The sequence below is a fragment of the Prunus avium genome, chromosome 4, assembly GCF_965620075.1.
Source record: "Prunus avium chromosome 4, drPruAviu1.hap1.1, whole genome shotgun sequence".
NCBI lineage: Eukaryota > Viridiplantae > Streptophyta > Magnoliopsida > Rosales > Rosaceae > Prunus > Prunus avium.
In genome coordinates this window covers 22,536,834-22,661,551 of record NC_142287.1, presented here as the reverse complement: position 1 = coordinate 22,661,551, position 124,718 = coordinate 22,536,834, and the positions used below count along the sequence as shown (strand labels likewise).

Here is a 124,718-nt window from a genome sequence, read left to right as displayed (position 1 = left end):
GAAAAGTATGGGTCTCAGCTACATAACCCCTGGAATCATCTTCCTTTGACTTCCTTTGACTTTTTTTTACTGGTGACTGGCCCGAGGCTCCATCATCTCCATTCGAGGCTCGTTTGAGGCCCAAGCCACTAAGGAGAGACTCCACTTGAGTTTAGTTCCTGTTAGCAATAGGATTGCAGCCCAAGGGGGTTTGTGGAAGTGGCTTAAATTGCATTGATTGCCCCAATTGGCCCAGGCCCAAATGCTCCCTCCTATTTGTGGGCCATGATCCTCCCTAGTTAGTTGAAAACATTTCGTTCCTTGCCAACTGGTCCTTGAAATGTTCCATCAAATTTGCTGGAGATAGGTGATCCCTCTTATTTGTAGGCCAGCGTGCATCTGGTATAACATTGATTTCTTGGAGGAGGATAGGGAGCCTTTTGGTTCTCTCCTCGAGCATTCAAAGACCTGCTGAGATTTAGTATTAGATTGGGCTCCTAGTAACAATGGTGCAATTCTCATGTTGCCGTGTGTCAAAGTCGTAGGGTCAGCTCTGGGTTGAGCTATGTCAGAGCCTCCATTAAAGCTTCTTCCTTGCGAACCGTAGTAGCTCATATCGACTTGTATTGAGGACTAGGTTATTTGGAGTTCTCACTCTTTCCTCTTCCGAGTTGTCTCCACGCTCCGCTTCTTCCTGGCGCCTCCTGGGATTGGCAGATCCTGCCTTTCTTCTCTCTGTTTGGATCATGTTTCCAGGCTTTACCTCTTTGAATTCTTTGATTATGGTGGCCCGTTTCCATTTACCATACCCGGTAGAGCCTTCTGGTATGTCTGGGATATAAGAGTTGTAAGGCCTTCTCCAACCCATGAGGGGCTAAACCCAAATTTTCCCCCTCCAAAAAGTGACTATTTGGGTTTTGCCTGGACTCAATTTTTTTTTCTCCCAACCCTCCGGACTCAAATTTTAAGTCCGCAACTTTATTAAATTGTTTAAAAATGGTTTAAGTCTATTTTTTTTTAATGGAAAACTTTTCTTCATTAATCTTTTTAAATAACGTCATAATTTAATTTTTTGAACAATTTGACCTAAAAAAAATTTGAAATTCCATAAATTTAATTTTATTCCAAAAGTAAACACACAACATTAAAAAAAAAAAAAACCCCTTTTAAAAAAAGAGCTGTCCAAAAAATAATTTAATAGGTGAAGAAAGAACCCTTTTTCATATTAGATTTTTTTTTATTTTTAAAAAGGGATATTTGAATTGCAACGGCCTTTTAAGCTGGAATAAAGCCAGCAGCGTGGGTCCAGTCCATTTTTAAAGTTACTTTAGCTGGCCCCAGTGTTTTTCTTGTGCACATGGGCTGTGCCACCTCAGCGTGGGCTCCACTAAAAAGTTTTGGGTCCAGGCAATAAGTGGACTGGTATTTGGGTCCAAATTTGGGTTTTCCCAAATTTTGGGTCCTTCATTTTCTTGGGTTGGGGGAGGTTTTGGGCAATAATTTGGGTTTAGGTCCTTGAGTTGGAGATGACTAAAAGCCTACATTTATTATTGCCGCCGCGGGGGGGGGGGGGGGGGGCATATTTCTTTATCAAGGTGTCATAGAGATTCAAACATAAGACCACTGATTTGCAAGTCAAAGTCATTAGACCCCATTAGAACCCTTGTTTTTAAATTTTTTAAGATACTGAAAGTTGTCCTCCAAAATAATTTTACGTAAATGGTCCTCAAACTTATACTAGATTTACATTTTGGTCCTTCAATTAAATTATTCGTTCAAATGATCCATCAACTTTATATTATTGGCTCCATTGGTCCTACCGTTATATTCTGTCAATATTTCCATTAAAATGAGGGCAAATTGGTCATTTCTTCCATCAACTCTCTCTCCTCTTCTTCTGACAGCTAGCCGGGTTTCTTCTTCTTCTTTTTCTTCTTTTGGTTTCTTCTTCTGCTTTTGGGTTTCTTCTTCTTCTACTTCTGGGTTTCTTCTTCTTTTTTTTCTTCTAAGTTTCTTCTTCTTCTTCCTCCTTTTCTTCAATTTTTTCTAATTTTGTATTTATTTTAACCATATTTTTATTTGTTAATTATGAAAAGTCATATTTACCCTAAAATTTGGTTAAATCTAACAAAAAATTAGACGGTGGGATCAATTGAGCGAATAATATAGAGTTGATGGACCATTTGAACGAATAATTTAATTGAGGTACCAAAATGTAAATTTGGTATAAATTTGAGGATCATTTGAGTAATTTACCCAAATTACAAATGTGTTGGAAATAACGCCACCCAAAGCAAGCATGGAAAACAGATTGGTGTGTCCCACTAAAACCTCATGGATGATTTAACTAGGGGTGGCATTTTAGACCAAAAAATCGAAAAACCGCAAAAACCAACCGACAATTTACCGCAATGGAACCGCAATCGCGGGAAACCGAACTGCATTTGCGGTATGAAGAACCGAACCGCATTTGTGGTTGCAGTTACGGTATTTGATTTTCAAAACTTACGGTTACCGCAAACTGCAACTATATTTTTTTTAAAAAAAAATTATACAAGGAAATTGAACATATGACAACTTGTAAGTAATTAGTTTATTTATGCTCATGTTATTTATGCTTCTTCTTATAATAAAATATACTAAACTTATGTTGTTTTATTTGTAGATAGCATTGGTGCTCAAACAACACAACGAGGTCCTCAAATCCACTCACCACCACAAACACTTGAGTTTGTAACTTTAGTTTGTAACATTGGTGCATTGCATTTTCCTTTTAGTTTGTAACTTTAATTAACTTTGAATTGGATTTTTCCTTTGGGTTGTAACTTTAATTCATTTTGCATTGCATTTTCCTTTGGGTTTGTAACTTTAAAGGATTTGGAATTGGAATGCTTGAGAAGTTGAGGTTGTGAATGCTTGAGAAGTTTAACTTTAATTGGAATGCTTGGAATTGTAACTTTAATTTTCTTTAGGTTGTGAATGCTTGAGAAGTAGAGGAGGTTGTGAATTTATATATGCTTGAGAAGTTGAGGTTGTAATTTATATTTTTGGGTTAAAGTATGCTTGAACTCAAAATGTTTCAAAAGAAGTATCAAAATTAGGCCTAAAATGTGGAAGATTGGATTTTTATGATAGGAAAAGAACTTGCAGTTTTAAACCCTCTAATTCACGGTAACCGACCGCCTTTTGTGGGGCGGTCGGTTTGCGGTTTCAAAAATCACCATACCGCAAATAATCAGTCGGTTTGCGGTTTGGGCAAAAATTCGCGGTTACCGAACCGCAACCACCCCTAGATTTAACACTTGGCAACCATGCATTGAAAACACAGAACTCTCCAAGTGTCCACCCAAAAAATAGACATATTTTGAATGCAGATTCCAAATATAGGCCCGACATGTTATATTTGCTTTCAACTTTTCCAAATCATTAATTAATTTCCGCCACATGCTTACTCGATCGTCTATTTCTGATTATACAATTGCGAAATGAATATTATATTAGCTACAGGATTACAACATTCAATGCCATGATTAATTATTTAATCATTATTTCATATATAAATTCCCTCATAGACAACACTGAAAGGGTATCTAAAACAGCAGCCTGCATTGAGTTAAGGAAATGGAGGGTTTGGAGGACAAGAGAAAGGGAGCTAGGGCAACTTACTGTGTGACTGGAGCCACTGGTTTTATAGGGTCTTGGCTGGTGAACACCCTCTTGGAAAGAGGCCACATGGTTCATGCCACAGTTCGTGATCCTGGTCTGTTACCTCTTTAACCAACCTCTCACTTTTTCTTGTTTTAGTTATTCAAGTTTTTCTTTTCATCCAAGCAGAAAAACTTAAAGCTTTCTTTGTTCTGATTTGTTTGTGCTTATGGTTGATATGAATTGAACTAGAGAGAGAGAGAGAGAGAGAGAGAGAGAGAGAGAGAGAGATTAAGGACTACTCTGAGTTAGAATTAGCTTCTGTGATTTGTATAATATTTTGGTCTAACATGGCTTTGCTAGAAAATCATCCATAGTTGCATATTAGACAGAGAAAGGAATTTTGAGTTAGCATCAGCTTCTGAGATGAGTGGTATAGGCTTTTCAATCAAAGATGGCTTAGCTTTAAAAAATATATATTTAAAAAAAAGTCATCAACACCCTGCATATAGAAGTCATGTGGCTACCAAGTTTGATAATTACATGCATTTTAAAAAAACTTGATGTCAATCTCAAAGATACGTGTGTATCATTTCCTTGGTTTGCTATTGGTTTTTGTGGAGGTGATGGTGGGATTTTTGCAATGTACTATAAACTATAATATTTAACCATGGAGAAAGAAAAGAATTGGAGTATCCAATCACCCAATAAATTGTAATTCAATTAGTCTTGCAAAGGAAAAAGTCTGACCATTAAACCAATTATGGGATTCTGATTTGTAGACCAAGAATGTTACCTCAATCATTCTCTTTAATTTCAAAAATATTCTCAAGTTGTGGAAACACGGTTTAGCCTAGTATAAGAGGGTTTTGATTTGCAGACTAATAGTCTCAACTTCAAACTATAATGACACATTGGCATTGTGTGCGTGTGAGAAAATCCCCTCCCCATTCCTAACTTCGACAAAAATGTTCTCAAGCTGTTTTTCTTGCTTAATGGTTGGTAATAGATACATTTATTTGATTTTACTATAATTCCTCAAAGAAGAAGAAAATAGAGACTGGACTGGAAGTGGCATTTTGATGCTTTCTCTTTGCCAATTTTTTTACTAGGACTTTTCAGAGAACATTTTCTCTGATTTCAAACTTTAGCACATGTTTCCATAGCATCTTTTCTTTGATAGGTGCTTCCATCACGAAGGAAACATTAAATAGTATATATTTTTGGCGTTTTGCTTTATAAGATAGAAATGTAGGATTTTTTTATTTTAATTTCTGGTAATTAGGGAACATGTTGGTTGGTGTCAGGTCAAGGCCCTAAATTACAATTTTTGTCTGTTAGGATGTCTAGGCAATTGAGAATTGACTTTATAAGCACAATTTAAAACACCCAAGTCTCATCAATCATTGGTTACATGCCCTCTCTTAAGTATTATTTATTTTTATTAAGAATTAATCTGACTATTTTGGGTTTATTAAGAATTAATCTGAAATGAAGGCAACTATGTTTACAAGTGACAACAACCATTCCTATTGGGCTGGTTAAACATTGACCTAATTCCTAAGCAACCAAATAGACTGCTAATCTAGCCCAAAAAATATTGGAACAAATCTAGATTGGACTGAAGAAGTAGCTCACCCCAATTTTGTAACTTGGTCCAAAATAATGGCAGCTTTGGATTTGTCTGTTTCTTGTAGGTCTAGTTCATAGGTGGAATTGGATTTAATCCATGGGACTGCTTAGTCCAACCTTTTTGACAGTGATTTTCATCTTATTTGGTGATGAGGGCTTCTGTTTGGCCTGCTAAAACTCGTTTGCCTTGGTCAGAACTGCTACAAATGAAAGTTCAATTAAGTGATAGTTTTCTTTTCAAAAAAATAAATTAACTGATAAAATGGTGAGGGGTGGAAAATTTATGTTTCTTATGTTGAAAATTATTAGAACAGATCACTTTGCTCACAGATTAAAGCCATGTGAATCAAACTCCATGTTATGATGTCTAGTTCATTGGTAGAGACAGCAAAACAGAACAAATAAAAATACTTTAGCAGTGAAATGAAAACACTTCTGTCCTGAATTACAAAGTAAAAGAATTGGATCATGCAATCGATTTCTGTTCTATATACCTCTTTGTCATAAAAAAATGAAATCCTTAATTCATGAACGTGCTTTATCTCTTCTTGTTATTCTGAATGTTTTAATAAGGCTGATCAAGTTCCACCAAACATCTCAGCCAAGTGTTCGCACCTATTATCATTGTGGACGAACACTGACCGGTTGAGATTGTTCCAAGCTGATTTGGGAGAGGAAGGAAGCTTCGACGAGGCTGTGAAGGGCTGTGATGGTGTATTTCATGTTGCAGCATCAATGGAATTCAGTGTTACTGTAGAAGAAAACATTGGTAATCACTAATGCCTATGTAAATCTACAATGCTACCTTAATATCATTTAGTGGAGCATAACACTAATTAAGTTGCTCTCAATCTTTGACATCTAAGAGAGTTACGTGCAATCAAATATCATTGAGCCTGCAATCAAAGGAACCTTGGACGTCCTCAAATCCTGTGTGAATTCTGGAACTGTGAAAGGGGTTGTGCTCACCTCTTCCATCAGCACTCTCACTGCCAAAGACAGAAAGGGAAATGCAAGAGCTGTTGTTGATGAATCTTGTCAAACACCAGTTGATCAAGTCTTGAGTGAAAAAGCAAATGGATGGGTAATGGTTCCTCTCCCTCTCATGCTATATGCTTACTACAAAATTGCCTACTCAATAATTAATTATTATACATGAGAAAGTTTATAAAAAAAAACATTTCTATGGCAGGTTTATGTACTTTCAAAGATTCTCACAGAGGAAGCAGGATTTAGATTTGCAAATGAGAATGACGTTAATCTGGTATCAGTGATAACAAGTACTGTTGGAGGTCCATTTCTCACTTCCAAGGTTCCATCAAGCATTCAAGTTCTTTTGTCACCAATAACAGGTGGTTCTTCTGCTATACCTGTCTCATGCAGATAAATATTATTTAAATCTGTCCTGATTTTCCCTGATATCTTTCTGAAATGTCCCAATAAATATGTAAAATTAAACTATGTTTCAGTTTTTACTATGAAAATGCTTATAACTTATGATTGATGCATGGGACACATGCTCAGAAATCAAATAAGAAGTATGGATAGAGGGGGAGACAATTGAACATGTGGATATATGATCTTTTATGTAGGTGACTCTGAACTCCATGGGATATTATCTGCTGTAAATGCAAGAATGGGTTCAATTGCTTTAGTTCATGTTGAAGATATATGCAGTGCCCACATATTTTTAATGGAGCATGCCAAAGCTGAAGGTCCTTACGTATGCGCTGCCCAAAGTTACCCGATATCTGAGTTGGTTAAGTATCTAGCTCAGGCATACCCTTGCTCAAATTCAAACAGGTAGTTTCTCTGTCATAGACCTGTCAGTGTCAAGTAAATGATATATGTATGGAGACATATATGTTTAAGTATATAAAAAATTCAAATACTATGTTCTAAGCCGTCGGGCGAGCTTATAACATAGTATGTGCTTTATTAAAGTATTTAAACAATGTGATTCTCAAGTTAAGTCTCCAACTTAGATCCTCATGAAATGGCTCATGTATTAAGACTAAAATACCCATGTTAACTGATACAGATTTATGGAGGAGGAAATTAATGATGTAGTAGTGCCTTCAGAGATCTCTTCAAAGAAGCTAACAGATTTGGGATTCAGTTTCAAGCATGGACTAGAAGATATTATCCATCAGACAGTTACTTGTTGTCTAGGTTATGGCTTTCTGCCTCCTCTTTGAAGTTAATGGTGTTCAAGTTAAACTATATACTTTTTATGGAATTTTTGAAGTGTGCCCATCAATGATGAACGAATTTGATGCTATGAACGTGTTTACCTATATCCAATTTTATGAGAATTCATTGCCATTATTGATGATTAATCAAAGATGTTGGCCTGGTTGCAAACATGGTATCATTCCTCTGTGATTTCATGCCACCCTAACACCCTAACTAAGCCAAACTAAGGTGGTCATTATTTAACCATAATCATAAATGTAGAAAATGATATCTCCATGCCCAGCGTACGGTCCAGCAAGAACTATGGATAATTCAGAAAGCTTGAGAAATTATTGCAGTTTGCATATATTTAGGTGAAGCAGATTTAATGCAAAGCTTGCTCAATGAACTTGTCATAGGGTTGTAGGTACCACCAGTATGCTTCTGTATAAAGTTATCTGCTTTTGTCAGCAGTGTTTTTATTAAGAAGTAATATAAATTTTTAATAAAAATTCAAGTGCTTTTTGTATATTTATCCAGAAGCTTTTTTTTTAAGGTACTTCTTCAGGAATTACTAAAATTTAATTATATTAATCCTTAAAAGACTGGGTTGCTTATCTCTGTCAAACTTTAATTATAAATAAAAATACATTTTTGACTGCTGGGTAACTGCTTTTTCAGACCATATCCAAGTTGGACCTTCATTTGTCTTTGGTTTAATTAAAGGCTTCTTACTGCTTTTAATTATTTTTAATTTCAAGTTGTTTGTCTGCACTCAGAAGAACAGAAGCCTCATCTCTGCCACTTCCTGATGATAAAATAACAATTAGAAGCTTGACATGATCAGTGCATTGCATAGCCATTGGCATCCCTCTGATGAAGAGTCTATGTCAAGAAGTAATGTCAACTGCAATAAAACAAAGATATTCAATATTTGAGTTCATCATCAACTGCAATGCAACCCAGAGCCTGTAGCTACCTTCATTCAAGACATTTAAGGCCAGAATTGAAGTTGAATAAGACCATATTCAATTTCTTCAGATCATGATTTCAGCGGTAGCATTAATTTATTTATGAGGTGCATGTGCCACAGAGCCTTACAAGCTGTACAGATGTATCAGTAAGGACATGTACGTAGTGTTCTGGTATTTTAACCCATATAGTCCCTAAAGGAAGGTAGATGCACTTAAAAGACTCTATAAAGCTAACAATTAAAACTACTATTTTTGAAGAGGAAGAGAGATGAGTAATTTCTTGAATGTAACCGTAACACTGTCACGTGATATTACAAGTACCGCCGTTATGTATTCTAATTAATATTAGGTGATAGATAGATATATGAGCCCTGACCTTATCTTGAATGTTAGCTGCTCCTACACCAACAGTAGGCACCAAAGAAATCAAATCTGAAAATAGAGAGTAAAAAAGATTTACACTAAAATATCAATCAAAGCTTCAAACAGTGATAGGGATAGAGGAGACAAAACAAATGCCTGACAGTGAAAATATGGCATGCAATCCTTCTTGAATTTTGTCTTCTGGTTTTGGACTAACATTGACATAAACCTTCCTACATGGACCACATGACAACCATGTCACTCTGCATAGTGCCAGTGGCTACTAAAAACCCATAATGGTCCCATTGAAAATTTAGATGGAATCTAAGTTTTTTGTAATTATTCTACTAATGCAAGTTCTTTGTCTCTGAGCTCTGTAGCCTTTAGCTTGTAGGACTAGATAAAACAGCATAAGCTTTCTGTTCTCATGGTATTTTGATTCAAGAATTAAATGCTAGCTACCCTGCTTCAATCTTTGAAGGTTTGAAGTTTTAATTACTTGTGATTTAATGTTCTGCCTTCCCCAAGAACTATTGAAATTGATGATGCTCAGGCTCACCTTACTCATTTTGATAGACATTGACCTTTCCTTTAATGCAGGCAAGAGAATAGCATGCACACAATTCAATAATTCAATGAATATTATTAACTGCAATTTTTCTTTCAAGACTACAGATTAATATATGGTTTATTTTTCCCAAACTAATTTTTTTTTTAAATTCAATTGTTTTAGTGATCATTGTTGGCAAGCTCTATAGTTGTTGCAATGACAGCAGAAATATTCATATTCTTCACAAAAAAAAGTGTTACACTGATAGCACAGGCCTTAACTGAAGAGGCAGAGATACAATTGAGACTGACAATCGCAACTTTTACACAATGGTAGGTGACTTGGAGTCTTGAAAGAAGAATAAATTTTCTTCCAAAAATCAGTGGGAAAATATCTTCACCCCAAAAAAATAGAAAAAAAAAAAAAAAAGGAGGAATTCACATAACATCATAATTATAGATGCACTAAGCCTTTTTTTTTCTTTTTCTTTTTTAAGTTTTAATTCAGCAAAAAAGATAAGAAAAGGATTGTTTCTTCAGGGTTTGCAGATGACCACAAAGCAAGGAAGGAGAGCTCTAGGATTGAGCAGATAAAGCTCTTCAATATTTGAGTAAAGACCCATTTTTCCAGCCAAAGAATCAAACCCAGTTTGGCCAGAAATTTCTTGTATATTCTCCAAAGGCTTATGAACCCTCCCAGCAATTACTCTGCAGACTATCAAAGCTTTCCTCATGGAGGGATCTTCTTCTAATATTTGAATGGACTCAAAAGCTCTTCCACTTGTTGAAGTTGTAAAAACACCTACCCCTTCCTTGAGCTCCTTCTTTGCAGAGAACCCATTTCTTATGATCCTACAAACACAGCATTTTTCTGATACACAGAGACTCGAGGAACTATTTTTACCAAGGGAGCAGGCCACAGTGGTGCCATAAAACCTCAAAAGCTCATTCCCATCGGCAATGCACCTAGGGTGTTTCTTAGGGAGTTTGCTGGCTTTCATTTTCACCATCTCTCGATATTCTTCGAATCGAGCAAGAGTTCTTTGCATGTTGTGGACTTTCAACACTCTCTCAATCCGGCCACAATTGTTCTCGGATTTCAACCAGCTTGTCCGGCATATTATTTCGACAATTTTTCTAGATGAGTCACCTTCCATAAGTTCAGTAACTGCCACAGATATGAGGATAGTGTGAGTGGGAAATCTACTCTAAAATTTGAAGTAACCATTGGATGAATCCAAAGATAGTTTATAGAATCAGAGCCATTTTAGAAATGTGATTGACCAAACATTTGGGTGAACACTAAATATGCTGGAGGTCATCATTCAAGCAAAAAACTGAGGTTTTAGTGAATGTTAAGTTGTTGGGGAACCAAAAGGAAAACAGATAAAGTTTCTGCTAGATTCACCAATGTCTCAGGCAGTGGTCTCATCTTCAAACTTGCAATATGTAAATAAGAAGAACTCTCTGCACTCTTCCTCATTTCTTTGTCAGAAAAAAAAAAAACAAGAGTGCTCAATATTTGTGGCCAGAAGAATATTAGTAATTTGATCCTAAGAGGATAAGGAAAAGTAAAACAGATGCATATCTACAATGTGTAATAGGAGAACTCTGTTCACATCTCCTCTTTTCTTGGTCAGAAGAAAGTGCTCATATTTTTGTGGCCATAAGAATTTAGACATTTGGTCCTAAGAGGATAAGGAAAACTGAAAACAACAAATACTTGAAAACAAGAAGAAGAAAGGTTCTGAACAAACTGAAGAACATTTCAATTTTCAAATAATATTTGCCCAAAATGAGAGTTTCATTCAGCAGGGATTTCTTACCAGCATGTTTAGAGAGATGGTGTGCTTCAGCAGCTTCCCATTTGGTAAAATGCTCACCACATTTGTGACAAGTTATTGCAGAAGAACCATGAGAGTGCTCTGCGACGCTGTCAAAGGAGACCCTATTGCTCTGACGAATTCCACCACTACCAAGAAAAGCTGAACCTTTCGCTGACCCTTCTGTATTATCTGCAGATGCAAGAAAAGGACTTTTCCTTGGAGGAGTTGATGAGGTCCTAAAAGATGGATTAAAATAGTGCACTGTTGATTGACCACCAGGGCCAGGTGTGCCTGGCCTTAGAGTATCCACAAATGTTGAACCACCACCACCACCACCATTGTTGATGTTTCCAGACCCAATTCCTTCATGGAACCCACCAAGGCTTGTGATTTTGAGCTCACACCTTGAGTTGCTCAAAATTACTTCATGGGTTATTGGGTTCAGAAACTCACTGCTCCCTATAGATCTTGGGCTGCAATTACTTGGTGGCCTTTCCAAATGTCTCTTGCTTCCATGAATCACATCCTTGAGGTTTGCTATAGACCTTGAACAGCCTGACCTCCCTCCTTTTCTTGTCAAGATTGTGCTCAACTGCCTCCTTGACTTTGGATCATGAACTTCTGATGGCTCTGATTTGCAGTGTAGAGATTTCTTCAGAGAGAACCACACTGTTGGCATATTTGATCCCCCTTTTTGCCTTTTTTGTTCTCTTTTTTCTAGTGGCTAGGCTGCTCCAAAAATCCTTACAAAGTACAATCTTTGAATTCTTCAAGTGTTCTCCATTGGATTGAAAAGCAAGTCCATCACTTTCCATTGCCATTTCTCATCCTTCCTACCACCATTAAAGCTGGAAAAAGTAAGCTAGCTGCCATCACTTTCTCTTCAATTAACTTTCTATTTTGACACACAACTTTAACTTCTTTCCACTTCTAGCAACCAAGAATTCATCCAAGAATATTCAAAAAGCTGCACATCAGAGAGAAACAATGTCAAAAACTTTTATGAAAACCCCAGGAATACAATTTTATAAATAAAAAAAAATTCAAATTCAAAGTACCATAATGTCTTTTGTAGAGTGTCATTCAAATGAAGCACATTTTGGAAGTATCTCCAAAATGGGTATCCAGGAAAGAGGAAGAGAGAAAAGTGGTCTCAAAGCCATAAACAAAAGAAGACATTTTGATTTATAAAACAAGAAGACACATCAAAATTCAAAAAAAAAAAAAAAAAAAAAAAAAAAAAAGGAGAATCTTTTTGCTATTCACCAAAACCTTGCTCTGTAATAACACCAATAAATGGGCATCGTTACTGGGGAAGGTACACGTGAAAGAAAGAGACACTGACTAAACCCTAAAATCTGAATTGGCATTAATTAGGGATTCTCATGAATCTGTCTCATATCTTATTTGAATTTTTAACCTGTTTCAGTTTCTGTGTCTGAAAGATTTTTTTTTTTCTTTTTGTGGCAGTGGTGTAATTGAGGGTGCATTTTTGCTCACCACTTTAATCATAGGTGTACCCTCATCACCATCTTCAATGCTTGACACGTGTCCATAGATATAACCATAATTAATTTTTGCTTTGTATTTATGGAATCATGATTATACCTATTGACACGTGTCAAGCATTGAGGATGGTGATGAAGGTACACCTATAGTTAAAGTGGTGAGCAAAAATGCTCCCGTGTAATTGAAGCGATTAAATCCAAAGCACAATGCCCAAATTTTGTCCCCACCTTGTCTAATCGCCACTGTAAGAGTAGAGCTTATGACTTATATGCATAATGAAGGGAGAGGAGTCGTCTTATTCAAAACCATTGAATCACATTACACGACAGATTTTCGTAGTTTCCTATGGATGCATTCGCCAAGTGAAAAGGAAGAAAATTGGGTAAAGTTAGAGGAGCGCTGAAAAGAAAGTTTGTTATTCATCATTCTCACACTGTACGATTATCCACTAATGTCTTGTTGATTATGACCTGGTTTTCAGATTAAGGGTAACACGTTAAGTTTAAGTTCAACAACCTAAATCCTCACATTAAAATGATCTAGAAAAAGGTAGTCTTGATATTAATGTTCATCAAATGATGTGTTTGTACATGTGATGTGCCCAGGAATATGGACTACAGGTGATTTGTAGATAAATCCTTTTGTACTAGAACTTCACTGTTTGACATTAGGGCAACTATTTTTAGTGCCTGTTTAGTATTGCTTATTTAGGTACATAAGTGATTATTTTGAAAATTTAAAAAGGCCAGCCGGTTTGGTAAAACATGTAAAAATAGCTAGCTGCTTTCGGTTTTGGATTATGCGGAAATTAGGTCTGCACTGAAGTTTAATGAAAATTTTAAAATTCTGAAAATAACTTGAAATACTGTCACGCCATTTCTTCTCCGTAGTCTTTCCCCTCCCTTCAGTCATCACGCTCTCTCCAAGCCATAGTTCACTCTTCTCCTTCTCTTCCCTTTGTTCTTCAATTTTTGTTGTTGGATCAACTGAAGCACTCTCAAGAAGCCAAAAGACTCAAGTAAAAGACATATTAGGTTGGTTTCTTATCAGTTTCATTCTTCACTTTCTTTTTAATTCCTAGGGTTTTAATAATGTTTTTCTTACTTTCGTTCTCTACCAAGTGCATGCAACCTGAGTTCACCACAGGGAGTGGGTATTACTTAGATGTGAACCTCGCAGACCTCATTGGTTTCAAGTCAAAGACAATAAAATATACATGCAATTTATGCAATTATAAGATTAGATATATCTATGAGTGGTGAACATGTCCACGCCTAATTCTAATAAGTAAATCTTAAGGTATAAATTTACTACGTGAGCCTATGTGTGTTATCTGTAAAAACTTTAAATTTTGGGGCCAATTAAATTGAATTGGATTTATGATGATTTTCGAAGTACAAGGTGCCAATATCATTTCTAGTGTAGGCAGATTCACTCAATGATATCTATGACTTGAAATAGACTATATAGAATGAGTGTAGGACGATTCTAGTATTTTATGGAATGGAACTTAAGGTTTTTTGTAATTAGTAACATCTTTCAATTTTAGGCTTTCTAGACTTGTGAAATTAATGATAGCGAATTTTTAAGCAAGTGTAGGTGGTGATGGAAAACATAAGGGCAAGTTGTCAACTTAAAAATATACAAAACCAGAATGCTCTTGTTCCAAATGGACCATTCTAAATTATGAAGAAAAAAAACCAATTCTCCAGCTGTGGGAATCAAAGAAACTAACAGCAGAAGGAGGGGAGACAAAATGCACCAACAAAAATAAAAGAAGATGAAAACCGATGATCTTGGAAGCCAAACCTTTTTTCTTCTTGGAAAGTGGAACCTAAACTTGATCATTATTGGTAAATTGGAAACCTAAACTTGATTTGATCCTTGGGTTTGTAAGAAGCATTAATGAAACCCAAACTTCAAAAACAAGTGTTTTTCTTGGTAACTTTGGGTTTTCGCAAAGACAAATATCATTATTAGCTTTCACCACTCATCTTCTTCAACTATTTAATTCAGCTTTGAAAACCGAATTCCTCCTCGTGTGAAGAGGGGCCATCAGCCAAAACTGAAAGTCAATAATATTACATGATTAAACCATACTACAACAAAAAACTCAAGCTACCGTGCACAAAGTTGCACTAGTAGACACTAGTACCTAGCAAGCATGCAGTGCATTATCCCGCGCGTGTGTATATATATATACAAAATAGAGGGTTTGGATTTTTTGTGAAGATGATCTTTGAATGAATATCTACAAAATAGACAGTTTGGATTAGTGAAATACAATACAAAGTGGACTCTACAAGGATGTCCCTCAAATAAGTTATTTTTTGTTATTTAAATTGGCTGTTTATGTCACGCTGACATCAGCTTGCCCAGGCAAGTCTTACCTTCAGGCTTGCTCAGTTTGGTGGGCCCACTTCTTGACATGACAACTTTTCCTTTGTAGGGGTTGTTTTTAGAGCCTAGGCCCCTTTTGCCATGACAAAAGGGGAGGGGTGGAATTGCTCTTATGGTCTACAGGCTCCCTTCAAAATTGAGACATTTTGTAGCTCAACTACCCTTGGGTCACCTGCAGTGGCGGATCCATAAATTGTTGTTGTTGGAAGCAAAATGTAGTAGTTCAAACCACTAACAAACTTGAAAAATGTATAAAATTCATGCCTAAAGCAGACAACAAAAATTTCTAAGTAACATGAATACTGGAGATTCCAAAATAGAACTAAAAAGTACAAATCTCAATCCACTTCAAACATGAATGAATTATAACAACAAGAAGAAGAGCCAACAAAATTTTAGGAAATTTTGGGTGTTTTAGTAACATTTTCCAGTCATAAAATGGTGAAGTAACAAGGAGAAGAAGCTAAAACGACTTGGAGATGAGATTATTGAGTGTTAGTAATTTTGGTTGATTTAAGTGACAACCCAAAACGACCTCGTTTTGGTATGTCAACTTTGCCCCTCCATCATAAGACTTTTATCAGACACCTTGCCCCCATTGCAGCATACTTTTATCAGACACCTTGCCCCCATTGCAGCATACTTAAGCAGAGCTTCAATGGAGATTCTAAGGACTTTATGGATAGAAGAAAGGTAATTAGGGGCAGTAGCCTTCACTGGGCCTTAGGTGGATCCACCATTGGTCACCTGGACTTATAGGCCCCATTAAGGTGCTAGTGGACTTATAGGCCCCATTAAGGTGCTAGTGGCACAATAATGATGAACATGAACTCATAAACCATCTATATGTTAGCCCAAAAAGCAAATCTTTTTTCTAAGCAAAGCAGTTACCTAGGAAACAGAATATCTCCTACTCCTAGCCTAGGAAACAAAATGGGAACAATTTTTCATCTTTTCTTTTTGTGGACTTTTATTAGTAAAATCACGCAACAAAAGTTGGTGATATGAAATGCAAATTGGTTAGATGATTAGGGCTATGCGGGAGCAAATTCGTTTCCAATCATAGCACGCCACGTGAAAAAGAAGATTATCTCTTAAATTAATTAATTAAATCAATTTATTTGGTCAATTAATTAATAGGGATAATAGCTTAATTATAAGATATTATACTCCTTCTAATAAGAGTTATGAAACCCTAGCCCCGAGGCTCCTATAAATAGATGACTTCATTCATCATTCAAGGTACTTCAAAAAATCTACATACATCTAAACCTACTTTTAAAATCCAAGAAAAATACCTGAAACTCTCTCACTCTCCACTCTCCATATTTTCTCCACATGGCTCCGGCCACCACACACGGCGCCAGTCACCTGGTTCTCACCCTAGAGAAATCTCCATACCTTTTTTAGCTATTGTTTCACCTAGATTCAATCAAACTAACTTAGGCATCGGAGGGCTTTTGGCCAACACCCCAGGTGTGGTCTATTTATTTTGGTATTTTTTACAAGAATCAAGGAAGAGAGAGAAGGAAGATCAAATGTTAAAGAATCATAAAGCGAATATTCTCCCGTGAGGATTTTTGCACAAACAAGCTACAAGGTTGGTCTTGCATTTCTTTGCTCTCCCTCCTCTAGTCCACCTAGTACTAGTTATGTAACATAAGGTTGGTCTTGCATTATGTCCAACATAATTTTTGGTGTCCTCCAACATTTCTTGTCATCATATCAGTAGAACCACTACGGGGGAAGCCATTACAACAAATAAATAAATTTTAAATTTCTCCATCACAACAAATGAATCATTTTTTAAAAATACTCACATGTTGGCCAACAAAGTCTAGTTTAATGAAAAAAGACTTTGATTTGCATACCAGTGATCTCAACTCAAGTTATAACCCCTGTCATGGTACCTTTGTAGTTTAGACGAATGAGACTATCAAATTGACATGCCATATACATTTCACAATATTAAAAATGATGAGCTTGTGAAAACTAAAATTGTGTGAATAATAGAAACAGCAAAATTGAGTGCTGTCAGAAGCTTTTTTTTTTTTTTTTTTTCCTCTTTCCACTTGTGTGTGGGCTCCATAACTGGGCCGAGCGTGGGTTTGGGCTGGAATTGCCCTTCATGGAGCTTGGGCTCCAAATAGCCTAGGCCATCTACTTTCATTAGAAACCCATTTTCTAGTTTGAGCCTGAAAACAGCCATGGCCTGGGCCATTTGGCTCCCACTGGACATGCTCTTGGAGCATGAATGCAAAGCAAACCAGATTTGTATTGTGCGTTTACTTACCAATGTGTGTTGTGTGTTGCCTGAGGACGCTCACGCCAGCGAAGAAAAAAATTGGAAAAAATATAAAAGAATTCAGAATTTTTTTTTAATTATAAATACCTAATAATTTTTTATTTATTAATCTCATATGTATAAATAAAATTAATTCTATGTGAGTAGTAATTACCCTTGGATTGCCATAACAATGGGTGAAAAAGAAGAAAAAAAATTGCTAAAGCGATACTATTCAAGTAAACAGTAACCGCCCCTTTCCATGAAAAATGGGTGGCACTCTCCATTGTAATTTGTAAGATTTTCAAAGGAGAAGTGCATTTATGCAATTATGCAAGCACCAGGGGGGCCAATGGCAAAGCATACAAACCCAAGTCAAAATAATTAATTGTCCAAAATCAAGTCAACATGAATGAACAGAAAAGACAAGGTTAGTTTCGTCACTTCACCAAATCTAACCGAACAAAAAGTTACAAACTTCAATCAACCAATCTCGACCGTCCCTTCTCATTTTAATCAACGGCTGTTGATCTCGATCCGCGTACTTCAGCCCATTGGCTCAGATTCAAATCCCAGCGACTATAAATACCCAAAACCGGTCTCAGTTCTGCTCCGTAGCACCAAACACTTTGTTTCTCTCCATTGCTTCTAAATCTTTTCCTGTTTTTCATTCTCTCTCTCTCTCTCTCTCTCTCTCTCTAATCTGTTCCTGGAGGTCCATCAATGGCGGGTCGAGGCAAGGCTATAGGATCCGGGGCCGCGAAAAAGGCCACTTCTCGGTCGAGCAAGGCCGGTCTGCAATTCCCGGTCGGTCGTATCGCTCGGTTCTTGAAGGCAGGAAAGTACGCCGAGCGAGTCGGTGCTGGAGCTCCGGTCTACCTCGCCGCGGTCCTTGAATACCTTGCCGCTGAGGTATACTCCTCTTTCTCAACCTCTTTCTCCCTCTCTATTTGTACGTGCCTGAATATCTCTCTCTTCCCATTTTGTAAATCTAGGGTTAGGGTTTTGAATTGGGAATAAGATTGTTTCGTAAGTTTGTATGAGTGCGGAAATTGCTTAATTGAATTGAACATTAAGAAAACTTTGACAAGGAGGTAATTTTGCTTCAACTGGTCGTATCGAGCCAATGTTAAGATCTTGGATCTAGTTTGTTTCCTAAATAATTTTATTTATTTATTATTTTTTGGTTAACCAATTTGATTATTTCTTTCTTTAAAGTACGGGCTTTGAATTGAATTCGATTTCATTGTCTGGTAATTTTCAAGCTATGATATGAATGTTTCTGTCTGTAACATTGAGAAATCTTGGATTTTTTAAATTGCTTCATTCTTTTTCTTCAGTTTTTGTCTATTTTTTTTTTTTTTTTTTTTTTTTTATAAATATATATATTTTAAATCTTTTAGGCTAATTGCACTGAAAATCTTTCAACTGTCGAATAGGGTTGAATTAATTGGCCCTTTGCATATAAACTGTTTTATTCTTGTTCGAATCTTCATTTTAAATTATGAGGCATGTTTGTGGAATTGGTGTTTTGGGTAAGTTATAGGAATGAAAAATTAGTATTGGTTCTTGGATGTGTTTTCACTTCCATTTTAGATGTCAACGCTATTGAATTGGCGTGTCCTTCCAAATTAGGATATTTTCTTGATCAAGATATGGTTTTGTATGTTAATTGATTTCTGTCCACAAGTTGAGGCTTTTATTCGAATGTTGTTTAATTCTGTTTGATTTTACAGGTTCTGGAATTGGCTGGTAATGCAGCAAGAGACAACAAGAAGACTCGAATTGTGCCACGCCACATTCAGCTTGCTGTGCGTAATGATGAGGAGCTCAGCAAGCTTCTTGGTGATGTTACAATTGCTAATGGTGGTGTCATGCCCAACATTCACAACCTTCTGCTCCCAAAGAAGGCCGGGACCTCATCCAAGAACGTAGGCGGTGATGATGACTCTTAAATTTGAAGAGAAATGCCAGGGGGGGGGGGGGGGGGGGGGGTCAATGTGCTTGATTCAGATATAGTTTCCACTAGTAGGTTCAAGTAGGTTATTGAGTCTCTGTTTCTGGAATTGTAGTTGGGGTAGAGTTAGGGTTGTAGGTAGTAGTGTTTGTGAATATAATCATCTTCTACTAGCTTCTTAATAGAAGAGATTGTGGGAACTTCTTTTGCTTCCTTTTTTATATTTTTGGGCCTTTATTTTTCGAACGTGTTCTTTGTGGGTTTAAATACTTAATGACAGTGCTTCAATATTTGAGCATCATATGATTCTTCAGCTATGTACTGTTTTCTGATCTTTCACTCTTTCATTATGTGTTGAACACTTGGAGATATTTGTTGCTTTTAAACTATCGAAGGAAACAAAACTGACATTATGCAAATTGTGAGAGGTTCAAAGAGCAAGAGGCAGATACTTTTTTTTCCCTAATATATGCTTAGAAAATGTTTTCACTCTCCGGTTAACCTTTATTTGGGTAAGGAAACTATGAGTACCTGATCTGATGTTGTTTATTTTGCTACGAAAGCGGCCGAAGTTGGTTATGTTGGTAGGTAATTTTGTTATGTTATTACCTTATCCACACACGTTACCTTTGACTTCATTTATTTTGCGAATCGACATATAATTGCATCATCTATTACATTAGTTTGTGTCTAAAATCTGACACAACTCTCATTTTAGTCGATGTACTTCCGTATATGACAAGAATTGGGGCACGCACAAGTACAATAAACTTCGCTACAAGTACAAACTTATGTGGTCTAACACTAGTTGAGCCTCTTTCACTTGAAATCTCCGTGCACTCAATGAATATTTGTGTAAACTCCCCTCCCCCCAATGTACTAAAAGATAAAAACCACACTAAATTGTGGGAGAATATGGCAACTGAAGGGACTATGATGTAGACCCCAATATATTGTTTGGTCCCATGTCTTGCAGTTACGCTACCGTATCCTTGACAAAAAATAAAAATAAAAACTATGGAAAGCCAGAATTCTGTCAAACAAATTGCACTGAAACACCACTTATGCAAAGCCTGGTAGAGTAGAGACAATTGCCATGCGTGTCTGATGATATCAGTTTAATATCCTACTCCAACTAGATTCACAATTTGAAAAATTAATAAATGATATTGAAACGGATTATTTTGAATTGAAATACAAGTTACTACGGCTGATTATGTCAATCAGAAAAATCTCAAAAATGACAGTAAGTATTGTTATAAACGACGCCACTGTTTGGACTGGCAGAGTCACAAAAATGCAATTATATATTAATCTATGATCATATCACTCGTACAAATTCATATGTAGCTCAAAATTCCAGTTACATGAAAAGTCGCATTACATCAGGTCCATACTTCTTTGGAGGGCCGCACATCAGTTGCGCAGCCTCATTCCTGCAAAATCACAGAAACATGCAGACTGGAGTATGCAAGTTTCATAGCACCAATAAGTACACACTTTTAAGCTGAGAAATAAGCAAAAAGACCTAGACACAAAAAGAAGCTAATCATTGATCAACACCTACCTATTCAACGCTTACGCTCAGCCCGCCACTTGAATACAGGTTTGGATGTTGGGCAGACAATCTCATCTTCCCGCAGTTTGCGTTTTCTACCCTTTTTCTGTTAATTTAGATGGATTTTTTTTTTTTCAACATTTTCCGTGCACAACAAAGAACAAATGTACGAAAAAGAAATTTGGATGTCAATACCTGTAATTCCTTCTGCATTGCCATATCCGTATAGATTTTCTCCAACTCATTGACTCTATTCCTCCTTGCTTCTAGCTCTCTGTAGGAGGCAGCTGTTTTCCTGCACATTGAAGACAAAAGAATATAAGACTTAACCAAAAGACTAATATCATTCTACAAGAATTCAGTGCGACAATGGAAACAGGAAGGAAGAAGTGTGCATCACTCCACCAATTGAAAGGTAGCATACCATGATATTGTAGAAATTTAAGGGTAATAAGAATTTCTTAAAGCATGAGTGAGCTACCTAGGATTCAGGACGAAAATGGAAACAGGAAGGAAAAAGTGTGCATCACATCCACCATTGAAAGGTAGATTACCGTGATATTTAAGAAATTGAAGGATAACAAGAATTTCTTAAAGCATGAGTCAGCTACCTAGAATTCAGGAGATAAAATGGCATAGAAGAAAAGAAAACTTAAGATATCATGATAACAAAAAAAATTTAAGAGAGAGATTATTACACTACCAAATTTCTCAACTCCAACTAGCACCTGATAGTAGGGCCTCAAACCAACTTGTAGTTTAAATTTTTAAAATCAAACTTGAAAAATCCAGCCTATAATCAGGTCTTTTCCACGTAATGCGGCCGGAGATGCAAAAGAATTGGATTGTGGTTGACATAACAGCAAAGGGCAGTTCATCCCATTTGTTAAAAATACAGAAAACTTTAGCAATCTACTTGTGACCAATAAGATTCGCTTATCCTCTCAGGTCAATTAACGTACTGACAAATAACAATAACAACTATAAAAAGCCAAATTGCATCCATTGAACTGGATATTAAGAGAATAGTTTTGCTTTAAACCTTTCCATTCTGACAAAGTTTCTAAGACCTATTCAAATTCTGAGGGATTAATGGATTTGTCTCACAAAGTAATGTTATGGCGTTTCAAAAAAACATACAAACCAATCAGTGCACAGTTACCCCTTGATTGAAAAATATACCAAAATTCTATCAACCAAATCAAAAGGCATTTGTCTATACGATACTGTAATGCACATACATTCATAATAGATTCTTAAACTGATAAAAATCAACAGACCACCTTCAATAATAAACATAACTCATCAATCTGTCCCCTAACACTGAAAACTTTGTTTGTACCTTTTTATATGATCAGGAATGTCCTCAGAAGCAGGCATAGTTCCACTTTTTGAACGTGAATGAATTTCTTTAGCCTCCTCCCTACAAACCAAAGGAAATAACAAGATAAGATATATTTGAAAAAAAGGTTCAAAAACAATATAGTTGGCAAAACGGGTGTAAATGAAACATGTAGTGTCTGACTGTAATTAGGCCAAACCTCAAGGGGTGTAATTGAAAGTCTCCCTAAAAATAACAAGAAACAGAAAATGGTCTCTCCAACATATCTAAGTCTGGTTACAACTAACAACAACAATAAGAAAAAAAAAACATTAAAAAGCAATCCACTTATTCAGATATAATTTTGATTTTCTAAAGACAGAAAAAGCGGATGAAGCTCAAACCTGTCTTCAGCAAAGTAAACGTGTCTACTTGAAGGCCGATTATCAAGAGAGTGGAGTGTCGCAGTCAACTTTTCAATTTTCTGCATTGGATAACAGCACAATTATAACCAACAGGGTAAACTTAAAAAAACCACTTGATAGACCATAGCTTCTTGGTAACAGTATTAATAACCTTTTTCTCACTCTGAACTTTCTGAAGTATGTATCCAATATCTTGGGTCTTCATAAGTAAGAGCTCTTCTGGAGTGTACTTGTTTGCCTGACTCCTGTAGCAACAATCTATGTCATTTGAGAAGCGAGTGCCAAAGAAAAATGATAGTGAAGCATTATACAAGAGTTCTATGTTACTCTAATTTATGGACTCCATCAACAGTTCGAGTCTTGATCATCTTGAAGTAGAACTCATCTGGGTTTCTAAAGGCTGCTTTCTCCTTCAGTCTCTGTTGAGTGAAAAGGCAGAAGAGACATAGTTGGAAGTTATATTACACGATTACAGACAAATGATGAAATCCAAGGAGACAAGCAACAAAGTCACCACAATTTTACCCGTAAAGTCTCCTCCTTCTTGTGATATGCTTTTGCACGCTCAACATAGTCTTTGTGCTTTTCAAGAAGGCCAAATTTTTTCCTCGATTCCCTAACAAAAAAATTAAACAACAAAATACTTAATTCCCATGATCTGATGCAAAACAACATTATCTGAAAGTCTAACAGCAAAAGGGAATGTGGTTGCTCACGGTTGAGCTCGTTCCTTGTGAGCCCGCCTGCTAATAGCATTCCTTAGGGACGACATGCTGAATAATATGAAGCAACAACCACAAATCAACTGCCAAGGTAGCAAAAAGACTCAGTTTTAGTTTGTCAGTGTGCAAACGTTCGGTATCTATTAAGCTATGGAATTGCAGGTACAACAAAAATATATAACCATCTCCAGATAGACTGCACGAAAATTCTATAATTACAGTGCGTTTGGATGGGGGGAAAGGAATGAATGAAATTCTATAATTAAAAATGTTGAAGAACAGTAGCATTTATTCTTGGGTAATTTCCAAAATATCAATCTTTACAAGTCAAGTCTACAAATTGATTCAAAACCCTAACTTTGAGCAGCAATTTGCTAGTTAAAATTGAACAATAAAAAAGATAAATAATCAAAAAATCAAAGTGACCAAACCTTAACGATGTCGAGTTGGTATTCTATTCCTTAACTGCCCAATAGAATTCCAAAGCCCTCCTTCAATGGTGAGATTACAGCGCGAGCAAAACCAAAGATGGAAAGCTGGCCTTGGAACACAGAGACCAAAACCCTAGAGAAACCTTATTTGAACCCTGAACTAAACAGAAGAACGCTCTATGGTGGTTACGGAGAAGAACTTCAGTGAAACGGGCTATACCCTTTCTCTCTGTCTCACGTGAGCCTAAGCCAAAATCCCTAATTTAAAATTTTTTTTTTGTTGCAAAATATTTAGAGTATAGGAATATAGTGCCTGTTAATTTAATAATTAGATATTTGTATTTCCACCCTTATAAGTACTCCATCTACAGCCAATACCTCCTTTTTTTATTTGGTGATTTTATTGACACCCTATTATTTGCTCTTTGCACCCCATATTAATTTTAAACAAGAATAATTTATTTTATTCTTACACATAATTATTGTTAACGACAAAAACATTTAAAATAAAAATTTATTGCTCACTACACCCCACATATGTTCCTGCAACCCTAGTTAGACTTTTTTTCTCAAACCATCATGCTCCTACAGTCCTAACGAGCTTTATACGCTTATATTGGTGAAAAAATATATTGTATTTATTCATGAAGAGTGAGACTGAAGTTAGAGAGGCTTTAAATGAGGTATGAGTTTATTTTTTGGCGTTTTTCAAGTTTAGGATTTCATGATGGTCGATGATTGTGTTCAGCACACCAGTACCGAACACGATAGGTAAATTCGGTAGGATGCCACCGAAATATTGCACCTATTTCAGTTGTGTTTGACTACCGTTAACTTAAGATGCGGTGGAGATCCACTGTAACATGGAACGGTGTTCGGTGGTGTATTACCAAATTTTTACTTACAATTCAGTGTCAATGAACCGAAATATATTTATTTTTTCAATAACTTATTGTCGACCACAAATTTAATGCAAGCTATTTTGACCTTACTCCCATTGAAGGAACAAAAACAAGATGATGCCCCTACTGAAGGCAACAATGTTAAAACATAATGCATAATGGACTATAGTGATCAATTCACAACTCATTCGGTAATTATTTTGAGTTTTTTTTTGTCTGAAATCCTTTTTAGTATCATTAACGTGGCATCTATCTCAACATTACTATCATGAGTAGCGGTTGCATCTTCAACCTCTGTAGTATCTTTAAAGTGATCTGAGGGACCATGCTGGGTCTGGTTCTCTTGAGGGGCTAAGCTCGCCGCTCTATGTCTCCACGTTGAGGCTGTGGGACGCTGTATATCAGGTCGAGATGATGAAGCCTCAGTAGTACATCTGCGAGTGCTCTTCATATCTAAAAAAACAATATTAAATACAAACTCAAAAAGGAATTTGGTAGATGATCACTGAAAGAAGAAATGAATTCATTAGACAACCACTGAAAAACGAAAATAAATTCGGTGGAGTACCACTGAAAAACGGAAACACATTCGGTGGACAGCCACTGAAACAAGGTAATGATTTTGGTGGTACCCACTGAAAGTAACATCTATTTTTGTAAAAACCAAGTTCAAATTTGGTGGACTACCACTGAAACAATACAACGATTTTGATGGTAACCCACCGAAGGTAACATCTATTTTCGTAAAACCAAGTTCGAACCATACATCTACAAAGTTGAAATCAAGCCTTAGCTTTTCAAAATTAAAATCAAACCTTGGCTTAATCAACACTCAGAAACATATTAAAATTGAAATCATTTGGCTTTTTGGAGGATTTTGAGGTCAGATGGGTTTGTGATGGGGGTGAGATCGACTGGCTGCGATGGGGTGAGGCGATTGGTGTTAGGGTGTGCGATGGCTCTGTTTCAAATGGGATAGGGTGTGCCATTGGAGTTGGGGTTTGCGATGGAGTTTGTTGCAAATCAGATGGGGTTTGTGATGAGATGCGTTTAAAACGCCATGGGGTTTGCGATGGGGTGTATCTGCAAGATGAGGGAGTTTTCGATGGGGTGGGGTTAGATATGGGATGGGATTTACACAGATAAGTTAAGGAATTAGGTCCATGAGGGCAATTTAGGAAGAAAGATGGGGTGTGGTGACTAATTTTAAATTTTACTAAAATTCAATGGGGTGTCAAGAGAATGTGGGGTGCAAAGAGCAAACTTTGGGTTGCCAATAAAATCACCCTTTTGTTTTTTATTTTTTATTTTTTATTAATAAGGTTTGGATGATTTCGAACTTTAAACATCTTCCAGCATTGGGAAGAGAAGTACCACTGTATGACTAGACGAAGAGCTAGTTGGTTTTCCTAATTTTTAATAAGATTAATTTTACCCCTCATAAATTATTTTATTTTCAAGTTACTTTCCCTTCAAATTTTAACATTAAAACAAAAGACATCACGGCCAGTAGCCAAACTATGCTCTTTAGCTAAAATTTAGAAAAATGTTAGAGAAAATGTTACAATTCTTTTTAAAGAAATAGTATAGTCTAGCAGCTATACTCGGGTTTTTCCAATGTTAAAAAAAAAAAATAGTATAGCCGCACCGCTATACCAAATTAATATTTCAATAATACATTTGTGTCTTGTAAACGTCTTAAGGACTCGGTAAAATTCACGTTTTATAAAAAGCGAACATACAATACTCGTATTAAACATGTACGTACATATTTTTGATGTTTAATACACATATTTTTTTACAAAAATCACGCATTATACACATAATGATCACAAATTATTAAATACAAATAATATATATTAAAATATTATATAGTGGCGGAACTTTTAAGTTGCCAAAATTTTACCCAAACAAATATGTACGTATTTTATTCATATAGCCACGTGGTTATACAAAATTAATATATATATATAAAGTATAAACTAATGCAACTACGAGGGTCCTTTTTTCATATTTGTTTTTATTAAGTAGTATAGCCGAACGGCTATACCATCGACATACAGTTTTTTTTATAAAAAAAATTAGTATAGCCGAACGGCTATACACGCTTTATCTAATTTTTTAAAAGAAATAGTATCGCCGTGCGGCTGTAATCGATTTTTTTCCTTTTAAAAAAAATAATATAGCCGGACGGCGTTTCCTAATTTTTTTTAAAGAAAGCGTATAGCCGGACGGCTACACAACCCTTTTTAAAAACATTTTAAAACAAATAGTATAGCCGCTCGGCTATACTCGGTTTGTTTTTCCTTTTAAAAAAAGTAGTATAGCCACACCGCTATACCAAATTAATATTTCAGTAATACATCTGTGTTTTGTAAAGGACGTAATTTTACCAAGTATTGTACGTACATATTCAATATGAGTATACTATTTTTGGTAAAAAACCATAGTATAGCCGCGAAACTAAACTATTTCTTTAAAAACGTGAATTTTTCTAAGTCCTTAAGACGGTTACAAAACAAGGATATATTATTATTGAAATATTAATTTGGTATAGCAGGGCGGCTATAACATATATTTTTTTAAACATTGAAAAAAACCGCGTATATATGTGTGGCTATACTATTTCTTTTAAAAAATTGGACAAACCCTGGTATAGCCGTGCATGATACTATTTATTTAAACAATTGGAAAAAACCAGTGTAGCCGGGCGGCTGTACGATTTCTTTTTTTAAAAATTTAAAAAATGAGTACAGCCGTGCGGCTATACGATTTCGTTTTAAAAAATTAAAAAAAGGCGTATAGCCGGACGGCTGTACTATTTCTTTTTAAAAAAACCGTAGTATAGCCGAAGGGCTATACTATTTAAATACATTATATTTCAATGGTATAGTCGCACGACTATACTATTTAATAAAAACAAATATAAAAAAGACCCTCCTAGTTGTATTTGTTTATACTTTATAGATATTAATTTGTTATAACCGCACGGCTATACGAATAAAATACATAGTGTTTTTTTTGGCAAAATTTTAGCAAATTACAACTTTAAAGTTCTGCCACAATATAATATTTTAATATCTATTATTTGTATTCAGTAATTTGTGATAATTATGTGTATAATACGTGAATTTTGTAAAAAAAAAAATGTGTATTAAACATGAAAAAGGTCAGATAGTATAGCTACACATCTTTACTCCTAAAGGTCATATAGTATAATCATAAATCATAATTTCATTCCTGGCAATAAGATGAACAATTTTATAGATCTCAAACTACCTTGCTACACCTCTTTTCTCCAAAAAGGTCAAAATTATGAACAAAAATATAACAAAGAATAATAGGTGGAAAGAAAAAAAGAATCACTATATCTAAATAGCTCCTGCGCATGTTGTGGTTTTTTAAGGTAATAACATTGTTTTCTAATAATTTCATTCTCAACAGGACACCAAATAACAATGAAGGCACTCCACCACTCAAGGAAATGTTCGCCTTTTGAATAGGACGAGCAGGCACAATTCTGTATGGTATTGGCGTTGTACAACCCTAAACCCTAGCGAGGAGACATTGACGCACACAGCCAGCCATGAATGGGGGTGAAACATCATCAGAGGGACCTTCAAAATTGACTGTAGGTTTTATCTAGTGAAATTCCACCTTGAAGAGAGGGCATAGGCCAACTCCAACTCCTTTTTCACTAATCCTTCTGTGAAATCATTGGCCACAGATGACATCTAGAGAAGAACCGAACAGGCATTTTGTTGTTGAGATTCTGTGACGACCACCTGAGAAAATGCCAAGAGAAAAATTTCTTAAATACTAAATCAAAATATCCTTGACTTTCTTTGCTCTAAGTAAATTACACACGCACCCGCTTGGATTGAACCTCTGACATCACCCTACCCTTGTTTTAAAGGGGAAGGGGGAAGAGGTAACACTAGGCCCAAAGTTCATTGGCAATGTCCATGAGTATCACATATTGATATATGATCTACACAAGTATATACAACACATGAGAGAGAGATTCTTTCTTCAACCAGGTTTAGAAATTTCAATACCTTCTCGAAATGGAATCTATTAACTTTCATCATCTGAGCTAGAATTATCCATTCGTCGATCTTGGATTGCAGGGAAAAGCCGCTTATGGAGATCAGGAGAAGGAGGCTGGCGAAGATTGGAGGCAGATGGTGTTGTAGGAGGCTGACGAGGAGGATCAGAGGAAGGTGCTTCCTTTTTTTGAACATATGTTGACTTTTTTGGTGCCAATCTTACCTCTCTGCATGCCTTATCTATGATTAGTAAAAAATCCCGAACAATAACAAACAATCTTAAACCCTCATCCTTCCCTGCGTTCCCATGGAAATAGTCACCAGTGCTCTTCACCAGAGCCATGATTCTCTTTTCTTCCTCGAGGAGACCTGTGATATCAACCTCAGCATTCTGCACAAAACTCTTCAGTGTTTCATGGAACTCACTATCTTCCCCTGAATTTTTCATTTCTGAGTTCAGGAAGTCTCTGGTTTTTACAAGTGCATGACCAAGTTTAGTAACAGTTCCTGTTAAGTTTTCAGCATCCAAAACAGACGCTTTTTTGACATTCTCAAGCTCATTGCTTAAACCTGAAACTTTCTGAAGACCAAGACTGCGATAGTGCTCTTCGGTTTCCTGGGAAGTTTCCTCAAGGAGATCATCTGATTTGATGCTAGAGAAACTCCTGCTCTCTTTTGCTGCACGAGCAGCTCTGACACCTTCAGAGCGGATTATTTCCTGAACAACAAAGTGCAAAAGGGTTGTCTTGCCATCTATTCCTTTTACATCTGATAATTTCAAGAGCGTGTCAAGTTTGAATGCTTGTGCACCACCACGAAATGTTCCATCATTCATGCGATTGCCAGTTTTAAGAACAGCTTCTAAAAGCTTGAGGAAAAGCCGGCTGCTTCTTAGTTCCTTACAAGCAACCTGCCATAGGCATGGATATGATTTAGATATTCTTGAGTGCAAGGTTTCGAGATATGGACCAGAAGTTACCAGCAGACAACATCATGCACAGAAACAAAATGATAGGTTACAACTTAGAACAACATGAAGCTGTGCCATCTGAATGAAAACTGGCATACATTTTTATATATGCTGTACAAGTAAATTCGTATATTTCTTCATGACACATTATCTCCATGAGTCTCCCCTATATGCAGATAGGTACCATATTTCATGGCCCATACAGAACAGTATGGTCTAGGCCAGACAAGCCTTCATCTTTCCAGATAAGACTAAGCTTAAGGTATCTAATAGAGAGTTTTGTTATGCTATTATCCTCTGCGTCCACATGTGAATCTCAGTAGCAATATTAGAAAATTGAAATTTGAAGAAACTAGTCACTGCAAAAGTGATGAAAACTTGAAAACTAAGCATAATGAGCAAAATAATTGTCGAAATTTCCAATCTCTTCAACTATTCCAGCTAAGAGTTGGAGTAGAAGTCATGGGACATTTATCATTAAAGGCTTGTAGACAGATGAAAATGCAAGAATTGGAGTCCAAATGCCGCCAGAAATGAAACTGACCATGGGCTGCCACTCTGGAAGTTCTTAACATAGGTGGATAGTGCCAACCACTCCCCATATTGTACTTTGCCATCACGGCATCATTTTTTTACTGGTTGCATCAAACTCTATTCATGCTATTTCAACTGTACATTTTCCCTTTGTGCATTGGCATTTGGCTCTTTATGGGTTCATGTTTGTGCTGTGTATTCTTCATCATCTGATGATGATTTACACAGCTGAAAAGCACTGTCTTGCGTAGGATACCAGCATTGGATGCTAGCTTAGCATATATATGCAACAAGTTATATGTTTATAATAGTTGTATAAGCATAATTCAGGTCGCTACATTGGTCTTTTCAATACTTGCTGAACTAATAGAAGTTAACCTGAGATACCCAAAAAACTGGGTAGAAGAGTATGAGACTCAAAATCATACATGGCATGCAATTCAGAAACTGAGTCTTTACCTCTAAGGTTGCGAAGGACTCTTTAAGGGTGGTGACCTCCTCCTGAAGAGTGCACATAAAAAGTAATGCTTCCAATCGCTTAAAAGCAAATGGAATCACAATCAAGGCTTTTAGGAACCGCTCAGCAGGCCCAAGTTGAGAAAGTTGACCATTGAACAGTCTAAGCTTTAGTTCTTCTTCTTGTGTTGGTGCCATCTTCAGCAAAGTTTGTAGGAATTCTGAGGGAAGCTCATTTCCTGATTCAACTAAGAAAGGTTACAATATGCTTCTCATGCAAGGAAAAAAAAACACATGCACTGGATCATCTTTTATTTCAGCTTTCTTTATACGTTATTCTATTACTCCGACAAGATGTTCACTCAAGAATTTTCAGAAAAAGTTCCAAAGTAATTACTAGGTTTTTTGAGAAACACAGTTTAATTAGAAGTTTAGAACAATTACAAGACATTTTTTTAAAATCATCAATACCCCTGAAATATTGCCCCATAATCAAAGTGGTTCCTGAACTTTCAATTGCATCAATGTGACCCTCAAACTCTGGTACCATGCACCAATGAGGCCCCGACATCTGATCCTTCAGCTTCTGTCCAAATTGATCACATGGAAAGCACATGACTAAATTTTAGGGGTATTTTTCACTTATGGGTTTCAACACAGTACTTTTGAGTTTTAGTGGTTTGGTAGTTTATCTAGTTTCTGCAGTATTTTGATAACGTGATTAACTTCATTCAGTTTTATTGTTGTGCTTAGTATATTAGAATACTTGTTGATTTGTGTGTGAGCGCGAAAGGAGAAAGAGAATAGAGAAAAAGGGTGACAGAGGAGGAGAGAGAAAATGCTTTTTAATCTATAATTTATGGTCTAATGCACCATTCTACCCCTGAAAGTATGCCACTTTCAACAGAAAAACCAATGGATCAGACATCAAGGGATACATTGATGCACGGTACCTGAGTTTGGGAGGCATAATGATGCAATTGACAGTTCAGAGTCCAATTTAATTGTTGGTAGGGACATTGGTTATAAAATCCTAAGCACAAGCACTAGGTGCCTCTGCCACTTGAACTTACCTAAGTCCTCAAACTTCATAAAAGGACTACATACAAGTTTCCTTCTAGAAAAATAAAGAAAGTACACCATATATCCCTTTTTCTAATACATTTCCATTTTGACACACAGAAAAAAGAGGAAAGGAAAAATACTTGCATCTTTTCAACGCCATGGATAGAAAGAGGGAGATAAGTTACCTTCACGAATTGCATCACAGACTTCTTCTACGGTGACATTCAGTGCCCGCAAAAGAATTGATAGATTTTGTGCCTTTTTGGGATTAATAATTTGAATGAAATGGGGTGAAGGATCTTGGGATGTAGATTCTTTCTTGCGTTCATTTTTGTTTTTCTCAGCAGCATTATACCCAAACAGAGTTTCAATCATATTTTCATCGAACCTGTATAAGAATCATCATTGTATTACTATTCAGAGGCTTATAATATCTAATGATTCATGGATCACAAAGAAGAAAAGGAAGAAAACTGCAACTTACTGGAAAGATCCTGATTTAATCTGATGCCAAACCATTGAATGATCAGGGTTTGCTAGAACCTTATCCCAAAAAAAGGGCTTCAGCTTGGTTTTAGGAGCATCACCTTCAGCATCAGATCCACCTACCTCACCAGAAGCAGCATTTGATGGACGTTTTGGTGCAAGAGGAGGAGGTCGAGCTACCTTTGAACCAATAGGCATCGATTGAGGTGGCCGAGGAGGAGGAACACCAATCTTTGGAGGGGGTGGGGGGCGAGGGCCAGGAGGTGCTGGAGGTGGTGGGGGAGGGCCTGCACTGCCCGAGGGTTTCAAAGTGGGAGGTGGCACAGGAGGCGGAGGAGGAGGAGGACCATTCCTGCTGGGCGGAGGCTTAAAAGAAGAAGGCGGTTCAGGAGGGAGAGGATTTGCTCTGCCAGGAGGGGGCTTTAGAGTAGGCAGTCCAGTAGGAGGCCTTCCAGGAGGAGGTGGTACCAGTCCATTGATGTTGCTGGATGTATCAAATTTGGAAGCTCCTCCAGTGGATCCTAATTCTGCAGTTTAATTTAGTGAAGTATTTAAAACATCAGACTCAATGTGAAAATTACTATTTAAATATTAGGCCTTTCTGTGATGACTTGAGTTATTACCCAATGATTGATGGTCAAGCTTCTCTTCTTTCATTGAATTTCCCAAAACGTAAGACTTGTACGAAGAACCTGAAACATCAAAACTTTCAGAGATATATAGAATTGAAATGGTTCAAACAACTAAAGATAACAGAAACAAGATATTAGAGAACTATACCACTAGAATCAGTTAAACTCAGGCTAAGGAGGGGCCTCTCATCATTTTGTCCATCTTTTTTCCTAGTCCTACAGATTTTAGTAAAGCATAAAAAGAGCACTGCTGCAACAACAAGAGTCACTGATGCAGTAACAACAACAGCAATGACAATTTTTTTACGATCATTCCGTCCTTTATCTTCCTGTACATTTAAACTGGCATCTGGCTCTGAAGCTTGCACAGTCGAATTATTGGAATTGGAAGGAAAAAATGGTGCAGCAGGGCGCCTAGACCTAGAAGTTTGAGAAATGGAAGGTGTTGGAGCAGCGGATGGTACTGGACTGAGTTGAGGAGATCCTGCTGCAGGGGCTGGAGAAGGTCCGTCAGCAGAGCTCTGAAGCAATTCACTGCCCAAATTCCTTCTTGGAACATAAGGTCTGGGAAATAGGGACTCAAAATACTTGGTATACCATATCTTCGAGGCACCCTCTTCTCCAGAAACACGGGATAAGAGACCATGCTTTCTTAAACAATCTGAAAGAGTTCGTTTCACCTCAGGATGCAGGACACTAATAAGCTTCTGAAATCTTTCTTTTCCCGATGACAGTCTTTTTGAACTAATTTCATCTGTGCCACCAGATGTTTCCTCTTCTAACCATAAGTGAAGATGTTCAATAGCTTCCGTCAAATGGGCCAAATCCACCTTGCAACTTATCCATAACAGCTGTGCCTGCAGCCCACAGAATTTACAAATTTTAATGTCTACTTTTGCAAAAACAAGCATATAACAGAGTTAATGAAGAATAAGAAACTTCATTGGTGAAAAGTGAAAGCTCAAATACATCAAAATATCATTTCTCATACAAGTTTTTTCAATTCTGTTTTGGCCTTCTTTTATCTTCAATAGATATACAACTTTGTTAGAATTATCAAGATATCGCTTTGTCAAATACTACTTCTGGTTTTCAAATAAGTTATGCACAAACATTTTAGTAAAATTAACAAAATCAAAATCTATTTCAGTACAAGAAAATAGCTTTGTGCCTTAAATACTTCATAAGCTCCAAACATACTTCCACGAACTAAAAAGCTTTAGATTATTTAACTAATTTTCGGATCTACTGTTCGGTCCAGATATATGATATGATGCTATTGAAATAAGAGCAGAGAGGCGTACTACAGAAATCCCTATATATGATATGGTGTTGATACAAATTTAAAACGAATAACATTAATATGAACAAATTTATCATATAAGATATACCACACTCATATGATAAGTTATCTTACTGAAACAAAAAGATGTTATATAGTCTCTTACCATGTCTCCATCAATCTTTCCAGTTGCTGGATCAACAAGTTGACTGAGAAACACTTCCTCTGTGATTTTCCTCTCCTCTGAGCTTATTGATGTTGAAGCACATAGCAGAATAACCAAAACAATGAAACGGCTTGTCCTCATAAGACCTATTTGTTGTTGAATTGTCATTCCAAACGTTTAATATCCTTCTCATTTCATCAATGCCTAAACCTCTCATAACCAAAACCCTAGAACAGCATCATCACGCAAAACCACACAAAAGCTTCTAACCTTCACGATTTGGCACCAACCCAATTCAATTTTCCTTAAGAAGACACCTATTATATCCCAATTTCCACCATATATAAGAAAATCTTCACATACCCACGAAAGTTTTTCTGATGAGAAGTTGAACTCTGAATACAACAGAAAGAATTTAAGAAAACCCAGAAGTTTTCTTCCCCAAAGCTGCCAAAATATTGAACCAAATCACCTGCAACACAAAACCCACAAAGAAACCAACCAAAGAGAGCTCGTATGGAGCTCAAGCATAAGCACCCAAAAAATATTCACCTTAATTTCCCTTGGAAGCAAGCCCTGAAATTTCCAAATGGCAAATGAGAACGTAAAAAATCGAAGGCTCCTCGTGTGAAACCTTTTAATGTGTCTTCGATTCTGACCAGATCCACCCAAGGAGCTTAAGAAATGTAAGCTGTTAAATTTGTATACAAAACATTGGCGGTATTGACCGGAACATGTCGAAAAGGTGAAATTTTTCTTCAGAACGTTTCGTCTCAAAGCTGTCATGGAATGACTATGTTTCCTGTCTCTTTCCTTCTTTTTTTTTTTTTTTTTATCCTCTTTAAAAAAAAAAAAAGATTTAATCTCGTATTATTATTATTTTTTAAAACTCCCACTTGTACCCAGTATGTTGTTTGGGCTCGTTTGGTACACAGGACTGTCTTGGCATGGACTATGCTTAGGGACTGTCTTGGCTTGGCTTGGCTTGGTCTAAGTTGGATAACACTTATCCTGCGTTTGGTGTACGCTTGGACTAGGACTAGATTTTTTTTTATTTTTTCAAAACTATCTATGTATATGTATATATGTATAAATACATATATTATGTATGTGTACATATGTATTTTATAATATATGTGACATGTATGTGTATATACATGTATATATGTATATTATAAATAATATAAACATATGTATGTGTATATATATATATATATATATATATATATGTACACATACATGTATATTCATGTATATATATTATAAAATACATATATATATATATGTATGTATGTATTATACCCATGTATATATGTATATTATATATATACATACATTATACATATATAATATATGTGTAGATAGGTGTATATATGTATATTATAATATATACATGGGTATAATACATACATATATATATATATATGTATTTTATAATATATATATATATATACATGTATATACATGTATATATGTATATTACAATATATATAATACATATATAATGTATATGTGTATATATGTGTGTATATGTATACTATAATACATACATGGGTATAATATATATACACATATATGTATATATACGTATATATATATATATATATGTATTATAATATATAATATATAATATATATTACATATATACACATATGCTATTATTATAATATTAATATGTATATGTGTATATGGGTATATTATAATAATAATATACATGTATATATGTATATGTATATTATATATATATATATTATATATGTATATATGTGTATGTATATATATATATATACACATATATGTACATATATACATATATTATATATTTATGTGTATATACATGTATATATGTACATTATAGTATATGTGTAAGTAAGTTTAATAATAATAATATATGTTATTAATTTTACAATATAATATATGCATTTTATATATTGGTGAGCATTGGGACTAGCTAATCCTCCTCTTCCACATGGGATTAGTAGTCACCTCCTAAGGAGGTATTTTTGGTGGGCCCAGTATTAACAATCCCATCTAAAACTAGGATTAGATAAAACAAACACGGTACTAAATTTAGTCCAAGCCAGTCCAAGCCAATCCCGTGTACCAAACGAGCCCTTTGTGTCCTAATGGAATATTTGCAACACAAAACAGATGTGAGATGTTGGCTAATCATTGTTTTATCCACTAAATTACACTACAACGGTAACATGCTAATTTTATTTCATAAAACAATTCTTTTTTCTTTTTTCTTTTTCGTGTACAAAGAAAATTAAAACACTCTTTGTGACTAAATGAAAATCATCTTTGTTGAGGCCCAAAAAATCTAGGGATAGGTCCAAATAAATTTCCAACCAATTCGATGTCTTATTGAGAAGAGACTCGATTTGGGCACGTGAAAGTCCGTCATACACGCTCGCACGAGTCAAGATCCACGTGCCACGCCAAACAAATGTGTAATCCGTCACGCTAAGAGTTGAAACAAGCCTATAAAATGCACTGGCTCTGTGAACCCATGCTAATTATCCCGTCAAGCGTCATAGCCCTTTACAAAACGATAAAATTCGAGCACACCAATCGACATGCAATGCCAAGCGGAAAACCCTTATTTTGCACCTAGCCGCGCTACAACCTTAAGTGGGCCCAAGCCACGCAAATGCAGGGGGCTTGCTGAGTGGGTTGTGGTATAGATGGTTATGAGCATTCACAAGGCCCATTGATAGGCTAAGAAGTGGAAGTTTTGGGCTGCTTGGGAGCCCCAAAACTCGAGCCCATTTCTTGAGCCCAAATATGTGGGTAAGCATGAAAGAAAGAAAAATGTAGCCAATTACCTTAGTAAAAATAGTCCATGACTTTGGAAGGCTGCCCCATCCCCTTAGTTCACCTTAGGGAATGGCCCAAGTAACTTAGAAAATATCTGGAAGTCTCCATCACATGGCCAGAGACAAAACCACGATAGACCACCTAGAGAACCAAAAAGTATTTGCGTGTGTAGGCTACTAGGAGTCTCCAGCACATAGCCAAAGACAAACCCAACACAGGCCATTCGAAAAACCAAAGGATACTTGAGCAAAACACCCTTTAGACCAACACCATTACCCACTCCTTTCTTTCACCAACTCTTGCCATAAAATGAAGGAGAAAAGAAGGAGAAATGGAAGCCCAAAATAGGAGATGGTCGTAGGGACAGCTGCGAGAAGGCTCTAGAGCCTCCAAAAATCTTGTCTCTGTGTGTTTGGACTGAAAAAGATTTCACAAAATGAGGATAAATCAAAGGAAGATAAGAGAAATGAAGGGGGAGAATTGGCAGATTTAGGAAGAACCAACTAGTGTTTCTTGGGAAGAAAGAGCTTTCAGCGCCTATAAAAGGGGGCATTTCTTACCCATTAAGACAACCACATCCAGAGAGAGCAAGCATCACCTCTCATCCCTGGAACCCTTCAATTTCGAACCATATTCCTCCATCTCTTCCCATTTTCTCTTCTGGCAAGCCATTCCAGAGCCTGACAAAGCTTTCGTCAAGCTGCCGGAAAATTGCTCAAACCACTCATTTCTCCTCCCTCATCTCTTCCTCTCTCTCACCTCAACAAATTCTCTCGAAATTTCTTCTCCCCTTACTTTGAACCCCTGTTTCTCATAGGAAATCCAAGCCCTCTCTCTCTTTGATGCTAAACTCATGAATGCTTAGCTTCCATGCCACAAGCTTCTCAAGCCAAGCCATATATTTATCTGTAAGCAACTGTTCGTTTTGTTTGTAAAGGAGACCAAGGTATTTCCTAAAGAGCAAATGGGTGTTTCCTAAGAACCAAAGATGTTATGTGCCCAATTGACCAATTTAAATTTGAAAAAAAACTCAGGTCGATATGACCAGACTCCGATCCCTCCACTGAAGCGAAAAGTTGAAAAGAAAAAGATGGTAAGACCCTGAAGTCGATCCGCGATATAGGCGTACTCCATCGGGGAGCTGCACCTAAACTAACTATTACTTAGGCTAATAATATATCTTTCCAGAGAAAATAATCAAGTTTCAATAATGTACTAATACAAATGTAGTAAATATTTAAAAGGAAAATGAAATGTGCACTATAAATATGATTTCTTGCACTATCGGTGCATAATTACATGTCATTTTGTATCCTTCTAACTTATGATTTGGTTATGTTTTTGAGTTAAACTTGTGCTTTTAATAAGTTTTGTGTTTGTTTCAGTGTAATAAGCTTGAGACTCATTAAATGCATTTTGGAGACAAGTTGGCTCATCGGTGTCTGTAGATCAGTCAACTTCATGAATTGGACTGTACTTGCTCAAGAAGAACCAGATAACGAGCCATACATAATTGGAAAGATGCGGAAGTCTAGTTTCTGGAGAATTTTACGGTTTATGATTCCGAGTGTTCTAGAGAAAGTTATACAAGTTTTGGCAACTTAAGGTCAAATTCGGCAGCATCTGCGTTACTGGGGCAAATATCACATTTGAAGGGCTTTCTGATTTTTCCTTGAGCTGGGCTGCATATGCTTGGAAATATAATTCAAAGAGCTTCAAGATCCAGATTTTTCCAGATTTTGGAGGAGGGAATATCAAGCCCAAAACAAGCCCACAAGCTGACTGCAATGAAGTCAATTCCAGTCTATTTTTGGCAGTCAACTTGCAAGGCCCAAACACTTGTACTACTCAGATTGGAATATATTCTTCATAAAGGTTGTTCCAATGGGTGTCTATTATGACATATCCAAATTTGAGCTCCATTGGATACATATTGAAACCTCAGGCATTCCTACACCAAGCCTAGTTCAGAAGAATCGTTTTTTCCAGCAATCAAAAGAAAACTCACATGGGTTGGCAGCAAAAGGCAGCTACAATTGAACACCTTTGAAATCCCATGTGAAGAAAGCTTGAGGTGCAGCAAAAGAAGTATGGGATGGGATTGATTCCAACCACACTAACATAGACAAGATGAAGTAGGAGTTATGGATTGTATTAAAAGAGGAATGGTGGTGTTGGATTTCATCATGATGTTCCTCCCTCTTAGCCCTATAAATAGAGAAGTCTTCAAGCTTCAAAACATACCCCAAAGGGGGGGAGCTCTCAAACACTTCTCTAGAGCTCCCCTCCTTTCTCTCCCTCAAATTCTCTTAGTTTCTCTTTCTAGTTTTCAATTGTTGTAATGAAATCTTTGTGCTGAAATTCTCCTTAAGTTTTTCTAAGTTCCACTTTACTTTTCATTGTTATGTAAATTCTTTTATTTAGTTTCCAAGTTTCAATTATGGTTTTTGTTCTTATTCATTATGCTTATAAGTTAATATGCTAGTTTGAATGATTGATCACCATTTAGGCTTGCATGTTAGCTATCTTGGTTTGAATTAAGAGTAGACACCATGCTTTAATTCGAATTGAACTATGAATAGGAAGAGTATGTATGGACATTCGACAACAGGGATTAGATACATACTTGGTTGTTTAAAATGTTCTTTTATGCTTAATGGATTCCTAATGCTTAGTTTAGATTAGACAACAGATGATCAAATTAGGGAATTAGGAATACAAGGTTAGGACCATACACCATGGCTTAATCATACTTTAGCTAGAATCAATCCGTTAATCTAATTGAACTTGGGAACTTATCTGCTTGAGTTATTTTCTTTTCTTTCTTTCTTGTTTTATTTATATTCTTTCTTGTTTTTCTGTTTTGTGTAGGAAAACTGAATTGGATTATTCAATCACCAATCCCTGTGGAATCGACCTCGCACTTACATATGTTATATTACCGAACGACTCGTGCACTTGCGAGTATCACAAGTTGAAGATGCAGCTGAATCCATTTTGGTGCAACTGAATCGTCACAACACATACACAGTGGTAGACTCATAGAGGCACAAGGAGGTACACATACCTTCACTCGTCGGAAAACGCTTTGGTGTTGGCGGAATCTGCACCTCTGCTTTACCATGGAAGTGCCCACAAACTGCTCGAGGAAATGCCTCAACGAAACTCCTTTTTTTTGCTGTGTTGCTAGGTTGCGCGTAGCACAACGCTCATATATTTTTTTTAAATTCCCTAGCCAAAACGATGTCGTTCAAAAAATGAAGTCTAATTCCACGGAACCGGCTACCAAAGTGCCCTCAGACTTGCACTTTGTCATAATTAGTATTACATACTATTATTAATAATTTAATACCAAACATCCAAGTTCCAATCGCAAAACCCAACGACCCAAATTCCAATCGCAAGGTTTCTTTTTTTTTTTTAGAGAGAACTCCATCCAACTCTTTACAAAACATCTTAGCTAAATAAATAAATAAAAGTCTTTATAAAACATCATATTCATATCCCCTTTTTTTTTTATGTCCCCACCACACCAAGGTTTTTTTTTCTCTTTTGGTTTAGAGAATTCCAAATCTTTATACAAATTTATTCATCGATCAAGTCTTGTGCCTTTAAAATTTGCACCTCCATTGAAAAATTCCTAGATCCGTCAATGCTCATACATGCACACTAAGCCTGAGGAATAGTGTAAGATGCAATTTTTAAATGCAAATAACAATTATTTAAAAAACAAAAACTTGAAATCTAACTACGATAATATAAGAGGATCAGAAATGTATCTCAAAGACAAAATAACCTTAATAACCAAACCTTTCTTTTCCGTTCTTGTTGCGCTATCCAATCACCTACGCGCATTTGGTCCTCATCTTTCTTTTCATCACTCAGTTGTCTAAGTCACCGACGTTGTCCTCATTGTAGGAGAGAATAGACTTTTACAGTACGTTTTGGGGAAGAATAATGCTAGCTAGGTCATCTCATTCTTGATGCATGTGGAACATTTTTTACCGTTGATGTTTGTAGAACATTCTTTACTGTTGATGTGTATATATTTTTAATCGTTGATGTATGTAGGGTATTTTCAGGGGAGGCCTTGAGCATAGGCGGACAAGGCGATCGTCTAAGGCCTCCAAATTGAAAACGCCCCTAACTTTTATAAACATATATACATATGTATATTACTTAAAAAATTATACTATATTAATATTATATTAAGCCCAAGTACTATTTAAAAAAATCCCAATTATTTTGTCTAAAACTAACAAATGGAGACTAAATAAGGGACCAATTATTATTATTATTTTTTAAGTTAAACTGTTTAATAAGTTAATCTAGTTGAATAACCTAGTCTAGTTTAATAACTCAATAAGGGACCACCGCTGGGTATACAATTCTGACTTTGAGTTCATATAATTTTTTTTAATTTATCAAAAAAAAAATCACATAAATATACATAGAGACTAAAAGAACAAATTTTGATAGTTCGACTAGGGCCTCTAAAACCTTAGGACCACCACTGAGTATTCTTGATCAATGATGCGTGTGTGCTGGGACAATTTTTTAGTAGTGCAGCTCTTTGAGCAAATAGGACAGAGGAGAGCAAGAAAAGTGTGATTTGATTAGTTACCATGAGAGTTGTTTGTCACCACTTTCTTTGTTGCTTCAAATTATATTTATTTACAATTTTGTGAAAGAAAAAAGAAATGGAATGTGTCGTTGTTCTGAATCTGAAGCATGACCAAAAGTTTGGACAACGTGTTGTGAATAACTGTCGAGAAGGCCAAGAAGATTGAGTCATTGACCCTTTCTTTCAATTTAACTTGTTGCCAATTCTTTAAGTTAGGCTGCCGAATTCCATATTCCTTCTTCTATTTTTCTTCTTCGTATTTTATATATGCATGTTTACAATTTTCTTTCTATCTTTCTTCTTCTTCTTCTTTCAGGAAACAAAAGAAGAGCATGCTGTAATGTCACACTTAAGCGAGAGTCTCGCCAAAGTCATTTTCAGCGACCATGATTAGCATTTCTCTTGTTATTAAGTGATTTATTTACTTCATTTTTCATTTCTAACTATTAAAATGATTCAACAGATAAATTACTTTGTTCCACTTGCTGAATTTTATGTTCCAAGAAGACAGTAATTGCCTTATCCTAGGTGGGATGAACCACAATTACTAGGTCACTTATTCTAGCATCGGCAGCACATACTTTGAAGATAACTGCAGCTATATATTTTCAATTTTTTTCATTACAAAAGCTGCCCTTTTCTGGCTGTGCCCCACTATCCAAAGTCCCTCCAGAATTTTCACTGGTTGGAAATTCAGCATCAATCATGAAGATACTAATCCTGCTTTAGGAAAAAGTAGCTCTGCCAGATGCCAATACCATTTGCTGTAGCCTGCACTGCACAAAAGCTTCATTGTAATAAGTAGTCAAAAACTTCATGCCATAATTGAAAAGAAATATATAAAAAGACTCTGCATAGTATGGGGAGTAGTGGCAACATGACAAGAGAAACACATGTAAGTATGTGACAAATATTCCTTTCACACAGCCTTTTGTGAATATATAAAAATTTATCTCAAAAGCAAAAGCACAAATTCACTACTGTACTTTGACAGCATAGAAAAAGGTTAATTGCACCAAAACTGCATCATTGATCAAAGAAGTGCTTTTCCAGAAAAATTACTCTTGCTTCAAATGAACTGACCTGAAAAGGAAGTGTCTGATTGAGCTAGTTTAAATATGGTATGTCTTGACCACCACTCAACCCTTCATGCCCTATGAAGATTCTTCCATGGATCAGATTCATTGAGTTTTTTTTCTTCAAGGATGTCATGTGCTGATGAATTTATTTTTTCCTGTGAACAGCAAGCCTGATGGTCAGTTTTCAATATGTTCTGCACAAGCAACAATCAATACATGAGTTTCAAGGTTGAATGGACCTTTTGTCAATTACCTCTTCCATTTTGCCACATGTAATTTCTTGTCACCAGTGAGCAAGGATCAAGAAAAAGAAATATTCCAATTAGCTTTACAGCCCTTCAAGTATTCTGAGGGAATTTGTGCTCTACTTTTCTCAAAAGTGCTTCTCCCACACTATAAGAACCAACAAGCTTCAAGCACATCTCCACCACACATTCAAAAGTTCAGTTTCTCTAATCTTCAATTCAATGACTACTACTCGCAAGCAGCTTGAAGTTCTAACAGATGATCAAACTCCACACAAATGGTGTGTTTTATTGAGAGAAGATGTGTTCAAGAAGTTCATGTCTCAAGGCAGTCCAGCAGTGCACAAGGTTTTTGGTGGAGGGTCATTGTTCAGTCCCTTCTTGTTTGGGAAATTTTTTGATCCTTCTGATGCCTTCCCACTGTGGGAGTTTGATGCAGATATCTTGTTGGCTGGTCTCAGAAGCTCTGGTCAAAGCAGTACTGTTGACTGGTTTCAAACAGATCAAGATTATGTACTAAAAGCAGATCTACCAGGTAAGATTTCCAAATACTTCTAATATATATCTTAGTGATTCAAATCATCATGAACCAAGGAGACTGCGTAGTTGAATTGTGTATATTATTTTGGCAGGTTGCAATATACAAACCTAAGAAATATAGGTGGTATTATTCCTTAATTCACAAGTAAATCTTTTGAGTTTTGAGAGACAAGGAAAGGAGACCTTTTTATCAAACATTTATGTTGGGTTTTGTTGCTTTTGGTAATTGAACATTTAATATTGGGCTCTAAATGGGTTTTTTTTTAAGTACAAGCAATAGTCTAAATTAGAGGAGATGGGAATGAGAATTCGAACCTAAGACCTCTTATCTACAAGTCAAGGCCCTTTTCCACTGAGCTAGACCCCGTTAGCAAAATGGGTCTTTCTAATATCTGATGCATCAGATGGGATAAAAAATCATAACTTCATCTTAGTCCAAATCAGTTTCCTTGTCCCCTCACCACCTAACTAGCCCAAGAGGCTTATTTATAAAATGGTTTATATATATACATATGAAGAGTTTTGAACTAGAAACTAAAAATTCAGAAGTACAATGAGACAGAACAGTATTTTTGATTTGGTGAAACAGGAGATGGGAAAAACAATGTTCAGGTCTATGCAGAAAATGGGAAGGTTGTGGAAATTAGTGGGCAGTGGAAGCAGCAAGGAGGAGATTCCAAGAGCACAAAAGATTGGAGAAGTGGGAATTGGTGGGAACATGGGTACGTTAGGAAGCTTGAGCTCCCACAAGATGCAGATGGGAGAAGAATAGAGGCCTCTGTGACTAATGACCTACTTTTGGAAATCAAAATCCACAAGATCAACCCCTTGGATTGTGATATTAATCATCTGACCATGAAAGATAAGGAAGCAGTGTAAGTTCAACCAAAATATACTGCTAGTGATGACTTGTTTATTTTGACATACTTGTTGTAACATAGGGTGTGTTATGATGTACTATCATACAAATGCATGATATATAAGCTACAAAGAAGAATGAGAAAGCAAAGGGGATGTAGCTCAGATGGTAGAGCGCTCGCTTAGCATGCGAGAGGTACGGGGATCGATACCCCGCATCTCCATTTTGTTTTTCGCCATTTTCCATATTAATTTAGACGACTATGAGCTATTGTCGTATCAAGAAGCTCACACATAGTGAACGACGCTAAAGTTAGAGAATCACAAACAATAAAGATAAGTTTAAGTTTGACGACAAAAAAGGTGACATGGGGTTGGTGGCATTAAGTACAAACTAAGCCAACTTACTCACTTCTTTTTTCTTTTTCTTTTTCTTTTGCTCATCTTGAAATCTACCGAGCTGCTTTAGTGATGAGGAAGGATGGAGTATTGATTATAATTAGAATAGAGAATAATAGGTTCATAACTTGTTGCCCTCAAAGAGAAGATTTTTTCTTTTTGCTGCCTACACACATGAGGAGTATTTTTATTTTTTTTGTCTAAATGCACACTAGGAGTATAAATAAGAGATATTCTACTTTGATTTAAGTTGATAATGTATTTTTTCTATACAAACAACAGTATACTTTAATTTAATTTAAACTACGGGGAGGGGAATTTGAACTCGGATGCAGCGTATATAGCACATCCACTCTAGACAACGTTAAGTATGAAGATTAATCTAATTAGATTAGTTGTCAGTTTTTTTAATCCAACTTTTTTTTTTTTTTTGTGGGTAGAAAATGTCAAGTATCACATGTTTTGCACTATGTTTTGCTGTTGGTTTAAAAATTTTGTGTTTTTTTAACATCGTAGTTATGTTTGAGTTTTTTTTTTATATTTTAGTACAAGTGATAGTCTAAATTACATGGGAGGGAGATTTCTCACACACACACACAATTATGATGTCATGGGGGTTTGAACCTTAGACCTCTTGTCTGCAATTCAAGACCATTTTCCACTTAACTAGACCCCATTGGCTTTTAAAGCACTTACATCCATTTGCCATGGGCCATGGCAAAAGGCAAGGAAAGGCAAGGGGCAATCACTGTTTATGTGAATAGTGTCTGTCCTAGCAATTTTTTTTTATGCATTCCCACCCATTTTAATGGCAACCTAAGAGCAACCATTATTCATATGAGATATGAGGAGAGGAATTTGTATGGAGTTTTGCTAGGTATTTATAGAAAAATGGAATTTTTTTCAAATTTTTTTAGTATTTAAATTGGCTGTTGACGTCACACTAACGTTAGCATGAGGTTAGCTTACCCAGGCAAGTCTTACCTTTAGGCTCGCCCGGACTTGGTGGACCCCAACTCTTGCCAGGGTTGGATTTCATCGTTGAAAAGGGTTTTGGGAGCCTATGGGGCCTTCTGCCTAGCTAAGCTCACCACTGGAAATGCTCTTAACATTGGAATTATATTTAAGTTATTATTATTATTTAAAAAAATAAAATTAATACAAGCTATAGTCTAAACTACACAGAGAGAGAGATTTCTCACGCACACTAACATCAGAGTTACGTTTGAGTATTTTTATTTTTACGTTTGAGTTATAAAAATACATAGTTACGTTATATTGGATTATGGCATTGAATGAGAATTGGATTGATGTTGAATTGAGTTATAACGTTTGAAGTTCAAAAAAGCCCAAGCAACCCAAAAATATCTAAACTATCAAATCCAGCTCAAACTGATCCAAGCCAAATTTCCAATCCAAATGGATTTGGATTTGGACCATATTGCGAACATAAACATTAATAAAATTAGATTTGGACCATGTTGCAGTCGACATGACAACAACAAAATAAAATGACATTATATGTGCATGTCAAGTTTCGTCATGTCGGGTCTATAATGGGTTCATAGATAATAACACGGCTATTAAACAAGCTGATTTAGTAGTTATATGGAAAACATGATAGCGACACGTCACCTTATTTTTGTGAAATATATTTTTAGTTATTTTTCCTTTTTGAAAAATCTTTTAACTTATAATTTATTTCTTTTTCACATATGCTTTTTGGTAATTTATTTCTTTTACATATAAATGAAAAAATATATGTAAATGGATTTATATTCTTATATACTAGCCTCTCCGCACACTCTCGCACTGCTAAATGCTCACTATAGCCACCAAATTTTCCAACCCTTACAAAATAAAATAAAAATAAAAATAATATTGTTGAACCTACCTCCTACGTAACCACCAATTTCCTTAAAATACCGCTAACTTTAATCCTACGCAACTCTTATGTTTTATTTTTAATATTTTTTTAAAGTAAGATGAGCAATAGCATACTAAACTCACACACATTACACTGATATTAGGACTCGAACCTTGACCTTTCCTGGAGAGCAATTGCTCCAAACAGCTATGTTAGTGGATCATTTGCTAATTTTAAAATATGTTATATTAGCGTATTTTGATGCAACTCATATTTGTTGAGCTCATGGTGCAGGCGACCATATAATATAAGTAAATCCAAGTATATGGGACACCATAGAACTCCAAACTTGGAGGATCTTGACTGGTACACAGGTTCTGTGGTCAACCAGTTGTGTTGGAGTTTGGAGCCGCCCAAGCATTAGTGTTTTGTTCGAGTTGGCATTCACATAAAACAATGAACACTAGGCAACAATATAAGACTAGATTAGGGGGATTTATATACATAAATTGCTTGAGGACTTATATAACTATTTGTTTCTCACCAAAGAAAAAGTATATCTATAGTTGATCAATTCCACACTTATTAGTTATATTATTTTTCTTTTGGTGAACAACTCAAATATATTTTGGCAATAATGGTAAATACACATGCAAATTTGGTCCGCAGCAATTATAACGACATTTTATATCTTTATAATGTTGGAGATAACATTGGGTTTTTTTATTGTTCCGTTGTCAATTTTTTCACCTGAATTGTACCAAACATTTAATAATGTTACTTTATGTAGGTGAAAAGAATGTTAAATGCATTCACCATTTACGCATGTCATCTTTGTTTTTTTTGGAATCTTGACGGAACAAGGAAATTTTTATTGATAAAACAAAGAATTACAATAGATGGACAAAACGTCTGATTCAGACTCAAAGAATCACATAATTGGGTGTCCTTAATAAAATCAGGGGCACCTCAAACCAAATAAAGTTGTCCACATTATACAGACCAAATCAAGCAAGTCGGTGTGCAACACCATTTACTTCCCTATGAGTAAGTTGAAAAAGAGAATCAGGAATTTGTTTCTGTAAATGCTTTACGGATATCATGTTAAACTGACTTTATACCAAACATTTAAAATTGCGTAAATGGTAAAAGCATTTAACATTTTTTCTCCTACGTTCGGAATATTGAGCACTCATTGTGTGCACATGATATTTTGGAATTAAACCAAGTGGAGCGTGGAGCTTATAACTTCAGAGGCCCCTTGCTCCAGAAAATGCATTCATTGAATTGAAACAAGCCAAACGGCACTTGCACAGAAATTATTAGTTTTTATTGAGAAACCTACAAAAAAAAAAACATGTCACCGGATAAGAAAAAAAAGAAAGAAATCATAAGCAATTAGAAAAATGAAATAGAATTTGAGGTTCTTATATGAAAATGAGAAGAAAGAGAGAGAAAGCTAGTATTTTGTTCAATTTGTGTTCTTTTGGCTGATTAGATTTGAATGTTTTACACCTCCAATTGGTCAAGGCAGTGAACTTGCCTCTTGCACTCAAATTCGAGTCCCTTTTCATGTAGAATAAACTAATTCAGAGTATTTAGGATATCACTTATTTCCAAAGGACCCACTAGTGTAGTTGTTTGGAGTAATTGCTTCCTCACGCAAGATCCTGGATTCGAGTCCTAGCATTCGTGTAGTATGTGTGAATTTAATATATTATCGCCTCTCTCAATAGGAAATGTTCTTAAAAAAAAGCATTTATTTAAAGAAAAATTCCTTCTTAATATGGATCATTAGGCCACCACCTGCATGACATTTAAAATCTGATTAATATCAACCGACATCTCACATGTTACCTAATTACTAATTAGAAAGGCAAGCTATGAGCATCAAAATATAGACAAAGAATTTAGGACTTTATTCCATTTGGTAAAGAAAGCCAGCAGCATATAATGTAATGAAAAAAAAGTTGATCATCCCGATAGCACCTATATCACCTTGAAATGATCTTCTTTTTCTTTTCAGATTACATAAAAACACGTTTGGTATATATCTTTACAAGGATTTCATGAAAATAAAAAATAAAATAAAAACTTTGGAGAGAGAGAGAGAGAGAGAGAGAGAGAGAGAGAAGGAGTTTAGTTCATTAATTAGCAATGGCTAAACAAGAAGCTTCCTAAAAAGGTGATTAGATGAGATTAGAAAGTGACAACAAGAATGGGAGCTGAGCACCAAGAAATGAAAAGGGAATACCAACAAACAAGTTGCACACACCATGCCTGATGGGAACTTGCATCCTTTTGTTTGTTTCCAAAGAAAATAATTGGTAGAAAATTTAAAGTTTTCCGGGAAAATTAAAAGTGAAAATACTTTACCTCCATTTGAAGCAAGTAAAGATAAGATCTATAGTTCACCAAAAAAAAAAAAGATAAGATCTATATATTATTTATTTATTTATAAAATCTTATCTGGTGGGAAAATGTTTGGGGAGAGCTGGAGCTGGAGCTGGCCTTGGGTTGCTTGCTTCAGCTACAGCAAAAGAGAGAAGAACCATGAATAATACTATAAGAAATTAGTTGCACCAAATGTTTCTAATTTAAGAATGTGACAACTGCTAAGAATTCATCATTCAACTTGAATTATTGGGTTAATCATTACTGAATTCTCTTTGTCTTTTAATTTCATTAGACAAAAATACTTTATAATCATTACCTCTAACTCTTTGTCTTTTAATTTGGAAATGTAATTTAGGCCAAGCTATATGCAACTTTATTTTATTTATTATTATGATTATTATAATTTATGTTAAAGTTAGGAAAGGAGAGAGAAGAAAACTCAGACACACGGGTACTACGAGGACTTGAACCTATCGGTAGGTAGGTATATGCACATATTCTAATTAAGTTATTTTGTTTGAAAAAGTATAGACAAGAAAAACATGGTTTTTTTTCTTTCTCATTGGATGAATACATGTATATTTTTTTTATTTTCTGTCAATGATTGTGAAACCCCAAAAGCGACTTCTTAATTTCTTGTGTTTATTGTTGGGTCAAAATGTGATCCATTCTGACAATATTGGTTCATCCTTTCAAAACTCCAAAGATGGTGATATAGCATTCTCAAAATAAAAGCAATAAAAAAAACCAATTAATGTATAACCTGACACAGAATTTTCTTATTAAAGACGCATTCAAACGTAGTTTAGAATTCATCTCTCGAAACAGAAAAAAGGAATTCAAAAGTTGAAATCAAATATTGAAAACCAATGTTCACTCAATTTTAGGATGATCATATTTTATTTTATATTATAAAAAGTAGGCCAAAATGACATATATAGTCCTTATAATTTTCACCAAGAGATATATTTTATAAGAATTTTTCAATTCATACTTATTAAAGGGTGAACGAAAAGATAACTTGAGAGCGATACATATTAGCATATGAACTAAATAGTTTTGAGTCGGATGAAAAACATGTGTACACACAGAACATGTCATTTGACAAATTTAAAAAATTGTAGTTAATTGAAAGTATTTCAATTCTTTTATACCAAATGTATTTTTTTGGAACTGAACTTAAAAATCAATTCGGGAAATAAAATTATGAAAACAAACATAGGGGTAGTTTAGGCACTGCATTGTTCCAATGAAACTGTTGAAGATGGTACCGCCTGATCCCCAATTCAAAAACATTCAAATGCCAACGGCAGTAAAATCAAACCTTACCCAACAACAGCCAATGAACTAATGAAATAATCACAAAATCAAATAAATACATTCAACTATTTTTAAATTTTAAAGAGGATTAAAGATTTGTTTTTTAATTTGGCAAAGGAAAACAAATATTTTGCTATCACTGGGTTTCTTGCTTGGGGATCATCCATCTTCCTGCTCGTTGAAGCAACGGCTGAGATTTCACTGTTTGCTTTGAATGCAATTCATGGCCCCACACAACAACACTTTCTGAACTCTCTCTCTCTCTCTCTTCCTCTTATTATTCTTCTTCTGCTTATTCAAATATTTTTCAAGAGACAGATTCAGTCTTCATTTCCCATAAGATACAACCAGCTACCACACAAGCTAAAACTACAACCCCATCAAATATAGCAATTCCAAGCCTTGGTTTTTAGTCACCATCCACCTGTTTTTCATGGGTTCCTTCTAGTTTTTGCATTTGGGTTTTGGAATGTGTGCTTGATTTGATTTCTTGGTAAATTTTTGTGGGTTTCTGGAGACACAGCTAGGGCACCAAATATAACATTTTCAAGATGGGTTTCGATCACTTTCCACGTATTTTTCTTGGGTTGCTTTTGGGTGTGTCTTTCTTTGTTGGGTTGTAGATTGTGTTCTTGAAAGTTGTGTTTTTTTTACAAGTGTTGGTGTTGGTGATGAAGTATTGAAGTGGGTGTGAAAAGTGGCAAAAGTTTTAGAGGGGAAAAAAATGGTGGGCACTGCGAGAAATGGGAGAGTCCGACACGCGTTTTCAGTGGTAAATGGGGGACAAGACTTGGGTCCGAGTAGCGCTCCGGCGAGTAATGCGGGTTCGGAGTGTGATGGTATTGAATTTACCAGAGAGGATGTTGAAGCATTGTTGAATGAGAGACCCAGAAGGAAGGACAGGTTCAATCTCAAGGTCAGTGAGCTTTTACTTCTTAAAAGTTGTGATTTTTTCTTTGAACTTTTGAGCTTTTGAATAAATGGTAATTTTGTTTTATTTGGATTAGTTCACCTGAAATGCGTTTTGGATAATTTTCAATTTTATCATGTTTCATATTGATTGATTTTCTAGGAAAAATGTGACACTCTGACTGAGTATATTAAAAGGCTGAAACTTTGTATAAAATGGTTCCAAGAGCTTGAAGGAAGCTACCTGTTTGAGCGCGAGAAGTTACAGAATAGTGTTGAAGTGTCAGAGCGTCAATGCAATGACATGGGTATGAGTGACATCTTTTTGTGTTCGTATTCTCAATGCAGTTGCTGAAGAAATTAATTATATTTATTTTGATTATAGGGATCTTATTCAAAAACAAGGAAGAAGAATTGAATTCAATCATTGCGGAGCTGAGAAAAAATTTTGCTTCTGTACAAGAGAAATTTACAAAAGAAGAATTGGATAAGATGGTAAGTAGGGTGGGTCGGATATCCAATGTGTCTGATTTTAGCTGACTGCTGTAGATTATTTAACGTTCTTGTACACGACAATCAGACTGCAATGGAATCTCTCACTAGAGAAAGGGAGGCTAGACTTGAAATTGAGCGATCACAAAATTCCCTCTCGGATGAGCTTGGGAGAGTCCAAAGAGAGCTCTCAAGTGCTAATCAGAAGGTGAAGTAGAATATCTATTCCTTTACTTCTTTTCCCTCATTATTGATAAGTATAGAGTTTCCTTATAAATATTTTAATCTGAATACTTTTCTTTTTGGAAATTCCTCAGATAACTTCACTGAATGATATGTACAAACGATTGCAAGACTACATTGCAAGCTTGCAACAATATAATAGTAAACTGCACATGGACCTCTCTACAGTTGAGGAAGACCTTAAGCGCGTAGAGAAGGAAAAGGCTAGTATGGTGGAGAACCTGAGCATGTTAAGGGGTCAACTTTCAGTGTCCAGGGTGAGTTTCTTAGTATGAACTGTTTCTAGTTGCATACTGTAGTTCCCTGATGAAGTATCTAGAGAAGGAAAAACTTGTAATGATTATATTGTTGTTGAATGTGCTTATCAGTTGCACTTTTAAGTTTGGACTAAAGACCAGATATTGCACTCCCTTAGGATTGTATCCTGCCTTCATTGGGAATGATGATGTTGTAGATGGTAGAGGTCTTTCTCCCTTTATGTTGCCAGTAGGCCCTAATAGGCCTTTCATGGAGGGCCTTTTAATTACTGACTATATTTTTGAGAAACTTTTTGCATTCAAGGGTCTAGAAGAATTTTTTTTTCCCTTTCCAATATAAATTCAAGTTTTAGGGAACAATCTTGTAGTCAACTTTATTGTAGCACCAATAAGACAGTTATTATTATTTGTAGTCGTGACCTGATTTTCGTCAGCGCATTTTTTAGCTTGGTATAAGGAATGGATCAAATAGTATGTAATCTAAAAGTTGAGTTTCTTCCTGTGTTCTCTCCTTGCTTTCCTTTTGAAATTGAGCCGTCTCTAACTTTTATTTGATGGATGGATACAGCAATCTCAAGATGATGCTATAAAGCAGAGGGATTCTTTGGTAAATGAAGTTGCATGCCTTCGGATGGAGTTGCAACAAGTGAGAGATGATCGTGATCGACATCAACTCCAAGTGCAGACTCTAACAGCTGAATATACAAAGTATAAAGAGTCGACGGAAAAATCTTGTTTTGACTTGGATAACCTCACATCAAAAAAGGACGAACTGGAGGTTGTTTATATAATTCTATCTTTTTTCTTATGTAGGTTTTGTTTCTATTAACTTTTGCTAACATATTACAATGCTGGGTATTCTTCAGGAAAGATGTCTGTCACAAAGTAACGAGATAAGGACTTTGAAGGACCAACTACTGACTGCAGAGAGGAAACTACAGGTGATAATATCTGGTTATTATATGTTGCATGGACTATGTATGACATATGGGTTATGTACACTTTCGTTTTGGAATGAAATGGTTGAACCAGCTCATCATGTTGGTTAAATTTTCTAAGTATAACTATGTTTCTGCTAGATGTCCGACTTATCTACACTGGAAACAAGAGCAGAATATGAAGGGCAAAAGAAACTTATAAGTGAGTTACAAACTCGCCTGGTAGATGCAGAATTTAAGCTTATTGATGGAGAGATGCTGCGTAAAAAGTTGCACAATACCATCTTGGTAAATCTTCTGCGATTGCTTTTATCAGCTACTTTGTCTGCACCATACTAAATCTCTCATTCTGTAGGAATTGAAAGGGAACATCCGCGTATTCTGTAGAGTGCGACCTCTGTTGGCTGATGATGGTCCTAGCACAGAAGGGAAGGTTATCTCTTATCCAACAGCAATGGATGCTCTCGGACGGGGCATTGATTTAGTGCAAACTGGTACATTACTTGGAAAATAGTAGTAGATAACAAGTCTTATTCTTGCGTGTTTTCCTGTGCTCTTTGTTAATCAAACTCACATATTGTCTGCATTTGTCATCAGGGCAAAAACATTCTTTCACATTTGACAAAGTTTTTATGCCTGATGTATCACAAGAAGATGTATTTGAAGACATTTCGCAGCTTGTACAAAGTGCTCTTGATGGTTATAAGGTGATAAAAAGCTTGTTGTATTCTTTAAGTCACTATTGCATTTCATGCCAAGCAATTCATTTAATGTCTAATTAAATTAATTTTGCCTTCAAAGCTGTCTTGTTAGTTTTGGTAGAAAGCCTTAAAATTCTTAGTGTCATTTAAAATTTATTTTGATAAATATGTGAAGCTTCTTAGAATGCACATTTTTCTTGTACTTTGTTATAATATTATCCCTTAATTTTTTGTTATTATGGGTTGATAACTTGAAACTTTCTTTTTATAATATACCTATATTTAATATACCCCAGGGTATCACAAGCATTATGCACATTTAGCCTGATGATAGTGGCTTCTTGTTTCAGGTTTGTATTTTTGCCTATGGACAAACAGGATCAGGGAAAACCTATACCATGATGGGTAACCCAGGAGATCCAGAGGAAAAAGGGCTGATACCCCGTTCACTAGAACAAATTTTTAAAACCAGACAATCACTTCAACCACAAGGTTGGAAATATGAAATGCAGGTGAGTGGAATCTCTCTCTCTCTCTCTCTCTCTCTCTCTCTGTGTGTGTTATTCTAGTTATGTGAATGTATATTACATTGCATTATTTTTATATGTAATTTTCACTTATTTTGACAATATATGTAGGTGTCGATGTTGGAAATATATAATGAAACTATTCGTGATCTATTATCACCAAATCGATCATCTTCAGATATGTTACGAACAGAAAATGGTATTGGTGGAAAGCAATATACGATCAAACATGATGCAAATGGAAACACTCATGTATCCGATCTTACCATTGTGGATGTGCGCACTGCTAAAGAGGTCTCATTTCTCTTAGAGAGGGCTGCACATAGCAGGTTGTATATCTAAATACTAATTCTCTTTTATTACCTCCTGTAATCTTGACTGACATATCCTTCCATGCTTGTTAGTTTTGTATTCTTACTCCTCTTTTGTGCATGTTTGTATATCCTTTCTGAACTTTCCCTAACGATATGCTTGACATTGGGGATATAACTCTAACTCAATGAATTGGAAATGTTGATATTATTTAAGGAAGAAAATTGCTTTTGAAAGAAAGGTGGGCAACTGATCCACATACATTATAAGGGATGTTTTTACTTGTACTTTTTCTCGTTGTCTATGTAATTTAGTACTTACCAAGCAAAATGAAAGGAGAAAAAAAAATGATTTACTTATCTTCTACTTGGTTCCTGACAGGTCTGTAGGCAAAACTCAAATGAACGAGCAATCGTCAAGAAGCCATTTTGTCTTCACACTACGCATATCTGGTGTCAATGAGGTAGCAACATCTCTTTTATGTATAAATACTCTACTGTATTCATGTGCTAATATTTTCACTCTGTCTTTTTCATATTTGTATTATTGTGCTTACTTTTCTTAACTTACCCTCTCATCTTAGAGTACTGAACAACAAGTACAAGGTGTCCTCAATCTTATTGATCTTGCCGGGAGTGAACGACTTTCTAAAAGTGGGTCAACTGGGGACCGACTGAAAGAAACTCAAGTATTTTACAGAAACCTTCATAATCTATTTTGTTTATATGTTCTCATTTTTATTTTATTTTTAGTAATTACATGTATGTATTTTTATTTTATTCAGGCCATCAACAAAAGTCTCTCATCTTTAAGTGACGTAATATTTGCCTTGGCAAAGAAGGAGGACCACGTACCATTTCGGAACTCAAAGCTTACATATCTTCTTCAGGTTGTTGTTTACATGTTTAAGTGATATACGAAAATGATTTAAGTTTATTTTTGGAGCATCCCATCCCATATGTTCTTCTTGAAAGGCCTGAAATTTCCACTCATAAGAAGTTTCCTATAGTTAAATCACACTTGAATCGTAAAAGAATTTAGTTCTGTTATCTTGGCTGTTGAGTGTTAACAAAATCCTGGTTGCTGTTTTCATCTTTATTTTTATTTTTGGATTATTGAAGACATTCTAAACTCTTAAATTGAATGTTGACCAGCCATGCCTAGGAGGAGACTCAAAGACATTGATGGTCGTAAACATCTCTCCTGAGCCCTCTTCAGCGGGTGAATCACTCTGTTCACTTCGTTTTGCTTCACGAGTAAATGCTTGTGATATTGGAGTTCCACGACGTCAGACCAATATGCGCCCTCCAGATTCACGTTTGAGCTACGGTTGATCTTTGATCGAAGGTTTCTTTTTGATTTGAAGTCACCAGTGATTTGTATCTGCACCAATCGTATCATAAAGTGAAAATTTGGGAGTGATTCTAACATAGGCTTATCTGTATAGTGAAGATAGTGTATTTGTATCACTAAGCTGAGAGAATTTTCTATTCTAACTAGTGATTGTATTGAGCTTGATTTCTCAATAACATTTTCCTCTTTAATCTTCTAAAGTAATGCTTGATTAATTCTTTGATGTTGTCGAGGTAAAAGGGACTAGAAGCAAAAAATAGAGTGCATTCTCATAGCGATAATCTCGAAGGCTCATAACTCAGCCTTTTTGTCATGTACAAGTTATCTGCTTTTACATTTGCAAATTCAATATGACAAAGAGTGAACTTTGAAACTGATAGAAATGTGCAGTTCAACTAATTTTGCTCTTATCAGAGGGACATATTTGGAGTTTCATGCCATTCGATCCATGACCTCCTGGAGAATAACTGTTGTGTCTTTATAATACGATTCAGTCTCAGATAGGTTGCGTTGCTTCACAGCGCCATCAAGCTGTTGACAGAAAGTAAAAGGAATTCTCAAGCAGCTGCATGGAATCTAAACAATAAATTATGTGTTCATTTTGATACCTTTTCTACGGTGTCGAACAATCTATTAGCAAGATCAGTGAGAGGTTGTTTCTCATCGACTGGTGCTGCAGAGATAACTTGGTCGAAATCAAAGTACATGAATGTGGATTTTAGCCGCAGGAACCGTCTAACATAGTTTAGGGTATCTTGTGCAATCAAATCTGCCATTGCCAGGAGATCAAATGCATACTTCTTAAGCCTAAACTTCCTCCCTTTGGTTCCAATGTTTGCCATGTAGAGTCCCTTTTTCAGAAAAGAACGAGTCCCCGTCTTCTCATTTGCAATTTCTGCCACGAAAACATGGGTTGCAGGTAAAGAAAAGTTCGGCTGAAATCTTTGGAAACAAGTTAAGGCTTGAAGCAGCTTGGAGTGAATGACAATGTAGCAAATGTTACAACACTTAACTGCTCAGTAGGAAAACTTACTATTTTCAGCAGAAGGCACGGGCAGAGGGCCGTCGATCCAGAACCCGTTGCCCTCAGCAAGAGAGACTCCATTGCAGGAGTTCCCAACAAGTGCAATAGAGGCAAGGCCTAATGCTAGTCTTCTTGTAGTTTGTAGTGGCTGTTCCTGAAGATCATCTCTTTTCTTGCCTATAAAGCCAACAATGCTCACTCTCTTTTGGGTCCTTTGTATGCCTGGAAGCCTTGGTATGGCTGGCAGTGTTTCAGATACTCCATTTAAGTTTGCCAAATGAGCCATTGTACAAAAATTGGCTAAGGAAATGGTAGGCTTGTGCAAGCAAAAAGATTGGGTTGGCAAGAATTTCAGCTATATCCTTTTGGAAATTGCAGGCTAATACTGACCACCAGAAGGATATCCTCTCAAGGGATAAATTGGTCATTATACAAGGCCCAATCATTTATGCATAGGAGTAGCCCAACCCTTTGTGCATCAGCCCACATTGAAACTTATAGTCATCAGGGAGCTTCTATAATGAGGAGGTTGAGTGAGGAGTTTATTTGAGGAGCCCCATCTCACCATCAAAAGGGGTGTGGACCCCCCAATGCACCCCCCCCATGTGCTTTGTTTTTAGTTGTTAATGGTGAGATTTCACCTCCTCAAATAAGCTCCTCACTCAACCTCCTCATTCTAGCCTCTCCAATAGTCATCATGCACTTCTTGAAGTGAAATTTCTTTGTTATATTTTATACTGGAGAAGTGTATAATGACTTTCTTATGGTGCCAATAATAACTCGCTATTCTAGTGGCTAGGGATGGCAGAAATCCTCAGGGGGTGGGTCCCCGATCTTAATGGGGAGAGATTTCAAGGGAAAACGAGTATGTACAGGGATTCTCAAATTTGAAAAATCCCCGATGGGTATGGGATGGGGATGGTATTGGCGTCCCCGTTCCTGAACCCGACCAAAAAATATATATGTTTATATTTAAATAAATAAATAAATAAATAAATAAATAAATATTTATAATATTTATGTTTAACCCTAAGTTAAACTCCCTCTCCTAATTCTTCCTAATTTTCTCTGGGATTTCATATTGATGTGATTTTGAATAGTTGAATTGAACTTTATAGTTAATTTGGATGTGTTGAATGATAATTTAATATGAAACTTAATGTTAAAATGTATGATAAATATTTTTTATGAAAAAAAAATCGGGGATTTGGGGCGGGTATGGGGGATAGTCTCTCGACGGGGACGGGGATTCCCCGAAACTTATTAAACGGGGATGGGTTCAGGGACGGGGGCAGGGATGGAGAGTGGGGACGGATGATATTGTCATACCCGGCCCCTACTCGACCCGTTGCCATCTCTAGTGGCATGAAAAAAAAGGAAAAAACAAAAAATTCAAGGTGTCATTAAGAAAGATCCTCAAAAAATAAAAAATCAAGGCGTTATAATTTGACAAAGACATGGGTCACGGGTGGGTTATATTCGAAGGGTCTTATCAACTTGTTTGCCAATACAATTATACAAGGTGTGTTGTCTCTACATGTTTAAAATATTTTGACTAAAACACAAGTATATCTTGGCTTGGCTCAAAAAGTTCCCAGAAAAAGTGAACTACTACGAAGAAAATAAAACTTTTTCTATCCTTGAAAATAGTTGCTGGGTTCCTATCTCTGCATCTAATTATTGATATGCAGATTGATTGAAAAATAATACCGGAAATGGTTGCATCTCTTCTCCTCAATTGTAAACACAAGACGTGTATGCAAAGAAATGCATGGGTTCCTGTCTCTTCATTTGTTGAGGTTTTTTTTGGTTGCATCTCTTTGTTTTCTTCAAGTTTGAAAGCTCGTTTAAGTGGTGCCACACATATTTATGTTTACTGATAGACAGATAGATTGATAATAACTTCTTGGACTGTGGATCAAGACCACAATAGCTATTGACAGTTTAGTAATATAACATACTATTATGCTATTAAAAATTATCACATATGAGATGCATTTCAGTTTCCGATATATATGTACAGATTTTCTCCTACATGGACATTCAGATGTTATTACCGTGGCAGCAGCACGGTAATAACGTCCGAATGTCCACTTAGAAGAAGAACTATATATATATATATATATATATATATATATATCATATTGTGTTGTATTGTTGTATCCTCTTAACATCTTATGTTAGTCGTGTTTGAATGTATATCACCGTGTCTTTTCAATTCACAATTTGTCTACAAAGCATACCTAGATAAGATTGTTGTGGTTTCTATGTAGTTCATATCCTTAATTGACTTTTTTTTAATAATATATCTGTAGATGTTGTGCTTATGGTTAAAATATGTCATTTCAGAACTTCATTTCGTTTAACTTACATAACCTCTAAAATCTCCCCAAGTCTTAGACCCTAAAACGACGCCATTTTTATTAACGTTAATTAGAGAGGCAAGCCCTTTTTATTTTTACTTATTCGGAGAAGAAGTATAGCCCTCAGTGGGCAGTCCAGCTCCAAACCTCTATATAAATTGCACCATCTTTCCAGAAAAAAAAGAAGAACAAGGAGGAGCTGGGTAGCTAGGAACAACTAAGATATATGGATGTGCATGATCAGCAGCAGCTCAAGAAGCCAAGGGTTGTCAGAGTGAACTCTGAGGAATTATGGGATTTCTTTATCACTCAAGCTGCCGATCAAGGCTGCCCTGTGAGTTTATTATTATTATTATTATTTATTTTGTCTTTGTTTATGTTAATTTGCTTCCTTACCATATTTTGGTACTTAAAATACTGTGTTAATAATCTATATTGTTCTCAGTTTGAAACTGAGTTTGGGAAAATGGAGCTTGGTGTAATTTGCTTGACTTGAGATTATTGCAGGTGATGGTGCATTTTAATGCTGCCTGGTGCATGCCCTCTGTAGCCATGAATTCATTCTTTGAGGAATTGGCCTTCAACTACCACGATAGAGTTAAATGCCAAATTACCCCCCAAACTTGTATCATACTTTCGATTTGCTCCCCATTTTTTGTTGCTGGAAAATTAAGGATATGAATTAAATTTTATTGCCAATTTGCCCCCCACCGTTAGAGCGGGAGACATTCCATCCATGACTCTGTTAAATAAGTCACGTGTATGACACCCGACACACTTTCTCTCTCTGCTCCACTTTCTCTTTCTCAGAAACCCAACCCAAACCAAACCTAGTTACAGAGAGCTGAAGAAAATGGGGAGGAATACGACGATGCTAATGAGCGTGGCTGATAAGAAAACTCAGGCACCCAAAGCAAAATAAACCGGAATGTTCACCGGCAACAACGCTGATGTTACCTTGCCACTACTTTTCTGATTAGCCATGCTCATTAGCATCGTCGTATTCCTCCTCATTTTCTTCAGCTCTCTGTAATTGGGTTTGGTTTAGGTTGAGTTTATGAGAAAGAGAGAGTGGAGCAGAGAGAGAAAGTGTGTCAGGTGCCATACGCATGACTTATTTAACAGAGTCATAGATGGAATGTCTCCCACTCTAACGGTGGGGGACAAATTGACAATAAAATTTAATTCATATCCTTAATTTTCCAAAAAAAAAAGAAAAAAAAAAGGAGGTAAATCGAAAGTATGATACAAGTTTCGGGGTAATTCGGCATTTAACTCACCAAGATATTCTGCTCTTGGTGGATGTTGATGAGGTTAAGGTGCTCATAGAAAAATATAAGTTGGATACCAGATCATCTCTGTCTGTTTTCAAGGTTAAATATCTTTTTCCTTTTGAGAGAAGCATATTATAATATTGGTGGGGGAATTAAATTAAAAGGTCTCCACTACTTTCAAAATAACTTTAAATTATAATATGGTGTCATATGGTGTCACATGATCACTTGCATGTTTACTATACTATATGAAAAAGAAGGCAAATGTTTATTTTACATATAAAAGCCATCTAAAAAAATAAAATATATTTCTTGGAAAACATATTAAATAAATACAATTTAGAAAATAATAAAACTAACTAATACACATATCAATATCTGTAATATAATTCAATTTCTAATAATAGAGAGTTATAGATTATAAATAAATTGCACAAACAATAATTTTCACAAAGCAAGTATGAAAAAAAAAAAATCTAGAGTTCATCATAGAAAACCATCTTGTGTCAATTGGGTATTTTTCAAGTTTGTTGACATGTCTCCATCAATCTGAATGCTAGATGTAATGTGTTTATCTTCAGTTTTTTCATTCATTTTACTTATTTAATTGTGTGCATGATGTGAACCTTTCACCAGGGAGTTGCCCTCAAGATGGCTACTTTCCTGATGATGAAAGGAGGAGGCTCAACTGATAAGCTTGTGGGTGCTAATCCAGATGCCATCAAGAAAATGCTCAAATCATAATGAACTATAGTGGGAAAATGTATGTGGATGATGCCCCTTATTTTTCATTAATTAAGACCATAATTAAACATCTTTGTGGTAAATAAAACTAGTGCCAAGGTGCTTGTTTCAATTCAGGACATTGCCTAATTGTATTCCCAGCTCTGAAGGACCATCTAAGCCATAATATTATATGGTTTAGTACAAAAATTAAAGGCCAAATCACATTTTTGGTTCTTGTGGTTTGTTTTGGTTCATTTTGGTTTTTAATATTTTATTTATTAACAAAATTAAAAAATACATAGTGCCACGTAAGCAACTAACGATGAGATCTGACGAAAACTCTAAAGGCGGAACCACATTATAACAAATTTAAAAATACGGGATATGTTATTGTAAAAATTGAAAAAGTATGAACTAAACATATCTTAAAGGTGTAACTACTACAGGATGCTAAAATGTAATTAACCCAAGATTATAAAGTCGAAACTAAAATAACGGAAACAAAAAGTTGAAAATGAATCAAACTACGGAAGTTCGGCCAAAATTGAAGTAGATATGAAATGAAGCCCAAGCCCGTGGATTGGTAATCCAGGCCCAAAACCGAGAAAAAGCGTTTACTGAGAGGTAATGTTGGATCAATGACGAAACACACGCAAAACACACACCACCTGTTGCCACCAATCCCCACATCATCATCAAGCACACAGATTCCCCTTCTCTCTCATCCCAAGTGAACCCACCAACCCACAAACGGCGAAGCCTTTCAATTGACCACTGTTTGGTTCCGAGGATATCACCAATTCCCAGCCGGAAAACCCCTCTTTTTGTCTTTTCCGGCAGCGTCCAAACATGGTCTCCCCGGAAAACACCAACTGGCTCTTTGATTATGGACTGATCGACGACACCCCTGTCCTGGATGGGAACTTCCCTGTCTCCTCCTCCGGCTTCACTTGGCCCGTTCAGCCCCTCGCCGGCTCCTCTAGCGTCAGGTGCTTTTTCAATTCTCTTATCTTTTTCACTGATAATTAAATAATATTTGTACTCTGTATAAACCAAACGAGGGTTTTTATTCTTGTTGAATATTCGATTTTGCTTCGATTTTGGGTATTTTATATAATCTCGAAATAATTGGGCGCTTCTTGTTATTTGTGGCTCATCTGTTGGGATTGAGTGGTTGAAATTGCTGATTTGAATACTTTTTTTTTGGTCTTATTCCAAATATATTGGTTAGGGTTTTGGGAATGATTCTGAGGATTTGATTAGTTGGGTCTATTTAGGACTTGGAAATGTGTGCTTGGAGACCTAAATTGAATCAGGTTATTGATCTTATGTCTTAAGTTTGGGCTGGCTACTTATTTTGGTGGGTTGAAATGCTATGTCTGAACATCTCAATCTCAATTTTGTTGAAACGTTTACTTGTAAGGGCATTATAGGATAGTTGTCTGCACAGGTAGGGAAAAAGAATCAATTTTTGACCAGAATATCACTTGTTTAGGGTGTTTGGCTGAGTGAAGAAAATGGAGGTAACCTTTTTTATTAATGAAGAAAAGTGTGATTCCAACAATTTAGTGAATCTCCAGCTGTGACGGACCAAATGCTTGCTATATGATTTGAGTAGTAAGAGATTGTGGGATGAAGTCTGCTTGTCCACCCAACTTGAAGTTTGCTTGGAGGTCACTGTGAGAATCTCCGGATAGCAATGTCAGTTCTATCACTTGATTTATTATTTTTTCTACGTACAATTGAGATTTTAGTGTTTATACATTAGGTGGTGTACTACTGTTGGTAGGGGTACTGGGTACATCATAGAAAATCTTAGCAAGAAATTTCTAAGGGATTTGAGTTATTTTCTACTGGAAGAAGAAGATGACTTCAGTGCTGGTGATATGGGATGGACAGTTGGTTCTCATAGTGATGAGGCTTTCTGATGAAAAATGTTACACATATATGCATATATTCATGCTTGTCCAAAAAAAGATCCTAGAGTTGCAATTGATACAGACTGGACCAATTTTAAATGACTGTTTAGGGAACAGTTCATTGGCTTGGTTTACCTTTTGGGTTCATTGTGCTAGCATATATTATATTAATGAGAAAAAGTTTGGTATAAATTTTCATTGTGCTAGCTGGTTGGAGACAACAAAGTGCAGCAATGTTTTGGATGTTTGTATCATGATCTGTTTTTAATGTGTAAAGTTTACTTTGTACTACCTGTTACTAGTGTTTGTATTGTTCATGCACTTTTTAGAGTTGGTCATTTTTGTGGTTGCTCACTTATTTTCTTCATTTGACATTATCTGTTTCATAGTGTTGAAATTGATGGTTCATTGGGGGATGCAGAGGGAGTTAAGGAATCTGGCTCAAAAAAGAGGTACAAACTCGACTGTTCTCATCAAACAAATCACAATCTGTAACCAATTCAACTCCAAAAAGTTTGTTCTCATTGACTCTTTTCTGGGCATTATACCTTTTCATAGTTGGCTATGTTCTGAATGCCTGTGCTGCTATGGAGGATTTTAAACTAAATTTTATCATGAGGTCTTCAGTCACTAACAAGCATTTCTTACTTGCCTTCATAAACTATAATTGGTTTTAGATGAGGAATTTTGAGCCAATATCATTTCAGTTGGTTTAATTTATTTCAGTTTTGTGTTAAAGTGTTTCTTGACAAAGTATCATGTTATCTTCAAAATCACAACTCAGATACTATTATGTTAATATTATAGTGAGCTGATCAAAGTTAGTAAATTTATTTTGAATTTATCTTGTTCAAACTGTCCTCTTCTATCTGTTGCATTTTTCTCCTTGCAGGGTCAGAACTGAATCATGCAGTGGATCTAGTTCCAAGGCGTGCAGGGAGAAGTTGCGAAGGGATAGGCTAAACGACAAGTACTCTTTTTGTTCTCTCTCCTTTCCCTCATTTTCTGTCTCCCCCTCCCTTCCCTTCTATCTTCCCCTCTGAGGCAGACTTCTTTTATGCTTGACATGAACCAATAATAGGTTTCTGGAATTGGGCTCTATATTGGAGCCTGGAAGGCCCCCCAAGACGGACAAGGCTGCTATATTGGTGGATGCTGTCCGAATGGTGAATCAGTTACGTGGTGAAGCCCAAAAGTTGAAGGACTCAAATTCAAGCCTCCAGGAGAAGATCAAGGAATTGAAGGTAAGCCTTTGTTTCTTTTAATTGAAAATTTGAGGATTACTTGTTAGAAACCTTGAATTCTAGATGGTTTCTGCCCTTTTGTCTACCTGTTAGATATGGATAGAACTTAGATACAAAAATTACATGTAAAACCTTTACCCCCCTCATGCAGGCAGAGAAGAATGAACTTCGTGATGAGAAGTCGAGGTTGAAGTCAGAGAAAGAGAAATTGGAGCAGCAACTGAAGGCCATGAATGCACAGCCAGGCTTCTTGCCTCCCCCTCCTGCAATTCCTGCTGCATTTGCTGCCCAAGGCCAAGCTCACGGCAACAAGCTGGTGCCTTTCATTGGATACCCTGGGGTTGCCATGTGGCAGTTCATGCCACCTGCCTCAGTGGATACTTCACAGGATCATGTGCTCCGCCCACCAGTTGCTTAAGTTGGCAAGATCTAAGATGATTCGGGTGATTTGGGATAACATTTTGTCCCCAACAAGTTTATTGTCCTGTCATTGCTCTTGTATTTTTCCTTTTATTGTCTACTAACTGAATTTGGTGGGTGACTTAACTGTATTTGCAACTGTAATTGCAACCTGGGTACTTTTATGAATTAATGATGGTATTCTCATGTAAATGGTATTAACTACTATTAAGTAAATCTGGCAACTCCTCGTTACCAATTTCTTTGAGTGCACGGGAGTTGGGCTGACATCGCCCCAACTCAGGTATATAGCTATGTGGGGTTGGGAATTTGTAGTTGTATCCTGGAAAATTGAGCACTTTGTAGGTTTTGGATGGAGGTAGCTTTTCAGCTGTGTGCTTTGTGGATTTGTAAAGGAAAAATGGGTTTGCTTAGAATTTTGCAGCTCCACGAACAGTATATAAGCATGTTTAAGGTGTTATGCACGGTAAAAGGAAAATGGAGTCATTCTCTGAGGACCCCAGACAGATAAAATCTGTGTGATTGTCTGCAGCTGTGGGTAGAAAAAGAAACTAGAAAAGATGGAAGTAACAAATAATTGCATCATAAAAGGTGAAAGTAACAAAAGGTTGAACTGCTTTTATAAAGCTTTTGCAACCAGCAAGCGAAAAACCTTATCTTTTAGTGCGCCTGGCAACTTATTTCTCTCCCAGACTCGGCTGTATGCAAACTCTGTTGAAGACTCAAAATGGCTTCCAATCTTCTCAGGGTTCATACAAAAACGATTATAACTGCAAAGCAACCAAACCCATTTCCACTCACTAAAACTCTCTCTTTCCCTTCTCTTCCATTTCCCACACACCACCATCACCAACATTCCCATATCTCCTTGCCTCCAATTTTCCTCCACAAATCCAAAATTACTCCTTTATCCCCACTCTGCTCCTTATCTTCTCCCACCCCTCCAAGCTCAAAAGAAGCAGCCATTCAACAAGCCAAAACCTGTCTCTCAACCACATTGGAAAAGCCCCTCAACAACCTCAGACTCACCAACAAGCTCAAGAAGCTCAAGCAGCCCAGATTTCGTATCGAAATCCCGGTCATCGATGACTCTCCTGAATCCCTATCCCAGCTCGCTTTCCAGGTATTTCGAGACCTACCCATTAAAAGAAAAGGGTCCAAAGTTAACATCTTGATCATATGGCCTAACCTTGCCTACACAGAAGCTGCATTGAAAGCCTTCGAGTCTAACCCTTCAAGCCCAGTTGAAAATTTAGACATATATTCAATTACCAACGGTAATACCAGAATTTCGAGCTCTGCTGACGTGGTAGTGTTTTTGGCGCCAGAGGGAACCCAACTGGCTGATATGAAAAGTGTTGCTGATTTATTGTACCCAAGGCCAGTGGTTATTTTCAACCCCAAGTGGGTGTTTGAGGATGAAGCTGAGTTTGGTGAGCTGAGTGGCTTTGTGGGTTCATTTGGGGTCATTTTTTCATTTATGGGTTTGGAGGTTCAGGGGCTTTTGAGCAAAAGAAATGGAGTGATATTCAAGTGTGTGAGAGATGGGGTTGTTAACGGTGAGAAGTGGACTGTTCTTGTTGAAGAGGAAGGGCAATTGAAAGCAGTTTCAACGTTTAAATCGCGGCCATCAATCAGTGAAGTTGAGAATGTTTTGTATAATTTGATGGCCATTAATTCGCCTGTTACGAAGTCCGTGAAGTTCTTCAGGGATTTGGTGTCTAATGTAACCGGAAAGAAGTAAGTTTCGTTCGAATGCCTGTCTTGTATAATCTGTGATTGACGATTCTCTGCATAAAGTTTTGAAATTTTAGAAGCTGTTTGTTGAATTGTTTGAATGAATGCAATTGCACTCTTACTCTGCAGCAATATTTTGTTGAGTACTAAAATTTGAATGTTGTTTATTGCTTCATGATACAGTGTTGCAGTATATGTTAGCTTATATGTCTTTCTTTTTTCATTTGGGATTAGATTGAGTATATGATTAGACATGTTTTTGTACCAGTTTGAGAGTGATCTCGGACTGGTTATTTGTTCTGTCTCTATTGTAAACCAGAGACAAATTTCCTTGTACAAGGATTTTCAAAGTTGTAAGAAGGGAGAGAGAGTCTTATAACGCAATTTCCTTTGCTGTCCATCCTCATTGAAGAGTCCAGAGTCATTAATGGTCGAACTAATTATGATTTGTATGGTTTTAGCAGTCAGTAGGAAAAACCGAATCTTGATGCTGTCCTCCCTGCCACCATTTTATGATGGCATTTGGCAGTGCACCCTGGTTTCAATTTAAAGAGGTTGTTGCACGTAGTCAAGCAATTCGCAGCGTCGATGTATTTCTGACCTTTTCAGTGGTCTTTCTAACAGTTGGTGCCATAGTTTTTCCTCTCTTTGTTTAATGTATCCTATCATCTGTCAGCTTGCAGTTCTCATTGAGTCTTAATAGTGTGTGGTCTTGCATTTTATTGCATGTACTGCATACTAACATCTTGTTATTAAACAAAAATGTATGGTTGCAAGATCTAATTGGTAAAACATGGGTAAAAAAAAAAATACAGAGACCGGTTAAGGAATTTCCACTGAGGAAAAAGAGTTCTGCAATTCAGAAGCCTGGTGCTGTTTTTATCGTGCATTCAGTGTTGAAAGGCTTGAATTTGGGATGAACTCTCTCTCATTTTCCTTTTCCTCATATACAGTAGACTCTTTCTCATCAACGCGGTTGACATATGCCTCTGAAAACCCAACCTAGGATGCCCTTATATGACAGCTCTTGATGAATTGATCTGAGAAATCGACATATTTTGCCCAAAATGGCCGAAGTTTTGGAAATGCAATATCTAGCCAAGGCTTTGCTCTCCCATTGAAATGGATGACACCAGCACTCTTAACATCAGCAGAACTTGTGTTTTCCTGATATCCCAGTCCCAACATGTGCCAAAACGGATCAATAACATGGACATGGCCGTGGAATGCTATTAGGCCGGGGGGTAATGTTCCTAGCTGCCACAGGCTCAGGTCTGATTTCAAGTTCTGCATAAAGATAATATTAGGATAAATTGGAATATGATAACACATTTTCCATGACATTCTTCTTGGGAAAGTTTAGAATATATAAAGGTGACCTCATACCTGTTCAAGCCAATAGTGGTATGTAAGGCTTATGTTGGTTTTCCTCCAAGCGTCTAGATCAAAGATGTTCATGCCATAAGCCCATGCACATGAATTGGGATTGAAATTGTTCGATATCAAAGGATGAGAGAAGTTCAGATAACTCTTGAACCGTTTTGACATCACAAAGTTATCTTCTCCCCTGCATGTTTCAACTGCTCCGTTGACCTTTCCATTCATATCGATATCCCATAATGGTGAAAGATCCGTTTGAACTACAATGTCGTCGTCCAAGAACACTACCTTATCAAGACTAGGAAACATCTGCATTGAGATTAAGCAGAGATTAGCACAAATGCACAGAAAAACACAATGACTTCCGGAGCAATTAGGCTAAGCAAAATAGGCGTACGGAAGAATTATAAGTTCTCTTAAATGCTATTGAACCATAGTTAAGCATGCTACCTCTGGTAGATGTATTCTGATATGGTTCATCACTGAGTTGTACTTGGGACTAAGTGCCTGCAACTTTGCTGCAATGACATTAGGCTTATCGGTATTGTTTGCCACAATGGCTGATGACCCTCCTCTAAACTGTGATCTCACTTTTTGGTCTTTCTCCATTGCTTCCAACACTGGCACCTTCCCCTTTGTAAACCAATCAAAATGGTGCAATGCCTTGACCTCAATTATAGCAGGCAATAAGGGATGCAAAGAAAACCATGCTTGCATGGGATAATATGTCTTCCTGTCTGTAATTATGTGAAGGACAACTTTGTGAGGGCGCAATGAGTTACGGACAAGGGAAGTGGCAACGACAGAGGCGGCGAGCACATTATCTGAGGCGAGGACAAAATGGAAGTAGAAGTTGTCAACGAGGGCAGGGACGAGTTCAGCAGAAGGGAGCTGGAGGCGAGCAGCTGCGTTGGAGGCATGCTCATTGGCTAACCTCAAGGCTAGGCAGTGAAGCTGTTTAGGTATGCTGCTTGATGCTACATGCCGGTACAAGTACTCTTGGATTTTGGCATTTCTTGTTCTCTGCTCAAGAAGTGTGACCTGAAATATGCACATTGTCTCATAACTCAAAATACTCTTGCACCAGATAATACTTTTCTTATCAGTTCTGTTCACCGAAAGTGTGATACTGTTTCATAATCCATTATTTTCGAACGATTAAGATATCGATGTAGACGACACATTATTTGATGAACAAATTTGAAACTCTAGTATTATCGTATTTTTATCACGGTTTAGAGGTGGCAATGTCACTGACACATTAATTAGTTTTCAATGTAAAAAAACAAAACAAAACAAAACTGAAAAGAAGTACCATATCTCTGAGCTTGACAGCAAAGGTCCTTGCGTCTGATTTGCCTTCCTTTATCTCAGCCATAAATTCGTCCAAGGACTGAGGAATATCAGATCTTCCTTGTAATTCATCTTTGCCGATGGGTTCTTCTAATATTTGGTATATCACTTCTGGGACCTTTAAGAAATTAATAAAAACTCCAAATTAGGATACAAAACTTGCTTCATCACCCAACATTGTTGTAGAAAAAAAAGAAGACAAAGTAATTAAATAATATCTTCAACCAGAAGTAGGGATTAGGAGATTACAGTTGAGTCAAGCCTTCTTCCCAAAATCTTGGGTCCTAGTCTTTTCCCCAAGCAACCTACCATTAAAACAAATATTAGGACTTTTATTTTATTTTATCAAGAACAAATATTAGGACTTGCAAATAACAATAATAATTTATAATGTGTTTGATTAAATTTATTCATATAATTATTTTTACTATTATCCCTTTTTCATCTTTGTCACTCTTGGGTTAGTGCACATTAAAATTTAATACATAAATGTACATTATACCTGAATTATTACGTAAAATTATAAAATAAATAAAAATTTAAAAAGGAGTAAAGCCACATCGAGAAAATTGGCTCACTTCAAACCAGTATTATTGCTATAAAATAGATAGAAAGGACACTTGCTACCATGAAAAAAAGAAAGAAAAGACACTTCAAATCAGTATTATTGTTATTAATTATAAGAAAATTAAATAAGAAGGGAAAGCCTACATCGAGTGACTCGTACTTTATATTAATAAAGGTCAGTTTTATTATACAAATTGGTCCTTCAGATTTTATTATACAAATTTAGTTATAGTTCTCTTTTCTGAAGAATTTTTTTAAATATATTAATAAATGTGAATTATTTATTTCATTATCAAGCAATAATTTTTTTAGTAGAAAATATGAATTGAAAAAAATCAACCAAGATACTGTTTTCCTAATTTTTTTTAATTATCTGATAAATATTTTTATGTTTATGTAAGTCACTATAAAAATTTATGTTTTCTAAACCAACAATAAATAAATAAATAAATAAATAAAAGCAAGTGCAGGTTGTCCTGTGCTATTCATCTGATGCTTCAGATTTAGTGTGGGATAATTCATGATGTTGCACTAAACACCTTTATCAAATTATCATATCCTGAAAGGGGCTTTGAGCCTTTTGACAATTTAAATAATTAGGGGTGCTTATGTAAATGCAGCTATATCTACCAACTTTTAGTTAATTGGATTTCACATGAATTTGGATCCCATAAATAAATAAAATATAAAATTAAAAAAAAAGGTAAATGTTATTATAGTGGTTAGAATCTTTGTTATCAGAATAAATTTTCCTAAAATGATCTTGTCCAATGGTTGATCATCAAGTTTATTATATTAATACTAGCCTGCAATTGATTTCATCGAGACAGAAAAGACATGCTTTGTTATGAAACCTAGATACTAACTAAGATGAATTAAAGATAAGTCTATAAATTATTGTTTAATCTGCAAGATTATCACCAGTTTTTAAGATATTTACATTGTGTAAAACTTAACGTAATATTTTTGTTCGGATATCTGATATGTTATGTTATTTGAATTCTAAATTTAAATAAGAATTCCACAGATAAATAATGCATATTATGATATTTGAATTTGAAGGTTTGTTAGCTTTCCTTGCAGAAACACATGCATTCTTCTGAAGCCCTGAAACCAATGCTGCTACATATTCTTTAATAGCATAGCTAGAATAATATTGGGGTTGAATGAAGGTACATACCTATTGTGGAGCACTTGCGTTCTCCATCAATGGTGTCCACTGCTGTCATAACAAACACAAACCTGAGAAGAAATGTGAAGAAGAGAATGGAGTAGAAGAGCATCCGGTACGAAAGCCGCCTCGACCCAACTTTCACTTTGATGAATTCTCTAACTCCCTTCCCTGGAAACACAGTCACATGCCTCAAGCTGGGTGATATGTGAAGCTGCATTTTGTGTTTTGTTCAAGACAACCCCAGACACAAAATTCCAAACCCAGGCAAAGTATGTTGTTGTTATTTTCTGTGGCAATTCAAATCACCAAAACAAGGACAGACTAGAATTGCAAGAACCCATGAAGGAGGAGTATGCTGTAAAAGGAAGGTTTTGATGGGGGCTTAGGGTAGCTATCTGTTACCTAACCTTGCTTAGTATTTGGGCTATGGAGATATCAGGGTTTTGGGAGTATATTTTAATGTAGAGAGTTGAAGGGGGGTTGTTAAGGAGAAAGAGACATGGGACTGATGTTTTTGCTTTTTCTGGTTTGGGATTTGGCTTGGTTTTGAAGGAGGGAAGTTAAGGGATAAATGAGATAAAATGAAAAAAATTATAATATATAATATTCAATTTGAGAAGAAGAAGATGGTAGTTTGGTGTTTGCTTGGCTTTGCCTCCACATGAGGTTCTTAGCAGCAACTCAAAAACCTTGGACTATGGAGTCTTTGACAGAACAGGGCTTCTAAATGGACAATGACTCTTCCTCTCTCTATCTCTATGGGGTGGGTTTTGGTTGTTGGAGTGAAAATGCAGCAACATCTGATTCTATTTTTTATTTTTTATTTCTAACAAACTGTAAATTGGCATGGCCTGCGTGGTATTTTTTTTCCTATTTGTCATGGTTTGACTCCCATAAAATATTGTATTCTTTTAAAAGGAAAGGGCAATAGGACCTTTAATTGCTACAGTTATAAATGGTATTTATTATTTCCTTTCACAAAGACCATGCACAGTTTTGGGGTTGGAATTTGGTGTATGTTGTTATGACATCATTGACAGAATTGAAATGACTACTTCCCTTTGAATCATGAAAGTAATTTATTCTCCTTTGACCAAAAAACAAATCTACCTTCTTTTGTCCTTCTTCTTTTGTCCTATGGGGCAGCCCAAATGAACATATAAACCCAACCAGGGATAACCTTGGGCTGAGGAACTCTATCTTGAAGACAGACACCCAAACATTACACCCATACTCAAATTTTAAAATCAAAAAATTTCTCATCTCCTAACCTAAGTGCTTTAACCCCCCTCCACCTCTAACTTAAATCAAACAAGAATTGCATAGACTGTCTTTCTTGGTAAATATAGTAACAAACTATTCTCCACAATGATTTTGAAGAGAAAATTTAAGGCTTTTGCGTTATTAAAAACAATATTTGGTTTTGATAAAAATACGAGTTAGTGTTTTGTACAATGCGTGAAAAGCACATGAGCTCGAAGCATGCAGTTATCAGAGATTGTACATTGTGATGCTCTGTCCAAATCAAATATGCGCAATTTCAATTGATCGCATAAATTCATCATGCACAGCCTTCAGGTCACGAACTTGTGTAGTTTTAGGATTCTTCAAAATAAGTTGGTTAGATTGGAACTGACGAACGCTTCTGGCATCTAAAGGGGATGTGTCAAAGGTTGCTCCTAGTGAGTCCCAAGTTGGGCTGTCTGTGTATCCCAAGCAACTTTACTTAATTCCACATTCTTCTGCCATGTTTGAGAATTGAGAGATCATCCATCAGTAAATTCTCGTCATACTCGAAGAAGTTGACAGTACGTCTATCAGGAAAAAGAACAAGGACAAAAGCCAAAGAAATTCAGTAGTGGTCACAGAAAGCGAAAGGAAGCCTGCTTCTGGCTGCTCTGTGTTGTTTGGGGATACAAACGACCTGTTGTTTAATTGCAAAGCAAAGTATATGTGTAGTGGTTTTGCTGATAATCAGGTTTAGAGTGTGCTTATGTATGATAGAGGATTGAATTTGATGTTCTAGAAATTGACTCTGTTATTGATACCTTGTTTTCTTCTGGTGATCTTCTAATTGTTAGAAATTTTATATGTTTTCCATTTCAGCTTTGTCTGATTATTGGATGTTGAAGAATATGACGTCCATACCGGAAACTTGATAAAATAAAATACAATATATAACATATAACATATAGTAAATGAAACCCACACCTCCGAGTATACATGTGGATTGGACATGGGCTGGCATTGGAGTTAAATATCAGGAGGATCAAAGACATCCTTCACATATTGGAGTGGAAAACTAAGACATTTTTAAATGACACCTTCCGCGTATTTGCAATTTTATGTTAGAATTTAGATGTTACAATATTAAAAAATGTCCTTTTCCTCCTCTTGTTCTTGTTTTCCTCTCTTCCTCTGGCTCTCCATTGGTCCACCGATAATTTTCATTCTCTTTACTTTTCTCATGTATTTATAACACTGTAAATTCTCTTTACTAATGCGTACCTTATGGAGAAAATAAAATTGAAGTCTATAAAACAATATGATTAATAATGATTAATTACTTTGTAATCCCAAAACAACGACTTAATTAGCTGGTAGCTCCCTCCCACCACCCCTTCCTTGGCTTTAATTTATCCCTTTGAAGCCCAAAAAACAAAAAGCAGCTACTACTTCTGTTAACCATGGAAACTTTTGAAGCTTTATTTGTTGAAACTATTAAGTGTCCAACCAACTTCACCTCGTCGCGGTTTTTCACCATGAAAAATTTCCAGAAAAACATCCAGACTTTGAAGGAGGAGGAACTACAGAAGCTCACTCTCCTAAAGGATGATATAATAGAAGTTATTGAAATAGGAAAAATTACATGGGAAGTGCATATTGTACGTAAACATTCCTAGATCTTGTTGTTGATGGACTATGTTACGGCACACACACAAACCTTTTGAGAATAAAACACACACATCGAAGAGAGAAAGTAAACACACACAAGAACACAAAGATTTACAGAGGCTCGGCCTCCTGCCTACGTTCTCTTGGTAATCCACCCGAGAAATTCACTAGTATGTAAGAACAACGTTGGTTACAATCAAGAACCCCCTTAGCTCTCAAAAGAACAAAGCTCTCTTTTCTCTCACCTTTGCTCGAACTCTTGATTCACTTGAAAAACACCCTAGAATTCGCCTTTGAATTCTCTTGTGTATCTCTCTTGAAAATTATCTCTTTAATTTTCCTCTCTTTATTTAACCTAGCCCTAAAAGTCCTATTTATAATGCATAGGACTTTTACTACAAGTTAACTAGGAATAGGAAACTAAAACCCTACTAAATTAGGCTAGAAAATTCCAAAATAATAGGAAACCTATCCTAAAAACGCCAAGGATCTGCGCTGGATTCGCAACGTCCGCTCAAGTGCCTGCACTTCCCCTTGAGCCCTTGGGCCTGGGCAAAAAATCATCTCTCTGCAGCTCGAGTGCCTGCAGCTTCTGCTCGAGCGCCAAAACCCAAAGCACTGGTCTAAAACTTCTTTTTCTGCCGTTTCTTCTTCCCTTTTTGGCATCTATGGTGAGCCAACTTCAACAATCTCCAACTTAGCGAACCATTAATCACCTATTAACAATTGTTGACCCTTAGAACATCTTCAACTTCTTAGAAACCGTTCTAGTAATTCCCAAGAGCTCCACCATGGCAAGAAGCCTCTTGCCTCAACGCACCTTAGGTGACAAGGTGCTCGACCCAATGCTAAACTTGGGTTATCCGGACCTCTTGTGTAGAAAAGAGATCCCTCATTCCGAACTCTTTGTTCCTCACCTTCTTGGAACCTTGAATTCTTGACATACCTTGATACGCAAACTAAATACCAACCCTTATTCTATAAATCCCCACATAGCCACCAACTTTGTTCTTGGATTTATGAATTAACTCATTCATTTTCATCAAAGCACTCATCCAACCTTCCCACTTCATGCTCCCCAAAGCACTTTGAAGCGTAGTTGAATCTTCTTTGTCCATCCATCCAAAACCTGGAGACAGTTTGATGGATTCCTTAGGCTTGGACCTTGCTGGTGATGAAGGCTCCACGTAGAACCCCTTGTGAGTTTGGTGTTGATTCCCATCTTCTTCAACCCTTGTGTCAAGCTCCACCCGTCTTGGAGTCCCTTCCATGATCACCTTGGTAAGAAGTGTTATTAAAAAAAAGGTGGTTTTTTCTTTTTCTATAAAATTCTTATTCAAATACTTAGATATAAATAATATATATATAGCTTAAATAGTAAAGTAAAATAAAGAGACAAACAAATAAATAAATAAAAGTTAAGATTAAGAAAGCAAGCCTGGTATAGTGAAAGCACGTCAAAGACGCTGTCCTAAAGCCTTTGTAGCCTCCCTACGTGCAGGTAATGACGGTCTACAAGACTCCAAGATACGACCCCAATACGCAGGCTTAAGGTCCGCTATGAGCACGTTCACAGTCGGATAGAGATTTCCAAGCCACAGAACCGTTGCCCAAAAATAATATAGAAAGTAGGGAATATATGAAAGTATGAGAATAGAGAAATCTGATTGTGGTGTGTTGAAATGTGAAGGAGGAGTGGCCTTTTATAGGCATCCAAAACTTGTAACCTCCATACACATTTAACCAGAAAAGTTGGTGCAATGAATAGAAAATAAAAACTGAAAATTAAGCAATTTGTAACTCCCATAATAAATAAAAGAAAACAGCCAAAATTAAAACAGAAAATAAAACATTAAAATTTAAAATCCTTTCAAATAATAACAATCCCCCACAAAGGGTTTTAAAATTTTAAAATAGTAAAAGATAAAGAAATATACATATGGGCAACATAATACTATGCAATAGGTGTAGGTGCCTTCCGGGCTTGAACCTACACTTAGTGATGATAGTTTTCATTTGAGGAACCTGAGTGTACACAGTATTGAACTCGGCACCTTTGACCAAATTTCAACATATCCCACACATAGTATTGGTTGAGGCTTGGAAGCGGGGTAGCGCTATTTATGGCCATGCGCTAATCTTGATTCTCATGAGAGTTGCTAGAGAATAGCCCAATTCTCACAGTCGCGGCCTCACGACGTCTCTCACTTAGGTGAGTTCTCCAAGAGTACATGTGACCTGCACCCTGCGGGAGATTGCCCGCCTCGAAACTCATTCAGGGATAACTCCCTTCCTGACGTCACATTATATAGCACTGATGTCATAGGGATGAGCATGAGGACATCTCTAGGATGCCTCCACATGATATAAACAGTGCTCAATGAGTCACGCAGTATGGATTGTTTCTACCCATTGAACTTCCTTCATGGGATCGCCAATCACAGAAGTTGGGTTACCTCCCTAGGTGACTCCCTTATGGGCTTAAGCCCATCCCCCTCGACATTTCTAGGACTCTGCTCCTAGAAAGACCTTTAGTCAATTGGTCAGCAATATTATTCTCCGACTTCACATAGTCCAAAGACACAATGTTCTTACTTAATAGGCTCTTCACAGATTTATGTCTCACATGTATGTGCCTGCTCATTTTCCTATTTGTATGAGATTGTTTCACCAAGTCTATTGTAGCCTTGCAGTCACAATGAATAGATAAAGCAGGCAATGGTTTCTCCACCAGAGGCATATCCATTAATAAACTCTTAATCCATTCAGCCTCAGTGCAAGTAATATCCAAAGCTATGAGTTCAGACTCCATAGTACTTCTAGAAATAATTGTTTGCTTCTTAGAACCCCATGAAATTGCAGCTCCACCCAGTAGGAAAATGTAACCACTAGTAGACTTCACATCTTCATTGTCTGTTATCCAATTTGCATCACTATATCCCTCTACCACATTTGGAAATCCTTTATAGCACAGTGAATAATCCATTGTTCCTCTTAGGTACTTGAAAACTCTTTCCAAAGCATTCCAATGTTCCTTGCTTGGGTTATGTGTATACCTACTTAATCTTCCAACAGCATAAGCAATGTCCGGCCTAGTCTTATTTGCAATGTACAACAAAGAACCTATCATCTGGGAGTACTTTAGCTGAGAAAACGGTTCACCTTGATTTTTCTTTAAATGAACATTGGGATCATAAGGTGTTGGTGTGGGCTTACACTCAAAGTAATTGAACTTCTTCAACATCTTCTCAATAGTACTAGATTGACTTAGAGAAATTCCTAGTGTTGTCTTTTCAATTTTCATTCCTAAGATTATATGTGCTTCTCCCATATCTTTCATATCAAAATTCCTAGATAAATATGACTTCACATCATTCACAATCTCTAAATTCGTCCCAAAGATCAAAATGTCATCAACATAAAGGCACAAGATTACATGTTCTCCATTATTCTCTTTATAATAAACGCATTTATCATGACCATTAAACTTAAAATCATAATCTAGAATCACCTTGTCAAATTTATCATGCCATTGCTTAGGAGCTTGCTTTAGGCCATATAATGATTTAACCAACTTGCAAACCTTGTGTTCTTGGCCCTTAACTATGAATCCTTCTGGTTGCTCCATATAGATCTCTTCATCTAAGTCTCCATTTAGAAATGCCGTCTTTACATCCATTTGATGAATCACCAAATTATGCACAGATGCTAAAGCTATCAAAGTCCTTATGGTGGTAATCCTAGAGACAGGTGAGTAAGTATCAAAATAATCTATCCCTTTCTTTTGTGTAAAACCCTTAGCTACTAATCTCGCTTTGTACTTATCGATACTTCCATCTGGTTTCAACTTTTTCCTAAACACCCACTTGCACCCTATCGCTTTATTTCCAGCTGGCAAATCCGTTAACATCCATGTATTATTTTGGATTATCGATTGAAACTCATCATTTATAGCCTCTTTCCAGAATGGTCCATCTACAGACATTACGGCTTCCTTATAAGTAGTGGGATCTCCTTCCACTAGAAAAGTATAAAAATCATCTCCAAAGTTCTTCTCAACTCTCGCTCTTTTGCTTCTTCTAAGTTCTTGAGATTCCAAATTTCCGATCGTAGTTGAGCTAGAAGGTTTCTCACTTATTTGTACTTCCTTAGAAATTCTTGTTTTATACGGGAAAATATCTTCAAAAAATGTAGCATCTCTAGCTTCCATAACTGTGTTGTTTGCAATCTCCTTTACTTCAGAATTAAACACCAAGAACCTATTTGCACTGCTATTTTTTGCATAACCAAGGAAAACTGCATCTATAGTCTTAGGACCTATTTTCTTTCTCTTAGGATCGGGTATAAGTACCTTAGCTAAACACCCCCACACTTTTAGGATTCTAAGGTTAGGTGATCTTCCTTTCCATAACTCATAAGGAGTTTTCTCATTATCCTTCAATGTTATCCTATTGAGTATGAAACAAGCAGTTAGCATTGCTTCCCCCCACAAATTCTCAGGTAGTCCACTACTAAGGAGCATAGAATTTACCATATCCATCAAGGTTCTGTTTTTCCTTTCAGCTACTCCATTAGATTGGGGTGAATATGGTGGAGTAACTTCATGTATAATTCCATGTTCTTCACAAAACACTCCAAACTCATTTGAGGTATACTCTCCACCTCTGTCAGATCTAAATCTTTTAATCTTTTTCTCCAATTGATTTTCTACCTCACTTTTGTAAATCTTGAGTTTATCAAACACTTCATCTTTTGTCTTAATAAGATAAATATGGCAATACCTAGAGAAGTCATCAATAAAGGTCACAAAGTACTTGTTTCCACCTCTAGTAGGAGACCTATTTGAATCACACACATCACTATGTATGAGCTCTAAGATTTGGGTGTTTCTCTCTACAGGTTTGAAGGAATTCCTAGTTTGTTTGGCTTGAACACACACTTCACATTTGTGCTTAAGGTCTACGTCAGACTTAGGGATTAGCTCAAGATCCATTAATTTTTTGATTTTGCTTAAACTTACATGTCCTAACCTTCCATGCCATACATTACAAGATTCAACATTAAAAACTTGAGGAGAAATTTTATTATCTTCAAAAACTACATTTATTTTGAACAATCCATCACAAACATATCCTTTTCCAATAAAGACATTGTTTCTAGTAATAACGATCCTATTCGACTCCATTACAATCTTGTATCCTTGTTTTACTAGGGACGAACCACTGATAAGGTTTCTCCTCACGTCAGGAACATGTCGCACATCCTTGAGAGTTAGAGTCTTCCCAGATGTCATCTTCAATTCTACTTCTCCTATTCCACGTACTTGTGCGACGGTGTCATTTCCTAGGGTTACACTTCCTCCACTTGAGTTCTGGTAATTTTTGAAAAAACGTTTGTCAAAACACACATGTACGTTTGCCCCAGAATCTAACCACCAATCACTATTACTTAAATGTGCGACATTAACTAGAGGCTTAAAACTATACCTTATATTGGGTTCATCTTGATCATCTTGATCCACCAACACATTCACTTGGGCTTTAGGACCCCTTTGTCCTTTGTTCCACTTAGGCTTTGGCTTGTAGGGCTCGGTCTTCTTGTAATGACAGTCTTTGGCCCAATGATTTGTTCTCCCACAAACGAAGCATGGTTGATCCTTATTTCCATTGGAATTGTTATGGGGTCTAATGTGCTGGCGATTTGGGTTTTGGTTGAATTGATTATGGTTGGGTTGGCTATTTCTGTTTGTCCTCTTGAAAAATTTCCTTCTAGATTGGAAACGATTCCTATTGTTTGAACTTTCCACTAGGTTCACGTTTGTCTTTTCTTCCTTAGGCTTGTTGCTTGATCTATGTTTCTCTTCAATCCTAAGGGAGTTTAATACTTGGGTTAAGGTTAAATCTCCTTGTTTGTGCCTAAGGGTTTTTGCAAAGTTTGACCAACTTGGGGGTAATTTATCTATGAGACAAGAGACTTTAAACTCTTCACTAAACTTAGTACCCTTAAGTTCTATTTTCCTTAAAAAATCTTGGTACTCATGAATTTGTTCACTTACAGTTTTATTCTCAACCATCATATAGTTATTAAAGTTTGAGATTGTAAAACGATCTATTCCCGCATCTTCTATCCCATATTCAGCTTCTAATTCATCCCACAAAGTTTTTGCATTTTTTGTATCTTGATAAACATCATACAGATCATCGGAGAGAGCACTAAGGATTCTATTATGGCAATGATATTCTAATTCTTCTTTTGTCATCTTCTCCTTAGTTTTAGAAGTGGTTTCAGTAGTTTCATTGGGTGTGGTTTGATCTTCTAAGGCAGAAACTAACCCTAAGACAGTTAACCAATATTTAAGTTGTCTTTGCCACCTCTTAAAATTTATCCCATTAAATTTTCCAGGTTTAACGCTATTGGTCTCTACACTATCCATCTCAATTCCAATAAACAATAATGAAGCAACAAATCTGGTATAGTAAAAGCAAATACGTTATTGGATATTAATGCAAATAGTTACTAATACAAATACGTTATTGTAGAAAATTAATTGGGAGTTTAATATTATCGTTATTGTTATTAGGTTATTGAGGTAACTATTGAGAATTAAAGCAAATAGTTATTAATGCAAAACAATTCCAAGTACTGTTACGTTTTCTAAAGGTAACTTTATTATTAACGTTTTAACAAATATGTTATTAGTGTTATTAGGATATTTAAGGATTTGACAGATATGTTATTTAAGTTTTCAGATTTTGTTGCAAAAGAAACGTACAGACAAATTATTAAACGTTTTGAATAGTAAACTTTCAAAGCAATACGTTATTGAGTTTTTAACTTCAGTTTTATTTTTATAAAGATATTTAAGGTTTTGAGTATCTAAAAACGTAGAGACTGAAGGTTTAATATTAGGTTGAAAATTAAAGCTTAAATATCTTCCAAAACGTACAGACCCAATCAAAGTGATTCTTCAAGTTGAATTTTATAAGAAGGAAAAATAAAATGAAACTTACAGCAACAACAATATATGGTAAGAATAATTTTAACGTACAAAGGCTTTAGATTGTTATTAAAAAAAAGGTGGTTTTTTCTTTTTCTATAAAATTCTTATTCAAATACTTAGATATAAATAATATATATATATAGCTTAAATAGTAAAGTAAAATAAAGAGACAAACAAATAAATAAATAAAAGTTAAGATTAAGAAAGCAAGCCTGGTATAGTGAAAGCACGTCAAAGACGCTGTCCTAAAGCCTTTGTAGCCTCCCTACGTGCAGGTAATGACGGTCTACAAGACTCCAAGATACGACCCCAATACGCAGGCTTAAGGTCCGCTATGAGCACGTTCACAGTCGGATAGAGATTTCCAAGCCACAGAACCGTTGCCCAAAAATAATATAGAAAGTAGGGAATATATGAAAGTATGAGAATAGAGAAATCTGATTGTGGTGTGTTGAAATGTGAAGGAGGAGTGGCCTTTTATAGGCATCCAAAACTTGTAACCTCCATACACATTTAACCAGAAAAGTTGGTGCAATGAATAGAAAATAAAAACTGAAAATTAAGCAATTTGTAACTCCGATAATAAATAAAAGAAAACATCCAAAATTAAAACAGAAAATAAAACATTAAAATTTAAAATCCTTTCAAATAATAACAAGAAGAATTTTTTCGGTTGCCACTGACCCAACAACATTCTCCCCATCATCCTTTGTCTTAACTTCACCCTTGTGGACCATGTCCTCTGACTCCGCCACTTCTACACCTTTGAAATCAAGCTCACTTAATGATAAACTGTTAATCACACAACCTTTATTAAACTTCCTTGCCCAACTAGTCTTGAGCACACTAGTAGCTTTATTCCGTTGCACCAGCTCCTTGACAATAAGATCCCTTTCTCGCTTTTCTTTGGTACAAAGCACCTCCTTGGTAGAATTTTCTGTTCTTGCAATTGTACCCCCCCAAAAGCTGATAAACATTGTTAGGTTGAATCTTATCCCTCATAATCACCACCGAACCTTGTGTGACTAAGAGTTTTACTTCTTTGGCCTCGTACGAATACCCTTCTCTATCTAGAGTGCCAAGGGAAATTGGATTCCTTCTTAGTTTCGGTACATGCCTCACCTCACTAAGGCTCATAATAACACCATCACGCTTCTTGATCTTCATTGTTCTCACTCCCAAAACATCACAACTAGTTTTGTCTCCCAATGAAATCTTGCTACCATTCCTTTCTTCATATGTATCAAACTCCATTCTATTTGAACATACATGAAACGAACAACTGGAATCTAGAATCCAAACTGAAGTAGAGCTTTTACCCGAAGAATGTGTAATGACTTCCTCGTTACGATCTTCATCCATAATCGTCAAAAGTTCATCATCGGTGTCACAACCAGTTGACACATTTGCTGCGACTGAACCTTTAGCATCCTTCATCTTGTTCCGTTTATCCTTCCATACCAGAAAATTTATATTCCAATGGTCCTTAGACCCACATTCGAAGCATTCTTCATCATCCTCGGATATATAATTCCCATCATTGCTTGACTTTCTCCAGCGCTTATTTTAACGACCCCACCCTTCGGTCTTTGCCACGAGACCTTGACTTTGAGAGCTATCTCCGGAACGTTGAAGCATTATGTCATGCGTTAGTATGTCTTGCATGACCGCTTCATACTTCAAAGTTCCTTTGCTGAACATAAGTGTCGTGCGGAAGTGCTTATAAGACGGAGGTAGGGATGTCAACAACATCACAGCCTTGTCTTCCGACTTATAAACCTCATCCATTCTTTGCAAATTCACAATACACCTATTAAAGGCACTGACATGCTCCATCATGTTTGCGCCCTCCTCCATCTTTAGAGAGTAGAGCTCCTCCTTCAAAAAAAGCTTGTTGGACAACGATATTGATGCAAACAACTCTTCAAGCTTCTCCCATGTCTACTTCGCAGTATCTTCTATCGCATTACATAACACTCCGTCAGTGAGGTGTTGTTCGATAGATCCTCTAGCAAGCTCATCTTGGTCTTCCCATTCCGCGTCCGTCATGGTGTCCGACTTCTTCTCCTTGCCTGCCAAAACGAAGCCGAGACCTTGCTGCTTAAGGACTTGCTTCATCCTCCTTTGCCAAAGCGTGAAGTTCTCATTGCTAGTGAAAAACTTCAACTCGACCTTCGTACTTAACACATGTTGTGGTGTCTTTATTTGGGAGCTTTCTCCCCACTTCCTCTTTGTTGCCTGCCATCGTCAACACACCACCGCTCTTAAAATTGTAAGCGCACTTGGGCATAAACCAATACTCGCCGCAATCGCGACTTTGATACCACTTGTTGTGCGCAAACACTCCAAGACCTTGTTGTTGACGGACTATGTGACGACACACGCACAAACCCCTTGAGAATAAAACACACACACCAAAGAGAGAAAGCAAACATACACAGGAGCACAAAGATTTATAAAGGTTTGGCCTCCTACCTACATCCTCTTAGTGATCCACCCGAGAAATTCACTAGTATGTAAGAACAACTTTGGTTACAATCAAGAACCGCTTTAACTCTCACAAGAACCTAGCTCTCTTATCTCTCACCCTTGCTCGAACTCTTGATGCACGTGAAAAACACCCTAGAATTACTCTTTGAATTCTCTTGTGTCTCTCTCTTGAATTTTCCTCTCTTTATTTAACCTAACCCTTAAAGTCCTATTTATAATGCATAGCACTTTTGCTACAAGTTAACTAGGAATAGGAAACTAAAACCCTATTAAATTAGGCTAGAAAACCCCAAAATAATAGGAAAAACTATCCTAAAACGCCAAGGATGCTCCTTGGATTCATGACATCCACTCGAGCGCTTGGGCCTGGGAAAAAATGGTCTCTCTGCCCCTCGAGCTCTAGAACCCAGAGCACTGGTCTGAAACTCATTTTTCTGCAGTTTCTTCTTCCTCTTTTTGCATATATGGTGAGCCAACTTCAACAGTGCCCAACGAGGGAAGTTAAGGAGTGGCTTGAGAAGGCTGAGTAGATGGAACGTGAAGTGCGCCTGCTTTTGGAGGCAGCTCACTCCAACATGCTTCAGAAGTACCAGCTTAGCAAAATTGCAATAAACAAGTGTGATGAGGTGAAATAATTAATGTGTCATTCGTTCTGTCATCCACATCTAGAACATTTATGTATACGGGTTGAGCATATGCTGACACCATCTCTTGTTGGTGAGAAAGCAAAAGAGAAGCTAAAGTAGCTTATGGAATTTTTGGTCGACGAAGGGATCACAATGGATGCTTTTTATAGAACTGGAGGTTTTGGGAAAGCTGCACTAGTAGAAACCTTGAACAACAACCTGCTTGCCTCAGAGTTGTTTGAGATGATCATCTGGGTGCCCGTGTCGAATAAAGGCCTCGATGTGAGAAAGGTTCAATCTCAAGTTGTTGAGAGATTGAGTTTAGCACTGAATGCAGAAGTGAGCATTGAGGGTAGGGCTTATAAACTGTGTCGAGTCTTGAAGTCAGGAAAAAGGTTGTGTTAATGAATGTACTGGTCTGATCCAAGCTTGATTTTTCTTACACTTTTCTATAGCTTTCAAGTTCAAGTACACTTTTTATTATAGCTATTTGTAACCTGTTAAGTATTTTATTCCTACAGACTCCTGCTAATTCTTGATGATGATATTTAGGAGAAGATTGATTTGGACATGGTCGGGATACCGCAAGAAAATTGTAAGATCCTACTGACAACTTGATCTCTTAATGCGTGTAAGGAATTGATGGCTGATGAAGAAGTAAAAATGGAACTTCTGAATGAAGAAAAGGCTTGGAATTTATTTGCAAGAAACAATGATTCAGTTATGGAAGCATGCACTATTACAATTGAAAGCACCACACAACACTACTACAATATCTAGCTTTGGGCACCTATATTGTATGTGCTCTTTGACCCAAAAAGGCACAATTATTCATGCTCTATGATAATTGCCATAGTGCAACCACAATAATAAGTCAGTTTCCTATATAGGAGTTTCCATTGGTTAAAAAAAGCACATTTTTTTCTTTTTCGTGCCCTAAAACTCAATATTTTTGGGCACGTATATGAAATTGTGCGGCATTGTTCTGAAAACATCAATTGTTGCTTCTGATTTGACTTTTGCACATACACATGAATCATTCATTAGCGTCCAATGTAATTATTTATGAAAAAAAAAATTATAATTGCAAACAGACAAAAAAGAAAAACCTAAACCACATATTTTCTATCTCTCCACCATAGCTGTCTATATTCTTCCTCTCTCTGTTTCTACACCACCACCACATCAAATATCCCTCCACATCTAAATTAGCCCAATTCCTCTCTCTTTCTCCTCCACCATCTAAACAACCGCCACTTCCTTTCTCTCTCTCTCTCTCTCTCTCTCTCTCTCTCTCTCTCTCTCTCTCTCTCTCTTTCCAACATCTCCACCTCCTATTTCTCTTTCTCCTCCCAAATATGCTCTATGCACCCACCAACCTTCAGATCGCAACCTCAAAACCCACCATAGAATCGAGCCCTATAACCACTAGTCTTCGTCCATTGCCTTCTTTCCCTAAATCAGCCCAGTACTTGTGAGGGTATAGGTGCATGTGGGTGCAGTAGTTAGTCTCTTTGATCTGTGTTGGTGGAGGTGACTTTGGATGGTAGCAATATTAGAGAGAGAGAGAGAGAGAGAGAGAGAGAGAGGGAGGACAATTGAGAGAAAGAGGCATGGCGTCGATCTCATATATGAGTTGGTGAGGGTGGCATGGAGGTGATGAAGAGAAGGAAGTTTTGCTGGTGGCTCAGAGACACAAAGACGGAAGGGAGAAATGGCTTCAAAAAAGGAGAGTGATGGGTGAGATATTTGTTAGGGTTTAAAGTTTTAAACTTGAGGAGGTGGAGGATTGCCCCAATAAACACAAAAAAAAAAAAAAAAAAAAAAAAAGAAGTAAAGAAGAAACTTCAGGTGGAAGCCGATTTCAAACTTTTTCTATGAAAATGAAACATTAAAAGAGTTTGAAAATAAAGTAAATTATTATAGATTATTGGGCACAAAATGGTTTTTGTGTCTAGTTCTAGTATGTCACATATGTTAGATAAAGCCAAGTTTGGAAATAAAAAAAATTACTTCCCATGTGTTCACCCGTTTTAATTTACTTCCTGAGATGACAGGGCAAAGTTCCCCATTAATTCAAAGACCATGTTTTGGTCAGTGAATTAACTTTCTTTATGTGTTGAGCGTGCCACTGTTAGCAATTTTTCAACCCTAACAGACTTATGGTAAAATAACTTGCGCCCCAAGTTATTAACTTTTACCAAACGATTGTGAATTTGGGTGAGGAATATCTCCCAAGTAAGTTCTTTTCTATGCCTTAGACTGGTAAGGACTTTTACAATTTATCTCAGTATAAAAACCGGCAGTTCTGGCCAGAATGAAAGATGACAGATTGAACCAATTTCAGGCAGAACTCCCCTTTGCAAGACTCAAAAAAGGGAAAAAACTGACTATACAAGGACAAGAAGAGGGCTGTGCTTCCATTTCTGTCTGGATAGTTGCCTCTGTTCTGGGCTGGACTGGGTATGCCTGTGCTGGACTGGACTTTTAACAACTTCAACTGCTAGGCTTCAGCTGCAAATCGATACCAAAGCTTGAGTTTGGCAGAGCTTTAATCTATTTCGAACCCTGGAAGGCTTTTGGATGGGCAGAACTGGGACTTCTCCAGTCTGAAAGGGGCAGAAGTGGCTGGACTCGAGCTGGAAATGGGCTGTAATACCTGTGCTGCTTAGTCAGGGCTCTTCACAAATTTGTTGAGTTTTTCATATTTGACGAAACTCGAAACTCTGCTTAGTTTGGCTTTTACTGAACCAAATTTATAACGAGAGAAACCTCATTATTGCTGACTAGCGAACTGGGATTCGAACCAGAGGTAGCGATTTAAACTTTATCTTTGCTGGGAGAAGACAGGATGATTCTGCAAGCTTGTTGGCAAGCTTTTGAATATTTCAGGCTCGAAGTCTGTTGGAACTTGTTTAGGATTTTTGTGATCAAGTGATCATTTTGAGTGTTTGTCTTTTGACTGAGTTTTGGTTGGTTGGTTGATTGATTGTGTGTGCTCTATTCACCCTCTCTTGTATATATAGGAAGTGTTCCTCCGAGAATGGGCGGCAAGTAATCAAAAGATCTTTTAATTTTTAAAATGAAATAAACAGGGGTTCTATCCATTTTCTGGCGAATAAGCACTCAACGATTAGTTCCTGAGGTGACCACTTCTGTATTTTTGATGGAGTGCCCTGCCTGTTCTTCCATTCCACCTGCTTCTGCAAAAGGTCTAGAGTTTTGGAGATGGCTAGCTCTCAGCTTTTGGACAGTTTCATGTTTCCCGCTTATCTCTCTTTTTATAAAAACAGAGTCTGCTTATCCTCGAAAATGGTATTCCTCCAAAATATCAGAATATCTTTTAGATAAACTAAGCGGGTTCTAATCTTCTGGCAGCAAGCTACTTTAGATTTTTTCTTCTTTTATACCTGCTCCTGTTCTATTTTCAGTTTTCAGCCGAAATTATTGACTCCTCCAAGTCAGGGATCACGTGGGACTGTTCCGTTTTGAAGGCCAGCTTGAGTCTAGTTTGCTTTTGAGCCTAACTTTGGATTTCTTCGAGGCCCAAGTTTTTTCTGATTCCTATTGTTCCCAAGCCTTTTAATGTTTTGGGCCGTGTTTTTGGCCTGTCCACTCATTTAATAGGCTGGGTCGTGCTGATCGGCTTGAGGTCGTCTGATACAAGCGGCCTAGGAGATGGTGTGGGCCTTTGTTTTCGGCGTGCTAATTTTGGGCCCAAACACCATGTAAACTCTAATAAATATTGGGCATATAAAATGGTTTTTGTGCCTAAAATATGTCAAATCTGTCAATTAAAGACACAAATATTTTATGCTTATCCAAATAACCTTTTATTTATTTATTTATTTAAAGAATGTGTCAGATTGTACTTACATAATACATAAGGCACTGTTTCTAGTACCAAATTTAAAATTATGCCTTACGTGTACGAATTTAGCATAAGTATTTGTGTTTTATATTAAAAGAGCACAAATGTAACTTATTTGTGTTTAATATTAGAAAAGATAGCACAATATTGTAATTTGTGCCCTTATGCCCGTGGTTTTTATATTCCTAGTGTTGGGGTCTTTTTGTTGAGAGCTACAATGGGTTTGTTGGACTACTGCGAAGTAGATCGAGCTCTCTTGCGCCCCTATATGAATTTGCATCACTAGGCCCCAAAACACCCCAAAAGAGTTGAGACCTTAGGGAGTGCTTTGGTCTTCTTCAATGGCTCTTCAGTACATTGAAAGTTTTGATGAGAATGATACATCAGCTACTGTGAAGCTATTGCTTGATGATAGAGGTGGAGTAGACGCTAGAAGGGGTTTGCTTGAAACATAGTGGAACAAGTGTTCCAACAGCTGCTACTTGTTTGATTGGGCTTCCGGCAGCTTGATGAATGCTTGGTCGCGCCTTTGGATTTCTCACCAAAAAGGTGATGCCCATGATTTCAACTTGGCTTCAGAAGATAAGTGTTTTAGGTCTGGAATAGGGTTTTTGGAGAGAGAGAGAAAGAGATATGATAGATAGAGAGAGAGAGAGAGAGAGAGAGAGAGAGAGAGAGAGATATATATATATATATATATATATATATATATATATATATAATGAGAAGATGGAAGAACCAGAGCTTGAATCTGGTGCTTCCAGCAATGGGAGAGTATGCTTGCCCCTATGCTTGAGTTTAAGAACCAGGCCCTAAGAGTGCTTCGAAAAGCTCGTGGAGCCTTAGGAAGCACTTTGGTTCCTCTCACCAACAAGATAGACAATTGTTACAGATCAATATTATGGCTTGGCATGAGAAGCTTGTGGCATGGGAGCTGAGCCTTCATGAGTTTAGCATTAGAGATAGAGCTTGGATTTCTTATGGAAACAAAGGTTCAGAGTGAGGGGAGAGGGAGATTTGGGAAGGTTTGATGAGGGAAGAGAGGAAAAGATGAGGGTGGAAGAATGGGTGGCTTGAGCAAATCTTCCATCAGCTTGACGAAAGCTTCATCACACTCTTGGGTGTTTTGCCAGAAGAGAAAAGGGGAAGAAATGGAAAAACAGAGCTCGAAATTGAAGGGTTCTAGTTGTGAGATGAGATGCTTGCTCTCTCTGGATGTCCCCCCTTTGCTGGGTAGGAGATCCCCCCTTTTATAGGCACTAGAAGCTCTAATTTTACCAAGTCATCCTCTCCATTTTCCTTCACTCTCTTTCATTCAATCCTATTTAGTGAAACCTCCCTAATCCAAGCGCATGGGGACAAAGCCTTTTGGGATCCAAGGTTTTCCTGTGGCTGGACTCCTTCATTTTGTGTAAGGCGCCTCTTGCTTTCTCCCTGATTTTTCCTGCCAAACCTTGCTAAGGAAGGCGATGGGTAAGACTACTGGTCTAAGGGTGTTTCATTTCTAGCAACCTATACATATGGGTTTGCCTTGGTTTTGACAAGGTGCTGGATATTTTGACTGATGTGGGATATTTCCAAGTGTTGTGGGCTATGGCTATTGGATATCTTCTAAGGTGTTTGAGCCTTTTCTTAAGGTGATGGGCTATTGGATATTTTCTAAGGTTTTGGTTCATTTTTTCTCTCTTATGCTTACCTATATGTTTGGGCTCAATAATTGGGCTTGAGTTTTGGTGCTCCCAAGCAGCCCAAAACTTCCACTCCTCGGTCCATTAATGGGCATCATAAACTCTCGTGACCATCCATACCACAACCCGCTCAGCAAACCCCAGGCATTCGTGTGGCTTGGGCCCACTTAACATTGTAGCGTGGCTTGGTGCCAAGATAGAGGTTTTTCGCTTGGGGTTGCACGTTGCTTGGCGTGTTTGTGTTCGAGCTTTCCCGTATTACAGTGGGCTATAGCTGGGCTAAACGGTGCTTGACTGGATAGTAAGCGTGTTTGTGCCTGATAAATCACGGCCATAAGCTGGCCGAAGGAGCCCCTTCTCTCGGCCCTGGCACTTGTTCGTAAAAACTGAAACGCAGCGTTTCGCCAGGGTACTTCGCCTTCCTAAAGACAAAAGAAGAAATGCTAAGGCATGATCATCTCGGCCTCAAGCGCAGGCCGAGGCCGAACAAAATCACGGCCGGAAATATTAAAGTCAGATCATCACGTGATAGCAGGGACCCAGGCTTCATTTAATGAAGTAGTGCCTGTTTAATGCAGCAAACCCACTGGCCACAAATAAGCATTTAATGCATGAGGGAAGGTGGGAAGTGACTGAAGTCAGGATTTGGTGATGAGGATCAGAGTGATTAGACGTGGACATTCTCACAAGAATTCTGACAGCCTGAGATATTGGTTCACCAGCTATCCAGGCCATAAATGCGTCTCCACGGCCAGAGGCTCAGAACCCACGATCAAGAGCGGCGGCCGAGATTCACCGGGATTTCCGGGGTCACACCACCATACTTTACGATCCCAAATGTCAATTGGACTGCCCACTTGCTCCAATCCAGCTCCACCATGCAGATTTTTAGCCTCGATTACTCCTCCAGAGACTCTTCTTATAAATACAAGACTCGAGCTACATTCAAAGGGTTCAACACCAAAACAAAGCCTCCCACGGAGCAACTTATTTTTTCCTGTAATGCACTTTCAATATCTTTACTTTCTTTCCTAGGAGTAGTGTTAGATTGTAAGGAAAATCCATTCATCAATATATCATACGACCCTTGATTTTCAAGGCGCCGGAGCACCATCCTTGTTGTTCGTTCACTCACCCCATATATCACACGACCGTCGCTCCCTGAGCAGCGCGCCGGAGCACCGCCCAAAACCCACCACCAACACCATCACTCAACGGCCTTGTAGTTCAGGCCGTGAACCTAACAGCCGAGACCAGTTCCTCTCTCGGCTACAATCGTTTGATTAAGAAGACAGTTCAAACAGGCGCACCACTTATCCATCCAACACTCATCAACACATCGACGCATGGTAGACCGTGCTGGCACGCCCGCGCACAACCGCACCGCACCCAAAAGCAGGAAACCGCGTGTTAACGCACATCCCCTCGGCCCGGAACTCCAGGCCGTGAGATTTGCGCGGCAGACAAAGCGCGGGTTTATAGAACCGGTACATTTTACAGGCTCGTTACGACCTCCCTGCATGGCGGGTTGCATCTTTGCTTCGTGTGGCATGTGGACCATAACTTGCGCAAGCGCATACGACAAATTCTTGCATACCCAAGTCAGGCTTATTTCCTGGTTAAGTATTGTATTGGGCTAGAAATATATTTGGGCCCAACCTTGGATTTTTTGGGCCTCAACACCTAACAACTTGTAGATTGTAACAGCCTACTTGGTAGAGAGAGAGGAAAAAAAAAAAGGAGCTTTTGGTGCTAAAATTATGTATGTTGTTAACTTGTTATCACATCCTACAAAGTTAGTCCTTAGTACCTCAAGTGTATTGATAAATGCGCCTTACTTGACCTATAAACTCCTTACACGAAATGATCTTTTGTTCTAAACATATACGCTGATTTTTTCAACTTGATTTTCTTTTTCCTTTTGTCAAACCATAGAATAGATTTTTGTTGGCGAGTCCTTATTTAGCTAAGATTTTGGTTCCTTATTTATTTAGGATTTTAGTTCCTTACCACTTATTTAGTCCTATTATAAATGAGATTGATTTCATATTGTAATTTAGATATATTTCTTATTTTATTTAGGATTAACACATCTTTGTACTTGTATAAATACCTCCATATTGAAGAAGAATAATAATCTAAGCTTAACTGAATATTTGCCCTACTTTGTTTGACATGGTATCAAAGCCAGGTTTTCTTGTGACATGTGCTTGTGTTTTCTTTGCAATTTAAGTGCTTTCATCCTCTCGTCTTCAAGAGGAGGAAGGGGAGTGAAAAGGATCTGTTTATCTTCCCATGAAGATATTTTCTATTTCTTGACTTTGACGACCCCTTCTCTTTAGGGGGAGAGGGGGAGTGAAGAAAAGTTGTGTCTGCGTAAATTAGGTATAGTAGATATGGAGGAATTCTCCTTCACTTGGGCTGCTATTATCGTTGTTGTGGCCACTGTTGCTATCGTTAACTTGCTTTTGCTTGCTTTGCTTTCTGTTGATATGGTCATTTCCATTGCTATTGATGTGGCCGTGCCCTTTGCCTTTGCTTTGCCTTTATTTGCCCTTGCTTTGCCTTTGTGTTATGCCTTATCTACTGCCGTGCTTATAGGGTTTCTATATTCTGCCGTGCTCACAAGGTTTCTGTGTTCAGCCTCATCTATTGCCGTGCTCACAGGATTTGTGTTATGCGTTTATGTGTTCTGCTATGTGCCCTATTTGTTAGGGTTTTCTCTTGTGTGCGATATTTGCTTTGGTTTGTCTGTTGCTTATATCATGGTTTATGACAAGACCTTCTCTAATAATTGGTTTGCTTGGTCAGTCTCAAGTATGGCATTCTATGACTCGCTTGTCAAGTTGGGCATGCGAAACATCTTTGCCCCAACTTGAGGGGTAGTGTTGGCGAATCCTTATTTTATTAAAACCTTCACTGTTGATGCAGAGTAGAGAAAACTGTCAAAGTAGAGAAAACATCTTTGTTTGACAGTTTTCGTTATTTAGTGTTGGCGTTTTATGACCAAGCATAGTTCTTCGATCGACGCAGAGTAGAGAAGAGCACCACATCCCAACAACTACCACCAATGTCGTTGCTATCGTTGCTGCTGAAATAGAGACATAACATCATCCACCAGGTATCACAACTCTTATAAGGAGAGACAATCTAGCATCACTACTATCGCCGCCACCAAGACAAAGACAACACCAGTCACCTAGAACACTGCAAAAACAACCACAGACAAACATACCTAGATCCAAACAGATCTAGATTATCTGGGGAGGGGAAGGGGAGGAGAAGATGGGATAAGAGGAAGGGAAAAGATGAGAGAAAAAGGAGAGATTAGGAGAGGAAGGGGAAGATGGGTGGAGGGGAGGAGGGGAGGAGGGGCAGTGGCCATCTCCCCCCCTTTAGCTTCCTTGCGGTTGATTGTCAGCAAGGAGAAAAGGAAGCAGGGTGCGGCTAGGGTTTTTTGCCAATTGTTCTCAACTTTCAACTTCACTGTTAAGCATAAAAATTGCAATTACTTTTTTATATTTATTTATTTCTTCTTCTTCTGCATGAGACATAGAGTCCCAAAACATTTAGATATTAAAGAAAAAGGTGGGCATCGGTGTTTATGATGAAGTTAAAGATAATCATAGTTTAGATAATTTGTGTGTGTCTCAAGAAATTGACAACTAATAAGTTTTTCCTTTTATTAAAGCCCTTTTTGATAATTTACATTGAGATTGTCATTTAAAAATTAATGAGTGTCCAAACATAGATTTTGGATGCTCCTTAGGAAAAAAAAAAGAAAAAAAGAAGAAGAAGATTTTGGGTGCTAATAGAATTGCACCTAACAAAATTGGCCATCCATATATATTAATATGCGAATAATGCTTGACTCTTCTCCCTTCTTCTCCTTTCTTCTTGGTCTCTTTTATCAAGAACTCCTTTTGGTTCCAAGGATTTTCTCTGGAACCAACCCATTCGGCTAATAAACCGGGCGATTCTCTCCATTTTTGTGCTGGGTTTTGTTTATCCTCAGTCCTTTTGGACTGGCTTTTAAAATCCTTTATGCTGAGGAGGTAGAGTTGCTAGATCTAGATGGATCTTTCATACTGGGTGTTGTGAGATCATGCAAGATACTGGAGGTATTGTGACCTTCTTTGGCCACGTAGATGTTGAGCGGTAAGGCCCTTTCAATTTTGGTGCTTCTGGTTTCCTGTTCAAGCAGAACCAGTTGTTCTCATGGTCTCTTTGTAGCACTAGTGCTGTAAAGAGTCTTCTTAATCCTCTATCTGTCAACTCTGAGTGAGCTAGGCTTGAATTTATAATAGTTATTAATGAAGTTCTACTTGTTCTCCAAAAATAAAAATTAAAAAAAATAACACTAGTCCAAGATTTATAAACTTTTCTTTAACTGTTTGGACATATGTCCATTTGCAATTGAGCGCCATGATCATTTCAGGAGCTCTACTTCTTTCATATGCCAAGCATTATCGACCGAAAAAAAAAGCCAAGCATTCTTAATATTTGCCTAAAATCCGAAGCAACTTTACTTAATTCCCACATGTTTCTTGTGGGAACCAAATTAAATCAGATCCTAGGTCAAATAATTCCTTTCATTTGGGGATTATTTGACGAAATTATTCAACCTAATCGGGAGTTACTCAATTCAATTGGAGATTACCCAATTAAATGGAACGTTACCTAATTGGGTTGAGAATTGATTTGATTCCTACCACAATTCCCAATTAAAGGAGGAGTTACCTAATTAAATTAGGAATTGATTTGATACCTACCACAATTGGGGATTTGATTATTTTCCTAATAAATCAAATCCCTAATTAATCAAATCAATTCCAAATTGGGGAGGAATAATTCCTTTCCATCTACGGAATTATTCCTCTGAAACCCTAGCTCCCGAGACCTCTATAAAAGGATGGCCACACACAAGGGTTGAGGTACGTCAAAATTACTACTCAAATCTCTGCAGAAATTATTTCTCACAAACCCTAGCCGCCTCCTCTCTCCCCCTCTCTTACAAAAGGCTTCGGCCGCTTGGTTTACACCATAAACACATATATCTTCGTACCCTAGTTAGTTAGTGTTTTTCTCATAAACTCTCGAACTAATTTAGGCATCGAAGGGCCTTTGGCCAACACCCCCCGGTTGTGGTCCTCTCATTTGTTCTATTTTGTAGGGAGAAAGAGGCGGCGAAGAAGAAAGAGGAATCTTCACAATCAAATATTCTCGTGGGGAAATTTGCTCCCACATTTCTCGCATGTTTTAGAGAGACCCATGAGTAAATTTCCATCTTACTTCAAGAAGTTCAGCAAAAGAAAAAAGAAGAAAAAAGACAAAGCAAAGGAAGCCTGTTGGCTGCTGCAAAACGAAAATATTGTAGCCTCTAACCTGCTATTGGGTACAAACCCAAACGGCATGTTATTTAATTGCAAAGGAAAGGCATAGGTAGGTCTACGGCAGAAAAAGGCACATATGTAGTTTTCTTATGGCTTTGTGGTGGGGGTGGCTTGAAGGTGGTGGTGCAGCAGCAGTAGTTTTTATTTTTGGTTTTTCATATTTATATGTATTATTATTATAGGGTTGATTTATTTATTTTTAGTTTTATTATTATAGGCTTTGTGGTCTCTCTCAATTAGTTTCTGTTATTTTGCATGAAACTTGTTCAAGAAATGTACGTATGTCCTTAGGCTAGTGTCACCTTGTGCTTTGTAGCTGCAAATTTCAACAACCAGAAATATGATGGCTCTGTCATATCCCAGAAATGCATCTGCCTAATTTTCAATCTATATGCACTCCTGAAAATTTGGTAAACTTGTTAGAAATGCATCTGCCTAAGTTTCAACCCATATGCACTCTTGATGATTCTACCACAATCTCGGAAACTCACATCACATCTCACACTCCTTAGAGGATGGTCTTGAAGCAACATTTTCAATTGGACCTGGATAATATAATATAGACAATTTCATGAGGAATGTGTGAGATCACTACAGCTACGTAGGGATGAGTATATCAAGGATTTCTTCATATATTGAAGGCAATAACTAAGGAAAGTTAATGAAGCCAACTAGGAAATTTACAGACACCTTCCCATTTGGATTTTATGTTAGATAAAATATTATTTTTCCGGTTCTTGTTCTTGTGCTAGCTCTCTCCTTCTCTGGCTCGGCATTGGTCTATGTGCGATTTTCATTTTCTTTACATTTCTCTTTCTTAGGATTCTGAGACTGTTAATAGCTTCTGGACAAAACAAAAGGACTCTATAAAACCATATGATGCATAACTATGACTTTGTAATCCCAAAACGACTACTGAGCCCATAGCTACACTAGTGTTCTTACTCCCAACCCTTACTTTGGCCTTTGTTGTGTACCATGGAAACCTTGGGTGCTTTCGTTGTTGAAGTTGGTAGATGTTTAGCCAACACCGTGTTGTCACGGTTTGCCACACTGAAAAATTTCCAGAAAAACATCCAAACTTTGAGGGAGGAACTACAAAAGCTCATCTGTCGAGAAAATGATATAACAGAAGATATTGATATAGCAAAGATAGAAGGGAAGCACCCCCCAGGGCAAGTTAAGGAGTGGCTTAAAAAGGTTGACAAGATCAAGCATGAGGTTGAGGAGATTGAACAAAAAGCTCGGCCACTTTTGGAGGCAGATCCCCTTGATGCTTCCATTGGCCAGGGGTGTATACTTGACTCTAACATGCGCCAGAAGTACCAGCTTAGCAAAAGTGCAGCAAAGAAGTGTGATGAGGTGAAACAACTAATCAAGGAAGCATGTGATCATCCACCTATGGAAGATAGGAAGCTAAGTGATATACGTGTTGAGCATATTCTGGCACCTTCTCTTGTTGGTCAGAAAGCACCAGAGAAGCTAAATCAGCTTATGGAACTTTTGGCTGATAAAGGAATCACAAGGATTGCTGTTTATGGAATGGGAGGTTCTGGGAAAACTACACTAGTAAAAACCTTGAACAATCGGCTTGAGTCTTCTGCCTCAGAGTTCTTTGATATGGTCATCTGGGTCCCCGTGTCGAATGACCTCGATATGAAAAAGGTTCAATCTCGAGTTGCTGAGAGATTGAATTTAGCACTGAATGCAGAAGAGAGCACAGAGCGAAGGGCTTGTAAACTACATCGAGTATTGAAGTCAGGAAAAAGGTTATGTTAATGTTCTGATCCGAGCATGATTTTTCTTACACTTCTATCTTTTCAAGTTCAAGTTAACTTCATTTGTGGTCTTGATTATATTATCTGTCTTAATGTTATGTTACTGTTAAAGTCAGTTACAGAATTTGGTTTCCTAATTCATGATGGCCAAGCTCAATGCTATTTCTACTGCAGGTTCCTGCTCATTCTTGATGATGTTTGGGAGAAAATTGATTTGGACATCGTGGGGATACCACAAGGTGATGACCAAGCAAATTGTAAGATCATTTTGACAACTCGATCACTTGGCGTGTGTAGGGAAATGATGACTGATAAAGAAATAAAGATGGAACTTCTGAATGAAGAAGAGGCTTGGAATTTATTTGCACAAAATGCAGGAAACATAGTGGAGTCAGAAGACATAAATCCTCTAGCAAGAGAAATTGCTAGGGAATGTGGTGGTTTACCTCTGGCAATCGAGACAATGGGGAAGTCCATGAGGGACAAAACAATGATTCAGCTATGGCAGCATGCACTCTGGCAACTGAAGCATTCAGAACCACATTATGGGAGCTTCGACAAGGTGTATCTGCGATTGAAATTGAGTTATAATTCACTGCCAAGTAAGATTTTTAAGTGGTGCTTCTTATCTTGTTCATTGTACCCAGAAAATTTCTTAATTAAAACAAGGGAACTCATATATTGCTGGATAGCCGAAGGATTGATCGGTGAACGTCAAACTTTAGAGGAGTCATTCAATGATGGGATTGCAAAACTTGAATATTTGAAAGATTCTTGCATGTTAGAACAGGGTGAAGGTATTGGCACTGTAAAGATGCACAGTGTATTGAGGGAAGTAGCCATATGGATATCCTCAAATGAGAAAGAAACTGGGTTTTTCAGCAGTTCATTGCAAGGAATGCTAGAAAAGCTTCAAACATCCTTCAGAAGAGTTTCATTTATGAATAAATCTATAGCGAGTTTGCCAACTCGGTTGCTGGGGGCCTCAAACCTAACTGTGCTGTTCCTTCAATGTAATCCTCTAAATAAAATCCCTGACGGTTTCTTTCGAGAGGTTAGAGTACTAAAATTCTTGAATTTAAGTAGCACTCAAATAACTTCCTTGCCTTCTTCTCTTCTTCATCTAAGGGAGCTACACACTCTTCTCTTAAGAGACTGTCGTTCTCTAGAAAATCTACCCCCACTTGCAAGTCTTTATAAACTCCAAGTGCTTGATCTCTGTGGCACTCGAATAAGAGAACTTCCAAAAGATATGGGAAAGTTAATTCATCTGAGAGATCTAAACTTGTCACACACACACCACTTAGAAATCATCATGGAGGGAAGCATATCAGGATTATCTAGTCTTGAGGTCTTAGACATGTCTTTCAGTGCTTATAAGTGGGATGTGAAACGCAATGTAGAAGGAGCGGCATTTGATGAATTATTATCATTGCGTCAACTTTCAGTTCTTCATATAAGGCTAGAAACAGTTGATTGTGTTGCCTTGGACTATGCTGGTCCATGGTTTGGGAGATTGAAGGAGTACACCATACGGATTAGTACAAGGAGCTGCGATACGAACTTACCGACTCAACATGATGAGAAAAGAGTCATCCTTAGAGGGGTTGACCTCTTGAAACGAGGCCTCGAGGAGCTACTGTGCAGTGCTAGTGCCCTGGACCTCGTCTCGTGCGGAGGTATGAGTAGTTTGTCTGATATAGTTGCCAGAAAGAATTCATGTGGCCTGCCGAACTTGAAGTCACTCACCATATCAAATTGTGGCTGCATAACTAGTTTGTTAATTGGCGAACAAACTCTTAGGAGCACATTAACAAATCTGGAGCATTTAACTCTCAGCCGCCTGGACAACTTAGCAACCATGGTGGATGGAATAGTTCGCAGAGGATGCCTTGGAAACTTAAAGACCATTAAAGTGGTGGGATGTGGAAGGCTAAAGAACCTCATATCCTTTGCTTTACTTCGGCTGGTTCAAAACATTGAAGAAATCAAGGTAAGTGACTGCAGGAGGATGAAGCAATTGATCGCAGAAAATTACTACGAAACGCTTCCAAAGCTGAAAACCATAGAACTCAGGGATATGGAAACTTTGAGGACCGTTTGTTCAAGGGAAATGGAAGGATCAGCTTTGGAGAGGATTGAGGTGAGCAATTGCCCCAGCCTAGGGAAGCTTCCCTTCGCAGCACGCGATGCGCTAACTATTAAACAAATTAGAGGAGATTTAAATTGGTGGAATAGTCTTCGATGGCGAAATGATGCAGATAAGATCAGTCTTCAGCAACGATTCCAAGCAACAGAGGATTAGATAGGTAAGTTAACTTGTCTCATGATATAATTTTGTTGTTTAAGTTTTCATCTGTGTCTCTCATGTACACAAGTTGCTATACAATAAATATATTGTCTTTGTCTGATTCTTATTGTATTCTGAAATCATCTTTCTTGTTTGTAGGCCTGAAGGTGTGAGGCTACGTACACAACGGTGAGCAAGTCCAAGGAGAAGTTCCAGAGACAGTTCATGGAATTCATCTCCTTGTTTGTACTTATTAGTTGCTCTACATAAGTTATATTCTTTTTGTTTTAGCTTTGGTGATGTGGGTTGTGTTTTAACTTTGGCTGTAGAGTTGTTTTGTTTCAGATGCAGACTCCTTGTCCGCATATTTTCTTGAGATGATAAAAAAAAGTGTTTCTTTTCAAAAATTAAATCAAATACATAACTAAATTTCAGAATCTTTTTGTCAAATTCAGAAAATTAGACTGAGGGGTTTACCTCAGTGGTGAGGTCCCTCCCCCTTCCCCCATTGGTCACCCGTTCGAATCCCAGGAAAAGTGCCCCCCCTCCTCAATTGCTGTAATTCAAAAAAAAAAAGCAGATAAAAAAGGGTCCATAGTGACTCATACTGTATTTCTGGCTCAAAGTTGAATATGTGACAAAGAAGATATAACCTTAGCATGGACGAGTGGCATATAACCAAAAATCCATACCGAATAATTGACAATGATATCCAAGAAAAAAATGTAAGTATGAATGGACAAGTGGAATATGGTTAGCTATAGCCCCTCTTAATGGACCCAATGAGCAAAGGAAAGATATATCAAACAACGACAAAATTATTGCATGAATAGTCAACTTCAAATGGACAACTCTTAATAAGTTTCTTCAGATAATTTTTGTCTGTGTATCCTTTAATTTCTCAGTTTCTTGCTTGTGAATCTAAAGCATCTGGCACCCCATATACCAAACTGCAAAGGACATTGTGGTCTCAATCTTGGGTTTTATAGTGGGAGAAACTGTCCCATCTTTTTGTTGTTATACGTTTATTCTGAGAATGCTGAGAATGCCGAATCGATCCAGAATTATTTGGGATAATTCAAGGCAAGACCCGTCCCATTTCAAAGCAGAAGTAAAACACACAAGAAAGTGGGCAGGATAATTCAAATCTGGTAGAATAAAAAGGAGAGATTGAAAAGAGCATACAAACTTCATACTGTTATTTACACATTATAACTGATTATTGGAAATTTATATGGTCACTTTATTTACATAGTCAACAGAAGATGAAACCCCAACAACAGAGTATCCACAATTCCGCATCGGTAAAAGCCCCCTATTGCTCCTCTTCTCTACAGACCACCCCATACTATTGACAGTGTTAATCTCCCAGGAGAATCAAAGAATATCTGCACATCTGAGACAAAAAATGCAAACAAAGAGTGACTTAGAACAGCACACGACAAGCATACCGATGGAGTAATATGGTAAAACTATTTGTCTCAAACACTCAACTAAAGAAAACCAACAGCAAGTCAACAAATCAACATTGCCATGGCAGATGCCCGTGTAGATAAATATAGGCAAGTGCCTTGCTCTCTTATGTTCGGCGTGTTGAGCATTTAAGGAAATGACATACCAAGCTGGATGATTGTTTTTCCTTGGGAGAGGAGGATTTGTGACATACATACATTGCGAAAATATATAAAGCATTAGCATCTTACAGCGTAATAGATTTATCATTAAAAACAACTGAATAACAAGTGGGAGAGAATGAATGCCATCAATTTCAAATAGCTATGATGTCTCTTTCTACAGCACCTCCCTAACTATATAATCATACTCACTTCATTTAGTGAGGACATTTCATGAATATCCCCATACTAAATTTTATCTAGATAAAATCTACAGGAGTAAGAGGTGCTTACCTCTAATCAAGCTCATCACCTTCCTCTCTGAATAGATTCTCCATTCCCATGCCTTCTATGTTACTATTTACAAACTTAAGTTGGGCCTCCGTTTTTAAGGTCCTCTCCCTATTATTTACAATCTCAAGCTGAGTCTTTGTCTTTTGGCTGTCATTGTTATTTACAAAAGCCTTGCTTTCTACAGGCGTCTGAGAACCACCCCACTCAGTTTCCTCAGTGCCATTGCTAAGTTCTGCCACACCAGCACCACTGTCAGTCATGGTGTCAAGAGAGCCTGAACTGCTTCTGCATGAAAGCCTGCCATTTTCAGATATCCCGCTAACATTGCTATTTATAGCAGCAACCCTGAATAAGAAAAGATGGTAATTCATATACATTAATAGGATGTCTCCCTGTTGTGTACATGAAAGAGGCAACTTGCAGAAAGAATTACAAAGAGCATGTGACATATCAGCATGGCTTGCATCACCAGGACCTGGTAGATAAATGGATGCATAGAAGTTCATCTCACCTTGTTTGTTGGAATCGGGGAGTTTGAAGATAGTCAAAAACTGGGACCAAATCCTTTGACCTTGCTTCAATCATGCGAGTTGGAATCCTTTCGATCTCAATTTCCCCTCCTGAAGCAGTTTCATCATCCATTTTGACACCTTCCACGATCATTGACTGAAAGTATAGCTGGCAAACAATTTTACAAGAGCAAAGAGCATAAATAAGGAATTCGTCTGAATAGCAAGCAAAGCCACAATTTTGCATTTTCCAGTACTCAAAACAAATACCTCAGGTTTTGCCCACACTGGACTTTGAGCTTCATGCATCTGCAGTTCGGCTTCTGAAATATACAACTGATGTTTCTCCTCAGGGCTGATCTTTGCTTTTGTGACAGTGCTCCAAGCTTCAGGATAAATGGTGTTTCCCTTTTTCTTCCCTTCAGGATATATCTTATTGTTGTCTAAATTTCCGTTCTCACCATATATGTCAGTAGTATCCTCTCGTTCTCTTCTATTTTGTTTTTGACATATATTCCATTTCTGAATAGCTTCAACTGCTAATCTTGCATCACCCTCCAGGCCTGATTCATAAGCAGTGTTCACTCCAGTCACAGCTGTCGAATCTGGACCATTTGATATTCGCAAAGCATATTGTATCATGGAACCAGAAGGAGAAAAAACCAAAAGGTGGTACTTAGCCTTTGAAGAGCTGCAATCCACATAATGAGTATTGCCTTTGGAATTGTGGAAAGAAGCAGCAATGGCCCCAGAAAGGGAACTCATCTTCCCTGTTGCAGCTGCTGCAGCACCACTTACGGTGCCTCTCCAACTATTATTTCCATTTCTTATTCTACTAACAACAGAAAGTGTAACAGGGGGACCAGCTGAGCAGAGGCTTTGCTGATTAGGCATTTGCACACCTGGCCAACGAACTGCCGATTTAGTTGTAACACCCAATCCTGTATTTTTGGTAGTAAAACCAGCATCAGCAGTTGGAAGATTTACTGATCCTCCCCAAGGATTTATAGCAAACAGATGGCTTGTTCCCCTAGAGGAACTAACCATGATCCAGTTGCTGTCATCACTAAAACTGATGTCCTGTATGATCTGGGAAATGAACAAAGGGGAAAGTTAATATCAAACATACACTAGTTGCAACAAATGGCATCTCCAAGAAGGAATGGAGAACAAGAGCACGGATCTTACTGCATTTGTAAATCCACGTTGCAGCCTGTACAGATGTACATAAGATGCAGCAGCATCAGTTGAAAAGGAGCTTCCAGGCATTATTTTAAAAACATTGATGTTATGCCCCTGAACCGAAGCAGTCACTAAAAGGGTGCCACTACGATCAAAGCATAATGCAGAAATAGGACTCCTGTGCGCCCTAAACTGTGCAATAACAATTTTACTGACAATATCTCTGACAATGACCTGACAAACCAAAGAATATAATAAGCACAGGGAACCCAAATAATTGAATATGAAAGGATCAGATAGCTCCAACTCAGTTACCCTTAGATAAATCATGCACATGATTTATTACCATGCATACCAGCAGAAATATCATTCCACGATAATGAAGTATAAGAACATTTTCCAAACACTTTCTATCACGCAAGCGGATGCATATTCTAATGCAAAGTTAGCAAATGGTAATTCACTAAATATAGTACTCCAATAGAATACAAAAAGAAATGAAAATATAGCTACAAGTGAAAACAACTGAGATATGTACCATTCCAACATTATCTGTGTCTGCTGACTGGCCATTGACAGTTCCATTGCCTTTCCAGCCAGGATTCCCTGAATGAAGCGGAATATTACTATCAGGTATAAGCTCAGAGCAGTACCGGGAGAGCTTCTTATATCCCATGTCTCCAAGGGTTACAATCCCAGCAGCTAGTTGCTTGCTTGATTCTTTTGCATAGTGAGCAACCAGGCTCCCATTTGAAGGAAAACCAGAAAAACTTGCAGAAGGTTCCAGATGTTGTGGACTGACACGCCCGGAAGTAGATACAGCGACAGGACTTCCACTATAAGCCAGCCACCTCTTGCCTACTGCAAGAGGTCCACAACCTATACCTCCAGAACCAGGGAATCCCGCAACTATGGGATTGGTAAGAATTGTATATTCCCTCTCCAATGTTGTGGCATCAAAACAGTGTATCTGCAATACATAAAACTAGATACTCAAACACAGATTAAGCAGAATATAAGAATTATTGGATAAACTTTGCATAATCAGGTATACCTGAGCTGCTTGAGAAATAGCAACAACTCGAGAACTGCACTTTACAGAATAAACAACTGATCTAAACTTTAGAACATGAACATAAGATTGAGATCTCAAGGAATAAAACCGAACAACAGTAGGCACAAAACTACTGTTCATTGTGTCTTGGCTGGTTGCACCAATACCATTGCGAGGAGAGGCCATCCCATCCTGTATATTATTGCCGACAGAAATGGACCCATCAGCACAAACTACCAGCAATGGACGGCTTTCTTCAAACTTGTCTTCCAATCTCTTTGAGGCTATTGGTTTAGGTAGCATTTGCATAAATGAGACAGGGCCATCATATCTGGAAACCAGGTCACGGACATTATCTGATTCTTCAACATCCCAAACCTGGAAACCAGAACGGTAACCCAGCAGGAGAACTTGCCGAGTGACATTTCCCTCACCTTCTAACTTGTCAAAGCCAGCCCAGTTCACCTTTATTTTTCAAAAGGAACATGAAAAGTTAGCTCCAATCTCAATAATATAAGACTCCAACCAAAAAAAAAAAAAAAAAACCCTTTAACCTCAAGTGCTTATGAACAGAACAAGGAAAGTAGTAGGATCATGTCCAGTGAAAAAACCAAATACAGAATAACCGAACAAATTTAAAACAATGGGAAGAGATTTACAGAAAACAACAATATGAAGAGCCATTAATCTAAATGTACACAATCAACACCAATTCTTTGCTCATATATAATTTTCTTTCAGAAATTTAAAAAAAAAACAAAACAAAAGAGAGAGCGAAAGAGAAGGAAAAGTTGACAAAGTAGCACGAATGCAAAATGGATAATATTTATCTGTGTATCCATGTTGAATGGTTAATATTCTCAACAAAATATCTTTTTACAACTTCTAACAAAATCCAAACACAAACAAATTGACGAAGCTAACTTCCCAATCAATTAAAGAGTCCATTCAGATAATCATTTTTTTCGTCTGAAGATTTTAAACATGCCTAAGACTTACTGAACTGTTACATAGATAATAGAATCATGAAACTTCTTAACAATAAAATAGCACCTCAATTGATCCTTCCAAGTGCTAGTGCACAGGCATGTTTGATGTGAAATTACTATCTATTTGGGTGTCAAAAACTCAAAAACGCACTGCTACCAGCACCAACTATTTTCATTATGAAATTCTGTCTTGTTTTCAGAGTAACGTACACAAAAATAAGGAGCAAAAATTATATTAATATTATTTTTTTGGATTTAATACAGTACACATAAATTTAGTGTTCAAAAGCTCCTTCACTAATGAATCATTGTTACATCAGGCAAGAATAATATAAACCATCTCCATCATAAAAGTTTCCAAGAGCTCCGTCAATTTTTAAGCTTTTTTTTTTTGGTTTGAGGAATTGAACTTCTAGGCAACCAGCAATTCATAATGTGTGTCCTCATCACAAAGTTTTTTAATATAATTTTTTTGTTTGGAAAAAAAAAGATAGAGGCTCTGTTTGGCTGCAAAAGTGGTATTACCTTATCTATATCGGCACAGTGTTTTCCTGATCAAAGTTACTGTTAAAAGAATGATCACTTCAGATACATTTCTGATTTTTACCAAATTAATTTGCATTGGGAGCAATAAATGCGTCACTAAATGCTACTACTAATTGAGTCCTTAGTATCTATAATACTAGCCCCTACATCAATTCAGACTATGAAAGCAAGTCTACATTGAAATTAAATTAACTATAAATTTATCACAAGTTCCACAAAACCAATCACAAAAGGTCAATGCAATGCAAGTTGCAATGTATATTCTTTTTTAGCAACTGCATGACAAGTATAATGTCACACATTTATTTTGCACAACCCCACAGCCCATACTTTTAGCATACTAGATTATGACTGTTTTAAAAACCCAACAGACAACATACAATCGAAGCCCTCTTCTTGCCACGCCTGAAGTAATTTCTAGTAACTCCATACAATAATCTAAAGGTCAAACTCAGGTCATTAACCCGAATGTGTACTTCCTATAGCACCTAAGTCGCACATGACATGGGAACCTCCTTATACCACCAATCTAACAAAGAATCCTTATATTGCTTCACCATATGCTTTGCTATTGAATCTGGACATCATGATGCACACTTGTAACAAACTTCATTAAGGATCACATACTCTAAAACGTCTTTTTTATTTATATTATTTCACCTGATAAGCATATATCTAATTCAAGTCAGGCAATCAAGGATCAACAATTCAGCCAAATCTTTCCAAATCAATGCTTGATAGTAATAAAAAGAGCTTAAACAAATAGAAATTAATGTCTCATTTGGAATCAAAACACATGGAACATGTAGCACATGTATGACAAAGTAAATAGCATACCGTCACTAACGCTTACGTATATCCAAATATTGATTTGAAGAAAACAGGTGGAACGTGTAGCACATATATGACAAAAGTAAATAGCATACCGTCACTAACACTTATGTATATCCAAATATTGATTTGAAGAAAACAAGTGTAAGGTCTCGATTACGAAACCGAACAGATTAAAAACTCCTATGCTATCCGACATCACAGACAAGCGACAAATCAAATAGCCTGTTGCCAATACCCCATCTGAACTACCTATGACCCCAAACTGCCACTTTCTTTAACACACGTGGAACACTTTCTTATGAACTAATCCCGACATGAAAACGACAACATTTCCCCACGCAAAAATGTGGTCGACAAAGAACCATATCGTGCGAAACATGCATGCATAACAACCTCGACCACTATAATCACCCTTCCTACGAGTTGCAACTTCTGCTCTAAACACCCATATCGTCCTAATTGAATATAATGCTCAAGAATCGCCAAATCAAACTTCTTTCACCATCTTCAATCACTTGTGGAAATAATAATTGACTCCATAAACAATTCTCGTCATCCATAGACAGCTTTTGCATTCTCTTTCAGGTCAAAAGTTTCACACGCATGATATTCAGACAAAGTCTCCATAGCTGAAAGTTTTGGCAACTAAAGTACTCAACATGGTATTCTACATTCAATCTGCATTTTACGGTTTGTACTATAAAAGTCACCAATTCACGCAAAATCCAGCTTTTATATCCACCTTTCCATAATAGCAAAGTTAAATTGTTTCTCTCCACACAGGTAGCAACATCAATAGTAGGTTACACTATCATGTGATTAGACACTTACAGCTAGCTATACCATTAAAAGAACTGAATTAGACACTTTTGAACTAAGTTTATATCACAGTGCTGAAAGCTGAAACATTTCAATATAGAAACCAAAATACAGCAACTCCTACCTGATCATGGTTGGTGTCATCATCCCTATCAACAATGGATGAAGCCACCGACGCTGCAGACCGAGCAACAGTTGAAGCACCAGACGAAACGATTCTCAAATAGCTTGAAATGGCACGAAACGAGTTGGGAATGAAGTTATTGGTCCGTGCGGGGCGAGGAACGCCACCCTGCTGCTTTTGGCCACCATCATTCCTCATCCCCAGAAGCAGAGAGATCAAACGAGCCAATACCCAGATCACGAAAACTGCTGGTTCTTCAAAGACTGCCTTAATCATAACCCCAGAGCTGTTTCTCTTTGCACTTAAAGCCACCCAAATAAGAAACAGCCCCGAATTCACAAGCTCTAGGTACCAAGTGTCTCCATCTCCTTCTTACACACAAAAAGCATCCAAATTTCACAAACACCCAAAAATTAAAACCAACTTCAAATCGCACTAAATTGGAAACACAAGACCTCTGCCTCTGATTCCACGTCGTCTCGTTAATAAAAACAAAGAAAACAATTAGAGCTGTGTAACTGCTTCCAGAAACAAACAAAGTCCACCAAAGAGTCTTATCTTCAATACCCAGAAGCCAAAATCGAAAAACACAATGAAAAAATATACAATCTTTCTGAAGAATGAGGTTTTTTTTATACTCCTACAATGAAAAAATTAAAAAATTTACAAAATAAAAAATAATGGGATTTTTTTAAATTTGAAAATAATAATGGTAGAATTGGAATGGAAACTATTGTACAGAGGATTAAAGAAGGGATTTTTTAGAGTTTTTGAAGGGAAAACCGCCGAGAAATCGCCAGATAACCGGGGGAGATCTGAGGAGAGAGAAAGTTGTAGAGAGAGAAACAGATTGGATAATGGCAATGTTTTTTTGCGTGTTTTTTTTTCTGTTTTGTTTTTAATTTTTTGGTGAATGAAATGAAACGAAATAAATAAATCAAAAAAATTGAAATTGAAAGACTATTCGTTTACGACTCTTTCTGGGTGCTATGTGCTCTATGCTCTCATCTTTCAAAGTTGGGTTCAGATTTGGTTTTGAGTATTTGTATTGGCTCTCACGTTGTTGAACCAAAACAACTCCACCTCAACTTCTCCTACTTCCCCTCCTCTACACGTTTTAGCCTTCCTTGTTGCTTCACTATTGTCAAACTAAACGGTTTTCACCCCATTTTTCTTTTCTTTCTTTTTTTTTAATTTACATTTTTGCTAGGATTTTTTTTACCAAAGTTAGGATGGGGAGGGGAAAAACTCACACACATGGGTATCATAAGAACTTGAACACATGACTACTTGGGAGCACATCAAAGACATAGACGAATCCAACTAACACCTGAGTGGTTTTTTCCTTTTTTTGTTGGTTCATTGTTAATTTGTATTTTACATCTAACGACATTTATTTGCATTTAAGGATGTTAATTTAATTGATGATTTGTGATATGTGAAGCTTAAACAAACCAATGTCTACATCAATTGAATCTAGATCCTATTTAAGGACTATAATGTTCTTAAGTCTTAGGTAGGGTTTTGTGCTAAAATAACCAATTTTCACAATTTTTGTTTCAAAATAGCCACTACCCCCCATAGTTCCCTCTATTTTGTCCCCATAGTGCCTCTGTAATGCAAGGGTGGCTATTTTGGAACAAAAATTATAAAGAAGGGCTATTTTAATTAATTTCTCTAAATTTTAATATTAAAATCAAAATAAATGATAGAATTTTGAAATTTCGAATCCACAATTTAGGTTAACAATGAAAATTTCAATTTCAAATATTTTTGTGGTGAGCTTCTCTTTTTGAGTTTTCTTATTTCTACCATATTTTAAGCGGGTCTACCATATTTCTTATTTCTTACTTCAATTTGTAAATATAAAATAAAAAAGCAAATTTAGATACATAACACACATTTGGGATATTGATTTTTTTATTATTATCATATTTCTAACCCTTGTTTGCAAGGAAGAGTAGGTGCCTTTCATACTCCGAAGGAATCTTGACCTCTTCTTTTATATGGAATTGAATTGCTCACCTTGTGGGTTTCCATGTAAAATACAAATTAATGCACATATATGATAAGCCATTGTCAACTGTCCTTGTGATGCTCTTTTACTTTCACAAAAAGCAAATCATTGAATTCAAATTACCCACCACCATATGCATTATTAAAAATCAGAAAATTGCTTTATTGTTTACTTTTTATGGCTCGTTTAGAAGTGATTTTGAATAAGCGGATAATCACTTATATGGAGAATTACCATATAATCATTTTAGGTGATTTTTAGTCATTTTAAGGAGAAAGCACTTGAAATAAGAAAGTTATAGGCTTTCTTAAAAACAACTGGCTTCCATGGGAAATCATAAATGCCATAGGTATTTGTTGTGGATGGCAAAGAATCAAATTTTTTATTCTGCCTTTTTTAATAATCAAGGGCAAAGAAAATGATATTCAATCTTTTTTTTTCTTTTTTTAGTATGATGTGTGGATAAGTATCATATTTTCGTACAGCTTGTTTCCCAAGTATTCTATTCTTTTTCTTGGAGGCCAAGCATAACCATAACGTACCCTTTCAAATTCTCCCGAGATTTTCCATATTTTGTAGAAGCAAAACCTCGCGTATTTTGGTGTTTTATTGCGTTTTTTTTACTTCTCTATTTAGATTCCATGAAATGAGCTAAAATATAGAAGAAAATAGAAAGTTATATATAAGAAGAAGAAGAAGAAGAAGATAAGTCTTTGCATGGGTAATTATGAAGCTAATGTGACACACATCCAACTCATCATGAGCAGGGGAGTAATTACAACCATAAAGTTGATCTGCGGGCGGAAAGGAAACCCTACAAGAAATTTCAACCAAACAAAACAAGTAATAATGTGGACATGATGAGGAGGATCCAGCAATATTGTAAACTGAATAAACTCTAAAGCTATTTTAATGGACTAAACTACCCTCCTATAAATTTATTTTTTTTATAAAAAATATTATTTATAAAATTATGAATTCAGTTTCGGTGAAAAAAAAAACCCTAGCCGCACTCTCTCTCTGTTTTTTCGGACTCGGCTCTTTGGATGTCTTTTCAGGCAACTTGCTTGCATTGCACAATGTTAAATATCCAATTTACTTTGAATGAACATTTGCTTGCTAATCAAACTTGCAAGTTGCAAATTTCACCGAGTAAGTTGTGTCCTGCATTTTTTTCAAACTTGCAAGTTGAAAATTCAGGAGCAGCTGCTTGGGTTCCACCAGGCACCGTTGTCTCTAGTTGCCAATTATACAAACTATGACAATGATTGGAAAGGCTAATATGGGCCATATGATTAGGTACCTATAGCCTGCCATGATTGGTTTCATTCCTTAAATGCCAAAGCATACCTATCAAAGTTGAAAGTGTCATATGAATGTGGTGAAATTTGAGTGCCCAAACACCCAGGTCAATTTCAACTAGTTTTTGCCTTATTTATATCATCATGTGACTTCCCAGTTTGGGGCATTGTTATGCTTTCAAACTTGTTTTGATGCTCAAATATGCATACACTAATCACCCACTTTGTAGTTATTGGACATAAGCTTCCTCACAAACAAATCACAAATTTAGTAATTAAGGGAAGCCTTCTTTTAACATTCCCTTTTCCATGATGCTAGCTCGTCAACTATCATTTTTGGAAAAATTCTACGTGATGATTCCGGTTATTTCTCCATAAACGAAAGCAATATTAATATGCTAAATATGTCGTTGAATTATCAACTAGCTCTGAGTCTAGTGATGTTTCTCTTATCAATGTTGGAAACGATCCCAAAGTTTTATGTTGAATTTTTAAACTTTTTTTTTTTTCTTTTTTGCGAGGCTTGAAATGATGAAGTCGCCATTGTATGCATGGATTGCAAATGGTGAAGATGCATGAGCCTGATGTCAATACAAAAAGGCAATGCTGCCCTTATAAATCTGTGCATGTGCTGGTGGTGACTGGAGGACAAGATGGTCAAATCATATGCAATAAATAGAGGGGAAGAAATTTAGCATATAAACACAAAAAGGCAGTTTTGCTGATGGTGTGTTTCATTTCAGTGAAAGCCCGAATGAGAGTTTTTGTCTTGGAGTGTCAAAATTTATGGAAGATGGTGGTGTGCTGTTGACGTTTTTAGATAAAAGGAGTTTTGATGCAACGGCTTGGAGTGTCACCAAAAAAAAGGAAAACCACAAAGGTGTAGGGTCTTAACAACAACCAAAAAAACCCAGGAAGGATGAACAAGAAAAAGAAAATAGAAAAACAAATTGTGCTTGTATGATGTGAATTTGACCACATTGTTATAATTAAAATTTCCAAAGAATTCATCACTTAGTTAAGTCACAAATCACGATTTTTAAATCAACGTAGAAGTGGGGATTCAAATTTGAAACATCTTTTTAAGTTTGCGAAGAAACGTATCATTACGCTAAGACTTTCAGTCAAAATTGCTAGGAAGTTTTCGGGTTTGTGAATACAATCAGCTAATATGTCACAATATATGTTCTGATATTTTGATTTATTGTGGATATGCTTGTCAAAATGTCAACTCAATTTATGAGAAACAGCATATCCGCAATTTAGAAAGGCATATCTGCATCAATATGCTTTCCAGAATGTCATGACAATCCGTGAGAGCATATCCTCAATTTAGAGGGACATACCGATCCAGAACATACCAATGATATTTACCCCATAAGAGTCTAAGACCATGAATTAGTTTTATGCATTTACAAATAGTTCAAACTACTCATCAAACCGCAAATATTGACTTGGTTTGGTTTATGAATTCATAATCTTGTTTGTATGTGTAATAACTGAATCAAACAACCATGAATTATTTGAGTTGGTCGTTTTTACCAACTAGTTTTTGTTGCAGTGGCTTCTCTCTTTTCTCTATGGCGTTGAAAGAAAGAATTCAAATAATTATACTTTTTTTTTATCCAAGCGATATTCAGCTTTAAACTAATCTAAACTACGGAGAGGAGAATTCGAACTCAGTTGCAGAGTGGGGAGCACATCTGCTCTAGTCAACTTGGCAACGCCCATGTCTACGAATTCAAACAATTTAAAGTGAGTAGAGGAGAGGGAAAAAGTGAGAGACATCAAATGATTAAACGATTTCGTTATAATTTGAAAATCAAAGCCCAAATTAAATACACATCAATTTTCATTCTTAATTTTGATTAGGAACTTTTGCTATGAGCCTTGGGCCGCCCTGAGCCTGACCAATCTATATCAGAATTAATACTGATGATACTTCAGTAAGGGAGAAATAAGAACAAAGATGAAAGCATATGTATATAAAGGTGCATGAGATTTTAAGTACTTATTGAGTGGGAAGGAGTGTGGGACAAAAGAAAGAGATTGGCATGACAACATATTGTATGATATGAAATCTTGATTGAGAGTAGTAGGCTGCGAATTACATGTTTCAGAATCTTATCAAGCACTTGTCTAATTCAAATGATAACTAAATATTTTGTGGCCCAACAAATAAAGGCACCTGCAGCATCGGGTCCTCACCATCAGAGATTAAATAAAAGAAAATAATAAATGTAATTTGCTTTAACCGATTAAAACCTCTCTATGCTTTAAAAAAAAAAAATTAAAATCTATTTTAAAATTTAAAAAAATAATGGGTAGTTGTGTTCCATAAAAATATGCCATTATCTGAAATTTCTTTTAATTTTAATTTTTTTTAATATGAAAAAGTGTGAATTTACCATATTATCCTAATTTAATTAATAATTTCAATTCTTAATATTTGCATTAACCTAGGGCATTTTCTGGTATTTTAAATGTTTCACCATTCTCTGCTTTTTGCTTTATATATACTAGCCTCTCCGCATGCGAGAGGCTTTTTTTTAAAAAAGTTAAATTTTATTTTTGAATTAAAAAAGATAATGGGTAGTCGTTTTCCATAAAAATAGGATTCATTATCCGATTTTTCTTTTAATTTTAATTTTTTTAAATATGAAAAAGTGTGAATTTACCATATTATCCTCATTTAATTAATAATTTCAATTCTTAATGTTTGTATTAACCAAGGGCATTTCTAGTATTTTGAATGTTTCATCATTCTCTGCCTTTTGCTTTATATATATAGATAGATACTAGCCTCTCTGCACGCGCTTCCGCGCCTGCGAGAGGCTTTTAAAAAAAAAATTAAATTTATTTTAGAATAAAAAAAGATAATGGGTAGTTGTGCATTCTCTGATTTTTCTTTTAATTTTAATTTTTTTAAATATGAAAAGTGTGAATTTACCGTATTATCCTCATTTAATTAATAATTTCAATTCTTAATGTTTGCATTAACCAATGGCATTTTCTGGTATTTTGAATGTTTCACAATTCTCTACCTTTTGCTTTATATATATAGATATATATACAGTCCCGTTCTCTTGGACCACAGGGGTCCAAGAGACTTGTGGTCACCCATCCTTGGATTTAATCTAAGGGCTCAGAAAAATTTACTTTAAAATATCTTTTTTATTTTACTTTTTAAATTTCACTTAACCAAAAAAGGTAAAAACTAAAAACTGAAAACCCAAAATCTGTTCTTCTTCCTCCCCTCACTGCCGCCACAACAACTCCGACTCCGGCAATCCGAAACGACTCATTCCCAGATAGGGTGGGTTCATGATTTCAAATCCGAAAATTGAGTGAAAACTGAAGAAGAGCAAGAAGCTGACCTTGTTGAAGTGCAATGGAATGAGTCGTTTCGGATTGCCGGAGTCGGAGTTGTTGTGGCGGCAGCGAGGGGAGGAAGAAGAACAGATTTTGGGTTTTCAGTTTTCAGTTTTTACCTTTTTTGGTTAAGTGAAATTTAAAAAGTAAAAGAAAAAAGATATTTTAAAGTAAATTTTTCTGAGCCCTTAGATTAAATCCAAGGGTGAGTGACCACAAGTCTCTTGGACCCCTGTGGTCCAAGAGAACGGGACTGTATATAATATATATATATATATACATAAACTTCAATTTAATGTAATTTGTTATCAAAAAGTGGGGTTCTTTATTGGGCCGGCCTGGTCCAAAATTTTTGGGCTTGGGCCGGCCTCTTTGGACTTTTTCCTTTTTTGGGTTGGATCAGGCCGAGTTGAGGTTTCAAAAGACTAGGCCCATCCCACCCATTGGGTCAGGCTTATAGGGCTTTTCGAGTTGGGTCAGGTCGAGCTGTCGATGGGCCTAAACGAGCCGAGCCTTTTATTTTATTTTAAGTATTTTTTTCTAAGTTTTTTTAATATCTTTTTATTACAAATTTTTAGACAACAGGGGACTGCATTAATTTTTATTTATTTTAAAAAGGAAACTGTTGTAAAATGAATGGGGTATATGCGAGAATATTGAGCTGCACGTAAAGTAAATAAGGCACAATATTTAACGAAGTTCGGCCATGCCTACGTCCTCGGAGAGCAGCAACAGTAACTTTTCCACTATGTAAAATAATAAGGCTACAACTTCAGTGTTTACAATATTTGTGGCTCACTGATTTTTCTCTCTTGGAGAATTTCTCTCTGCTATCTTTTTCTCTCCTCTCACTCTCCCTCTTTCTTACTTCTCTTCTTTCTTTCCTCTCTGCCTGACTCTCTTTCTTCTCTTTCTTATGCACATGAGTGTGCATGAGATAACCCTCCAAGATGTGGCTGACAAGGAATCCAATATGCGGGCTCCACCCATTATATTTAGGGGGTTTCACTAAAACACCCAAAATGGGGCCTGAAATTATAAAAAAACCCAACACCCAAAACACTTTATAAACACACCCAAAACCCATCATTACACACACTCAAAACTCATTTATAAACACACCCAAAAAATATACAATTGTTGATTTTGGGGTTGATTTTGGGTGTGTTTCTATGTTTAAATAGTGTGTGGGTTTTTTTATAAATACATGCCTAGGATTGGGTTTATTTATAATAATCTATTATATTTACAACACTCCCCCTTGGAGACCACAAGTAACTAACAGGTCGTCTCATTAAATTTTGTGAGGACAAAAACCTAGAGAGTTGATGGAGGGAAGAAGAGTACATCAATCAGTGTAGCATACTCCTACATGCTCCCCTTGATGAATATCTCCCCCTGAAATCTTCATGACTAACTTTCTAGAGGGAAAATCTTTCGGAGTGAGTGGAGGATGTAGCCATCAAAAATTATTTAGTTGAGTAAGTAAATATACTTCCAGTAAGTGATATCTATGTAAATCAAAGAAATTTCCAGAGTCCGCGTATCCAACAAAACCTGGGCTATTTGTGAGTTCACTTAAAAAGAATATGCCCATATATGGTGTTATGCGGAGATAACATCAAATATCCCTCTCATCATCCCAAAGTGATGGTGATGGAGCTGAGCTTTATCTGAAAAATACAATGTCTGGTCCAGTATACTTCCGGGAAATTATTTAAGTGCCCAACGGATAATCCACATAAAAATGCTTCAATACTTTCTTAGTATAAGCAAGAATCTCGTTGGCATAATGCTCGATCTTCAGGCCGAGACAAATATTTCTTGAACTCTTCAGGAGTTTTAACCAAGTATTAACTATTCTGGAGTTTTGATCAATTACCAACTCTTCAGGAGTTGTAATGTGTTGCAACCATATCATAATTAATGTACTCGCTTAGACAATTTATACATATTAATATTGAGTACAAGATTTGTGCTTCAGGCACATGTCCAGGGACTTACTTCATGCAATTTCAATCCTTCAAGGATTTTATTTACGGGATTACACTTTATGACACATTATATAGCTTTATATCCAGCTAGTTGTTTTGCTTTTACATTTTTAAGGAATCGCTTCTGGTGATATGCTCTGTGCATTTAATAAACCTTAAAGATAACATGTTAGTCTCCTTAAATGTGCAATAAGAAGGCACGATTGCATCTGTAAACATGGAGAACCTCAACATTCCTTATTTCTACCAGAAACATTGTGTCATATAAAGTGAGTATGTTCCTCTTCATTCCGAACACCCAATTATAACCTTTAGGGTTAACATCTTTTGGGGTTCGTACTATGGGTTTGTTCTTTCACGTTCATTCTCATTTGTAATGGAATTGCCTCTTTCCATTTTTGGCCAATGATATTGTCGACATTTAATAATAGAACGTGGTTCCAATCAACACAACCCATTAATGATTTGAGTAGCTACTTCAAAACCAAAAATTGTCATTCATCAATTCGTGATCCCACTATTTTCATGTGCATGCGCATACTTCAATTATAAACATTTCTTTGCTTTTGGGTACCCAAGCCACTCCAGGGGGCTTTTATTGCCTCTTTCCATACAGACATATCTTATAGGATGAATTATGTGAGAATGTGGATCATAACCTCCAATGGAGCGTTATTTTACAGTAGGGCGTGGATAATCTCCATTCAGGGAGTTGGAACATTTAGAACCCATATATCTGTCATGTTGCAGACATGTCACATATTAATACACACATGTCAATGGATTGTCCTTCTAGGACTTTAAACCATATAATTTGCTACACATTAGACGTGCACCGTATTAATATTGACATATTAATGGATTGTCCTTCTGGGACTTCAATCTATATCATTTGCTACGCAACAGGCATGCGTCATATTGATCACTGCTATACCCATGTTATGTTCTTATGAGACTTTAATCTATGTAGTGTATTATCAATGTATCCAACTTGCAATATAAGTCATTCTTCTTGAATGGTCATTGTAGGGGCTTTTTTGTTCCTTGGATTTTTCGGGCCTCAACAGTCATAATACAAGTCGTTCTTCTAGAATGATCTATAATGCAAATCATTCTTTTGGAATAGTCCCTTGCATGGCGTTCTTCTAGAACGGTCTTATCTCCCAATTTGGTTACCATTCAAGATGTTGTACAAAATATCAAAATAAGAGTACAAGCATGAAATAACACAAGTATTTCTTACATCCTTATGTGGGAGAAACTTTGCTCAAATATAATTCAAGCTCGTATCGGCTCAGCAAATATAATGTAACGCTTGATGATCTAGTCATATCTTGCAAGAGCAAAAATCACAATTCTTCTGTCTCTGTCAAAAAAATAACCCTCAGTGTTAGAATCACTGCATGGATTTGCTCCTCAGATGATGGTTCTAAAGAAACAAATATGAACAGAGAGTTATAAAAAGAAAGAAAAGATAAAAAGAATTGTGATGTTGATTGTAAGGTAGGTAAGCAATCAGGGAAGGACACTAGTGAGGTAACATACAACAAACTCTCATTTCTCCTAGCCTAGAAGAACTTCAAGAGATTAGAGCATGTGGTCGTCCTTGTCTGTCTTACAGTTCCCTGACATCACCGAAACGTGATCAGGGATAGTCTCGCTTCCTGAATGGATGATCAGAGATAGTCTCGCTTCTTAAGCACATCGAGCGCTCACTGATAGGAAAAACAAATGGATATTGCATCACTAGATATGGAGAAAACGGGATGTATTATGCGAAGAAATTTCGTTAGTGACATATTTAAATACAAATTAGAGGAACAATTTGATTAGGTGAATCTCAAATTAACTACAGAAATTTGTGAGGTTCTCGAGATGCTTTTGAAAAAGTGACTCTGTGAAATCCGTGAAAGCAAGATCGACTTTGACAAAAATAGTCCTCGAAACCCCTAAAGTGCCGACAGACATTAATGGAGGCCGCGTGAAGTTTTGAGATCTGGAAAAGAAAAAGAGAATATGGGGATCCAAGAACATATTGGGATCCTGGAAACGTTGCCACATTTATGTTTATAGATATTGCCTTTTGTAAGGCCTGATTGGAGTAACTGCATTTCAACTCAACTTCCTTCCATTTTCTAAAAATTCATCTTTTCTAAGACTTTCCTCAAAACCTTTTAAAATGGCTTCCTCTTCTTCTCGCCTAAAACATTTCGATTTAAATGTTGCTCCCAAAACAACTCGTGACGCTAAAGTCTAGCGTCCATCCTTTGTATCCCCAAAATCGTCATCTCACGGTTAATGATTCTGTGATGATGAATGATACGATTGCTATCATAGTAGCTAGGAATTTCCTTACTCCTATGGATGAAATACTGTTAACAGGAAGGTCAGACGAAGAGGCTATTGATGACTCAATGTCTTTTAGCATTCAGAGTGCTCCTTTTGTTTCTAACATGGCTAATCGTTTGCGTGCCAGAGCAAACAAGATTCAGGAGATGAACACTGAAAATTCATCTCTTTGGAGAATGCTTCATGAGTCTCAGCAAGAGATTGAAAACCTTAAAAAGGAAAATAAGGCCTTGTTAAAATTGGTGAGTTCATACTCCATTGATACGTAGACAAGGCTTGACATGTTGTAGATTTCCAAAGAAAAGATTCTGGATGACCAAGAGAGGCGCCGTCCTCTTTCTCCAAAGGCTTCTAGATCATAATAGAATTTTATAGATTTTACAGACCTTGCTCCTTCCTTGCATGTGAAAAGAATCTATATGTTGTATGCTCTTTTCCTATTATAATAATTGGGCAAATTCTTAAACTTGCACCTATGGTTTTCACGTCTTTTCAAAATGACGGTTTGGAACCTTGTGCCTTATAGGTTCAAATAACCGCATCAAATCTCTCAAATTACATATTTCAATGCATGTGAGTCCAGAACTTCTGGCTCGGGCTAAACACAACCTCAGAATGGGCATAAAATATAAATTGAGTAAAAGCCATGATAATATTGCAATATAGTAGTGAAGAGCATTAACTACTATATACCCAAAACTTCAGGTTCAGGATTTCTCATATATTTGGATCCATGGGCTTCCGACCCAGATAATATAATATAACAAAATATGTGGGGAGCCTCAATTCATCATTTGAGGTTTATCCTGATATTATTCATTTCACGGTGTATTCTTAACAACCAGAATTCACAAAATATATTTCTTCCTTGAGGTGTCAATTGTAATAGAATCGAGTTTTATTAAATTCATCATTTTCTTATGCTAAAGAAATATGTGGTGTACCACAATTTGCAATAATACCTCAAGGGTTGTCCATTTAATTGTTGGAACTTTAGGTTCTCAATACTGTTAGATTTTGAACTTCAGGCCAAAATCACATATTTTCATGGTATGGACTTCAATACTCTTAGATTTTGAACTTCATGCCAAAATCACATATTCTCATGGTATGGACATTTTTATAATTTTCTGTACATATTTCGGGACTTCAGGCCCTTACATAATTGTCCATGTTTTGAGGAACTTCTGGCATCACATTTAATTACTCATCCACGAGTTTAAGGAACTGCAGGTTCCCTTTTGTATATAGTGAGGGTGTACCCAAAATGGTTAATATTTATGCATACGTCACTATTCATGTATACAGTACTATTCATCAAGTCATAAATACTTGTCTATTCATGCGTACAGTACATTTGCCAGTACAATTACTATTCATGTGTATTGTACTATTAATCGATACGGCACTGTTACATTATCAAGGAACTCCAGGTCCTTATTTACATGTCAAGGATCAAGAATCTTCAAGTCCAATCTCTTGTTTACAACTATAGTGCCGGAGAGATTGCCAACTCTCATATCATCATCATCATCAAGGATCTTTAAGTCCTGATGTAGTTGTATGATGAGGATCAAGGAACTTCTGGTCCTCATCTCTGTATGCTGTAAAACTCATCATATCACACAATTAATTCATAAAATAAATTGCTATAAATTGCTTATAAATAAATTGCTGGTATGGACGATAAACCCCCCACCATACTTTAAATAAAAGTAAATGTGCGGTAAAATAAATTCATAAATTAAATTGCTTGCTGTATGAATGTTAATTCAGCACCATACTTTAAATAATAAAGTAAATGTGCTTGTATGGGCACTAATTCTACTCCATACTTTTAAATAAAAAATAAGGGCAGTTGTGTGGACGATAAACCTGTGCCACACTTTTAAATATCATTGTATAGGTAATAAACCTACACCATACAGTAAATAAAGTAATTGTGGGGATAAAACCGCCACCAAGTTAAAGTGGTCTTTGTGCATAATTGAACGCAAGGCCCCAATCCTATTTCATTTTCTCCTAACATCACCAAGAGCTCCAACTAGCTTTGTTTGGTTAGTATGGAAATTGAATAGTATAGATATAACAATAATAAATGATGAAGGTAAGCAAACATGGATGACTTATCTCTTTATTTGGGTAACTCAACTGGTTTGCAAGAGTATTCGTGCTGATAACGTGTTGTAAAATGAACGGTATATGCGAGAATATTGAGCTACACGTAAAGTAAATAAGGCACAATATTTAACGAGGTTCGGCCATGCCTACGTCCTCAGAGAGCAGCAGCAATAACTTTTTCACTATGTAAAATAATAGGGCTATAACTTCAGTGTTTACAATATCTGTGTCTCACTGATTTTTTTCCCTTAGGGAATTTCTCTCTGCTTTTTTTTTTTCTCTCCCCTCACTCTCCCTCTTTCTTCCTTCTCTTCTTTATTTCCTCTTTGCCTGACTCTCTTTCTTCTCCCAGTCGAGGGTGTGTGTAAAGTCAGAATAATGCCTTATTTATAGGCTAAGGAAATTATGCCCGTGAGTGTGCAGGAGATAACCCTCCAAGATATAGTTGATAAGGAATCCAATATGTGGGCTCCACCCACTATCTTTACAACAGAAACATGGGACTGCATTAATTTTTTTTTAAAACAACAATAAAAATAATAATAATAAAAACTGCATCAACACAAGAGATCACTTCTTCAAAGATAGGGGATTGCAATCAACACAAGAGAACTGCATCAACTTCAAAGACAAAAATCACTTCTTCAAGACGCTCTTTGTTTCCACAGCATGAGTTGTTGGCTTGGAACTTTGGACCTCCTCTCTTGGGTTTTCATCCACTGCTTCTTAGGGCTCACCACTTGAGCTTCCAAAGATCACCATCTTGGCTTTTGCAAAACTTAACTCGTGATCTCCTCGCTTACGTTTACCTGGTCTCTCCAAGGCCTCCAGCTGTTCTTGCATGTCTCTAGAGTAAATAGCTACCATCTTTGATAACTATTTATTCTCCTCCTGCAATGTTTCAATATGGTTACGATAATTGTTTATTCTCCTCTTGCAATGCTTTAATCTGGTTACGCGTCTCCTCAAACGACCATTTCCTTCTCTTTCTCAAGTATTCTTATAACCCTCTAGCAATCTTCGACCAAACTTTGTTGTGTTTGCAATTGGGCTCTCAGCACTTGCACTTCATGGGATTTCACAATTTGGCGATGACCCACACTTGCGAATGACTTCGCACTTTGCACGCTCAATGTCATGGCATCGCTCACTACCCGGTTATTTTCTCTTGTTCCCAGCACACACACATCCCTTAGAGTCACTAAACTTCTCGCAACTTCAATGACGACATTGTTGTCTAGGAGTATTGAGTCGTTTATTGTAATCGGTCCTCTTGAGGAACCAAAGTAGGGCATCCACACTGGTGCAGCCCCTTGCCCCCATGTCTGAGTTGGCGGAGCTAAGTTCAGATCTAGAGAAAATTTGGAAGGAATACGCCATTTTATTATGATTTTTTTTTCTTCTTTCTTTTTTCTCTTCTACGTGGTTGTAATTTTGAGTTTTCCCTTCATTTCCTTTTATAGACGTCCATTATGACGAACCCTAGCCATTGCAGCATTCTACACATTTCTAATTTTCGCACATCCTTCTGGCATTCCACCCGTTCCCCAATTGAATTAATCACAACATGACCTTTTTGGAGGAACTCGTCTAGAAAAGTTGTCATGACTTTCCACGACACCAATAATTCCCGCTTGGGGATTTGCGGGGGCCTCTATGTGTCGACATGTCTCTTTTGCTCTATTTGCCCGTGACTTACAAGGAGACGAGACACTAGGACCCACGTTTCATTTTCAGAAATCCCACTATTCCAACTTTGTCTTCTAGACACCGAATCAAATTTAAAATATGGGCACAACAACGCATATGAAATAATTTTTTTTTGTTCTTTCTTTTTTTCACTTAACATGTAGCACCATAGTATTTTTATTCTTTCTTATTTTTTTAATGATTGGGTTAGGCCTAGATGGGCTTTTTCGGGCTGAGCCAAGGGCGGGCCGGAGGTTTCAAAATCGAAGCCCAAGCCCTACCCAACCTTAGAATTGGCCAGGCTGAGTGGGCCTAACCATTGATTTGGGCCGGGCTTTGGCCCATCGAGCCTCAGGCTACCTACTTCGGCCAGCAGGCTGCGGGCCAAATAATGACACTTATCGAAAAGAGTACTGCTATTTTCACCCCCTGTCTTATTTCCCCACCCACCTTAGGAATGGTAACGGGCTGATTCAGAGCCAAGTATGATAATACCATTCCCATTCCAACTCCCCATCCCCGCCCCTGTGCCCGCTCCTATCCCCGTCCTTGGGGGTTGTCTCCCTAACCCACCCCGAATCCCCGATTTTTATTATTTTTTTAAAAAAATTATCTTACATTACATAACACTTAAATTTCATTTTAGGTTATCATTACAATCAAAACAATATTGGGCATAGTAGCAAAAACTTAAAAACACTGCAGCAACCAACAAAAAGAAAGATGGAAAAACACAGCATTGTAGCACATTAAAACCAATACAAATGGAAAAGATGAAGAAAAAAAAAATTGAACAACACTGTAGCACTTAGGGGTGGGCATCTCGTTCGAAAAATCCGCATACCAACCATACACTACCAAATAAAGAAATATTAGGGACATCCTATTAGGGGTAGAAAATATGATACACCCCTATTAATTGTTAATTAGGGGCGGAAAACCGATAGGCGCAGTATTAATGGGGTGGATAAACATGCCCCCATTAAATAGGCGCATTAAGAAGGGAAAATTTGTGCCAAATTTTTTGGCAAGTGTAACTTAAAATAAAGAGAGAAGCAAAACAAGCACCCCTATTTGAAGTAATAAAGGCAAATGTAATCACCCATAACTTTTTTTCTCGTAGTGATATTGTACCGACTATTTGGTTTCGTTTGGTTAAATTATTATTATTTTAGTTAAAAGATTGGGTAACAATATCCCTAACCCAACAGAAATCCATACCGAACCGATATATAGTGTAACTTTCACTATAACATTTATCTCTATGTTAAGTGTTAAGCATTATAGTTTACCTTCTTGTTTTCTTCCTCTTTTCAGGCCTATGAATATAGCCATTGGCATTGCTACTACCACAAGAATAGAAAATCCACCAGTTGATGCTATTATTGGAATGACTAGATTTTTCTTCTTCTTCTCCATCTTTTTGCATGAAGTTAATGCATATAGGTCTGCATCTTCTCCCACACCAGCATCAAGAAGGTTGATCATGAATAATCAGTCTTGGAAATTGGAATTGTAGCCATCCCCAGTATAATAGTCAAAGTGGTATGAATAGGCCTAGGCTAGCAACTCCTACAAATTTTAATACTTCTTTGCAACAAAAAAACTCCCACATCAGTTTCACCTTCATTTTTCATCCTCTATAAAAAGCTTCATCCTACCATATTGTTCTACAAGCTTGAATGAATATTTTTTTCTTGGGCTTGAGTTGGAGTTTTTCAACTAGCATTAGTAATAAATATTTTTAGTCTCAAGAGCTTTTGTTAAATGGTACTACCGGCCTACCAAACCAATCTGAACCGTACACGTGATTAACCGATCGAAATGGTTAAAGATTCTGTTGAAGAATATAAGTCCCACATAGGAAACTTAACTAAATGAATATAGTATATAATGAATGGGACCACTCCTAATAACACCGAGGCTTTTTGTGATAAAACTCCACACCTACTGGGCTTTGTAGGTGGTTAAGTTGGGGACAATATTGGTGTTACTAGTAGTGGGCCGATGGCCCGCCTCTTTGAAATTTAACATGATATCAGAGCAGATTCATTGACTAGGCCTGAAATATTGGGCCTTTACCCTTACCCCAAGGTCTAAAATATCGATGGTATCAGAAATATCGGTAGTCCAAAAACACGGAAATTTCGATGGAAATATCAGGATATTATCGATATCGATAAAAATTGAATAAAAACCACATAAATTTTAAGAAAAACTTGGAAATTTTTATTGAAACTTTGGAGGATATTTATTTAGTCAATTATCTATTAGTTTATCACAAAAAATTGGAAGGAAATGCATTGCATGATGAGTTTAACTTATTTAAGTTGATTATATAGCGAGTTGACAAACATTGTGAGTGTAGAAAATATGTAGTAATTAAGGAAAGAAGATTAAACACTCCATAATCATTCATATATAATGATTTACTACAATATTTTACACTTTATACATTGCATGGTAAGATACATGAGTGACTTAGTACCACATAGAGTTCCTATGAGGTTCAAATTTTTCACTATC

General features: G+C 36.8%; 13 protein-coding genes, 1 long non-coding RNA gene and 1 other non-coding gene across 18 annotated transcripts; 8 read left to right on the top strand and 7 right to left on the bottom strand.

The window, feature by feature from the left end:
* Nucleotides 1–3,552: 3,552 nt before the first annotated feature.
* LOC110754393 (NAD(P)-binding Rossmann-fold superfamily protein) lies at nt 3,553–7,579 on the top strand. The gene is made up of 6 exons (XM_021955454.2): nt 3,553–3,739; nt 5,858–6,025; nt 6,123–6,340; nt 6,449–6,608; nt 6,849–7,059; nt 7,298–7,579. Exons 1-6 carry the CDS (start codon nt 3,601–3,603, stop codon nt 7,452–7,454), a joined length of 1,053 nt encoding a protein of 350 aa, XP_021811146.2. The 5' UTR covers nt 3,553–3,600; the 3' UTR covers nt 7,455–7,579.
* A 1,946-nt stretch (nt 7,580–9,525) lies between these two features.
* On the bottom strand, nt 9,526–12,369 carry LOC110754392 (zinc finger protein-like protein). The gene is made up of 3 exons (XM_021955453.2): nt 12,202–12,369; nt 11,144–12,110; nt 9,526–10,485 (listed from the first exon to the last, which is right to left on the bottom strand). The coding sequence occupies exons 2-3, from the start codon at nt 11,820–11,822 to the stop codon at nt 9,854–9,856; spliced, it is 1,311 nt and encodes a 436-aa protein (XP_021811145.1). The 5' UTR covers nt 11,823–12,110; nt 12,202–12,369; the 3' UTR covers nt 9,526–9,853.
* Nucleotides 12,370–17,941: 5,572 nt separating this feature from the next.
* Nucleotides 17,942–19,594, top strand: RAT5 (Histone superfamily protein). Its single transcript, XM_088252518.1, has 2 exons — nt 17,942–18,248; nt 19,073–19,594. Exons 1-2 carry the CDS (start codon nt 18,060–18,062, stop codon nt 19,289–19,291), a joined length of 408 nt encoding a protein of 135 aa, XP_088108644.1. The 5' UTR covers nt 17,942–18,059; the 3' UTR covers nt 19,292–19,594.
* An 846-nt stretch (nt 19,595–20,440) lies between these two features.
* LOC110746543 (putative U3 small nucleolar RNA-associated protein 11) lies at nt 20,441–24,022 on the bottom strand. Of its 2 annotated transcripts, none has more exons than XM_088251450.1 (10): nt 23,751–24,022; nt 23,314–23,370; nt 23,123–23,213; nt 22,925–23,016; nt 22,749–22,842; nt 22,577–22,656; nt 22,194–22,274; nt 21,047–21,146; nt 20,861–20,957; nt 20,441–20,754 (listed from the first exon to the last, which is right to left on the bottom strand). In XM_088251450.1, exons 2-9 carry the CDS (start codon nt 23,367–23,369, stop codon nt 20,865–20,867), a joined length of 687 nt encoding a protein of 228 aa, XP_088107576.1. In that variant the 5' UTR covers nt 23,370; nt 23,751–24,022; the 3' UTR covers nt 20,441–20,754; nt 20,861–20,864. The 2 variants fall into 2 exon arrangements, with proteins under 2 accessions (XP_088107576.1, XP_088107575.1); XM_088251449.1 differs by having other exon boundaries at nt 23,314–23,402; nt 23,751–24,020.
* Nucleotides 24,023–27,868: 3,846 nt separating this feature from the next.
* On the bottom strand, nt 27,869–35,072 carry FH5 (formin homology5). Its single transcript, XM_021955439.2, has 8 exons — nt 34,293–35,072; nt 32,993–33,701; nt 32,836–32,904; nt 32,211–32,739; nt 31,912–32,114; nt 30,665–30,900; nt 28,711–29,611; nt 27,869–28,437 (listed from the first exon to the last, which is right to left on the bottom strand). Exons 1-7 carry the CDS (start codon nt 34,458–34,460, stop codon nt 28,730–28,732), a joined length of 2,796 nt encoding a protein of 931 aa, XP_021811131.2. The 5' UTR covers nt 34,461–35,072; the 3' UTR covers nt 27,869–28,437; nt 28,711–28,729.
* A 6,889-nt stretch (nt 35,073–41,961) lies between these two features.
* Nucleotides 41,962–43,205, bottom strand: LOC148295045 (uncharacterized). The gene is made up of 3 exons (XR_015834987.1): nt 43,069–43,205; nt 42,820–42,970; nt 41,962–42,507 (listed from the first exon to the last, which is right to left on the bottom strand). It is a non-coding gene; the product is annotated as an uncharacterized LOC148295045 (long non-coding RNA).
* A 77-nt stretch (nt 43,206–43,282) lies between these two features.
* LOC110754378 (HSP20-like chaperones superfamily protein) lies at nt 43,283–44,714 on the top strand. The gene is made up of 2 exons (XM_021955435.2): nt 43,283–43,595; nt 44,190–44,714. The coding sequence occupies exons 1-2, from the start codon at nt 43,283–43,285 to the stop codon at nt 44,477–44,479; spliced, it is 603 nt and encodes a 200-aa protein (XP_021811127.2). The 3' UTR covers nt 44,480–44,714.
* On the top strand, nt 44,610–44,682 carry TRNAA-AGC (transfer RNA alanine (anticodon AGC)). The gene has a single exon. It is a non-coding gene; the product is annotated as a tRNA-Ala (tRNA).
* Nucleotides 44,715–50,601: 5,887 nt separating the features above from the next.
* On the top strand, nt 50,602–56,373 carry ATK3 (kinesin 3). Its single transcript, XM_088252080.1, has 16 exons — nt 50,602–51,357; nt 51,514–51,658; nt 51,736–51,845; nt 51,931–52,050; nt 52,160–52,342; nt 52,911–53,120; nt 53,209–53,283; nt 53,422–53,568; nt 53,636–53,774; nt 53,878–53,987; nt 54,332–54,493; nt 54,620–54,837; nt 55,202–55,283; nt 55,404–55,508; nt 55,605–55,709; nt 55,975–56,373. The coding sequence occupies exons 1-16, from the start codon at nt 51,166–51,168 to the stop codon at nt 56,152–56,154; spliced, it is 2,283 nt and encodes a 760-aa protein (XP_088108206.1). The 5' UTR covers nt 50,602–51,165; the 3' UTR covers nt 56,155–56,373.
* A 44-nt stretch (nt 56,374–56,417) lies between these two features.
* Nucleotides 56,418–57,570, bottom strand: PNSL3 (PsbQ-like 1). Its single transcript, XM_021955444.2, has 3 exons — nt 57,207–57,570; nt 56,782–57,068; nt 56,418–56,704 (listed from the first exon to the last, which is right to left on the bottom strand). The coding sequence occupies exons 1-3, from the start codon at nt 57,481–57,483 to the stop codon at nt 56,606–56,608; spliced, it is 663 nt and encodes a 220-aa protein (XP_021811136.1). The 5' UTR covers nt 57,484–57,570; the 3' UTR covers nt 56,418–56,605.
* Nucleotides 57,571–62,202: 4,632 nt separating this feature from the next.
* ILR3 (basic helix-loop-helix (bHLH) DNA-binding superfamily protein) lies at nt 62,203–65,335 on the top strand. Its single transcript, XM_021955440.2, has 5 exons — nt 62,203–62,549; nt 63,869–63,931; nt 64,372–64,449; nt 64,561–64,723; nt 64,875–65,335. Exons 1-5 carry the CDS (start codon nt 62,410–62,412, stop codon nt 65,139–65,141), a joined length of 711 nt encoding a protein of 236 aa, XP_021811132.1. The 5' UTR covers nt 62,203–62,409; the 3' UTR covers nt 65,142–65,335.
* A 447-nt stretch (nt 65,336–65,782) lies between these two features.
* Nucleotides 65,783–71,306, top strand: LOC110754390 (plant/protein (DUF1995)). 2 transcript variants are annotated; one of them, XM_021955447.2, is made up of 2 exons: nt 65,783–66,883; nt 71,264–71,306. In XM_021955447.2, exons 1-2 carry the CDS (start codon nt 65,871–65,873, stop codon nt 71,289–71,291), a joined length of 1,041 nt encoding a protein of 346 aa, XP_021811139.1. In that variant the 5' UTR covers nt 65,783–65,870; the 3' UTR covers nt 71,292–71,306. The 2 variants fall into 2 exon arrangements, with proteins under 2 accessions (XP_021811139.1, XP_088107449.1); XM_088251323.1 differs by lacking the exon at nt 71,264–71,306 and having other exon boundaries at nt 65,783–66,972.
* On the bottom strand, nt 67,570–71,937 carry GAUT12 (galacturonosyltransferase 12). Its single transcript, XM_021955446.2, has 6 exons — nt 71,361–71,937; nt 69,863–69,918; nt 69,576–69,731; nt 68,711–69,301; nt 68,267–68,569; nt 67,570–68,167 (listed from the first exon to the last, which is right to left on the bottom strand). Exons 1-6 carry the CDS (start codon nt 71,569–71,571, stop codon nt 67,883–67,885), a joined length of 1,602 nt encoding a protein of 533 aa, XP_021811138.1. The 5' UTR covers nt 71,572–71,937; the 3' UTR covers nt 67,570–67,882.
* Nucleotides 71,938–96,295: 24,358 nt separating this feature from the next.
* On the top strand, nt 96,296–99,754 carry LOC110754394 (disease resistance protein At4g27190-like). The gene is made up of 3 exons (XM_021955455.2): nt 96,296–97,086; nt 97,270–99,404; nt 99,545–99,754. The coding sequence occupies exons 1-2, from the start codon at nt 96,296–96,298 to the stop codon at nt 99,398–99,400; spliced, it is 2,922 nt and encodes a 973-aa protein (XP_021811147.2). The 3' UTR covers nt 99,401–99,404; nt 99,545–99,754.
* A 769-nt stretch (nt 99,755–100,523) lies between these two features.
* G18F (autophagy 18 F-like protein) lies at nt 100,524–108,431 on the bottom strand. Of its 2 annotated transcripts, XR_015835214.1 has the most exons (9): nt 107,350–108,431; nt 104,038–104,502; nt 103,522–103,953; nt 102,990–103,217; nt 102,072–102,890; nt 101,804–101,970; nt 101,293–101,637; nt 100,880–101,024; nt 100,524–100,781 (listed from the first exon to the last, which is right to left on the bottom strand). XR_015835214.1 is itself a non-coding variant. In XM_021955437.2 (8 exons), exons 1-7 carry the CDS (start codon nt 107,623–107,625, stop codon nt 101,295–101,297), a joined length of 2,730 nt encoding a protein of 909 aa, XP_021811129.1. In that variant the 5' UTR covers nt 107,626–108,430; the 3' UTR covers nt 100,524–100,781; nt 101,293–101,294. The 2 variants fall into 2 exon arrangements, 1 of the variants encoding a protein (XP_021811129.1); XM_021955437.2 differs by lacking the exon at nt 100,880–101,024 and having other exon boundaries at nt 107,350–108,430.
* Nucleotides 108,432–124,718: the final 16,287 nt, after the last annotated feature.

Bases quoted from the DNA above. Each gene is read 5' to 3' on its own strand.
- LOC110754393 (XM_021955454.2), top strand. From the start codon at position 3,601: ATGGAGGGTTTGGAGGACAAGAGAAAGGGAGCTAGGGCAACTTACTGT. The intron at 6,609-6,848 runs GTGGTTCTTCTG...TCTTTTATGTAG, and splicing joins TCTTTTGTCACCAATAACAG to GTGACTCTGAACTCCATGGG. The intron at 7,060-7,297 runs GTAGTTTCTCTG...TAACTGATACAG, and splicing joins CCTTGCTCAAATTCAAACAG to ATTTATGGAGGAGGAAATTA.
- LOC110754392 (XM_021955453.2), bottom strand. From the start codon at position 11,822: ATGCCAACAGTGTGGTTCTCTCTGAAGAAATCTCTACACTGCAAATCA. The intron at 10,486-11,143 runs GTAAGAAATCCC...TATCTGTGGCAG, and splicing joins CCATCTCTCTAAACATGCTG to TTACTGAACTTATGGAAGGT.
- RAT5 (XM_088252518.1), top strand. From the start codon at position 18,060: ATGGCGGGTCGAGGCAAGGCTATAGGATCCGGGGCCGCGAAAAAGGCC. The intron at 18,249-19,072 runs GTATACTCCTCT...TTGATTTTACAG, and splicing joins TTGAATACCTTGCCGCTGAG to GTTCTGGAATTGGCTGGTAA.
- LOC110746543 (XM_088251450.1), bottom strand. From the start codon at position 23,369: ATGTCGTCCCTAAGGAATGCTATTAGCAGGCGGGCTCACAAGGAACGA. The intron at 22,275-22,576 runs GTTTGAGCTTCA...TTTGGTTTGTAG, and splicing joins GTTTACTTTGCTGAAGACAG to GGAGGAGGCTAAAGAAATTC. The intron at 21,147-22,193 runs GTACAAACAAAG...TTCAATGTGCAG, and splicing joins ATTCCTGATCATATAAAAAG to GAAAACAGCTGCCTCCTACA.
- FH5 (XM_021955439.2), bottom strand. From the start codon at position 34,460: ATGACAATTCAACAACAAATAGGTCTTATGAGGACAAGCCGTTTCATT. The intron at 32,740-32,835 runs GTAATAACTCAA...ATTAAACTGCAG, and splicing joins GCTTGACCATCAATCATTGG to AATTAGGATCCACTGGAGGA. The intron at 32,115-32,210 runs GTAAGTTGCAGT...ATTCTTATACAG, and splicing joins ATTAAATCAGGATCTTTCCA to GTTCGATGAAAATATGATTG.
- LOC110754378 (XM_021955435.2), top strand. From the start codon at position 43,283: ATGACTACTACTCGCAAGCAGCTTGAAGTTCTAACAGATGATCAAACT. The intron at 43,596-44,189 runs GTAAGATTTCCA...TTGGTGAAACAG, and splicing joins ACTAAAAGCAGATCTACCAG to GAGATGGGAAAAACAATGTT.
- ATK3 (XM_088252080.1), top strand. From the start codon at position 51,166: ATGGTGGGCACTGCGAGAAATGGGAGAGTCCGACACGCGTTTTCAGTG. The intron at 52,051-52,159 runs GTGAAGTAGAAT...GAAATTCCTCAG, and splicing joins TCTCAAGTGCTAATCAGAAG to ATAACTTCACTGAATGATAT. The intron at 54,494-54,619 runs GTGAGTGGAATC...CAATATATGTAG, and splicing joins GTTGGAAATATGAAATGCAG to GTGTCGATGTTGGAAATATA.
- PNSL3 (XM_021955444.2), bottom strand. From the start codon at position 57,483: ATGGCTCATTTGGCAAACTTAAATGGAGTATCTGAAACACTGCCAGCC. The intron at 57,069-57,206 runs GTAAGTTTTCCT...TTTTCGTGGCAG, and splicing joins CGTGCCTTCTGCTGAAAATA to AAATTGCAAATGAGAAGACG. The intron at 56,705-56,781 runs GTATCAAAATGA...TTCTGTCAACAG, and splicing joins TGTTCGACACCGTAGAAAAG to CTTGATGGCGCTGTGAAGCA.
- ILR3 (XM_021955440.2), top strand. From the start codon at position 62,410: ATGGTCTCCCCGGAAAACACCAACTGGCTCTTTGATTATGGACTGATC. The intron at 62,550-63,868 runs GTGCTTTTTCAA...TCTGTTTCATAG, and splicing joins GCCGGCTCCTCTAGCGTCAG to TGTTGAAATTGATGGTTCAT. The intron at 64,450-64,560 runs GTACTCTTTTTG...AACCAATAATAG, and splicing joins AGGGATAGGCTAAACGACAA to GTTTCTGGAATTGGGCTCTA.
- LOC110754390 (XM_021955447.2), top strand. From the start codon at position 65,871: ATGGCTTCCAATCTTCTCAGGGTTCATACAAAAACGATTATAACTGCA. The intron at 66,884-71,263 runs GTAAGTTTCGTT...CTTTCCTTGCAG, and splicing joins TCTAATGTAACCGGAAAGAA to AAACACATGCATTCTTCTGA.
- GAUT12 (XM_021955446.2), bottom strand. From the start codon at position 71,571: ATGCAGCTTCACATATCACCCAGCTTGAGGCATGTGACTGTGTTTCCA. The intron at 68,570-68,710 runs GTAGCATGCTTA...ATCTCAATGCAG, and splicing joins TCAGAATACATCTACCAGAG to ATGTTTCCTAGTCTTGATAA. The intron at 68,168-68,266 runs GTATGAGGTCAC...ATCTTTATGCAG, and splicing joins ACCACTATTGGCTTGAACAG to AACTTGAAATCAGACCTGAG.
- LOC110754394 (XM_021955455.2), top strand. From the start codon at position 96,296: ATGGAAACCTTGGGTGCTTTCGTTGTTGAAGTTGGTAGATGTTTAGCC. The intron at 97,087-97,269 runs GTTATGTTAATG...TTTCTACTGCAG, and splicing joins GTATTGAAGTCAGGAAAAAG to GTTCCTGCTCATTCTTGATG.
- G18F (XM_021955437.2), bottom strand. From the start codon at position 107,625: ATGATTAAGGCAGTCTTTGAAGAACCAGCAGTTTTCGTGATCTGGGTA. The intron at 103,218-103,521 runs GTACATATCTCA...TTGGTTTGTCAG, and splicing joins ACACAGATAATGTTGGAATG to GTCATTGTCAGAGATATTGT. The intron at 101,638-101,803 runs GTGAGATGAACT...TTTCTTATTCAG, and splicing joins CCCCGATTCCAACAAACAAG to GGTTGCTGCTATAAATAGCA.